Source organism: Chelonia mydas, chromosome 3 (assembly GCF_015237465.2).
Source record: "Chelonia mydas isolate rCheMyd1 chromosome 3, rCheMyd1.pri.v2, whole genome shotgun sequence".
Lineage (NCBI taxonomy): Eukaryota > Metazoa > Chordata > Testudines > Cheloniidae > Chelonia > Chelonia mydas.
Window position 1 is genome coordinate 122,481,183 of NC_057851.1, and position 104,825 is coordinate 122,586,007.

Sequence of the window (104,825 nt, forward strand, 5' to 3'; positions counted from 1 at the left end):
GGGAACTACTTCTGTGAGTAAAGTAAGTCAATGGGTAAAGAAAGTAGGATTCAGCCCTTAATCCTTCCTTGTTTACTCACTTTACACAATGCAGTACATGTCCTTAGTGAACCCCCCGCTGATATAAAATTGATTTAACGTAAGTGCTGTATTTAAATGTTTGCACTGAGTCACACTCAGATACTGGTAAATGCATTTTTAAAGGTTTTTTGGCATCAGGGGGAAGGTTTGCACATATAAAAAAAATAAGACATTTGTCTCCCTCCCTGGCAGATGGCATATTTACAAAACGTGAAAATCTTGTGGGGGAGAAATGTCAGACTAGCCCCCAAAATGACATTTTACCCTGCGTGGATTTGAACACCACTCCAATTCCTTAAAAGTATTCTAATCATAAGTTTTCACACAGCAGACTTTAAAGTGTAGCCAAGATAAAAGTTAAATTTAATAATTTGTAAAAGAGGAATGTTCTTTGCATTCAAATCATTGTGGCGGCTGTTGTAATGTGGACACTTGTCCACTGGAGAGGGAACAGCTCAGATTCACAAAAGGTATGTAGGCTTCTAGTTTCCATTGAAAATCAATCATAAAGGCTGCTCAACAGCTATCAAACTCACCTGGGCTAGAATTAAACAGTCACACTTTAATATAAAGTGTTTTTTCTAAATAGTTTATAAAGGGTTAATAAATTATATAGGTTATAAGGATGTTACAGACATGAGTAGAATGTGTTATAGATGGTTATAAACAAAAATCAGTGGAAGGAATTAGACATAAGCCATGATTATGGAGCAAGACAGAGACCTTTTGGATACTAACAATTTTAACCCTTGTTAAAACTATTCATAAAACAAAACCTTAATATAAAGAACGAACAAGTCTGTAACCCATTACCAAACTTATTTTTTTTAAGCTGGAAATTAAGTTCAACAACAATACTGATCTAGGGTCCTAATTTAAACAAGGAACAAAGTATATAGCCTTCTTATTTTTGGTTCATCACACGCACAAAAACATAGTCCCCATCATCAACCCAGTGGCAGGGACTGACAACTAGTAGTGCATGTATGTAATGGATGTGCATTTTAGCACTTCAGTACTTCACAACAGAGAATACTTCGCTTTGCTGGCAGTTCCGGAGGAGAGCTGGTGGGACACCTAACAGTTTTTTGGTTTGGATTGAACCAGAACGGAAATTGTCAAATTGAAAAGTTGGAATGAGATTGTTGTGTGTATTTTAAGAAAAGGAAAAGAAAAATAAGGGCTAGTTTCACAAGAATGGAGAAGGAGATCTCCTTACGCTCAATAGCCCAGTTGTTAGGATACTCATTTGGGTTGGGCCAGGCCAGGCGGAAGTCTCCACTCTGGATCAAGGACAGGAACCCAGGGGTTCCACCTCCCAGATGAGTGCCCTAATCAGTGGGCTATGGAGTCACTCTCCATCTCCCAGCCCCAAGGACTACTCAAATATTTTATAAAAATGTGGAAAAGCTCCAACAGGAGAGACCGAGACACCGCCCACTCCAGAGTGCCTCATGGTGAGGGCATGCTCCTGGGAGCAGGGAGACCTGGGTTCAAGTTTCTGCTCCAGAGTGGGGGTTTGAACCTATGTCCCCCTCAGCTCAAGAGAGGGCCCTGCCCAACAGGCTGTTCAGTGTAAGGGGGGAAACCATCACAACTACCTGGTTTGTGAATGGTGTCTAAATACCATTGTGAATCTAGTCCAAAAAGCTGAAGTGTTTTGTTTTGATAGTGTCCAATTGTTTGTTAGGACATTTCCAAAAATGTCTCCTGTTTTGACTTAAACAGTTCAGTGAAACGAACACATATTCACCAAATGTTCTGGCTGTCCCAAACCTGCATTTTTATTTATTTTTTTTTCCAGCCAAAAAGAGTCCAAAATTTTGCCCAGCTCTATCCTATGTTTGTAAGTGCCCTAGCACCATGGCACCTCGGTACAAAATACAAGTCTGAGTACATTTTAGAAGAAGTTGCTGTGCTAGAAGAATTGTTAGCGACCATCAGAGCAGGTCTTTGATGGAAAGACAACCACAGATCTGGTTAAAGCTGATGGGTATGCTCAGCATGCTTCTTTGGGTCTGTCTACATAGTAACTAGACAACCACGGCTGGCCCATGCCAGCCGACTCAGGGGCACAGGGCGGTTTCGCTGCAGCGTAGACATCTGGGCTTCGGCTGAAGGACTCTGTGAGGTGGAAGGGTCCCAGAGCTCAAGCTCCTGCCCAAGCCAGAAAGTCTACTCATCAACGAGACAGCCCTGCAGCCTGAAGCAGAGTCAGTTGGCATAGGCCAGCCGTGGGTTTGTCTTTGCCGTGTAGACATACCCTGGGAAGCTAAATGGAAGGAACAATTAAATGCTCTTTAGCGTAGCGATAGCTGAGGCTACCACCGGACGCACAGGGTTGCATGGCAAAGCTAACTCCTTGTGGGCTGAAGGGTTTTGTTGGGGCTGATTGGCTGCAGCTGTGTGAGAAATGTGGAAAGCGAGAGAAACAGTGGCAAGCATGGTCCTTGGAGAAAGCAGAGAGAGAGATTGATTCTTTTGGACCCAATACTCACTGGAAAGGCAGACTTGGATTTCTGAGCAAGGCAACTGCCTGCTGTTATTTGTGTAATTGTGTACCCTGTGTTCAGGGTAGACAGGCCTGTGTGCGCATTGTTTGTAAATAAACAGCATTCCACCAAAGGAACACCCAACCTCTATCACCAATTTCACCTAACTGAAACAGCCCAGCAAGGCCCCAAATGTTGGCCAACTGTGTGGGCCAAAGGGGGCAAGAATGTTATACCCAGAGGTGCCATTTTTGATAGCACACTTAGATTTTCCTAAAACAGCAATTTTTTCAGGGCTATTCTGGATTACACAAGGGATTCTCCCACAAATCAACTGAGAGAAAGTGACCTGCCACAAGAAAGGAGATGAAGTCTATGGCTCAAGACAGCATTTGATCATCTTTCCCCAGCCCCAGGCAAATACATTCCTCATGTAGGGTCTTTTCCAGACCAAGTTATTTATTGTAATTCTATTTTTAATGTTTTTCCCTTATCTTTCACTTACTTCACTTCAAGTCATATCTGAAATCTTTGCAAATTCAACGTCTCAGTTTGAGAAACAGGACTTGGTTTCTTGCAATCTTGTCATTTAAGTTACAGTTAAGAAATCTGTTACTTAACTAAGATTATGGTTAGAAAAAGCCACATGGTTTTAAAATTTAAACATAAGTCTATATTAAAAAAAGAGTTTTGCTCTCATTTAGTAATGTAACTATTGGTACAGTCATTAGTTTTTGTGGCTTGTGTTTTGAGGCTTGTGTTCATTTCCAACACAATCATTTATACTGTGGTAGAACCCCAGAGCCTCGGTCCTGGGCCAGCTCCCCATTGTATTCTGTGCTACAGAAAACCCAGCACAAAGAGGGTTTTAAGCTCTTCAGGGCAGAGACTAAGGCTACGTCTACACTTAAGCCAGTACAGCTGCAGTGGCACCACTGCAATACTTCAGTGTAGTCTCTCACTGCAGCGACAGCAGGGGTTCTTCAGTCGACCTAGTACTGTCTGCACTGGGGATTAGGTCAGCATAACTATTTTTCCCCACACCCTTCAGCAACGTAGCTGGGTTGACTCTCTTTTTACTGTAGACCTGGCCCAAGTATAAGACAAAAATCTAAAACTACACGTATTGCCGACATAAAGGGCTCATGCAGTCAAGATGCTCTAATGATATTATATAGTTCTTAGAGAGTTTTATAATGGGTTACCAATTACCTTCTCTGGTAGGTACTTACAGCATGGTCCTGTGTTTGAAAAATGATTTTTAGAGGTTTAAAATCACTGTTTAAAGACAGTGGGTATATTCTGATCTTACCTACAATGGTGCAAAATCAGGAGTAACTCCACTGAAGTCAATTAAATTGCACTGATGTAAAATCAATGTAAGGTAGCTCAGAATCAAGTGCAGGGAAAAAGAAATACAAAAAACATCTCTGCCCCTTCCTTTAAGCATTTTGTAGTGGAAGAAAATTAGTAGATATTGGAATACAACGGAGACACGTTTATTTAGCAAGACTACATCTAGCAGTAAGAGGAATGGTTTAGCTAGGAAACAAGAGAACACAAATTCAGTCAATCAATGTAGCTAATTACATTTGAGAAGCAACATTATTCTAGTCAAACATTTTAGACTAATTCCACCTATTTACACTTTTTAAAAAGTCAATGAAATTCAATCTATATGTAAACTATATAGTGAAACTGTACAACAGGCAGTCTCCAGTCTTGGGAGTGCCCCAGAATATCTTCAAGAGATCCCCTTCACTAAAAGAGCACCTCTGTAAAGCAATCTGTATTGATCAGTACTTTGTTTTGCTCAAAGTAGGTGCCTAAGCAAGCATCCAACACTGTCACTAGGTAAGGACTTGAAGTTTTTCCCATCACTTCAGAAATCAGCAGCCTTTGAGCTCAGGCATGACAAGTTTCCTGGTCATCTCCCTTTTTAAGAATCATTCCAAAAGAGGGATTAATACAACATTAGACTTATCTCATTCCACTAATACTTAACTCATTGCTAAATTGATTAAGCTACTCCCTCCCCTACCCAGGGAATACATCTTCCATCACCATCAACAAGTGGGTTTGCCTTACAACACAATACAAGTCACTAAAAAGAAAGACATCCTAAAGTTTTGCTAAACAGAGCAGTTGGGTCCCATGCTGAGAGAGAACTCCCCAAAGCACCCACATAAAGAAATAAATACGCATTTTATATAAATGACTTCTTCAAACTGGTCCATTTGCAATGGACTTGCGATGCCTGTGGAAATCATTAAGGGTTGGTTTGAGGCTCACCTCCGTGTCCATGGGTTCCACCTCTATCTTTTTCCATAGCTCCAGTAAGTGGGCAATTGGCATGTTGGAGTTTTTCTTTCAAAGGCTGAGGGAGGAAGAAAACGTGTGAGTGAGTGGAAGAGGATGAGAGACACAGCCAGAACTGTGAGCAAGTGAGCTGTGCCCAACAGACACAGAGGACTTAGCAGAATGCAGCAATCTCTGAGGTTTGCTGGAGCCCGTGGCTCAGGTCTGTAGTATGGTTTCTTGTGTGACCACCACCAGTTCCCACTCCTCAGAGAGACAGACACACAGAGAAGCTGCTTATGCTGCTGCTTCACACTCAGGCTTTGAAAGAGGAGGTGGGGGGGGGGGGGGGAAGAGGAGGATGAAGGGAGGGATATAATTGCAGCTCTAGCTTTTGCAAAGTGACTTTGTCAGAGTAAATGCTTCTCTTGCAGCAGTAAATTGAACTACCTTTCTCCCCCCTCCCACCACCCACTTTTTAAAAAAAACAAAAAAACCAACCACCTTAATTTGCTCTTTAAATGATGGGTGCAAGTTGAGTGCGAGGATGCTGCTGCGGCTGCTGCTATAGTAACTGCAGAGCAAGCAAGGGAGGGGAGGTGCGGCAGAGCCTCTCCTCCCAGTCTAGCTGCTGGCTCCGGCATCGACCACACCCGCAGGAGCTCCCAGTGGGGCACAATTTGTTCAGGCTGGAAGCCTCCCCAGGTGATAGCCAAATGTCGCGCTACATGAGGGATTTGCAGCTGTCCTCAGACAAGGGGAGTCAGCCGCCTCGGTGAAGTAAGGAAATACCAACAAAATATCAAAACACTGACTGATTGCCAAGAGAGCTGCTGTTCTGGGAAGAGAAAAGTGAACTCCCCTTGGCCCTCCTGCATCTCCTACTCTGCAGTGGTGTTTTGTTGTATATGCAGCCTCTTCTTGTTTTGCTTTTTACACCAGTTAAAAAGCAATCTTAGGGCTGACTTCTGCCAGATTCTAAATGCACTTAGCTCCCTCTGACTGCAATACAGTGCCTGGCAGGTAAGAGCAATTTAGGGAGAAAGCTAGGAGTGGTTTGATTCATTCCGAGCCAAAATACAATCCCAGATCTCAATGGGTAAGCCAGTGAGCAAACTCATGCAGATCAAAACCTAGGTAAGGACCACATAAAAACCCAAGTAAAGCCTTCAGGATTTTCCCCATACAGTATGGTAGCAATGGGTAGTATATGTATACATGTAAGAACATAAGAGTTGCCATACTGGATCAGATCAATGGTCCATCTACCCCGGATTCCTGTCTCCAACAATGACCAGTACCAGAGCTTCACAGACAGTATTCAAAACATGGCAATTTTTGAAAGATCCACTCCCATCTTCTGACAATCAGAGGTTTACAGTCCCCCCCTTCCCCCATGTGTGGGGTTACATCCCTATCTTCCAATGATGGACCTATCCTCTATGAATTTATCTAGTTCTTTTTTGAACCCAGTTTTACTCCTGGTCATCACAACATCCCATGGTAATGAGTTCCAGAGGTTAATTTTGTCTTATGTGAAAAAGTATTTCCTTTTGTTTGAATTAAACCTGCTACCTACCAACTTCATTGGGTGACCCCCTGGTTTTTGTAGTGTGGGGAAGGGTAAATGCATATGATCTTGATACCCCTGTCTGACAAAAATGTAGTCACTGATAAAATGTACTGTTGACTCTCTCTCATAGGAGTTACTCCCAACACATCCCATGTAAATAAACTGGCATATATAAGCTACAATAATAATAGATCAGCAATGGTGCACATGTGGGAGAGCTGCCCATGAGAAATTCTCAGCCAAGAAGCAGCATTTCGTTCCTACAAGAATGTTTCTAAAGATCACTCCATCCTTCCATGTCTTTTGATTTTCTCCTGAAGGTTACACCTCCCACTGGACCTGCAGACATTTGCTTGGCATATTGGCAAGTTCCACCTCATAGGGTGCAACATACTGCCTTTGTGTAGGCTATATTTCCAGGATGGTATTTTCTGCTGGGAAGCTACCCTCTCTGGAATCATGAGCAGAACAAATGAAGATTGCACTGCCCAAAGAGGATCTATCTCAGACTTTATGCTGAGCCCTCGCATCCTGTGACTGGAGTTTAAGTTTTAAAATATACATATTCTGTGGGGGAACAATCCTGCATCTTGTAAACCCTGCCCAATTCCCTTAGATAGAGTCTGCAACAAAACTATCAGTCAGTCCTCTAGGAGGACAACATTCATGTTTCTATGGGGCATACAATGTTTATTTTACAATAACTGAAAGAGCCAATATTCATCTGAGCCCCTTGTGGGACAATGATACCCCCATTCTTCCAGCAAGGAGGGCAAGGATGGTAGTATGGATTTTATCTAATGTGGGGGTAGGGGGAGAAGGAGGGAGGGAAGGAGGCAACTTTAATTTAGCTTACTCTGACATCATGAGAGAGGTCCCCCCCAGCCCCTGAACTAGCAGAGCTCAATTTTGACATAATTCCAAAGTTAGGTATGGCAGTACAAGAAATACAAAATAAAAAAAAAGCAGAAAAGTGGGGTTGAGGTAAATTAGTAAAGACATACGATCACAAGACTACTCAGTGCCAGAGTGAAAGTAAAATGTACACATCCACCTGCTATGAGTCCAGCAGTAACACACTATGACAATAGTGATCGTGTAACTATACTGCGGCAGAAGTTTCTGTATGTAAATATACTTCCACCACGGAATGATGTCTCATCGTAGACATGATTGATTGTAATCAATACCTTAGGATAAACAAAAAGCAGACAAGTTGAATCTGATGACCTTTTCTCATCAGTTTATTGAGGGTCTTAAGTCCCCCTCCTCTTGAAATCATAGTTATGAACACAGCTGTGCTATGTGAACCCCCAGTCTATATATTGCCACCCCCTAGTACAAATATTGGGCTGTCAACTTTCATATCAGCTGTTTTCCCCCCCAGATCGCTGTTCAAATAGCTGTTTAAGAACAAGTAGTAGATGTGTGAACACACATTTAAGGTGTGTGTGTAAACAAAGAGCCATATTATATTTCTGTTGCATGGCTGTGCAAATGCATGATGAATTTTAATGAACAATAGTAAGATTTGAAAAAGCAGTTCTGACTCAGTGAATTAGGGTTTTTTTTAAACATTCTTCCTTAATCTTTAAGTTCATCACTACGGTAGCTGTTGTACTACTTTGGGGAGAAAAAGGTCTTAGGAAACCCTAACTGCCTCAAAAGGAAGATTGTTTCTAAAAGAAAAAGGCTCCAACAATAGCCTTAGCAGGCTATTGTCAGTCAACTGTAGAGCCACAAGCAGAGGTGTGTCCACAAATATTTCTAATAGAGGTTGGCCTTTTAATTTTCAAGTGGAGCAAATGGAATCTTTCTGATATCCCTGCTAGAACTGAGAACTCACAATAGTTGATTCTAGTTATGCCACTTCACCTGGGCAGATTGCCCAATCTGATCCCGAGTTCCTTGAATTTGTTCAAAAAGTTATTTGCTGAAGAATTTGCAAGTAGTTCTTGGTCTCCTGCTCCTTGGAGATACTCCAAATTCAAGATACACTGAATGACCGTATAGGCCATGTGGTATATTATTGTTCCCTGACAACATGCAACACTAATACTTTTACAAAAAATGCCCACAAATCTGAAGCTTGTTTCCTGATCATTTGGCTTTTGTGGTGACCCTTTCTGCCAGTGAACTAGACAGCTAGAATATTCACAGAAAGCAAACACAAAGAGATGCAAGTTTTAGCTTACAAACTTAAATAATTGTTCAGAGTTGGGAGTGTTTGGGGCTTTCCTTGGCCTGCAGCACTGTCCCAACTCTATGGTACATGGATGACTCTGATACGAACCGGCTCGATAAGTCTCCTGTTTGGCTCTGGAAGCCTGTCTCTGGGTACCATCTCATGCTGGAGCTGTGCAAGTTGCAGCTTGAGGAGACAGACTCCTGCTGGCTCTGAGCAGCACACTAAAAATAGAAGCTTGAGGCAGCCATGTGTACAGTCCCATCCCAAGCCATTGGTACGTACTCAGGGTGACTAGCCCCTCCCGCTGCAGCTCTATGGTGAGGATCACCCTAGACTAGGGAGTTAGAGTCACTGCAACTCTAAGCAGAAGACTTGGTCTGGAGGAGTGTAATCATAAACATGTAGCCTATAGCATAACCCTTCAACTCACTCATGCCCATAGAATTGGAACTGTGGCTAGTGCAAAACTGAGCTACATTACTGATATTTTCTGGCCAGAGGCCTAGAAGCAGTAGCCAGGGAGCCACAGACATACATCCCCTCATCAAAACCTTCTCAATCAAAGAGCAAAGGCAGGGAGCAACCTAGTGTTAGGCACTCAGCCAGGGGCCTGAAAATTGACCAGAGCAATCTCCCCCAATGGCAGGAAGTAACAAGATGCCCTCCCAGCCCACTACAAGAAGCAGCAGCCTGCAACCCAACCACAGCCCTCCACCCAACACAGAAAAACCAGGGGCAGAGACTAGACGAGCCACTGGAGTTGCCTGGATATCAATCCATGTCCCAGGTGAGACCAGCTGCATGGTTTGGACCAGAAATTACCTGTGGAAGTCCTAAGGAGGCAAGTGAGGAGACGAGTGTTGGGGGTTTTGCATCTGTGGCCATGTCAACACACACACTGACCTCTCCCAGGATGAGAAGTCAGGCATATTTCACCACCATCACAGATATACAAGGTATCCATGAGCTCCTTTATGAAGCCTCTTGTTACATATTTATAATGCATATTAACCAAATATGCAAATTGAAGTCATTATTAAAATATGCAGATTTTTTTTAAGTGTGACAGATGCTATGGACACATTGAATATTCAAAGACTGTTGCATCAACTTTATAAGTGTTTATATGCTAGCTAGTGATTATATTCCTGGATCAATGCAGGAACTGAAATCACTGGGGAGATAATTAATGCAAATCCCTAATGCAGATAATAGGGCTGTGGAAGTTTCACCCCCTGGGGGAGACAGCATATACTGGTTTGACCTGGTTCAAGAGTCCTGGCAATCAGAGAACAGTATAAAGAGACAACCCTGGTCCGAATGGGCTCATTCACATGCAATCCAAAAATGGACATGAAACATGAGACAGGCCCTGCAATACTTTGAAACTGGCCAGGATCCACGTATGAAAGATCAGTAGGTGTCTTGTAAACTAAACCTGCAAATAAGTGGTTTTCTTTGTAATGCTTTAGTTCTGAACCGCTAACGCTTTGCTCTGTGAAAGCTGGCTGTCACTGGTTCACCCTATCATTGCACCTGAGAGAACAGGGCTGCAGGGACTGAACTAGAGTCTCAGGGCTTGTCTATACTTGCAACATTACAGAAGCACAGCTGAAGCACTGCTGCTGCACTGCTGTAGCACTTCGGCATAGATACTCACTACTGCAATGGGAGGGGTCCTCCTGTCTGTGTAGTTAATCCATCTCCCGGAGCAGCAGTAGCTCGGTTGACAGAAGAATTCTTCCATCCACCTAGTGCAGTCTACACCAGGGGTTAGGTTGGATTAACTTCATCGCTATGGTATGTGGATTTTTCATACCCCAGAACCATGTAGCTAGATCAACCTACCTTTTTAGGTATAGAGCTGGCTTCAAACCTGCTGAGATGGTCAGTGAATTGCAGGAGCATGAAGCCTAAGTCCTCAGTCTGGAGGGATCCTGCCTTGACAAAGGTGACAGGCTCAGCTAAAGGCCCTAAACCTGAGTGGAGTGCTCTGAGGGACACCACCAAGGGATCAGAGATGCGGTTACCTCAGGAACTATGACATTAGCCTCCAGCCTTAACATATATGCAGTAGAGACCAAAAAAAGAGGAGGAAAGAGACAAAGAATACTTTGACATTATCCTTCCACCAGCACACGGCTGGCGTTATTGCAGGGATCGCTCTTGTGATTAGCACTATTGAATTCAATGAGATTACTCTAGAGAATAAGGGCTGCACAATCGGTCAAATCTTTACATTTAAGGTGTTTGGATATTTTAATCAAAACCTGCAGACTGTATTTCAAAAATATAAGGATGGCCAGACTGGGGCTGACCAATGGTCCATCTAGTCCAGTAACCTGTCTTTCAACAGTGGCCAGTGCCAGCTGCTTCAAAGGGAATGAACAGAACAGGGCAATCATCCAGTGATCCATCCCCTGTCATGCAGTGCCAGCACGTGGCAGTCAGAGGCTTAGGGACACCCAGACCATGGGGTTGCATCCCTGACGATTTCACACAGATTATTTGAAAGGAACGCTTTACATCCAATTAAAAATTTAAAAACTTTCATTTCAAAGAAAATCCATTTTCCCCCTCCACATATTAAGATCTTGGAGCCTGATTTTGCAACCTTTACTCACAAGAGCAATTCTGGTCAATTCAACAGGACTACTCATGACTAATGGCTTATAGAATTAAGCTCTTACTCATTAGCGAGAATGACTGTTTTTGTATTGCCTTGGTGATTCATGGTTCTACAACAGTCTTTACAAACACAGGAAAATTTGTGGGTGTCTCAAAGTGCTTAAAATCCCTTTTTTACATGAATTGTTTGATCAGTCTTAAGTTTGTACCCTTTGCTCATTTCAGAAAAAAAAAGTATATTTGACATAATTGAAAAGCAAGTTTAAAACCAATATAAGGAAACACTGAAATGCTACAAGAATGAAGCTATGGAATTTGCTGCCATAAGGAGCTACGGTGCTAAATAGCTTAGCAGGATTTTAAAAAGATTAAAAATCCACTAGATCAAGAATTGAAGTGCTTTATTTAACCCCCCTTCTTTCACGATAAGATTATTTCCTTTGCCCCTCTTCATAACACAGCATTATAGTTAGCACAATGGTTTTAATCTTGTTTTCCCATTTGAGCACTAATCAATGGCTACTACCAGCTGTAAAATGCTGGTTTAGCTAGATCAATAGCCTGCTGTGTTATATTAATGCTTATGTTTGCGGAAGATAAAACCTGCATTTATAAAAATTCCTTCCATCAAAGACCCTGATATCAATGAATTATGCCTTCATAGCTTTCTGAGGCAGGGCATCACAGTGTTTACTACTCACTATTAGAGCTCTTCCCTGCAGCTTACCTGGGGATTACCTCTGGATAGTCTGGTGCCCCCACTCCTTTGGTTGCTCGTCCTGTGGATTCTCTCTCTCGCAGCTCAGGTTACTTCCTCTTCGTGGCTTAATCCTCCTGCCAGGTCACTATAATTTTCCCCTTCCAGGTATTAAAGTCCCTCTGGACAAACTCTCTCAGGTAGTCTTCTGATCCACTGCCCTGACTGTGCCAGTTCTCCTGTGGCTGGTTGGTAGGGGAACCCAGGCCTGCCCACTGCTCTGGGTTCCGGCCCATGGACACTATACCTAGCAACCACAGTCTACGCAATTTCAGACCCAGATGCTGTTGCCCTAGGCCAGAGGTTCTCAAACTGGGGTCAGGACCTCTCAGGGGGCCATAAGGTTATGACATGGGGGCGGGGGGGGTCTCAAGCTGTCAGCCTCCAACCCAAACTCCACTTTGCCTCCAGCACTTATAATGGTGTTAAATATATTTTAAAGTGTTTTTCATTTAGAAGGGGGGGGGGGGGGCCGCACTCAGAGACATGCTATGTGAAAGGAGTCACCACTACAAAAGTTTGAGAACCACTGTCTTAGGCTCTTTCCTACCTTTGTCTTCTAACCCACCCCTAGGTTACCACTCGAGCTTCCTCTGCTTCTTGTGGCTAGTTTACACTCTCAGGTTCTTGTCACAGTCTTTATTCCCAGGCAGGGATCCTAGGGTTTACTCCTCCTTGTCTTCTACCAATTCCCTCCTCTCCACCTTAGCCTGTCCAGCTGGGCTTCATCATCAATTAGACCTTAACAGCACTGACTCCTTTCCAGATGCAGCCTGTCACTGGGTTAATTGGCTCCTTTTAACCTACTCAGGCCTTGTGTGCAGGTAGACACCTTAGCACACAGGGAAGTGTTATTTCCATTTTAAAGATGGGGAAAAACAGACAGACATGGAGAAATTAAGGTCACACAGCAAGTCTGTGGCACAACTGAAATCCAAAAATAAGTTACTCAATTCCCAGACTATACTCCCACTCACCCCACTTCTTTAAGGGCATTATCCTCAGCTACACTAAGGCCCCATTGCCCTAATCTGGCAGTGTAAAGAGGCATCACATTGTAGACTGATGTATGTGGCCTTATAACTAAGAATCAGGCCCTTAAATGTTTAAAGAACACTTAAATGGGATGAAATCATAGAACAGGGATTCTCAAACTTCATTGCACCGCAACCCCCTTCTGACAAGAAAAAATACTACAGGACCCCAGGAAAGGGGATGGAAGCCTGAGCCTGTCCAAGCCCCACCACCCAGGGGGGCAAAGCCAAAGCCCAAGGGCTTCAGCCCCAGGCAGGGGGGCTGTAACCTTAGCCCTGCCGCCCAGGGCTGAAGCCCTTAGGTTTGGGCTTTGGCCCTTGGCCCAGGGCCCCAAAAAGTCTAAGCCAGCCCTGGTGACCCCACTAAAATGGGGTCATGACCTGCTTTGGGGTCCTGACCCACAGTGTGAGAACAGCTGTCCTAGAAGCATTTTAAATCATCCATCTACTGAGAGTGAGAGTCACATCTGATAAGTCTGTTCACTTATAGTACCAGAGAAATTTGGGGGGAAAACCAAAGTTAGGGCCAGATTCTGTGAAGTCCCGAGTGCCCTGAACTCCCATTGGGAATATTTACTTCAGTGAGATTTCAGAGCACCTGGCACCTTGAAGGAGACATTCTGGTTCTTTCAGAATCAAATCTTTATTCTTTCAGAATGATTTGTTTTCTTGGGAGTGCCCTTTCCTGGCTTTTTGCACTTCAAGTCTCATGGGGCTTGTTCATCCCATTTACATTGGTGTACACAAGGAATAATTCAATGGAGTTACACTGGTATCAGACTGACATAACTGAGAAGTGACTAAAACCCCATGAAAGGTACATGAGTTAACTTCTACTTACAGACAGTTATTGGCTGTGGGAGAGGTCCATTGGCTTGCTTTGTGAGATGTTTTTTCCTAATATTTTAGCAAATCAAGGATTCAGCTACCTTTAAAATCTTTACTATGGAGCTATTCTGTTGACATTAGCTATTGAAATGCAGAGCTATTGAGTATAGGTATTTTGTTTCTAGAATGCATTAAGAGATTCTTTTTTCAAACCTTCAAAATGAATTATAGCATACAAAAATCCCATTAATGCCATGTCTAAAACTTACTTTGCAGAAGGAAACAAGCGAGCAAATGTACTAGAAGAAAGCAAGAAAGAATTCTATTCAAGAAAAGGCTGCAAATATAAAAACATAATGAAATATCAGGGGACCCCAAGCGGCACTTTTGGAATGCAATCAACAATAATGGTAACATCAACACAGCAAAAGAATACATACCAAATCAGAATTCTGTGGAGCCATTTACCGAGCAAGTGTGACAACAGGAAAGCTGATTTCCAAAAATAAAATAAATAAAATGAAAAGGCAGACAATAGCCATTTTATAAGAATAAGGACACAAGGTCCGATTTTCTACTGGTCAGATATTTGATTTAGTACAGTTGCTCAATAAAAATACCTCTAGGGGGAAAAAAATCAATTCAATGGCAAAAAACTACATTAACACAGAGCTAAGGTTGCTTGGTGCTATGTCATTCCCTTGCAGAGTACTGAGTTGAGCAAGACCCAAGCTTCTGGAAACCAGGAAATGCACAAGCGAGGCTGCCCATGCAACCTTAAATCTACTCTTTCAGCAATGCCCCAGTAACACACAAACCTTTAGTCTGCCAACTCCACAGTTGCTGAAATGTACAAGCTGATCACCTCCCTTTACACCCCATTCACTCTCATCCCGAGGATTCCACCTAACACTATTAAAGAACAAAAAGGGGGGGAGGGGGAATCTCTACATAAAAAAATTTGAGCAAGCCCCCTTCTTTCTGCCTTCTTCAATCAATGCCTCAGTATGCACATAACACGTACTTGCACTAGCCCTTGGCACTATAAGACTCAGGAGGTTCCAGATCCCAGTGTACACTCACACACTTAGCCCACTTCCCAGAAAGAGAAACACATGTAGACAGTTTAAGAACCACTTTACAGCCTTTTACAACTTCCTTCTCCCAGTTAGCATGAACATACCCATGCTAACTTTGCTTGAATTAGCACACACAAAATAGCAATAGTAACATAGTAAAAGCAGTGATAACTACTGCTTCCACTATTTAGTGTAGGTACACTTAACACACTGACTGCACCTGGAGTGTATGCAAATAATTCTTAGGGGTTAATGCTAGCTCCATAGGAGCAGAGGGAAGGTGGCATAGGCAGCTGTTCCTCCCCCTCATTTCCTCCTTTTTGTCCTTTCACAGCATTAGATGGAATCCTGCGGGTGAGAGTGAACTGCTAGTAAAAGAAGAGCTTGTACATTTCAGAAACTGCAGGGTTGGCAGAGAAAAGGTGTGTGTGTGTGTGTGTGTGTGTATAGTGAGGTGTACTGGGGTGTTGCTGAAAGAGAGTAGAGTTCAGGTTGCAGGGGAAACCTTAACTGTGTATTTCCTGTTTTCAGAAGTTTGGGTTTTACTCAGCTAAGCACTCCGCAAGAGGACAACATGCCACTGAGCAACCTTCACTCTGTGTTAACATTGGTTCTTGTCATTGAATTTCCTAGACTGAACAGGAAAAATATGTTTTTGGTAAGAATTAGTAGTCATATAGGTAGTTATGTTCCTGTCACAGGATCCCTGCAGGCTTCCTCCCTCTTGAGCCTGCACCCTGTGTTTAGGCTGGTATAATAAAGAATCTTCCACACCTTCTGTTGCTGGATCGCCCAAGTGTCTTTATTTACAGTGTTCGTGCAGTTCCCAGATCCCCCAACAGCTAGTGCCCCACAGACCCTCCCCAGGATCTCCCAGCTTTTGAGGCTTCCTTCTTTGGAAAGGAGACACCAATCCACCCTCCTGTCTCCTTCCAGACCAGCGTCCTCACTGAGGTTTGCCCAGGGCTTTTATAGCCCTCTCATGCCTCAGTCCAGCTGTCAGCATGTTCCTCTGAGCCAGCCCTCATTAGGGCTTGCAGCTGGGTTCCCTGCTGAATACCTGTGTCTCTAGCCCTGGTCTCCTGGCCAGAGTGCAGGCTGCAGCCAGCATTTTGGCAGGGCCTTAAAGGGGTTTAATCCTGCCCTGCCACAATCCCACAATTAACATACTGAGCTAGCTGCTCCCCTGTCCTCCAGCCACACACACACCACCTATACCCTACCAGCCCTGCTTTGGCCCACCTCTCCAGCTATGTCCTGACCCCTCCCCACTTTTGTGTCCCGGCCTCTCCGCTGCAAGCAGGGAACGCATCTCCCTGAAGCTTTCACTCCCTGATATACAACCATTTCCATTGCTATTACTTCCCTCCTCCTATAACCCAACTCATGTGCAGTGCATGGAGTGAAGGACAACTATGTTACAGTGAAAACAGTGTTCCTGATGGTGTTTCACAATGGTTGGAGCATGGCGTTCTGTACCACAACTGGTGAGAGAAATCACTGACAGGGTTTCTGTTCCAGAATACCGACAGTTTTATGTAGGAAAGAAAGATCCTCTGGTCCCGGTCCAATAGATGTACCCCATCTCCGAGAAACAGTAAGATGTCAGAGCTTGTAGTGTTTCTGTGCCATACAGCACACATTTTCTCAGGAGCCATGAAACCTCCAATTTCCCAATTAATGTTCTTCTGACACTTTATAGTTGTCATGCAATGTTGGGGTGCACTGGCAGAGCTGGTGGGTGCCATGCCTCCTCACCTGAGCCCCCAAGTTCTCACCTCCCCTACCATCTATCTCTATAACCTCCCTACTCCTCACTACAGCCTCAAACTCATCTCCCCCTATTCCCCACTTCTCTGCCCCCTAATGCCTCTCCCCCCAGGAAGCATTCACATGTCTAATTCCCGCCCCCCAAATACTTTGATTACATTTCTCCCAAAAAAGAAAATTTCCACCCATGACTCACACATTGTAGCAAGCTCCAGCCTCTCAATTAAAAACTCCTTTTGTCTTTCTTCGGTGGTGGCTTATGATTAATTTATCCTTAGTTATGTTAATTGAAGGATGAGTTCACAGCCTCATCCAGTCATTATTAGTACCTCTCAGTTTAGCAGCACAAGGCAGCAGAAGGAAACTGGGTTTTTTGGAAGGCGGCTTTAAATCAGGAACCCCTCAGTAATCCAAATTTGGGGTCATGTGACTAATGCTACCCCTTACCCGCATAAGTCACACTAAATTTCAAGCACTCAGAGTAATTGTTCGCATATTAGAATACTTAGAATCACATATAAAATAGTAGGACTGGAAGCCCTCTAGCCATTCTTCCATACTGGTGAATGTGCTGTGTAAAATGTGTTATTTGCAGAGTTTATGGAGCCGTGTTGGTCCCAGGATATTAGAGAGAAGGTGGGTGAGGTAATATCTTTTATTGGGCCAACGTCTGTTGGTGAGAGAGAAGTTGGTCCAATAAAAGATATTACCTCACCCACCTTGTCTCAGTATAAAACGTATACATTTTGTTAAATACTATTCTCAGTTTGGGTTTCCTGTTCTCAATTTGGGATGTAGTGAGTGCCATGCACTACCTTGGGTAAAACTTAACAGATTGAAGCCATTTTTGGGAAGGGGGTGGGGAAGTGTTCCAGGAAACTACAGGTCTCTTAGTTTGACTTCAGTTGCATGCAAGGTCTTGGAACAAATGTTGAAAGAGAAAGTAGTTAAGGACATAGTGGTAAATGGTAATTGGGATAAAATACAACATGGTTTTACAAAACTTAGATCGTGCCAGACCAACCTGATCTCCTTCTTTGATAAGATAACTGATTTTTAGACAAAGGAAATGCAGTAGATCTAATCTACCTGGATTTCACAAAAAGAAAAGGAGGACTTGTGGCACCTTAGAGACTAACCAATTTATCTGAGCATAAGCTTTCGTGAGCTACAGCTCACTTCATCGGATGCATCCGATGAAGTGAGCTGTAGCTCACGAAAGTTTATGCTCAGATAAATTGGTTAGTCTCTAAGGTGCCACAAGTCCTCCTTTTCTTTTTGCGAATACAGACTAACACGGCTGTTACTCTGAAACCTGGATTTCAGTAAGGCATTTGATACAGTTCCATATGGGAAATTATTAGTTAAATTGAAGATGGGGATTAATATGAGAATTGAAAGATGGATAAGAAACTGGTTAAAGGGAGACTAAAACAGGTCATACTGAAAGGTGATCTGTCAAGCTAGAGGGAGGTTACTAGTGGAGTTCCTCGGGAATCAGCGTTGGGGCCAATCTTATTTAACATTTTTATTACTGACCTTGGCACAAAAAGTGGGAGTGTGCTAATAAAATTAGCAGATGACACAAAGTTGGGAGGTATTGTCAATATGAAGAAGGACCAGAATATCCTACAAGATCATTCAGATGACCTTGAAAACTGGAGTAATAGAAATGAGACGAAATTTAACAGTGCAAAATCATGCACTTAGGGACTAACAACAAGAATTTTTGCTATATGCTGAGAATTTATCAGTTGGAAGCAAGAGAGCAGGAGAAAGACCTGGGTGTTTATCACAGGATGGCTACAAGCTGCCAATGTGATGCAGCTGTGAAAAAGGCTAAGGCACCCCTAGGATGCATCAGGCAAGGTATTTCCAATAAAGACTGGGTAGTATTAGTGCCATTATACAAGGCACTGGTGAGACCTCATCTGGAATACCGTGCGCAGTTCTGGTCTCCCATGTTTAAGAAGGATGAACTCAAACTGGAACAGGTACAGAGAAGGGCTACTAGGATGATCTCAGGAATGGAAAACATACCTTCTAAGAGGAGACTCAAAGAGCTTGGCTTGTTTAGCCTATCCAAAAGAAGGCTGAGGGGAGATATGATTGCTCTCTATAAATACATCAGAAGGATAAATACCAGAGAAGGAGAGGCATTATTTAAGTTAAGTGCTAATGTGGACACAAGAACAAATAGATATAAACTGGCCATCAACAAGTTTAGTCTTGAAATTAGATGAAGGTTTCTAACCCTCAGAAGGGCAAAGTTCTGAAACAGCCTTCCAAGTGGAGCAGTGGAGGCAAAAAACCTAACTGGCATCAAGACTGAGCTCAATAGTGTATGGAAGGTATGGTCTGATGGGACTGCCTACAATGGCATGTAGCCATCCATGACTGCTAGCAGCAAACATCTCCAACAGCTGAAGATAGGACACTAGATGGAGAGGGCTTTGAGCTACATCGGATTCTTTCCCAGGTGTGTGGCTGGTAGACCTTGCCCACATGCTCAGGGTCTAGCTGATCACCATATTTGGGTTGGGAAGGAATTTTCGCCCAAGTCAGATTTGCAGGGACACTGGCGGTTTTTCACCTTCCTCTGCAGAATGGGGCACAGGTCACTTGCAGATTTAAACTAGTATAAATGGTGATACATGATTTGAGGACTTCAGTAACTCAGCTAGAGGTTAGGGGTCTATTACAGGAGTAGGTGGGTGAGGTTCTGTGGCCTGCAATGTGCAGAAGGTCAGACTAGATTGTCATGATGGTCCCTTCTGGCCTTAAAGTCTAAGAGTCTATCAATGGTTTGACCTCTAACTATGGGGGTGGTGGGGTGGCACAAAGGAAAACTCTAGAAGCTTTTTTTAAAATGACTATTTTCCCACAGGGCTTATATCACTGGGTCCCCTAGCTCAAAATGACTCCAAATTTCTGCTTGTGGCATCTGACTCCAATGATGAAAATGAACATGCGTTGGTCTGCACTGCTTTGGAGCCTTATCGAGCAGAGCCCACCATCAGCATGGACACATGTCCTCTGGAATGGTGATTGAAGCATTAAGGGACATGTGAAACTTTATCGCATCTGGCACATAAATATCTTGCAACGCTAGCTAAAACAGTGCCAGGCAAATGCTTGTTCTCACTTTCAGATGACGTAAACAAAAAGCAGCCAACATTATCTTCTGCAAACGTAAACAAACTTGTTTGTTTGAGCAATTTGGCTGACATAGGACTGAGTGGACTTCTATGCAGGCTCTAAAGTTTTACATTGTTTTGTTTTTGAATGCAGTTATTTTTGTACATAATTCTACATTCGTAAGTCCAACTTTCATGATAAAGAGATTGCACGACAGTACTTGTATGAGGTGAACTGAAAAATACTATTTTTACAGTGCATTTATAATAAAAAATAAATATAAAGTGAGTACCGTATATTTTGTATTCTGTGTTGCAATTGAAATCAATATTTGAAAATGTGGAAAACATCCAAAATATTTATATAAATGGTATTCTATTATTGTTCAACAGCTCAATTCATTGCTATTAATTTTTGTAATCATTCAAGAGCCCTAGTAGTTAGTCACTCAATCACATACCTCATAGGGAACAAACTCTGCTCATAAGAGAGATTTCTTCAACCTTAACTCTACACAACTGCTATTAAACTGCATCTCAGACAACAAGGGACTGCTGTTTCTGAACTACCATCAGCCTTTTATATTTGCTGATCAGGGTAATGCCAACTGATGAGATCAATTAAATCACAGCTGCTTTTTTATTTTCTTTTTTTGAGTCCAGACAGGCTAAGGGAAAAAGCAGATGTACTTCCTATACCTCTGCTGGTGGCCTGTGCCTACTCTTGCAACGTTTTTTTAAAAACAGAACTAGCCTTCCATCTCTCTCACTGGAATAGAAGGGATATGACATTTCTGGCATGAATATTTGCCTGATGCTTTCAAAAGGGCTGTACACCATGTTATGAGCTCATGAGCGAGCTTCTGTAGGTTCAGTAGAAACTATTGAAACAGTCTGAGACTAGGGCTACCCTGACAGATGTAGAGTGCCGGGAGTTAAACCAGCCCTCGGAGACAGCAGCAGGGAAAGCGCTGCCGTGTGTTCACGCTGTCAGCTGCAAGCGCAGTAGCATGGTCACATTTGTGGCACTTGCAGCGGTGCGTTATGGGCAGCTATCCCACAGAGCACCTCTTCCCATTCTGGCACTGAGGCTTGTGGGAAGGGGAGCACAGGGTATCTTGGGTCCTGTCCCAATGCCCCATGATGCATAGCTTTGCATCCTAGCAATCCCTGTGCTTCCGTCCACATTTAGCCCCATCTTTCAATGGTTTTTGCACTGTGTGCTCTGTCTTCCCTTTTGGTCTGCGGGAATGGACCCCGAACTGCCGAGGAATGTGCTGATGGGTCTTGCTAGCATGTCACAAATTGCAGTCGAGTTACTCCTTAAGCTACAAAGTGACAGTGAGGAGTCCAACAATGATGTTGATATGCATAATGCAAAGGACACGAGATTGCTTACGGCATTCGTGGACATGCTCACCACCGTGGAACGCTGCTTTTGGGCTTGGGAAACAAGCACTGAGTAGTGGGATCACATCATCATGAAAGTCTGGGATGACGAGCAGCGGCTGCAGAACTTTCAGATGAGGAAAGTCATGTTTATGGGACGGTGTGCTGAGTTCACCCCCACCCGGCGGTGCAAGGACATGAGACTGAGAGCTGCCCTGTCCCTGGAGAAGCAGGTGGCTATTGCAATCTGGAAGCTCGCTACTCCAGACAGCTACAGATTGGTCGCTAAGCAATTCGGAGTGGGAAAGTCAACCGTTGGAATCATGCTGAGGCCATTAATCGTGTCCTGTGCAGAAGAACCGTGACTCTGGGCAATGTGCATGACATTGTGGCTGGCTTTGCACAAATAAGTTTCCCTAACTGCAGAGGAGTGATAGATGGCATGCATATTCCAATTCTGGCACCAGACCACCTAGCCACTGAGTACATTAATCACAAGAGGTATTTCTCAATGGTTCTCCAGGCACTTGTGGATCACTGTGGGCGTTTCACGGACACTAACGCAGGCTGGTCCGGAAAGGTGCATGATGCACACATCTTTCAGAACACAGGTCTGTTCAGGAAGCTGCAAGTTGGGACTTTCTGCCAGGACCAGATCATCACCATAGGGGAAGTCGAAATGCCCACTGTGATCCTTAGAGACCTCACCTACCCTTTAATGCCATGGCTCATGAAACCATACACAGGGAGCCTTGAGAGCAGCAAGGAGTGCTTCAACAGTCTGAGTCGGTGCAGAATGACTGTTGAGTGTGCTTTTGGCCATTTAAAGGGCTCCTGGCGCTGTCTGTATGGGAAGCTGGACCTGGCTGCTGACAACATCCCTACGGTTATAACCGTATGCTGTACTCTCCATAACATTTGTGAAGGGAAGGGTGAAAGCTTCACTCAGGCATGGACCACTGAGGTTGAATGCCTGGAAGCTGAATTTGAAGAGCCAGAGACCAGTGCTATTAGAGGGGCCCAGCATGGGGCTGTAAGGATTACGGATGCCTTGAGGGAGCAATTTGATGCCGAAAGCCACCAGTAAGGTTTAGTGCCCTGCATGGAAGTGAAGTGCAGTGGTTCCAATGCTCGTAGGCATTTGTGTTTGCTACGTATGATGCACTGACTTGCAGGGCCTGTTGCTTTCCTGGGCTATGCTATCTTTTACGTAATGCAATAATAAATGTTTCCAAAACCAAAAAATTCATTTATTGAAAAGAAAACAACTGCTGGAGAAACACACATGGCACGACACATCTGTGCTATGTGGGAGGAGGGAAAGGGGCAGGGTGGGGAAAGGAACAATCACAGATTTGCCTATGTTCTATTATCATTTTCAGTCTTCTTGTCTGGAGTGCCGTGCAATGAGTGCTGCACTTCAAGCTGGCTAAAATGTATGGTGATGGGGGTTGAGTGCAGTAGGTAAGGGTCGTAGTTTGCAGGGCTGGGCAGTGAAGCTAAAGGTGTTGGAGGCAGCTGGTGCCGATAAGAAACCAGATGTCTGGGAAAGTGGGTTGGGGTAACATGGGAGCACAGGAGAAAGAGTTTGGGGACAAGGGCTGCGGAGAGAGGGGGCACGGATCTGCTCCCTATGCAGTGCTATGAGCGCCTACATCGAGTCTGCTTGGCGCTCCATAATGCTTAGGAGCTGCTCCATGGTTTGTTGCCAGCAATCCGCATTCTCCAAGCAGACCCTCCTTTTGGTCTCCTGCCACTCCTGTACTTTATTGTCAGTAAGGGACTGCTGCATAACTCCATGCAGAAGGTCCTCCTTGCTTCTTCACAGTTGCTTCCTGAGTCTTTGCAGCTTTTCGGCCGTTGGTAACAAGGACGGCTGGGATCTCAAGGTTGCATCTGTAAAGCCAAAATGCAACGTTTAACAGAGGCAGCATTGTTAACACTAGACAGAGCAATGATTTGGCCAAACTTATAGATAAGCACAGTGCACACAACAGCAGAAACTGCCTGTCCCAAGGCGAGTGCACATAACCCACAAGAGCCCTGAAATGGTAAGTAACCACAGGGGGTGGGAGAGGGGGGGAAGACTGATGGTTCCAGGGGCATACTGTCCTCTGGGGTCCTGTGCCTTGGGGAAAGCCAACAACTGCAAGGGGCCCCTATACTCCACACTGTCCCCACATTTTCCACAGGATGAGTTCGTCCTGAAAGATATCTGACTGCTGAGGGTGACCTGGGAAGCAAGGGAGGGTCTTCTGCAACAATACAGCTTCCACCCTGGCCCATATGCAGCTTGCCTGTGTGCAGCAACGGTCCCCCCTACCCCTTACAGCACAGTGGCATAGACATTTTAGCCTGACTGGGACAAGGAGCACAGTAGCTCTGCCAAGGAACCTGCGCAAGCAGATTGCCCAGCTTCTGCATGAGACCTTTGATGAGATCACTGAGGCCAATTAACGTGATGTGAGAGAGCACATCAATGCCCTATTCCGCATCTAGGCATGCATGCAGCCCTGACCCTTCTTTCTGCAACTGTCCTTGCCCCAACTCCCTTCTCAAAATAAAAGCTGCTTATCGCACCTCATCTGCGATTTGTTCTTCCCCAAGCACCATCCGCTGTGACTGGCTACCTTTCTCCTGGCTTGAAAACAGCTCCTAGCTGCATGCATCTAGGGATGCCAGAACGTCCTCTGGCTCTGGGCCCCCATCCTCCTCAGCACCCTTGCTCCCACTTTCCTCCTCCTGCTTTGTTGCACTCTGGGCTGCCATGGCCTCTGAAGTGTCCATGGTGCTCTTCGGCGTGGAGGTGGGTCACCCCCAGTATCTCGTCCAGCTTTGTAGAACTGGCAGGTCATGGGGGCAGCACCAGAGTGGCTGTTTCCCTCCAGCGCTTCGTGGTAGGTATTCCGCAGCTTCTTCAATTTAACCCTGCACTGCGTCCCGGTCATGGCCCCTTTCTATCAGGGCCCTTGATATCTGCCCGTAGGTATCGTAATTCCTACGGCTGGAGCACAGCTGGGACTGGACAGCTTCCTCCCCACAAACACTGATGAGGTCCAGCACCTCGCCATTGCTCCACACTGGGGATCACCTGGCACATCGAGGCATGGTCACCTGGAAAGATTCGCTGAGAGCACTCCATGCCTGGCTGAGCAAACAGGAAGGGGATTTTCAAAATTCCCAGAGAATTTAAAGGGTGGGTCCGACAGTTGGTTACCTGAGGGCAGGGTAGTCGACTTCAAAGTGACGACCAGAGTGGCTAGAACAGGCACTGTGCGACACTTCCTGGAGGCCAGTCAGAGTGTATTAATAGATCAGGGCATCCACACTGGCACCATGGCACTCCAGCCAGGGCGCAACAAGCTCTATGTTTCTCGTGGAGGTGAATTACCGGGGTGCTCCAGCTGTGGAGTCTGGACGCTCTATGTGCCTTACCAGTGTGGACACCTCAGGAGTTATGGTGCCCGGGGCTGATTTAATGCGCTCCAACTTGCAAGTGTAGGATAAGAAAACATGTGAAGGTAAGATCTGTACAGCTGAGGTACCCAAACAACCTTAACTCTTTCTTGTAGTACGTCATGCACTAAACAGATGTTTATGACTACGGTATTTTAGCATCTGTGGTCCCAGATGAAATTAAACTAATTTTTAAAAACATTTTATTCACTCTCTCTCTCTCCCTCCTCATGGTGTCACTATAGGGTAGAAATACTGTTGTTTGTGTGCCTTAATTGTGCATTTCTTTTAATTAGAAACTTACCACTGTATTTCTTTGGTTTGGGGATAATTATTTTTGCCCTTAAGTCAGTGATATGTATTCTTAAGTGTAATTCTATTTTGTTGCTTTTTGTCTAAAGAGCAACAGTTGGGCCAAATAATCTACTAGTGAGAATTCTGACACGTTTCTTGTTTCTATCATACCACTTTCGTTACAACCAGTAGAATGGTTGCATGTATTTTAGCTGTAGAGAAAGGGTGGTACGTTGATTGAACTACATATGATGTCTCAGTGACTCCACTAAAGCGACGTGAGCTGTTGACCTGACCCTCTCTAGAGTCTGTATCAATGGTTTTCAGCTTTCTTGTTTGCAACCCCCCTAAAAAATTTACTAGTAGAGGTGCAGACCCTTTGGAAGCTTTGAATGGAAATGCAAATGCCTTTGGAAATCTATTGTCCATCTATTCTACAGAGAATTCTTTCCTGGGTATCTGGCTGGTGAATCTTGCCCATATGCTCAGGGTTCAGCTGATCGCCATATTTGGGGTCAGGAAGGAATTTTCCTCCAGGGCAGATTGGACGAGGCCCTGGAGGTTTTTCACCTTCCTCTGTAACATGGGGCACGGGTCACTTGCTGGAGGATTCTCTGCTCCTTGAAGTCTTTAAACCATGATTTGAGGACTTCAATAGCTCAGACATAGGTGAGAGGTTTATCACAGGAGTGGGTGAGTGAGATTCTGTGGCCTGCATTGTGCAGGAGGTCAGACTAGATGATCATAATGGTCCCTTCTGACCTTAATATCTATGAATCTACAGTTGAAGCCTGAAACCTGGCTGAACAGAATAAGTCTTTTGCAGACCCCCTTAGACATAGTCCACAGGCCCCCAGGGGTCCATGGACCACAAGTTGAAAGCCACTAATCTATATAATTGTTAATAACTTAAATGCAAAATTTAGAATGTAAATTATCACCTATGCTCAGGATTTAATGTAATTTGAATGATATGTCAAGTTTGAAGAGAGTCTGCATTATTCCATTGGCTTTGTCCCAATTGATCCCACCAACAGAATAATGCAGTAAGAAATCCAAATTAACCAGTGCCTTCAAAAAAAAGTTGGCAAAGAGCTCTTCACCTGCCTGAAGGGCCACACAGGAGAAAGACTGCATACTGAACTTTGATTTCCAGAAAAGATTATGGAAGGGGCAGAAGTCAGCCTAGCCACTTAATAGCTAGCTTGCATTTTGAATTGAAGGTTTACTGAGCATGTACACTAATTTACTTTCAATTTAATATAGACTATGGAATGTGTATGTGTGAACATTGTTTAATGGTAATTGACAGTGATGCTAATTTAGTTATCAGTGTTATTCAATTGCCTCCGGTTCCCTATTCCTTTTGACAAATCCTGTTCAGTGAAATAATAGGACAACTGAAATTCTTCATTTACTTTTATCTATTTATAAAGTTTAAATAGTCCTGGTGCAACCATAAATTAATCCACCTGTTCAATCATTTCTGTTTCCTTGTGTCTTAAATATTCTATTTCCCTATCATAGGCAGAATAGCGAATCAAGCCAATTATTCCTTTAGGCAAATGGCTAAGAATTTTTCCTTTTTTAAAAAAAAAAAAATATATTGGGGCTGCCAAGCAATTGAAAAAATTAATCTCAATTAATCACACTGTTAAACAATAATAGAACACCATTTATTTAAATATTTTTGGATGTTTACTACATTTTCAAATATATTGATTTCAATTACAACACAGAATACAAAGTGTATAGTGATCAATTTATTACAAATATTTGCACTGTAAAAATGATAAACAGTATTTTTCAATTCACCTCATAAGTACTGCAGTACAACCTCTTTATCATGAACGTGTAACTTACAAGTGTAGAATTATGTACAAAAAATAACTGCATTCAAAAACAAAACAATGTAAAACTTTAGAGCCTACAACTCCACTCAGTCCTAGGTCAGCCAAATCGCTCAGACAAACAAGATGCACTGAAGATTCATACATCCCTTCATCTTCATAGGACATGCTGATGTTGGGTTCTGCTCGATAATGATCCAAAGCAGTGCAGACCGACGCATGTTCATTTTCATCATCTGAGTCAGATGCCACCAGCAAAAGGTTTATTCTCTTTTTTTGGTGGTTCGGGTTCTGTAGTTTCCGCATCGGAGTGTTGCTTTTTTAAGACGTCTGAAAGCATGCTCCACGCCTCGTCCCTCTCAGATTTTGGACAGCACTTATACCTTTGGTCGAGTGCTGTAGCTCGTAGATTTGCGCAAAACGTAGATTTGCGTTTTGTCAAATCTTCTGTGAAAATGTGTTCTTAAAACAAACATGTGCTGGGTCATCATTTGAGACTGCTCTAACATGAATATATGGCAGAATGCGGGTAAAACAGAACAGGAGACATACAATTTTCCCCCAAGCAGTTCAGTCACAAATCTAATTAACGCATTATTTTTTTAACAAGCATCATCAGCATGGAAGCATGTCCTCTGGAATGGTGGCTGAAGCATAAAGGGGCATACAGATGTTTATCGTATCTGGCATGTAAATATCTTGCAACACCAGCTACAACAGTGCCATGTGAACACTTATTCTCACTTTCAGGTGACATTGTAAACAAGAAGTGGACAGCGTTATTTTCTGCAAATTGCAACCCAACTTGTTTGTCTGAGCAATTTAGCTGATGTAGGACTGAGTGGAGTTGTAGGCTCTAAAGTTTTACGTTATTTTTTGTACATAAAATTCTACATTTGTAAGTTACGCTTTCATGATAAAGAGATTGTACTGCAGTACTTGTATGAGGTGAATTGAAAAATACTATTTCTTTTATCATTTTTACAGTGCAAATTTGTAATAAAATATAAGATGAGCACTGTACACTTTGTATTCTGTGTTGAAATAGAATATATTTGAAAAATGTCAAACATGAAATTCAATAAATATTTTTAAATTGGTATTCTATTGTTTAACAGTGCGATTAATCTTTGAGTTAATCGCATGAGTTAACTGTGATTAATCGACAGCCCTAATATATCTATATCTATATCTAGAATGTGAATAAATACTCTCTCACCTTCTGTCTAGAATAATTTTAATGTTTCATAAGCTGAAACAAATCTTCTGCTTTTTTTTTTTTTAAAAGCAGGATTTGTACTGTTAAGACAAAAGCAATCGCATAACTAAAGTGTTGTACAAGTACTTGTCAACACGAGGTTGTTTATATTAGGAAAGAAAATAAAATTAGGCCTCCTGTGAAGTGAAGAGCAGAGTTTACTATCAATGCAATGTAGGATTTTAAAAATATATTCTGAGAGACACTCAAGACCACGATGTCAGTTAGGGACTATCAAAGGCTTAAGGAAACAAACCTCTTACTAGCCTACTTTTTAAAGTCAGTTTTAATACAGTTTTATAAATTTTTATAGGACCTCAGGCAAGATTCTCAAAATGATTGACAAGCAGAAGCAAAATCAAAGCTCATAGCTTGGACTACACCTATGAATGATGCAGGATTTGGTTCACATATAACTGCAACAAGTGTCACACTGGAAGATACCAGCACAGAGCTCCATTGATTTAAGTGGAGCTCTACAAGTGGCTGGAGTCCACCCACACTGCACTCATTGCTGGATCAATGCCATTGTTACTGGGATTCAAATCACAGGGTTTAGCAGATTTGTTTGGAGTGGCGCAATAACAGGCCACAGCAGAACAACAAAGAGGAAAAGGGCAATGGAGTTTCAGTTCTGAACACAAATCATCCTCTCTGGGTTGGGTTTGACTGCAGGAGTTCTAATTTAACTCAGATTGATATCAATGTTTAAGAAGCTTCTAGCTGCATTTCACTTCATGTTGTTTTATAAGCTGTAAACACAATGTACATGTTATATAGGGAAACTCCTATATTTCCCGCCCCCAGCTCGTTTCCCTAGGCTCTAGTTAGTTCAACCCGGTTATCTCCCCCTCCTGTAGGACTAAACTAGGTGCCTAAAAATCTGCTGCTGGACACGTGCACAATCACCTCAGTCTAGGCACCTGTCTCATGCCTAAGATCCAGCAAGCAGTTCCCCCACCTATTTCACCCCAGTCTGGTGGGTGTTCTGACATGTGGTCTACTGGATGAGGCTCCACACAAAACAAAGAGAAAGTGCCCTCCCCCCACTCCCGCATAATGTTTATCCCAGTGGTTAGAGCACTTTCCCAGGCTATGGGAGACCTGGACTCAATTTACCACCCACCCCCCACCCGCACCTGACATGAAGCAGGGATTTTAACTTCAGTGCTGATGTAATATTTGGACCTTCTTATTTTCCTTAGTTCTGAGCACAACTGTGAAAAGTCAGTGAAAGTTCATAAAATTTCACACTAACCTACAACAACAAATGGGAAAGGGAGACAAAAAAAAACCCACTAGGCGAGTCCAAACAAAAAGCCGCCGATATAACTCAAGAACTGTATTAAGATCAGACAAGTAAAAAAAGAAAAGTGCGGGACTGGAAGTCTGTGACCAAAAGTGGCATGTTGAAAATTAGGCCAAATTGGCGAACAAAGTGAGGAGACAGACTATTCTGCCTAGTGCTCCCTTTTTGGGTCCCTAAAAAACCCACAACTTTAGGGGGAAAATACAGACAGGTGTGAATGCTGGCTGACTGCAAAATGAAGGACGGGGAAGGAGAAAGCTTCACCATCATGGCAACTACCTCCGCCATTTTCTGGGACCCTAGACCTTCATTCTAATCTGAGAGATGTCCTGACGAGAGAGAGAGAGAGAGAAATACAGACACACTCACTCCCACACCCACCCAGATGATACCAGCACCTCCACTGGCTCCAACTAAATCCCAAAGACCCACCTTAGATGTGAGGCTCCATCTTCCTTCTCCACATCCCCAATGTGTCTTTTCCTTCCTACCCTATTTTTTCTCTGTTCTTTCTAATAAGAGCCTGGCTTAGCTGGCCAAGAATTGACCTCTTTTGCAATATGGCTATGAGCCTGTGGCCAGAAAGGTAGCTAAAAGCCAATGCTGGTAACAAGTTTGCCAGGACTCAGATGGCTGATAAGACTGCGTGCTGTGCTTGCGTTTTCCAGCAGTGAAAGTCAATGCCAGAGACAGAATCTGCATTTTGTGTGTGTGTTGGTCTCCTTTTGCCTTTAAGGCAACGAGATCAAACTTTAACAAGAACGGCTCCAGCCCATTTCAACTAACTTCTCCTCTTTTCCCAAAAAAAGAGCAGTTATTACCATCTGAAAGACAGTCAGAAGGGAGAGGGCTGTCGTTCTAAAGGCTCTCTACAGCTAAAGGGACAGGGAAACAAGGGATGTTACAATGAAAGCCTTATTAAATGTTACATTTCAGATGCTTTACTTTTTTCCTTCTTTTCTGTATCTTTAAAAATTTTGTTAACCTTTTATTAATAAGGTGTTTGCCATGGTACTGAGCAGGTGGAGATTTCTGTGTACCAAACCCAGAATCTCATTAAAAACTATTTCAAGTTGGACAGAGTCAGGGTCATGTTAACACCTTTGACTCTTTAGATGCAATATTTGGGCCCAAATTAATAAATCAGGCCCCCCACCCTAGAGAGCGCCATAACCACTGGGCTATAGTGTAAGCTGTTCTCAGTCTCTCCAATTGAACCAGTTCCACTGTGCATAAATAAACAAACATCAGGTGGAGCAGGGGGACTGGAGGCTGTCTCCCACATACCTCTGGGTGCTCTAATCCCCAGGCTAGAGAGTCAGTCTTATCCTTTCCCTGACCCAATGCATGTTTATTTGTACACAGTGGAACAGCTTCAAAAAGGAGTGATTGAGAGCAGCACAACCCAGAATAACCAACAGCCCAGTGGTCAGAGCATCCTCTTCGGGGTGGGGAGAAGATTCCTACTCCACATCAGGCAAAGGGAAGACTTGAACCTGGGTCTGCCCACATCCTAAGTGACTGTACCAACCACTGAGCTATAGGTTAGGAAGGGGGCATCACCACCTCCTTATTTTCTGTGAGAAAGAGCTTAGGTGCCTAACTCCAGGAGAGGGTTCACAGCTGTGAATCCCAAGTGGCGGGAGATGCCTTCCTGTGGCCCAGACTTAGGAACTTAACTCCCTTTGGGGGCAGGGCTTAGGACCTGGATTTCCTATTGAGTAGCATAGGCAGCTCCCTACTCAGCAGGTTGGCTTTTGTGGATCCCATTCTTAAGCACCTGACTCTCCCCAGGCAGCGTAAAGGGGGCCTAGGCACCTAACTCCAGGCTGTACATCCACTAGACAGCAAGGCACTTCAAGTTAGGTACCGGAAAACTGAGTCCAAGTCCACTTAGTGGATCTAGCTCTGGTTCTTTTCCGTCAATAAGTAGCAGCATAATTAAAAGGTGATCACATAACTGGGCTAGCTACTCTCTAATGTTACAAAGGAAGACAAAAGCAAGTGGCATGAGGCTGGGGGGAAAAAACAAACAATAAAAACATCAAAAGACCATTTAGTCAATAATATGAGAATTGCAAAATATAGCTCAGTTTGAGCTATAAGTACTTCCAGATTTAGGTTACTAATTCCTGGCCATCTCACCTCAATGCATGGTTCAGCGATATGAAGAGGTCTTCTAGGTAGCTCACAAAGACAAACATTTCAAGTGAAGAGACACCCCATAATCATTAAGCAGCAGTTGCTAAGGAACCCACTTTAGTTGCCCAGCAACCGTGCTAGAAATTATGTGGCATCTCAGCCATTTACCCTTTTCATAGAGTACCTGCGTGCTCTAGCAGTGGCTGTGTCTCCTCATTGTACCCTTTCCTCCACAAGACCCCATAGAGATTACGGGGCAGTTGCCCACACTGGGCAACTCTGCAGAACCGACAGGAGCAGTCGCACACTACCACATGATGACCAGGATGGAGTGAGGCCACCATATCTCATGAAGACTCTTATGTTAAGAAGGGAGGGTACCAGGGTTTATAGGAGGGATGCCAGCTTTAGGGAGAAGTACTATATAATCACTTTGGGGAACCTCAGTCCATGTTTATAAGCCTTCTGTTGCTGCTCTTGTCAGCACAGAAATTCAAACATGGGCTACAGGCCAAACCCTAAAGTCCTTATTCAATTATTATTCACTCCTTACTGCAGAGTTTGAGCTGATATAAAAAATTTTGCAAAGGTCTGCCTACACCCACTCTGGTGAGGTAAAAGACAACAAAAGCATGTAACACAACAGCATCCTCATTAATAATATTTTTCACTTCCATAGCATCGTCCATGCAAGCTTCTCAAAGCACTTAATAAAATGAGTATTGAGGCTTATTTCATTAAGGTTTATAGGGAGAGGGGTCTCAGACAAATTGTTTAAGTGATTTCTCAAACCCACACAGCAAGCCTGTAGCAGAGCAGAGATCCCAGATTTCCTCACTACTAGTCCTGTGCTTTAATTACCAAACCATGGGTGAAATCCTGGCTCCATTGAAGTCCATGGGAGTTTTGTCATGGACTTCAGTGGGGCCATGATTTTACCCCATGTGTCATCTCTAACATAAATCCACTTCTCTTCCACCCCAAATAATTTGTTCAATTAACGTAACCCCTTTGTTTGTAAATGTCCATGAGCAGATCACTGTATTTATAATTTGTTCATAATTCAACATTTCTGAAGAATAGTTTAATATATTTGAATTCTGGATTTTTTTTGCAAATTTCTCATAAAAAAAAATCTACTGAATACTTGCTAATACTCAGAATTTGCTATTTGAGCACTGTAGTTGGTTAATTAAGTCACAGGACTGGTTTCTATTTCCTAATTGGAGTATATGACTGAGAATACCTTTGGGAGAAGAACTCAAGGGCTAATACAGAAAGCATTCTAACTTTATTCAAAACACTGCATTGAAATTAATTTCAGGCCCCAAGGTAAAGCTAGAAGAGAAAAAAACTGACAGGGTGCTGTAGGTACTGAAGAGCTAGATTCCCTCTTAATTCTACCCTTTGTAAAAGTAGAGACATGGGCCCAGTTATCTCAGGGCAGATTTTTTTTTATTTGGGGGTAGGGAGAAGAGAAGAGACTACTCTGGATTTTCCCTGTACCTCGGAGAAGCTAACAATACTTAGTGAAATGAAATGGCAGCCAGCAAAGGAGACATTGGAAAGGGGGGAGGACAGGCCTGAGAGAACTAAATGTGAAGGATACAAGAATTTCTTCTCTCAGTATTTATTTATCCAGAGCCTCATATAGGGGTTTGGGCTTTCTTGGAGTCAACTTCAATTTTTCATGTCTCCCTCCCCCATTTCTAGCTTCATGTGTGCGCCTAGCTTTTTACACATTGCTAGACTCCTTGTTTTCTCTCAGCATTCAGGTAATGTTTTCCCCACCTTTCGTCTGTCACACTCTTTGCTCTGCCCAAAGATTCTCAGGCTTAACACAGGGTCCTGCACGGTCCATGTTTTGTTTTATTGCAGTCAGTAAACAGGTAGCAAATCAAAATATCACCCTATATACATTTATAATCAAAGCAGAATTAGGTGCCGTCCATACTGGCCTTATAATTGACTTTCAAAACCATGCTGAATCGTGGTGTCAAAGCATGTTAGAACAAACAGGCTGTATAACTAGATTAATGGCACACCATGTAGCCAACACTGTCAGGAACCTCCCCTACCTGATTTAACCACAAGTAAGTTAAAACTCTGCTTAAGGGAACTGCGCAGAAACTGGCATCCAGAATAGCAAAGAAAGGTTTTCCTACAATACTAAGACATGTATATAAAGGCAGCCTCGCAGTAGTACCAAGAAGGTAAAGTTGAGGAAGAAAGTGTTAGCAGAAACTCACAAGATATGGAGGTCAGCTTCAGACAGCCTCAAATAAGTACCCAAAGGTTTGGATGCCTTTTTCAAATGTATATAACTCCTTGACTTGTTGGAAAGCCAGTGGGAAGAGTTCCTTTCTCACACAATTTGACACTTCCAATGTCAGCCAGAAATACGGCAAGGAGACCCTAGCCAGTAAATGATTATGGGCCTGCTCCAAAGCCCACTAGTCACTGGAGTCTTACTTCCCCAATATTACCTTTAAAATTACTACTTGTATAAATAATACTAACGTATTCCACAGCAATTGCCCAAAACACCACAGAATATACTTTTAAGGAATTTAGAGCATTCCTATAGAGCCTATTGTAACAGTTTTGCTGTGCCCCCTAAAAGTCTTAAAATATGGGAAGAACAGACTCATACATGTGCTATAGGGACTATTAATATACAAGTCCTGGAGTCCATTGAAGCCAATGGGAGTCTTTCCACCAATTTCAGTGAACTGTGCATCATGCTCATATAACCCATCTGTACCAACCACTACCTACTGCTCTCAGATCCATAGATCTCAGAACGCATACACCCTGCAGCCCAGCAAAGTCAATCAGGGCAGAAACCCTGATTAAGGATTTCAAGCTAGCCAAAAAATACTGAGTGATTTCCAGCAGCTCACATCCATAATGGACTGAAATAATGGCACATCATTAAGGTAAGAGGTGCTGTATGATGTCTGAAGTCACAGATTATTAAAAAGAGCCTTTAAGTTTGTCTAAAAGGAAAAGTATAGCTTAGTCTCAGCTCAGGTGTTTACCCTACCTTTAAGGGCATTTGGAAAAACCTCCAATTTATCATAATCATCGTGGAACATAAAAAGCTAAGTAAAATTATCACAATTTTCCACCAATTATGGAGATTAGTGAGGGAATCTGAGCCTGAAGAGAGCATAAGCAGCAATTTTTATATTCTTTCCTCTTTGTTGTGTCTAATAGTCTGTGCCAGGTGCTCTAGAGGTAAAAGACACCCAGAGCTCCTGCTTAGATACCATGGGCTGGTACTTTTGCTGAGACTAGCTCCAAGCCTTCTGGCTAATCTGCTAATGAATGTGATTTTAACTACACAAGTCACTTACATGGTCTGGACCCATTTAAGATAGTTCATACTCAATTCACCCACATTCTGTAAGAGTAGGGGAGGAAAATCCAAACCACTCCAGCTGGCCAGGTGCATTCTTAGCATGAAATAATTAATGACATTTTATTCACTGGACAGAGTTGGTTAAACAAAGAAACCGACAAATGTTAGTCATACACTTTAAGGTCAGAAGGGACCATTATGATCGTCTAGTCTGACCTCCTGCACAACGCAGGCCACAGAATCTCATCCATCTACTCCTGTAATAAACCCCTAACCTATGTCTGAGCTACTAAAGTCCTCAAATCATGGCTTATTAACCATTTATACATCACTATGCCAAAGTTCAGGACAGGAGTGATATCAGTAGCTTGCTCTTCCTGTTTTTAAGCCCCAGGACAAGTATTGTAGCAAAGTATGGTATTGGTCATTGTTTATTACTCAGCAGTTTCAGCATAGGGATTTGTGTGAATCCCATCTTCAGTTTTACAGGGTGTGAATTCTCAGCCCTCGAATTTTGCTTTGAGGTTGAGGTCTTGTGGGCATTCAAATGTGAGGACGAAAGCAAAACTCAGACAAAACCTCCAAGTTTCACATTCATTTGGACACAAACCCAAAAAGCATCCTAGATTTGCTTGAAGAATTCACAGTTGATAACAGAACTGGGAACACCACTAAGTCTTTCAGCTACAGATTCTCAGTTAACCACTGTTGCCACCCACCATCTTGTGTGGGAAAGTCCTGGTGCTACAGACCTCCTAAGGTCTGCAAAAATAGCATCCCACTTCTGAATTTTTTACAGAAATTCACAGGCTCTGGACTTCTCTTGCAGAACCTTGGAAGAAGATGGGCGTGTCCCTCATGACTATTTTCCTGTCCAATTCCCGATGTCCAAAGGACTGGCCTTTTCCACTAAGGTCTGCAGTAAGGGGAAGAAGTGTCTGGCAGAAGATTTGGGGTTCAGCTGAACTGAAGGGGAAAGCATCTCCCTGGCTTTCCTGCTGCTCTGAACTCCCATGAAGGGGGTCACAGCACAGGGAGTGATCAACCTCTGCCATTCCCTGTTTAGCCCCCCTATAGACTCCCAATTTCCACTCCTTGAGCAGCTTCAGGAATTCATTCCTGCCATCCATCAGCACCTCCTCTACCCTACACAAAGTTTTTTTTTGGTCAGATTCCTGGCCCCCCAGCTCCCTCAACGAGCCCTAGGATGCTCATCAGGCCCCACAACTCCCCTACCCCAGCCTTATGAGACCCCTGAGGATGTTGGCAGACACAGAAGTAGGTGCCTCAGCCACAGAAGATCCAAAAGAAGCTTCTGAGTGAGCCCACACAATTGGTGGAATTCATAGCATCACTGGGGTTCCAAAGAAGCAACTGAACCCTGAGATCCTCTAGGCAGAGGTGGGAAAAGCACAAAGCAGAGCTTTAGGGGCTGATAAGGGAGCAGGGGCCTGTACAGATGGCGAGAGACTGGGGGAAGCTTGGAAGGTCCAGGGAGGCTGGAAAGGGTATGAAAATTACATTGACTCCCTCAATTTTATTTGCTGGGTCCTAGCAATTAGCTGCTGTTTATATAGACGCGAGCAGAGCTTTTTCTACCCTGATGAAATTCCAGGTCAGTTCTCTTTTCCTGCAGTCACTTCTTGTTTTTGAAAAGTGATGTCCCCTGACAGTTCTCTAGTGGAGGCTGACTTGAGAGAGCTCTAGCTATTTAAAAATGGGAGAGCGCATTTAATGACACAAATTGTTCTGCAAATAAAGAGTGCGCTGAAGGAATTTACATTTCCCCAGATAACCAAAACAAACAAACAAACATACATCTTACATTTTTTACTTCAGCAACTAGCTTTTTCTGCATACAGAGGTTTCAATCCATAACCAGGATAGCAAGGGGGAGACTACTATGCAGGGAACAGAAACATTCTACAAATGGCATTGATCCAATTTTAAGTTTGCAGGATAAATTCTGCTCTGCTACCCCCTGCACAGACATGACAGAGTAGAATTTGACCCTTTTATTTTTCTGAGCTGTGATGGGTGCGCCACTTACCATTAGGATGGCATTCCCTCCTGGTCTTTCTGGGGGGTAGCTTCAGAGGTGAACACTCATTCCTACAGTTGCACGCCACCTCTCCGCTTCTCTCTCTGGATCTGCAGCCCCTCTCTAGCTGCATGAGCCATAGCCTCCTCTTTGTGAGTTTACCCTCCATCCAAGTCAGCCTATTTGTTTTCCCCTTCTGAGGTAAGGAAGGCTTCCTTCAGTAGTCCTAAGCAGCCTTCCCATTTACTGTGTCTGTACCACTGCCTCAGTGGCTGGCAGGGGAACATGGGTCCATCCTCTGCTCGAGGTTGTGGCTCAGGGATTCTCTAGCCAGCAGTCAAGGTCTGTTCCCTTTTTGGGCTTACTGCCTTTCCCTGAGCCCTCTCCTCCCATCTAGCACTCGCCTTTCTCTGGGATTTGCAAGCCTCCTAATTCTCCCTTCCCAGAGAGTAACTACAGGCTACCTATCCCTATAGCCTCTAAACCCCCTCTCCCAAGGGGTGACTGCAGACTTTCCCAGCCATCCTTTCTGCTTCCAATCTCCTGTCTTTGTTTTCCCAGCCCAGCTGGTTTCTCCAGCGGGGGCACCCTAACTCAGTCAGGGGATTACCAGGCCACCTGATTCCCCTCAGCTATGACTTGTTGGGTTAATTGGCCCCCTTCTCACTCTGCATTAATCCTTTCCAGCCAAGTGCAGAGGTCACCACATAAGCATATATGTTCCAGAGAGACATGAGTCCCTCCCATAGTGAAGGGCACAACCCGTTTTTCAGAGACTGATTTTGCCCACCCCTTCTGTATACATCAGAAAATATTCCTGTCAGGTTTTTTAATTAGAAATGAGAAAACTAGTTTTTAACATTTGGGGACAGAAGTTTGGCAAAGGAATGGAACCAACAGAAGTTCAAAGTTCTGTTTAGTCATGAGAAATTTGGAACACATTTTGTGCAGTGTACCCTTATCAGTGTGCTTCCTTTCTTCCCATCCCCTTCCTTTGACAACTAACCAAGAGTTAACTATTATGCAAAGGTTATTTTGCAAATGCTGCCTCGTAAATTGTGCTACAGTGAATATTGAAATTCATGCTTTTAGCCATCTTCTAGGCAAAATTAAAACACACTTGGCCATAAACTATCTAAATTTGCCACCTTAACAGTGATTGACCTGAATATGGTCTAAGAAGGGCAGAGTTAAGGTTGTTTAGGTTACCTTAATTGTGATTTTGCATACTTTTAGGATTGGTTTGTTTTTAAAGTTTAGCCTTACCTTGGAATTTTCTGGCTTTCAGATGTTTGGGTTTTTTTGCTTGCAAAGTTATCTTTTGGTTTTTCCCTTTAAACTTTTTCAAATTCAATGACAGTTTAACAAAGATTTCCAGGAAACGATTGTACTTACATATTGCTTTCTATAAAAGAGTAGCCACTGAAATCAATTGATATTAAATCTCAGATTAATCTTTGAAGCCTGAGCCAGGTCAAGAGACCGGGTCCAGGAAAAGGGTCAGTATCTGCTCACTCCAGTGATTAATTACACTTTACATCAGAAGATCTCTAAGCTCATTACAAACGTTAATAAATGAGCCCTTACAATGCTCCTGTGCAATAACGAAGTGTTATTATACACAGTGTGAAGTAAGTGAAAGGGAGGTACAGAAATTCCATTACCTCTCTACTGGCATACAAGAAGTCTGTGGCAGACCTGGGAAAAGAGCCCTGGTCTCCAAGCTTACAGCACAATGCCTTAAACCACAAGGCTATCCTGGTGGCAAAGATAAAGAAATTGAAGAATAATCAGTGAGTATAAATGTCACAAGGACTATCAAAATATGGTTTCTCATCCCACGGGTTTGTCTTATGTTTGCAGAACGTTTTATAAATTTGGCTGCAGTTCTGCTTGTGGGATTTCTGTGACTTGATTGAGACAGATTTTATTTGAAGCAATTTAAACCACCCCGTGACTGTATTATCCTGCAATAATGTTACTACATAGCTAAAAGCCATCTAGGAAGAAGCGAGTTGAACTGAGTTAAAGTACATATACAATTACTAATCCTACCAGAGATGCTTTTGATAGAGATAAACTTTTCCCCTTAATCCCTGCTCTAGTTAACAACAACCAAAGTGGACACACTTTCTGATCAAGAGCACAAACTCCAACATTGATAGATTTCCCAGGGGTATAAAATACCCAGCCTAGCCATCACTGAGCCTATTTGTAATGCTCTTATTACTTCATTAGCTTTCATGAATTAAGCCTATATCTGCTGTGCTCTTTTAGAACTCATTTAGTTCCTGATTTCCTCTAATTGGTCAGCTTTGCATTAACAGACAAGCTCTTGAAACCGGGTACCAAAGGCTTAGAATTAGAAGTAAAATTACCACTGAGGTGATAGAAGAATTCCCAGCACCAGCCACTTGCTCTCAGATTAATAGCAAAAATCTCCAATAAAGCTGGCCAGAGGATCACAATTCTGCTTTTCAGCAACTGCAAATTTGTTCTCATTCCATATTGGAATGAAAACAAACCCTCTCATAAATATAAAGGGAAGGGTAAACACCTTTAAATCCCTCCTGGCCAGAGGCAAAACTCTTTCACCTGTAAAGGGTTAAGAAGTTAAGATAACCTAGCTGGCACCTGACCAAAATAACCAATGAGGAGACGAATTACTTTCAAAGCTGGGTGGGGGAGAACAAAGGGTCTGTCTGTCTGATGGTTTTGCCAGGAACAGAATAGGAATGGAGTATTAGAACTTGTTAGTAAGTAATCTAGCTAGAAATGCGTTAGATTTCCTTTTCTTTAAATGGCTGGTAAAAAAGCTGTGCTGAATGGAATGTATATTCCTGTTTTTGTAACTTAAGGTTTTGCCTAGAGGGATTCTCTATGTTTTGAATCTGATTACCCTCTAAGGTATTTACCATCCTGATTTTACAGAAGTGATTCTTTTACTTTTTCTTTAATTAAAATTCTTCTTTTAAGATCCTGATTGCTTTTTCATTGTTAAGATCCAAGGATTTGGGTCTGTGTTCACCTATGCAAATTGGTGAGGATTTTTATCAAGCCTTTCCCAGGAAAGGGGGGTGTAGGGCTTGGGGGGATATTTTGGGAGGAAGACGTCTCCAAGTGGGCTCTTTCCCTGTTCTTTGTTTAACACGCTTGGTGGTGGCAGCATAGGATTCAAGGACAAGGCAAAGTTCGTACCTTGCGGAAGTTTTTAACCTAAGCTGGTAAGAATAAGCTTACGGGGTCTTTCATGCAGGTCTCCACCTCTGTACCCTAGAGTTCAGAGTGGGGAAGGAACCTTGACAAACCCTTTCAAACATTTTCATGAAAATGAAGTTGTGTTGTGTTGAAGTGTCTAGTTTTGTTTTTAAATCAAAACATGAGGGGCAGGCCAGACATACTTGTATGTCATACTGTATGGTCTGTGGGTGGGGGCACTGGTTTGTCGTAGACCAATATTCAACTCCCTGCTTCAGAATATGGGCTTGTTTAAACCCCAGACCACTCAATCAAGGAGAGCAGTGATTTGAACACAGCTCTCTATGGTGTGGCCTAGCATGTTTCCCTTGTACCACAGCATAGGCCTGGTGCCACCTTGGATTCTTTGGCTTGTGGCCTTGCAATGATTTACTATCGGACCAGAGTACTTAAATCAAAATTTGATCCTTTTGAGAGACACAGGGTACAAACTCTTCAGTCCTCAAATCCACCCTTCTTCTGGGAGCCTGGGTGTTAATCAAAACAGGCTTCCAACCTCTCCTAAATCCAGGAGCCCAACAACCTCCATCTGGGCCTGTGTGATAATTCAGGCATACTACAGCCCTCCTCCTGGGGCTGGGTTGTAAACAATCACTCTCTTCCTTGGACTAGGAGTTCCCAGCAGCCCTCCTCCCAGAGCTAAGTGGCAAATAGTCACTGTCTCTTTGAATCAGGAATCCCCAGCCCTCCTCCCAGAGCAGGGAGGTAACTCAGGCCAGCTGTAGGCCTCATCCAGCTTCTACCCAGCTAGCCTCTTTTTCCCTACTTACTCCTTTCCCCATAGGCTTGGAGAATCAGAGAGACATCCTCTAGGAGCACCTCACTGAGCTCTGATAGCCTTTTAACAAGCCCACGTACTCATTTGTCAATTAGTTGCCAAATGGTCACCTACGCAGTTAATTACTACAGGTGGGCTGAGATGGGCTTGTTCTTAAAGAAGCCTATCAGGAGTAGACTTTGCCTTGTCCCTGACTCCCCTTAAAGGGTCCAACCACTCTGTGACCATCTCCCACTACCCAACCAGGCTATCGAGCATGAGAGATCTTTCTGAACCAAAACACCTTGATGAAAACGTCATTGAAACAGACATATTTCCAGGAAACACTTTGAGACCACATATTTCTATGAAAATACTCCCCCAGCTCTAATATGTAAAATTTAAAGGACAACACAAATGAACACTGATATATGCGGTGTATAATGCCTGAGGTAAAACACTATAGGTGAACTGAAAGGCTTTTTAAAAAATACTTTAAAAATGTACATCTTGAAATCATTAATAGAATATGTGACTAGCCTTAAAATTACAAATAAATGCACTTCAACAGTAAACTGCCAACTGTTTGAGGTCAGAGTTCTGCATTTCTTCTGCAATAATAATTGTATTTATCAAGCAACTCCCATACACCCAAAACAACTTTATTCATAAAACCCTCTCTCACACAGACTCTTCCTGCCAAGTCCTCCCAAATGCCATGCAACGAAATAGACTAACTAAAATACACTGAACAGGAGCCAGCAAACAGATCTGCAAACAGGAGAGTCAGAGTAAGAGGAGTTTTGGGATGTGTGGTGTTTGGTTGTTTTGCTTTTTGGTGGTTGGTTTTTTGTTTGTTTGTTTTTTGGTCTTTTTCTTTTCCTTGACAGGAAGTTAGGCAAAAAGGCTATGATAGATACAGAGGCGGAGGTGGTAGTGACCCCAGGAATGGAAAAGACAATGAAGATGACCGGATGTGGAAACTGCAGGATGTGTATTACCCTGGGGTAGGTACCCAAAAAATCTTTATTTGTATGAAGTGCCACCTGTTAGAGCTGATGGAAGAGAAAATCTGAGGTTTGGAGATGCAGGTGGAAACGATGGCTGAGTTTTGAAGGGGGTTCAAGCAGGTGAGGGGGGAAGGCAAGAGGAGGCTGAAGGAAAAAGTCAAGACTCACAGATGCAAGCTTTACTGGAGAACTGTGAGGGGAGATTGTTGGGTGAAGAAAGTGGCCAGTGGAAGCATGTGATTATGAGAACCAGGCAGAGGAAAAGACCGGCCAGTGAAGGAGAAATATTGCTTAGGAACAGGTTTGCTGTGTTGGAAAGTGAAGAAGGGGCACCGCAGGCAGTAACAGAAGGTGGGAGGGCAAGGAAGAAGAGAAAAGCAGCTATAAGAAGAGAGCCAGAGTTTGGAGCCCCAGGAGGATACAGGCTGACTCTCAGAAAATTGCCAGGGAGAACAGAAGAGAGGACTTGCCGCCAGAAAAAAAACAGGAGGAAGGCCAGAGAATCGCACCAACACCAGAAAAAGGCAGGTCTTCATAACTGGGGACTCCCTACTGTGATGAACAGACAGGCCCGTCACCAAAGCTGATCTGGAGAACAGAAGGGTGTGCTGTCTGCCAGGAGCTAAGGTATGGGATGTGGACCTGAGGCTGAAGAGGATCCTAATGGGAGCAGGTAAGAATCCACTGATTGTCAAATGATACTGCTTGATTCTTGCTGGGACACATCAATGACTACTATGCAAGGCTGGGGAAGACGCTTAAAGAAATGGAGGCTCAGGTGATCTTCAGTGGGATTCTACCTGTCCCTAGAGAAGGAGAACAAAGGCAAGACAAGATTATGATGACGAACAGATAGTTCAGGCCGTGGTGCTACAAGGAGGGCTTTGGGATGTTCAACCACTGAGAAGCATTCATGGACAGAGCACTGTTTTCATGGGATAGACTCCCCCTGAGCAGGGAGAGAAACAGACTCCTAGGATGGAGGTTGGCACAACTGATTAAAAGATTTAAACTAGGAACTCAGGGAAGATGGCTGGGAGAGGCTCATATAATCTCCATGCCTGATTCTAACATTGAACAGGAGGAAAATCAAGGAAGAAGGATACAGCAATGGTGAAAGGAACAGCAGTGGGTAGAGGAATGGACATTAAGAGGAAAGATTGTTAGCTACACTGGTATCGGCACTGTCAGGTAGGCAATGCTGGCAGTAGAATGACTGTACCCAGTTGGGTGAGGAATCTGCAAAGCCAAGTAGAAACAACTAAGATGTTTGTACACCAATGCAAGGAGCCTGAGTAACAAAATGGAGGAACTAGAACTACTGGTGCAGAAAGTGAAACCAGATATTAGAGATAACAGCAACAAGGAATCAAGAAATTGAATACTTCTCTAAGACAATAATACCTCATAACTATGCTTCACCCTACAAAGCTTTCTGCTATATTACTCAAGTAAGGTTTCCAGCTATCTTGGAATAATAACTTCTCTTAATGACACTCAAATTGAGTGGCTTGTGGGAAGATTTCGGGAAATGGTAATAGGAATAATGTCTCTGTAAAGAACAAATGAGAAAAACGACGCTGACGATCAGCATAAATATGAACGGTGCCAAATCACTTGGAAGAGGGAGTCGTTACTGAACACAGGGAATCTGAGCTCGAGCTTTACTGTAAACCATTCCTGCTGCAGAGATTATTGATTAGTAGAGTCTGACTGGAGACACTCAAATAATAACAAAACTGTGATTTAAAGCAGTCCAGCCCTCTAATCCTGGAACTAGAACCAATAGCAGTGGGTTTCTGTCACCATAAAAGGTTAGACAAAAATGCTAAACAAGTTAGGAAAAGCATCCCCAATCTATTCCTGTCTTTCTAGATTGGTTGTTTTCTCATTATATAATATTTAATTGTGAAAGCCTTGCCTAATCTGAGCCCAGTTCCTTGGCTACAATTTATTATTCCTACCCAGATGCTGATAGTCGGTTGATAGCAGTTTTTTAGCGGTTTAGCTAAACATTTAAAAAGATGATAAATACAGTATAAATGTTACAAAAATTGAAAGTAAAACTGAAGTCACAGAAAAATTGAATGTCAGTTTGTATTTAAATGTACTTAGAATTCCTCATTTCACTGGGGACACAGAGCCCTTTAATACTGGAAGATTTTCAAAATTTTCCACATTAATCAAACACAAGCTAAATACAAAAGATTTTCTTTCTTTCCTGTAGTCACAAGGGTGGTCAAGTCTATAAGGGGACCATGTAAACAACCTTAAATATGTCTCCACAACAAAACAACACACACATCTGTAACCTTGGGCCAACAGCTCCAAACCCACAGGCCTTTACTGCATGTGCTAAAGGAAGATTGTGGTTGCCTATAGAAAATGCCTTTGTTCTTTCTAACCTGTAATCATTCACTATAAGGCAACATGCTCACCTAATCCCACTAAAGGCAATGGCAAAAGTTTCCACTGGCCCCAGCTGGGAGGGGCTTGGGCTCATAACGCCCATTCAGTTCAATGGGAATAAGGATTGGGTCCAAAACTAACTACAAAAAAATCGTAGTTTTGCTTATAACTAATTTTCTTCACATGGAGTTAACAAGCCAAATTTGAGCTACAGGGATCCAAAAATACTTTAGACGAAAGTCCAGGTTTCATATCAGGGTAATTATACACATAACCTGCAACTCTCACACGATTTGAATTTTCTTCAAACTTTCTGGAAACGTTTTCCTTTGCCTTTAGAGGAAATAAGACAACTTTCAGGCAAATCAAGTTTCCCCAGCCATAGTTAGAGTTTTACAATGGAAAAGGGCTACAATCTTTGGCTCTAATCCCACAGTTGGTAGTGCATTGGGAAACCGCCACAGCCAACACAAAGATCTATTACTTCCATATGGGCACAGCAGTCCTTTTGCATGCTATCAACTGAAGGATCAGAACCTTAAAAGGATCCCCAAGTGCTAAGCTAGTTCCTTAACCAGAGTGGTCTCAATTCAGTTCTAGTATGCACAGGTGTCCTTGTGCATGACATTATCATTAGCAGCAGTTTTAGGAGTTACAAGGATTGACTGACCCATGGTGGCTGACCACATCTTGTAACTCAAAAGGACTACATGCATGCATTGAGAACACGTGTGAGGGCCACAGACCTGATCCAACACCCATTAGTGGAGATCTTTACTTCAGTGGGTGCTGGATCAGGCCTCTATGGCAGAGTCAGAATAAAATCTAGCTCCCTCTCACAATCCTGAATTAGTCCTTAGTGTCCACAGGAGTAAAAAGTAGTAAAAATGTGTTTTAGTCAAAAAGTCAACAGAAAGGAGAACTCTGGAGGAACAGATCTGGTTTGGTAAGAAATTGCTTTTTTTCTATCATCACATTTCTGACCAGACATACACTTTGAAGAATTTTAATTCAATTCATCACAAAAGCTAATAACTGGTTTGTGTTGTTTTTCGAATTTTTTTTTAAAGCTGGTATTTCAGCAGGAAACTGTATTCACTATTATCTGATGAAGGTATTATCTCATTTTACAATGACACATTCTGGCATCCTACGTCCGATTTCAATCAATGATTTTTACTATAATGAGAAATTATTAGAGCAACCAACCATTGTAAGCTAGGCATTAGTTTTGCAGAATAATAAGGAAGCTATAGTTTTTTTTTTTCAAGTATCTAATAACATAATCTTTGTATGATGCTAAATATCTAATTTAAGCCCAGGTACATTCTCACTCTGAGTGACTGTAATGAGTGACTGTAATGAGTCTCTATTATCTTGTATACTGAATGCTTAATCACCATCTCACGTTCAAAATGACAATGGGTTATTAGAATGTGCACTATGTATCAGACTAAAAACTAAACTGTCTTACTGATTGGCAAACCTGGAGGGATTGTGTAATCTGAATTAAAAGTATGTTGTTTATATTGTCAAATATATGTATATTTGGCTGCATCTGTCACATGAGGGATTATATCAAACTGCCAATACATGAAAACTTCCTACCTCTGTCCCTAGATCCACTGGCAGTTTCCAGTGGAAGTCAACTGGAAAGTAGGAGCTCAGGAATTCTGATCATCAGCCTCAAAGGACTAGATCCCAAAAAGGGGACTTAGACTCAGCAGCTAACTTTCAGGTGCCCTGCCCCCGATGGAATCCACAGCTCTGAGTTAGGTGCTCAGGCACCCTATAAAATAGATGGGGAGAGTCAGGTCCCTAAGGAAAGGATTCACAAAAGCCAGCATGCTGAGCAGGGAGCCAACTAAGCTAGCCAATAGGAAATGCCAAGAAGAAGGGTGGGTCCTAAGCCCTGACCCTCAAAAGGAGCTAGGTGCCTAACAGGAGGTGCCTGCCTCCATTTAGGATCCTCAGCTGTGAGACATCTCCTAGAGTTCAGCATCTAAGCCATATCAGTCCTTTCCTGAGGAAAAAGGGAGGTGGCAGTGTCTCCCTTATGCTCACTAGCCAGAGCACCCACCCAAGATGTGGAAGACTCAGGTTCAAATCCACCTGAGTTGAAGCAGGTACTGACAACCCAGGTATCCTATCTCCCAGATGATTGCTCTAACCACTAGGATATAAGATAGCTGGGGAAAATTTCTCTTGTTGAAGCTATTCCACTTTGTATGAAATATTTATTGGAGCAGGGCCTGGAAGCTGGGTCTCCCAGCTGAGTGCCCCGATCACTGGCCTATAGAGTCACACTCACTCACTAGTCAGGGATTTTATAAAAAGTGGAACTTCAACAGGGGAGATTGAGAGAGCCACACCCATGAACTCTTCCGGTGATTAGGGTTCTTACATAGGAGGTAGGCATAGGAGACCTAAGTTCAAGTCCCTGCTTCAACTCAAACAGAGTGAGGTTTTTAACCTGGGTTTCCTGGAGCCTGGGTGAATGCCCTAACCACTGGGCTATTGGATGTGAGGTGCGGTTGCACCACCACCATTGTTTTGTGCTGGCCCTGTTCTTGTAGGAGTGCTCCAAGAACCCTGACCAGATCAGGCCCCACAGACAAGATAAGCAGGAATATATCTAGTTTGAGGATCCTGCCAGGGCTTAGATGTAAGGTGCATGTCAGGACAGAGCTGGTTTTTTGCATGCCCACCGGCAGACATTTTGGAACCCAGAGGATTTTACCAGTGGAAACTTAAGTACCTACATGGTTAGGCAGCACCTGAGTAGGAGTTTTGAGGATCTAAATTTTGTATGTAAACATCTACAGTGGCAGATAGGTGGTGTAATTGCTTAGTTTGGATGCCCTCAGTGGGAATACCATTTGAACGTGCCCGCTCCGCCTCCCATCTGCTTTTCCCATTTTTTCCCCCCTATTAGTTTTTGGAGATGCTGATGATGATACTTGTGATCTCGTCAGGGGGCTTGTGAGTCAGTAAGATGCCCTACAACAAACCAATGCCAGTAGTCATCATTCTTTAGCTACAGTCTTTAGAACAGGAGTGAAACACAAAAAAAGGATTGAGCCATTAATGGGCGCACATACTGTACCTTCCTCAGAATTTCAAGGGAATCAGTTGTCAAGCTCTCTCAGAACTCCACTGCTAAGGAACATTCACTAGTTTGAAAGATTGTATGAAATTTTTTGGCACTTGATTGAAGAATTTGGTTCTCTGAAGTCATTGTAGATAATGAAGTGGGTTTAATTGAAAACAAAACTACATACAGCAGAACCTCAGAGTTACGAACTGACCAGTCAACCACACACCTCATTTGGAACCGGAAGTATGCAATCAGGCAGCAGCAGAGACCCCCTCACCCCAAAGAAAGCAAGAACAGTACTGTGTTAAACGTAGACTACTGAAAAAATAGAGGGAAAGCAGCATTTTTCTTCTGCATAGTAAAGTTTCAAAGCTGCATTAAGTCAATGTTCAGTTGTAAACTTTTGAAAGAACAACCATAATATTTTCTTCAGTGTTACAAACATTTCACAGTTACGAACAACCTCCGTTCCCAAGGTGTTGGTAACTCTGAGGTTCTACTGTATTTGAAAATTACAGGGTAGTTTGTATCCAGGGTCAATGGGTCCCCAAGATCCTGAATTTTGTTCCATAATGGCTGAGCCAGGTGTTGACTTTTCTAGAACTTAGAGAATGAAACCTATGAGAATTTCTCAGAAGGCTAAGGACAAACACAAAGCAGCAAGAACCATTATTTACATAAAAGTGAAGCCATTGTCCAGCAACTGTGGTATTTTTTTAATTGTTATTATTGTCCTAACAATTTCAAAGTATCTGAGCACCCTAAGGGCCACAATGCTGTTTCCCACATTAGGTAACAGAACAAATAGTCACACTATTAATCAACCTACCTGGTAGCCAACAAATCTTGCAAAACCGTATGCCTCCATCATCTGGTAAGTACCTAAAAATAAAAGGATTTGCAACACAACTTGGCTGTTGTCAAACTCTAGCTTTGATTATCCCACAGAAAGTGATTTCAGGGTCCATCTACTGAGACTGCTCTAACACTAGCCTCCAAGAATCTAGTCCTGGGGGACTGACAGCAAAAGCTTTCTGGACAAACAACTTCTGTGATGGTTATAACCTCTCCCAACTTGGGAAAGAACCCTTAACACTTTAACCTGTGGAAGAGTTAAAGTGAGACTTTACCGAGATAATACTGCCACATAGGTCAACAAGAGGAAGTTTTATGCCTGTGATGGAAATATGTAACAGTTTCTCTCGGTACAGAAGCTGATGATGGCAACTTTAATAATTATTTGGCAGAGTAGCTGATCTGATAGAAGCTGCCTATTGGAATATCAGACATTACAGTATAACTGATGAGCTTTTAGCTCTTGCTGATTCTGTTCTGGCCTATCTTGTCTGATTTACGTAAGCCCTACCTGCAAAGGACAATTGTGGGAACTATAGAAACTAGCCACCTGTTTTCTACAAAATGTGGTTCTACTCTGAAAAGTGACTTTATACAAACACCATAGAATTATTTTACATTTCTCAGCAATTTTCATATCAAATTTGCTCAGTTTACAGGTAAAAGGGGAGTTAACTGTCAGCCCTGCAAATGGAATCTTGTTTCCGACAAGTTTTCAAAGCTGTGGGGTTTTTATCTGCTTAATGTATTGTTAAAGCTGATGTCACCAGTTACATAGGAATTATCACACCCCATCAGTCCAGTGGTCTGTCTCTGACAGTGACCAGTACCAGATGTTTCAGAGGAAGATACAAGAGCTATGCAGCAGGCAAGATGTAGGGAAATCTGCGCATGCCACACATTAGGTCTCATCCTAGTCTCTACTAGTTAGAGCCTGGTTTAAGCCTTGAAGCACAAGGTTTAATATCCCTTCCAAAATATTTGATATTAATTATAACATATTCTGGATATTCTTGTTACCAGGGTAAGTGTCTTGTTAAATTCTTGGCCTGAACAACTTTCTGTGGCAATGATATTGTGGTGCTATTACACAATCCTCCAGGTTCTTTTTCTTAGCTTGAGAGGAAGTCTTAACTTTTGACAAAACATGCTGTGGTGTTAGCTTTGGATTACACAAGGCTTTGGGATAGAGAAAGCTGTGCAAACAGCAGGAGAGTTTGCTTTCTAACTCAGTGTCCAAAGCCATTCTTGAGGCAGAGTTGCACCATGGGATCTGGGCATTGGTACTGGGCTGAGATACTTGGATGAAGGGTTTGCCCTGCATGCTGTTTGACCATCTCATTTCTGGACTGGTGCTTCTGTGGAAGTAACGCAAGTTACACAAGGTAAAACCAGACTCAGCATCGCTCATCTTTTTTCCCCCACTGGGAAACTAACCTGCAAGACCCTGAACATCTACTGCTCAGCAGAGGGGCACCACTGATGTCCAAACAGGCCACTGGTGTCAGAATGGGCAACAGCATCATTATTCATAAAAACAATTCTCCACACCAGCTTCAATGAGGTGGCACAGATGGAACTCAGCATATAATTTTAAATCAGTGAAGTAGCACAGGTGGTCTTGCTATTGGAATTTAGTTGATTTTCTTGATGATGCATGAGCCAAAAAAGAATCCAGCTCACTCTCCTGCAGCTGTGTTAGCTCTGCAAGGCTGACGGTAGATTTTCTTTTTTCTTTTAAAGAATGCAGATATGACTGAGGACGGCGGCGGTGCGTTCTCTTTAGAAAGGTAATTGCCAGAGAAAATATAAAGGAGCATAAACACTGGTAAGTCAAGTATAATTAGGCAGGCCACAAAAGTATTTGAAGGGCAGCTAGCAAAAGACAATTGCAAAAAAAAAATTTTACATACATCAGAAACAGGAAGCTTGCTAAACAGTCAGTGGGGCCACTAGACAATCAAGGTGCTAAAAGAGCACTCAAGGTAGAGAAGGCTGTTGTGGTGAAGCTACATGAATTCTTTGTATTAGTCTTCACTGCAGAGGATGAGGGGGAGATTCCCTCCCCTGAGCCATTCTTTTTAGGTGATAGATCTGATGAACTGTCCCAGATTGAGGTGTTATGATATATTGATATGTTATACAGTAATAAGTCACCAGGACCAGGTGGTATTCACTCAAGAGGTCTGAAGGAACTCAAATACCAAATTGCAGAATTAGTAACTGTGGTATATAACCTATCACTTAAATTGGTCTCTGTACTAGATGAGTGGCAGAGAGCTCTTGTGATGCTGATTTTTTTTTTTTTTTTTTTTTTAAATAAAGGCTCCACTGGCAATCTTGACAATTGGAGGCTGGTAGAGCCTAATTTCTGTACCAGGCAAACTGACTGAAACTACAGTAAAGAATAGAACTATCAGACACATAGATGAATACGATGTGTTGGGGAAAAGTCAGCACGGTTTTTGTAAAGGGAAACCATGCCTGACCAATATCAATTCTTTGAGGTGGTCAACAAGCATGTGGACAAGGGTGATCCAGTCAATATAATGTACTTAGACTTTCAGAAAGCCTTTGACAAGGTCACTCACTAAAGGCTCTTAAGCAAAGTAAGCAGTCATGGGATAAGAGGGAAGGACTTCTCATGGATCAGTAACTGGTTAAACGATTGGAAATAAAGGATAGGACTAAATAGTCAGTTTTCACAATGGAGAGAGGTAAATAGCAGGGTCCCCCAGGGATCTGTACTGGGACCAGTGCTCTTCAACATATTCATAAATTATCTGGAAAAATGGGTAAATAGAGAGGTAGCTGTCAGGAAGCAGGGCCTGCAGCAGAGCTAGTCTCCAGGCAGCCTCATCAGTGCAGTTGGTCTGCAACAGGCTGCCTGATTAGCCATGCATCCTGACTGGCTGCAGAGGCTAGCAGGCCGGCTCTTAAGCCAGCAGCAGCTTGCTGGTTTCTCAACTCATGCCCACCACTGTGCCTGCTCCTGTGTTACCTTATTCCTGCTGCTCCTGCCTTGCACCCAGCTTTGCTTCTGTCCTGCCCCTACCTTGAACCCTTTCTTGCCCACTACCATGCTCGCTCCAGTTCCTGCCCTCTGGTTTGACCCTTGGCTCTGGCTCCTGACTATGGACTCCAACTCGACCCTTGGCTTTGGCACCCCATTTTTGCCTCCCAGTTTTACTTGTGGCTTTGTCTCCCAACAACTGACTCTGACTCCAGCCACTAGGTCTACTGTCTGCTCCAGCCCTTAGGCTTGCCTGCCCTCATCCCTATTGGCTGACAGAAGCAAAGTTTGCAGACAATACAAAATTACTCAAACTAGTTAAGTCCAAAGTTGACTGCAGTGGGTTACAAAGGGATCTCACAAAACTGGGATACTGGGCAAGAAAATGGCAGATGAAATTCAATATGAAGTGCAAAGTAATGCACACTGGCAAACATAATTCAAATTTTATATACATCATGATAGGATCTAAATTAGCTGTTACCACTAAAGGAAGAGACCCTGGAGTCACTCTTGCTAGTTTTCTGAAAACATCTACTTAAAGTGCAGCTGAAGTAAAAAAAGCTAATCAAATGTTAGGAATCATGAGGAAAGGAATAGATAAGACAGAAAATATCACAATGTCACAAAATAAATCCATGGTACACGCACACCTTGAATACTGCATGCCATTTTGGTCGACCCATCTCAAAAAAGATATATTAGAATTGGGAAAAGTACAGAGAAGGGCAACAAAAATATGATTGAGGGTATGGAACAGCTCCCATATTAGGAGAGATTAAAATGACTGGGACTATTCAGCTTGGAAAAGAGATCACTGAGGAGGGATATGATGGAGGTCTATAAAATTGTGAATGGTGTGGAGGAAAGTGTTCTTTACCTCTTCATATAACACAAGAACCAGGGGTTCACCCAATGAAATTAATAGGCAGCATGTTTAAAACAAACATAAGGAAATACTACTTCACGCAACACACACTCAACCAGTGGAGCTCATGCCAGGAGATGTTGTGAAGGCCAAAAGTATAACAGGGTTCAAAAAAGAATTAGATGGATGTATCTATCCTTCATAAACCTATCAATGACTATTAGCCAAGATGGTCAGGGATGCAACTCCATGCTCTGGGTGTCCCTAAACCTCTGATTGGTAGAAGCTGGCTCTACATGATCGGGGATGGATCACTCAGTAAATTACCCTGATTTATTCTCTCCATCTGAAGCATGTAGCATCTGCCTCTGTCAAAAAACAGGATACTGGGATAGATGGACCATTGGTCTGACCCAGTATGGCCGTTCTTGTGTTCTTAGCGTTAAGATATCTGTGGATAAATCTGAGAGAGCTTGTCAGATGTTAGCCCAGACTTAAGTATATCTTCTACTCACCTGCATTTCTGTAATGTTTTGGATTATAGGGTGAGCAGCAAAGACCTCAATATTAAGGTTGCCTAATGCTTTCCAATACAAAAATTCTGATTTTTTATGAAGAATCCTCGTACCCAGGGCCGGCTCTACTGTTTTTGCCGCCCTAAGCAGCGCACCGAGTTGCCGCTGCCGCGAGCGGCTGAAGATAGAAGCTGCTGCCGAATTGCCGCCGTGGATGGCTGAAGATGGAAACTGTCGCTGATTTGCCACCACAGGCGGCTGAAGAGAGAGGCTGTCGCAGAATTGCCGCTGCCACGGAAACGCCCATACGGCACATGGACTGCCGCCCCTTGCAGATTGCCGCCCCAAGCACCTGCTTGGAACGCTGGTGCCTGGAGCCAGCCCTGCTCGTACCTCCATGGCTTGCAGCAGGACTTTGACATTAAGCAGGTAGTGTCGTCCAACACCAAGGTACTATGCTTAACAGCTGTAGTGTTTTGTTAAACTGTTAGTGGCAAAGCAAATTCAAAATATGTTTTTTTTTTTAATATGAGATACATAAGCGTGGCCAAAGTGTAACCGAACCCAAGATCTTGGAGGGGATCTCTAAGGTAAATGCATGTGCCCAGAACAGGACTTCAGCATGTGTTAGGTGTTTAATTTCCTGTGTTGACTCATTTTTAAATTTTTCTATATTCCATAGCAGGCTGCTACTTAGCACAATGCTGTCTCTGTCATCTTTCTCCTTCAGTTATATAGTTTTTTAAATGAAAAGTCTCATATCTGTGATAAAGTATAGAATATATTTTTCACAATACTGGGAAGCTTGTACACTAGCTTAGCAAGTGCTTGTCAATCACAATCTCTTCTCTGTTACATTAGTTGCAATTATTCCTCTCTGGGTTGGCAATGTGCTTTATACTTCCCAGATGATACTTGTTTATCTTCACTGGTTCTGTATTTGGGAAGAGTTGGCTTTATCTTTGCATATTTCACTGTGGCAAGGTTGTCTGTTAGCTTGTCACATCTAGACAATTGGTTTCTTGTTTCCCTGCATTTAAAGTACATAATTGCACTCTCGGTTGTTTTGCCTAGATTTCATTAAAACTGGTTTGTATTAGAGATTTCTAGTCTTTGCAGAGAGTTGCTATAGGTATTAACATTACACCCCCCCCACCTTTTGTTTGGCATTATTCATAAAGATATTTTTAGCAGCATCCTGTAATACAGGAAGAAAAGAAGAAAGCTAAATGCTGTTATTGATTTAAATGTCCACTAAACAACTGTACAACATGAACCAACAACTCTATTGCCACTTCTCAATTTTAAGAAACCTTCCTGGCTGTTGATAGCCAGGTACAAGTATGACTGAGAAAAAGTTGCAGAAGTTCAGCAAAACAACAATTGATAACTGTACAGTACAGCATCCGGCATTTGCTGGTGTGATTCCCTCCACCCCCATGCTGTATCCACTTTTGTTAGCACTAAACAAAGGCCTGCAGAAAATGTAGGTTCCAAGGAAGCCATATTTACTGTCAAGTCTCGAGCATTCTATTTTCTTTTAGTTGGGTTAACGACAGTTGAGTTAATAATAAAACTCAGAAGTGATAGAAAATGTTAAGCCAGAGCTCCATGAGAGATTCTTGGGAGATTGCAGTTATTGAAGCATGTCATTGTTTTCGCTCCATAAAAACAATGATGCTAAGATGTAGTATCTTGAAAGTTCTTGGGGCAATGAAGAACACAGATCAGATACCCTTTTAGCCAATCCCCAGTTAATAAGCGTTTTCTACAGCTAGCAAAAGTGACTCTTAGGGCTCGTCTAGACTGGGAAATAGTTTGGAATAGCTATTCCGTAATAGTTCCCTGTGTAGGCACACTTATTCTACACTAAGCATACCTTTGTGCACTTTGATTAACCGAAAGTGGATTAAGCTAAACCACAAAAAGGCACCCTGAGTGCAGAATAAGTATGTCCAAATGGGAATTTAGCGCGGAATAGTTATTGCACTTTAAATTCACACCCTAGTGTACTTTGCAATAGCTTCCAAATGTAATCAAGCCCTTATTCTACCACTTAGGTGTTTTTCAAAAAGACTTGTCTACACTTACATTTTATAGCGCTCTAACTTGCTGGCTCAGGGGTGTGAAAAACCACTCCCGAGTGCAGCAAGTCCGAGCGCGTTAAAGTGCTGGTGTAGCCAGGCTCCCAGCGGTCGGAGCTAATCCCCTCGTGGAGGTGGATTACCAGGAGCGCTGGGAGAACTCTCTCCCAGAGCTCCTGCGGCAGCGCTTTGAAGTTTCCAGTGTAGACATACCCTTTCAAAAGGCTAGTTAAACTCTATCATTATATCCTGAATTATGAAAGAAAGCTGCTGACTGTAGCTTTGATAATGGACAATATCACAAAATGTCAAAATTGGGCTAATAAGTTTCCAATAGCAGAATAAAATGAAGGCAGTTTAAAAAAGTACCCTAGAGTACTTATTGCTGAAGCCTTTTAGGTGTACGTTAACTTATAAATGGTAGCTTTAGACTTTCAAGTGCTCAAGTTATAACTGAAGTGGGAGGGCTTATCATGGTTGCCAACTCCTATGATTTTACCATGAGTCTCACTATATGTGGTATTTAAACCCTGGCTCCTAAATTCATGTTATGTGAGAATCACAGCTTTCACTGAAGAAGACATGTTTCCAGCCCTCGCGGTTGTGTAGCAAAGCTTGAAAACAGAGCCTGATGGATCCAGCCCCAGAAAACAAATAAAAAGAACCCCGCTGACTGATTCATAGTTTGTTTTTTTTAAATTCCTGGGGTTGGCAGTACAACTTGTTGTTCATACTGGAATTAAATCAACCTCTGTGTAAAGGACCAGAACAAAGCTTATGCACCACTGAAGCCCTATGATGAGAACTGAAATGGTACTAAAGAAGCACATAGGCTTTGTGCTGGTTTTCTGCACAGAACAGAATTTCACCCAACAGGGATTAATTTTCTGCCAGTGTCCCTACTGTCAAAGATAGCTCCCCATAATTAGAAGAAAAAAGCCATATTAATGATTTCAGAAAGACTCTGTTGAAAGCAAGTATGTTCTCATTATTTCATGCATTTTAGGTAAGTCTCAACAGTTACCATTGCTTGGAAAATTCTGGCATGAACTGAGGAAAGCTTAAGGACCTAAAATGGAATGTTAATGAGCACTCTGCATGTAGTACAAGCTTCTAGGATGAAGGTTTGTTTCACTCTGAGTTTCATGCACTTCACACAGTACTGTAGTTTGGATTCACAACTTCACAGGAAATTAGTCAGCAAAAATATTTAGTTTCATGCAAACATTTTCATCAGGTTTTTGAAAATGTATTTTCCAAAAGCCTGACGTAAATGTAACTTTGGGCCCTACAAGTAGCAGGTTATGTCCCTGTAACTCTTTACTGTGCATTGAGAAGTTATTCAACAATACCAACACGGTGCTACTGACAATCATTGCATTAAGGGATCCTGCACTAGCACTCGCCATTACAAAGAGATGTGTTACTGGACAAATATACATACTGAAATTTTAAAAGATCCCAAGACAAAGATTTCCTCTTACTACTGATAATGTCATACCGTGTTCATTACTAAAATCAGTCCCGATGAAAGAACTACGGATGCTCACAGCATTACCAGAAGACAAAGTACCATCCCTGAAAATTTCACTGACTTTCTCTGGATTCAGTCCAAAGTAATACTGATAAGCAGTGAATTATTTCTGATCTTTGAGCCAATCTGTGCTCTTTCATGTACAAGCAAAATTCCCACAGAACTCAGCTGGAGCCCCCACCTTGAAAACAAAGAACAGAATTTGTCTCTATTTATTAGAAAAATTCAATAGTGTATTCAGCCATCCCACACAGGAATCACTGAAATGTACCAGATAATACCAGCATCCTTTGAAGTCGGTCTCCTTTACAATATTAAAGTGTTACAAAATAATGTGATTTATTCTTTAGTGATGCAACAATTCAAAAAGTCCTGGCCCTTTAAGATTCCTCATATGGGATATATGGATCACTTGATGATTACCTGTTCAGTTCATTCCCTCTGAAGCACCTGGCATTCGGAAGACAGGATACTGGGCTAGATGGACCAGTATGATGGTTCTTATGTTCCTGACCTACCAAGTCATTTCTAGTGGTAGGTTTTCAAACATTTGGGTTTGGTGATATCAGATATGTCAGAAGAATATGGAGTCATTCAGGCTAGCAGTTTCAGAACTAGCTACTGCTTATGGGTGCCTCAATTTTTGGCTGCCCAGTCAGACATCTTGGGTGTAATTTTCAGACTAGCTGAGCACTCACAAGTCAGATCAATGGGAACTACAGGGGTTCAGCATCTGGAGGAGAGGGAAATCTTGGCATTTTGAAAAGGGCAGCCAAAAACTGGGGCACCAAAATCATCAGTGGCCACTGGCCACATTTGGGAGTTTGCATCTTAGCTTTTCATTCGCCAAACAAGACAACACAAAGATAACAAGCCCAGTCCTGTGAGGTAACAGTTACACACAATGCTCAATGACTTCAATCGGTGTAAAAGGGGCTTAACACCACATAGGACAGGGCCTCTATTCAGCACTCCCTGGCAAAATTCTTATTGAAGCTAATCAGTGTTTTGCCTGCATAAGGAGCTCTGAACAAGACCCTTAGTTATCATGTCTGAATAAGTTTTTCTCCCAAGAAACTCATCTCACTCTGAGAAATAAGAATCTTTTTATAGTGGGCTGAGGGTCGAATTCATGCTCTGTTTGCAATTCCAAAAACACACACAAATAATAATTTAAAAAAAGAGTTCCCAGATAAAGAATCGGACTTTAATGCAATTCTGAACTTTGAGAAGTCATTTCTCTTTTAAACAGTGTTTCCTATAGTAAAAAAAACCAGTCAGATTCTGACCTTAGTTAAACTAGTGCAATTACCACAGATTTCCAGCTCTGGAACTGACATTAGAATCTGGCCCATTGCCTCTTTAATACAAAAGAATCACTTTATACCTATAGCACTTCAAACATTAATCCCCACATCACTCCCGTGAGGTAGGCGAGCATAGTATCACTTACTCAAAACAGCTTTTCCCATTGCTTTGCAAAGTATCTCATTTTAAAAAGGTATCTGTTACCAAGTATTTCAAGTTCTGGAGGCTTCAGTTGTAAAACTGAACCTGTGCAGGGTAATATGTCAGGGTATCATTACAGACAGACAACTCCTCAGGTCCAAAATGCCAGTTGTTTGGCATTACGTAGGATTCAGCCTCTGAGTGTGTACAGTTTCTCAGCTCCAAGTCTTTGGTAAAACAGAATTCAATTTGACCAATTGTTTGCACTTCTTCGCCCTAGAAACAGTAAAAATGAGATACTCAGCTTTTGAAGGCACTCACAGAGGCTTCTTGTTGTAGAGGAGAAAATAAGCTAATCCTCAAGATCAGGGGTCTCAAACAGGCAGCCTGCGGAGTTATTTCCTACAGCCCACCATAGCTCCCCTCACCCCCCTGATCCCTCCCTGCCTCCACCTCTCCCTCCCCGAGCGTGCTGCTCCCCTCTCTACCTCGCAGCGCTTCCCGCCGCCAAACAGCTTGGCAGTGCTTAGGACTTTCCAGGAGGGAAGGTGGAGGAGCGGGGACACAGCACGCTCAGGAGAGGAGGCAGAGAAGAGGCGGGGCCGGGATTTGGGGAAGGGGTTGGACTCGGGGCTGGAATGGGGGTGGGGAATGGGTGGCAAGAGGCGGGGCAGGAGCGGGGGGCTTTTGTATCTTTGTATGAAAAGGTGTCAGTAATGCAGCCCTCAGGCCAATGTAGTAGTCCTCATGTGGCCCTTGTGGTGATTTGAGTTTGAGATCCCTGCTCTAGATATAGATTGCTTGTTCTTATGGTATATTGAAGATATGTGACTGTAAAGGTATGGGTGGATGATGTTTCTAGAAGTATCTACTGCATACAGTTCATAGTATAGACACCTTGTTCCCTTTATGCAATTCACAAAGTGTGCAGGTCAGTGAATCCATTTGGATACTGTGACAAAGTTCCTCCTCTGCCTTGGTGGGTCTTGTGCTTATTGGCGGATTTGCTCACCTTGGAGGTTCACAGCAGCCCTCAATTCGGCCATTTTCGTGAACCCACAGTCCGGGTCAACTCCTCCTGTGTCTGATCAGGAGTTGGGAGGTTTGGGGGGAACCCGGGCCCGCCCTCTACTCCGGGTTCCAGCCCAGGGCCCTGTGGAATGCAGCTGTCTAGAGTGCCTCCTGGAACAGCTGTGCAACAGCTACAACTCCCTGGGCTACTTCCTCACGGCCTCCTCCCAACACCTTCTTTATCCTCACCATAGGACCTCCCTTCCTGGTGTCTGATACTGCTTGTACTCTTCAGTTCTCCAGCAGTATGCCTTCTCACTCTCAACTCCTCACATGCGCACCACAAACTGAAGTGAGCTACTTTTTAAACCCAAGTGCCCTGATTAGCCTGCCTTAATTGATTCTAGCAGCTTCTTGATTGGCTGCAGGTGTTCTAATCAGCCTGTCTGCCTTAATTGTTTCCAGAAAGTTCCTGATTGTTCTGGAACCTTTCCTGTTACCTTACCCAGGGAAAAGGGACCTACTTAACCTGGGGCTAATATATCTGCCTTCTATCACTCTCCTGTAGCCGTCTGGCCCGACCCTGTCACAATACCTAAGATATTGGCTATCATTTTTTAAGATTCTTACTAGAGGGAATCTCTAATTTATACTGATAAAGAGATTTCTCATCACTGTAGTATTTGGGCACCCTTCAAAAAGAAGAAATGTATTGGATTTTTTTGTAACAAAGTAAATGCATACACACCTGAGCAGTCTCCATGACAGCAATCACTGTTTGCACCACTATCATTGCCTCCCCTATTCCTCCTTTCCAGAATAGAAATAACCAGGCTTTAACCTGTTCCACACATACAGCCTCTCTTGATTAAAAGCACTGGAGCAAATTCCTGTTCCCACTGAAGTTGATGGCAAAACTCCAATTTTCATTTGTTGTTTAAAAAGCCCTTAAAAGGGTGGCAACTGGTTTTGATAGTTGGTGGGTCTTGCCCATATGCTCAGGGTCTAACTGATTGCCATATTTGGTATCAGGAAGGAATGTTCCTCTGGGTCAGAGTGGCAGAGACCCTGGGCGGGGGGTGGGTTTGCCTTCCTCTGCAGCATGAGGCATGGGTCACTTGCAGGTTTAAATTAGTGCAAGTGGTGGATTCTTTGTAACTTGAAGTCTTTAAATCATGATTTGAGGACTTCAGTAACTCAGCCATAGGTTATGGGTCTATTACAGGAGTGGGTGGGTGAGGTTCTGTGGCCTGCAATGTGCAGGAGGTCTGACTAGACTATCATGATGGTCCCTTCTGACCTTAGAGTCTATGATTTAGTGGGTTTAAATGTGAAAAAGGAAAGGCAGAGCACAAAAAGACTCAGAATATTGCTAAAGCAAATTAACTTGACAGCACAAAAAAAAGATATTCAACTCTAAAAGCAATTTTAACTTGGAATGGTTTTCATGAAATAGCTTTCTGCACATGTGGGATAACTCCACCAAATGTTTTCCAGCAAAACAGCTTTAATAAACTGTGATAGGGAAATTAGTGATTGTTAGAGCTGATCTGAGACCTTTCTAGGAAAGGTCACATCACAAAGTGATAGTTAAAAGGGAGGGGGAAATCACAACCTATATAGCTAACTAAACTCAATGCCATGTGCATTGTTTTGTAGCTTAAATATATAGTTTATTTTACTTTGGTAGAATTTTATTTGTGCCATAATGTATTGATTGTGCACACTAAATTCTCTACTGCAGGCAAACTTATAGATCAGTTGCTGGCATGGAAAGGGAAAATGGAACCAGATTTTTAGGCAGCCTTGGCTGGAGAAGACAGATCATTTAGCTCTGTCCTTCCGAATCATAGGAAAAGCCATAAAACTTCTCCAAACAGGAATTCTTTCGGGACATTGGGTAAGGCTCTGAATTTGCCTGACCCCATGTGCTATCAGGCAAAGTCTTTTTATTTTTAGTAGGACAGAGCTAAAATTTGGCCTAAGTTGAGACAGTTGAGTACTGTATGCCTTGAGGTAAATATATTTCAGGGGATACTTGGAATGTCCCAACATAGAAGCCAAAGAGGAAAAATCAGCAGAAGTTAATACATTTAGTTTCATCAAGATAAACTTTTGTCTACTACTTCAATCAATAAAGGAAATAATAAAAGAAAGTTTTACCTCTTCTGGAGGAAGGCACTGAACCTTTGGTGTTACTCCATAAACACTTGTAAGGGCTTCTTTTATGGCTGTCATCTGAAGATTTAAAAGCCAGAGAGCGCTGAAAGGCATATAGCATCACTTCAACAAATTCCATATTTGTACCGTCACAAAAAGCCTTTTGCATGAAAAACTACTGTAAACAGCTATACAGTTAGAAGAGATTGCTTATCTGCAGCAGGTTTGAAGCTACCCGCTCCTTCTAGCAGCAATACATTAAAATGACTTTATGACAGCTTCTTACCTGGTAATAGGTACTGCCTGGCTTTATCCCAACTTTCAGGAGACAACTGAAATGAATACAAAATGCCTTTTGTGGAGTAATACATCTTACATTTTATGGGAGTCACTGCATGTAGATATGCTACAGCTAACCAATGGATAAATGGAAAATCCCAGTGAGGGAGCTAGACAGACAGATTAAAGCAAGGGGAATGGGAGAAGCTCAACTCCCCCTCCTTTCCCGAGCTTGAGTAACTAGCATTCCCCTTACTCCTTGGCTGGTGCAATGAGAACTCTCCTGCTGGAATCAACTTTAACCATTAGAGCCAGATCCTCAGTTGTAGCTGGGAGAGGGGCCCACGGCATTCTCTGCGCTCCCCAAATCCATGGGCTATGGTGTGTCAGTCACGTGATACAGGTTAGAGCAGCAGGTCACATCTCTTTTTCCTCAGCTGACCAGAGGGAGGGAGAGGAGTAGGAGTTGTTATGGTCACTGTGTGCTACTGGAAATCCCTGTACACAGGGAGATTTGCCAAATTTAAGGTCACTTTATACCAGTGGAAGAGCACAAAGCAACTGGAGTGTGGCTTAGGATTCAGAACCATTGTCAGCTGAGAATAATCAAACAAGTTTTCCAGTTAATTTAATATTAAAAGTATATTTTTAAAATAAGTCATTCAATAAAGCTAAGCAGGATAGGTGGGACGAGCCAAAGTACTTTAGTGGATCCCTGTTTTAGACATCTGAGTCCATGTTTTAGGAACCCAAGTCCCTCTTTTGCCTCCACTGCGATCCTCAATACTCCCACTGAACCCATGCTCACTCAGTACCTACATTTTTCCATAGTAAAAGTTCTGTAGGCACCTATGTTCCTGCCTCTGTGCATGTTCACTGCTGTCTTCCTCTAGTGTTCTGACATCTATCTCCTGCCTAAGTCCCAGAGTGATCCATGAACCAAGGGAAGATAGTCCTTAGCCCACCTAAGTAGAGGCAGTGCCCAATCCAGTAGGTGTGCTCAAAAGGTCCCATTCAAAATTCTGCCAAAGGAGGACGAGGTGGTGGTGCTGCCGCCCACCTTATAACTTTTAGCCCAGTGACTAAAGCACTCGCCTGAGAGGTGGGAGACCCCATGTTCAACTCCCCCCTTTCCGTCAAAGGGGGAGGAAGGATTCAAAACAGGGGTCTCCCACCTCTCAGAGTGCTCAAACCCCTGAGCTAGGGGTATTCAGATGTCGGGTTCTCTCAAGCTCTCCTGACAAAGCTGTTCCACTGTGGATAAATAATGAAAGAATAGTTGGAACAGGTGGACTGGACCCGGGGTCTCCCAGGCTGATAATTTCATGTAGGTTTCACATGAGACATCTGTATGCTGTAAATTTGCACATTCAAGCAGGGAACGGAGAAGCTGAACAGCCTGCTAGTCACTACATGGGGGGGCATTTTTAAAAGTGCTCCTAATTAATGTATACCTAAGGAGCTGGGACAAATTGTTATATCCCATCTAAAAGTTTTTTTTTGTGTAGCCACCAGTGTGTTGGAGCAGTGAGATGGGATCATCCAATAGGAATAGGAAGACATAACACACTGTTAATTGCTTATGAGTGCATGGTGGGGGCTTTGGCATTGGTTCACTTTCGTCTTTCAGGCCGTCCTCGGTTTCTAGTGGATCCTTCCTCTATAGTTCCTAAATCCTAGTCTATTATTCTCTCTCTCAGAAGCTGAACAAGAGTTTTGCCCTTGACTTGTCCTTTTCCACTAAGAGAAACGATGGATGCACTTTATTTTCTAAACGTTCTGAATTTTTTTTTTATTGGCCCTACTATTGTAAAATTTAGTTTCTCAAGCACAGTGTTGTATATAGGTTTTTAAAAATCTACAAGAATGTTTCTGGTTACATTACAGTACTTCTAAAAGGTATAGTAGCCAAAACTTGACTTCCAGTTTGACTGTCTATAACAACACCATGCAACCATCTCTGGCCCTGATCCTGCAAATGCCTTTGCATATATTTAACTCTACTGCTGTGAGTAATCCCATAAAAATTAGAAGGGCTACTCACAGAGGTAAAGTTAAGCACATGTGTAAGTGTGTGCAGGATCAGGGCTTCAGTAAACAAATGGCAGCCTATGGTATCTAAAAATGAATCTACCTCAAGGGCCAATCCTGCCATTCTCATTGCAGTCAGTGGGAGTTTTACCTGAAAAGGATGGCAAAATTGGACTCAGAGACAATGAAGACACTTACTGACTGAAATGGAAGTTGGATTGGTGCCTAGTATCGTGTGATGAGAAAAGGAGACTGTACTACAACTTAAAATGGTAGGAGAATAAACCTTGCTCTGGCTTTAGAGTACATTATTAAAGACAACTGGCATCAACAGTCATTTTTCCACTGCAGAATGACATTTTTAGGGTTTTTTTCTTTGATGTACACTTAACAACAAAGCCTTTTGCACCACTAAAATAATAAACCAACAGAAGGGGTAGATTTTCATACCTGTTGAGGTCAAGTTTTTGGTAGAGATCCAATGTTCTACCAAAATATTTCTTTTGAGAATTAAGAGGCTCCACTGTGGCTGCACAGGTCCCATGTTTCTCCCACTCATGCTTCCTATGGGAACAAAGCTAAATTCAGTTTTTAGGAGACATGGAATCTGCCCAGGTATACTCAGAGAGCTAAAAGAAAGTCCCTTTAAGATAAAGCATTCTTATCCAAATAGTAGTATAAGAACAAACATATGACAGATGAAGTTAATAACTGAAACAGAAGAAAACCACCACATCTCTTACAAACAACTGCACATACAATCAGCTAGCATAGGCAAAAATCCCACTCCAAAGCCCCCAAATCCTCTCCCTGTATCGCCCTGCACCTCAATACAAGTCAGCAGAGATACTGATTTCTACAAATACATCTTGTTCACTTTGCCATAGGTGCCAGGTGCGAAAAATGAGAAGCCTCCCATTCCCGGTGCCAGCAACTCAGACTGAGACTGGATTAGATGTGATAAGGCAGAGAACCCTAGCATGTAGTAGAGCACACAACACAAACAGAAAACACTGCTGTAGGAAGGCAGATTTTCACAGTTCTATTAGTGCAAATTGCTAAGGAAATACGAGGATGAGGTAATCGTTTGATCAAAAGAAGAGAGACGCTAACTTGCCCACTGACTGAGACCATAAATGTTACAGTCAGTGGCAGAGCTAGGAACAGCTACATTTTACACATTGGGCTTCAGGGTTTTGTGAATTCTGAATTGTAACAAGACTTACGAAGCCATCCAGTAACAGGATGTATTTTTCAAGTCTGATAACAATTTAGTGCCACATACAGTAGAACGTACAATACAAAAGCCCTGCCTTCATGAAATTTTATTATTTAGTACAGAAACAGAGTTCTATCTGGCTGGTGAACTGGGAACATTTTTTTTCAGTAATACTGCATGAGAGAGTTTCAGACTGTCCTATAAACTATACAAGAGAGAAAAAGAGGATGGTCCATTGGTTAAGGTACTAGTCTGGAACTGGGATATCTGTGTTCAATTCCCTATCCTGCAACAGACGTTCTGTATGACCCTGGCAAATAGATTAGTATCTCTGTGACTCAGTTTTCCACCTGTAAATTAGGAATAAGTAATACTTCCCTACCTCGCAGGAGTGTTGTAAGGATAAACATATTGAAGATTGCGATGTGCCCGGGAACTATGGTGATGGTGGGCCATATAAATAGCATACACAGATACAGAAAACCATCTGAAAAATATGCATTGTGGGCTAACTTAGGTAAGCAGAACATACCCAAGTTAGTCACGGCTTGACAAAATTTAGTCATATTAGTGTGATAAAAAATGTATTATGAGAAATGAGTCATGTTCAGAAAGTTAAACTGTGAGAATTTGTTTAAAGTGTTAACATTTCTAAATTTCTTTTAGTATAAACTTTAGCAAGGTCTTGTACACTACAGTAGCAGGCCATGCGTCAAATCGAATTTTAAAAACAATGAAGATGTCTGAAAACCTGGTTTCTTACTATAATGCCAAGGCTATCAGTATCCCAGAATGTAATGCAAAAAAAAAAAAAAAAAGGCCACACTCTATTTTGTCAGTGGACTAACACATACAAAGCAGGAGATTCAGCTATATCTCAAGGCATATTTACTGTGAAAGAGGCAGGTGTGGAATCTTTAACATGGACATCCTTTTCCCAAAATGTTCATTAGTGACTGGGGTTAAATAGATGTCAGCACAAAACACAAAAAGCTTGGCATGAATGATTAAAAAAATCCCTTCACTTTTGGGATGCCTTGCTTTCAATCCCTTGACTCTTGTGATGCCCCCTTTATACATCACAAAGAAGGGGCACAAGTCCAATTTTTTTTCTTTTTCAGGATGCCTTTGAGTTATATGTTTACAATAAAAGTTAAAGAACTTAAAGTATGAAAACTCTTATTAAATACTTGGCATTGGAAAAAACGACATTTACTTTTGAGCTGGGAGTGAGTATGAAGACTGAGTTCAAGATTTGGGGTTTGGGGGTGGTTATGTGTAACTGGAAGACTGTAGAAGTAGTGAAATTAGGGGTTTAGAATGAAAATATTTCTCTCATTGCTATAGATTTGTTACTTTAGAGTCAATACAAATGTGACAGATCAGAATCTATCTGTATGTATCCATACCAAACTACAAACCAGAGGGTCTGCAGCTTTGGTGGAACTTTAGAAGCATGCAGCAGCTGCTTGGAAGAACTGCTGATAGTTTCAGGGCCTGGGCAACCGGACTGTAGTGTCTCCACTGCCAAGAGCTCTGCCCAGCACAGCAAGAACTCATGGGACCCAAAGTTTGGGTTCACTACAGCATGGTGAGTGTCCAGGATGGGGTGCTTGCCCCAGCTTGTAACAAAAAAATTAAGATAACCCTTCTTAAAGAGAAGCTACCTATTTTGCACAGCACAGCTACATGAAAGAAGAGAAAAGATGTAGAAATAATTCATTCTTTTTAAGTGTTGGGTATGGGAATGTGGCATTTTACCTTCACCTCTTCCACTTAACACAAAACACAACTAAGGAAACTATGGAAACTGCAGAGATTCCTAGTGAAAAATATGAGACCAATTTCTTTCTTCTCTAATGCTCAGAAAGGCCTTGATTTCTCAAAGCACTTGTGTGGCAAACAGCAAGAGAGGCAAGGTCACCACACTTGAGCATCAGCTCATGCTTGTGCCGAATATGGATGCAAGACAGTCCTCTGCACCGGCAGAAAAGAGTAAATAAACAAACTACCCAACAACAAACCTCTTGTGGATCTCCCTGACCCTCAGCAGCATGGGGGGGAAAAAAAAAGAGGCAAGGCATTACTGCACAACAGGTGTGTCTGAGGACATGAGTTCAAAGGCTCAGCATTCAAATGGAGTACTCAGTGAGACAGTCCCCTCTTTTGATTTCCTTCTGCTAATGGGCATGCAAGGGGACTCACTTATGCAACCTGCCCTGCTCCATCACTTTTTACCGTGTGCTGACATCAGTAATTCTGCCTCTGCACTACGCAGAGCTGCAGAATGCCCACAATGCAGCAAAAATTGTTATGCTCACCATTGTAGACGGAAGATGGGGTGTCCAAACAGCACTGCAGAGTTCTGCTCCACTTTACAGGAGCACTGAAGCCTGAGCGTGTATGGTAGACAAAGCTAGAGTCATATCAGGTGGGTCTGAGAACTAAACAAATGCAGTGGCTCACAGGCATGTAGATACTGAGGGAGGAATAATGAGGAGCTGCAACACACAGCTGTCCATAACTTGCAGTACTCAAAGGGGATTAGATGCAGATAGTTGCCAGGTCTGTTGATTCTTTCTTCTGCGCTGTACACATTTGGGTTGAGCCTACAGCCTTATATGTTTGGGCTGAACAATCTTTTCAAGAATTTCCCCCTAAACAATTACTCCACAAGGGACACTTTCAATTTAAAAATGATAAATTGTAGAATACATACATTTCTCTTTCCTATGTTACTAAGATCTTAGATTCTTAAGTGGAAGGATTTTTTAAAATCCATTTACTTGTCACTTTCTATGCTCTTTAATATAATTCTTTCACTTAGCTTTCAAAAAATCTATTTAATCCATTTCACTTTTAGGTCTTCATGCTGAATTTTCAGGGTTTTATATTCTAAAAAGGAATATTTACAAGGAATGCTTATTTGTTTCATTAGAACTATTTTAACTAAAGTAAAAAATGTGGAAGCATTTCAGCGGTGTTAGGTTTGCTAAAAGCTTGTAGATTCATAAAATCTATAATTAGAGCCATATTTAAGGCAACACTGTCCCTTATTAAACAGCTCCCAGTATTAAAGGGAAGGATTTCTCACACAGTCAACAAATACTGGTCACAGAAAAAGAATTAAAACATACCTAAACCACTGCCATATTGCTTTTATACTGCTGGTATCCCAAGGTTATTTCCACTTCTGGCAAGACTGTTGTTGGCTAGCTTTTGAGTTAGAAATGCTAAATAGCATCAGTAGCCATGATGAAATATGGGACTAGAGCGGATTCAGAGTTTTCAAGGATTTTTTTTTTTCATTTTGATCAAATAGCCGTTTTTCACCAACAAACTTGTATGAAAATATTTCACTTATGTTTATCAAGATCTGCTGTCCACTACCATGACATCATATCTTGACTTTCCCTCTCAGAAAAAAGAAACAAGCTCCTACATTCACTCTTCAGGCCAAAAGCTCCCAACTATTTCAATGAGCAAAGTGAAGTAAAGAGCAGTTGATCAGGGTGCAGGAAGTGCCAGTTCTGTGACATGTTTCTCTCGCCCTGGAACTAGGCGGGGATTGGGCTTTCTGTGTAGGGAGAGGGCAGGGTCAAAAGGACAGCCACTCTCCCTGCCTGCTTTATGATACTCCCCCGGAGAATTTTCAGTCCGATAGGTGGAGATAAACTACCCAAATCCTAATGGAAAGCACCTCAGAAACTACGTCAGAGAAGGATTTTAACTCAGCAGCTGGGAGAATCTAATAAAATACTGAATGAGTCCATTAACTTTTTGGGTTGAGGTTTTGGGCAGGAAAGGCTCTTCATTCACAGGCATGCTCTATTGCCTTTTCACATCTATACAAGGAACCCGTGGTGTGAAACAGACTTACGTCTCTAGTGAGCCAGCAACTTCAAGCATTTATCAAGGAGATATGAAAAATTAATACGTTTTGTGACAGAGCTCTGTCCTTGTCTCCGTGGGTCCTGCATTTCCCGGCGGATTTTGCTAGCCTCAGAGGCTCACTGTGACCTTCCACGTAGCCCTTCTCTCTCTAGAGGCAAGGGTCACAGCCTACTGAGCCATTTTCATCATAAGCCAGCGAGGGAGGTGAGGAGAAGTTATCCTCCCTTGCACAGTCTCTGTTGTCTCCCAGTCTCAGTGATTCATCAGGAGGGCAAAAGGGGGGAGCCCGGGCCCGCCCTCTACTCCGGGCTCCAGCCCAGGGACCCTAATAGTATCAGCTATGGTAGCTGACTTTTTAGAAACAGGATGCGTACAATTCCCTGGGCTACTTCTCCACAGCAACCCACACTTCCTCAAGATCCACTTCACCCTTACCTCAGGGCCTCTTTCCTTGTGCCTGATATGGTGTATACTGCTCAGTCTCTCCAACAGCGCAACTTCCTCCTACAGCTCCTGACATGCATGCCCACCTGACTAACTGGGAGGCTTTTAACTAGTTTCAGCCAGCCCCTGACTGGCTTCAGGTGTCCCAATCAACCTAGTTGTCCTCCCTGCCTTCTGGAAAGATCTTAATTGGTCCCAGGTGTCTTAACTGACCTGGAGCAGATGCCATTTGCTTATTCTGGTAACAGGGATTTCTTTAGCCTGTGACTAATATATCTGACTCCCATTACTTTACTATAGCCATCTGGCCTTGCCCCGTCACAATTTGCAATGGGAGAAAGAAAGAAAACAGTTTTTATCTTCCCTTCTTTGACTGAACACAGAGAAGATATGGAAACCATAGTAACGAGCTTAGCCTACTGCAAACACCAAAGACCTTGCAGAATACCATACACAGTAAGAATCATGTTTATCCTGTTACGAACATTACTAATGTTACTAACTGCAGTCCTGCTTTCCAAACACAGTCCTCCGTCCTATAAATGTCTTGATTCCCAGAACTATGCCCTTGTGTTTAGCTGTACTAAAATGCATGTTGTTAAGTGAGGACAGTTTACAGTAAGTTCTACAGAGGAATATGGATCAAACCTATCTTTATCATTATTTATTGCTTCACCAACTTGTGGGCCATCTGTAAATATTAGCAACACTAATTTTATATTTATTTCCAGATTATTGATAAAGATAATGAATAGAGCTGGGGAAAGAACAAGTCCCTGTGGGAAACCATTAGAAACACCAACATTGGATTATGACTCCCATTTAGGGTTTTGGGGGTTTTTTTTAGATCTATCAGTTAACCAGTTTTTAAATAAATCCAATATGGGCTGCACTGATTTTTGTATAGTGCTTTTACAAAAAAAAAAAAAAAAAAAAAAACCAAGAAACCTCCGGATATTGTGTGGAGCTACATCAAAATGCCTTACAGAAGTATGTGTGTAGGATGTCAACACGGTTACCTTTGTCAACCAATCTTGTAATCTCAAAGAACACTATCAAGTTTGTTTGACAAGAACTCACAGGTTCTTGATTGGTTGCTCTCTGCACCTTCATATACTTCTCGTAGGAGGAATGTCTCTCTCTCCTTCCTTCTCTAAATGTGTGCCACTTTACCAGTCCTATAGGAATGTGTGATATACCTACAGGAGGTCTGTATATGACACTTATCAGGTCTAGATGACCGCACTGAGTGTCATGGTAGTCACTGGGACACAATAAAGGCGTAAGGGCCGACACAGGTAATCCTTTGGAAGACTGAGGCCAGAGATCCTGCTTTCATGTAAATATTAATATTGACAAAGAATAAGAGACACAGAAGGAAAGTGGAGAATCATTTCTAAAGTTGTTTTTCCAAGGTTTTCCATGCAACTCCAGCAAGCATCTGAAGCCTGGTACCAAAGGCTCCTTCAGATAGTCATTCAGAAAGACTATGAGATACATCCAAAAATTATTTTCCATTGTAGCTTGAACTCACCAGAACTGGGTGCGATTAGGAGATGAATGGAGTATATCAGGCCAGTAGTGTCTCATGTCTGGCAAGAGATCCTAGAAATTAAAAATATGTATCTACCCTGAAAAGTGACTTCACACTCAACATACATAAATGGATACAATTTCAAAAGATTGCCCAACTACTTGAAGATTCTTGGCTGAAACCCATTATATAAGTGAAAAAAATTATTGCTAGGTGAGTAAGAGGTTTTATGCTCTGATATGGTGAAAATGTATCCTTATAGCTGTTTCAGATGCAAATGTATAATTAGATTTTGAAACACTGTACAAAAATATTTCCTTTCTTGAAATAAGATGTTTCTGTAACTGTTTTATTAACTGATTCATTTCTGCAACCCTACAGAAATCCTGTTAAATTGTATAGTTCCTGTCTTACTCATCTCCAGACTTTAATCCCCCATCCTGTATTATAAAGCAATGTTTGACTGAAAAATGGACTTTTCCGTTCTTTATGGTTTGAAAGAAGTCAAATTGATTATAGAGCTTGCTGTTCAGCTCTCCTTGATTTGCATTCTCTGCACCCCAGCTTGCAGATGTACCTCACCTCTGGGAAAGGACAGGCTGCAGCCACCACTGCTTTCACTTCCCTTATTGGTTCCATCAGGGGAACAGCTTTAAGCAACAGATGACGCTCAACAGGAGTCCTACTACTGGACGCTATGTGGAAAATGCACTCCCAGGTGCTGGGCCGCCCAGCAGTACAGAAGTTGCAAGGGGTGCACTAGTTGTACCCTCCCCCCAGAAAGATTTTTTGCCCCGGGTGGCCCAGAGCCAGTGTTCTGCCAATTTCTACTTGAAAAGACAAGCGAATGACTCAAGCCATATGTATATACAAAACCAATGGTGATTTGAGGGAGTTGTTGAACTTCATCAAGACTTAGAATAAGGGAATAAAGCACCTAATGAATGTTGGAATGGGAATTTTTAAAAGCGTAACCATCTCAGATCACAAATTAAATCAGAAGTGATATGCTATGAAGTTATATATATTTGGGATTTGAAAACGTAATTGTGTTCAATCCTGCTCAGAATTAACATTTTAATTTAAATAAATTAAATTACCTTAATTTCAGTCACATTGAAGTGCCATGTTCTATTACATTCGTCTACTTTATCAGGCCTAGGGAAGAAATATACAAATGAAAACAGAATGCCCACTATTAGGTACTGGGTGGAAAAAGTCATGTCACGGAGCTACATTTCAAAGTTACAAGATTACAGCTTTGAAATTTGAGTTTAAAAATCCAAGGCACCCAAGTCAATCTCTACAGCATTTTAACCAACACAAAACACATTAAAATTCATTATGTGCTAATTGTGTCTGAACTCTTCTAAGTGCAGAGGACCCTGTTGTGCCCTTCACACCACTTTAGCTATGCATAAAGTTCCTGAGTGGTGTGGAGGACTTTGCCTGGGTCCTCTCCAATGAAGTCAATTCCACCCTAACTGAGTCACTCAACTTATGATTCCCCAGACCCACACAAATTCCAGCTGCCTTGGACCCTAGTTGTGATGCTGTTGACAGTTTTATAGAGGATAGGCTACCAATCTGTTGCATGTTTTCTTGCAATCACTTATATTTTTAATGAAAAGTCTCTACATATTCACAGAGATTCCAGCCAGTTGTTTCCTTTGAGACAGACATGTTTTTCTCAAATTTCTATGAGTTTTTTGTAACAGGTTTAGACTCCTGAGGCCACACTCAGTCATGAGACACTAACAAGTGCTCTGAACTCGGAAAAAGAGGAAGCTATACTCCTTTACATTAGCAACTTTGGAAATAGACTTTTAAAAAAGAGCTTATTCTGCAATTTGATTTGTGTGCCTGCACATGATCACCAAGCATGTGAGATCATGTCAGCAGTGTACTGAACAATATAACTTTGGTCTCTGGCTAGAGCAGGGTTCTTATATTTCAATACGCTACACACTCCTAAGACAGAGCGGATCAGTGGAGCATCCACCAGCACAAAAAACTAAACATCCTGGTAAGTTAGAGATCTGACTTGAACCTGCAAAGGCACAGATTCAGTGATAAATGGGATTTTACTCTGAAAACTGCCTGTGGAAAACATGATAACTTCTCCCTCCTCAGATCTGCTCCTTGTGCGTATTCAAAGTCAGATCAGCAGACAAAGTATATTTTTTATTATTATTATTTTTAATTCTGCAGAGCCAACAGAACAAAGAAGAGAGAATGCACCGAAGTCTGTTTTTGGATGCATCATCACCAGCATTGTACACTAAGATCTGACCAGTTGCATCTGCGAAGATTCCTTTGATAGTAACTGGTTGCTGAGGCACCAACGAGAGCATAATTTGAAAGACAATGGAATGGGAATACAGAGGGCTTAACTGGACCTGTGAGATTTTTACTATTGGAGAAGGAAAAAACCGATCTTGACTCTCAGTGCCTGATTCTCAACTTGCACCGGTTTTACACTCATGTAAATCCATTGACTTTAGCTGATTTACACGAGTAGACAATTGGGCCTTCAGAACCCAAGTGAATTTGTAGGGCTGACAGAAAACAGCATTTGTACTTGTAAATGAGCACATTTAATAAGGGAATTGTTTGGACACAACAAACATGTAACCCTCAATCCCATGTTTACAAAGTCATTTTTCAGATTAGAAACACACTTCAAAAGTTTCTCATAATTTCCCTTCCATAGGTGGAATGGAAAAGGGGAAAACATATCTTAAATTGATGTGACTTTATTATCAAAATTAGAAGTCATATGTCACGCTCTTAAACCTCTGTGAGCTATGCTACTGAAAATGCCTACTGAAAATGCCTACATAAAACTATAAGATCAAGCAACTCAAGGAGAAACACACTATAAATTAGGCATTTTAATATGCATACTACTGGGTAAATTTGCAGTGAAAGCAGAAATAAAACTGATAAGACAAATTTTAGAGAAGTTACATTCTGTATCAAGGCTGGTGATGTTTTTAGTTGGATTACAGACCACAGTTTGGAGCTGTTTACGGTTGCTGAAAGTCTGTGTATTAATCCTTATGAAACATAATATGAATATTTTCTTCTTCAAACTCCTGTCTAGAATCAAATAACTAAAACCTGTAATGCCTAAATACTATCATCCCCATTCTACAGGTTAAAAAACAAAATCATTGAGTTATTTACCCAAAGCTACTGCAGGAGTCAATGCCAGAGATGGGATTAGAGCCCACACTGGCTTCCAGTCCTGTGATCAAATCACACACCATGGGTGAAACTCTGCTCCTCTGAAGTCAATAGGAGTTTTGCCATAGGATTCTATGGAGTCAGAATTTTGTCCCATGGCTCTTTCAGATTTACAATTCCGTAGCAGAGAAGCACAACTGTGTCCTTTTTAATAAGGATATAGACCAGATTCAGTGCTGCTTTAAGTAGTTACAGATCCATTGACCCCAACTCTAAGAGTCTGATTCTTCTCTCCCTCACACTCATTTTACAGCATTGTCTCTAATGAAGTTATTTCTGATTTACACTGGTGTAAATAGGAGGAGAATCAGGCCCTTACACTTGAAATCAATGAGGCTGTACCTGCTTACGCCAGCACTGAATTTAGACCAACATGGCATTCTTTTCCAATTTGAAATTAAAAGGATTTGTTTTAAGTTCTTACCATAGTCCATGAATTGTCCAGTACTGGGGGGGATCTTTGCAGTCATTCTCACTCATCTAAAGAAAACAAAAGTCCATAACATTTATTAAGTACATTGCTTAGTCAGAGATCACCTAATCTATTTTGGGTTTAAAAGCATTAGATCATGCTAAGGGACTTACCACAAACATGCTGAATGAGCAGCACAAATATATGAAAGATCAAGGGCAGATTCTCAGTTAGTGTAAATCAGTATAGCTGCATTCACTTAGATGGACTAAGTCTTATTTAGATCTAATGAGGATCTGGCCTGCAGTTCCCAGCAGTTTCCTATTTAAGAGATCAGCAAACCTTTTCATTGAGTTCAGAGTTCCCAAAACAAAGAGATTTTAAACACTGTGAGAAGCCATCAATTGTGTGTTAGTGAAATCAACCAGGGCCAGTTTTAGGGGCAGGCCAGCAGGGCAGTTGCCCTGGGCACCAACTTCCCAGGGAGCACCACTCCGCTGTGCCATTTTTTTCTCCACTCCACTGGTTAGCCAGCTAAGCCACTCTTGGGGGAACGAAAATGTTCTCCAGCCCTGACGCCAGCAACAGTTTGTACATGTCCATGAGCAATTCTACTGCTGGTATAAAGAAAATGAGACAATCCAGATTGCTGCAGTATGCAGCACTCTGTTGGCTGCAAAATCCAAGTAGACATACAATGATTAAGGGAGAGAACCACACCAGCATTCACAGCCCTAATAATTACCTATGCAAATCATTAACTGCTAAAGAAAGGGCAGAACAGTAGATACAGGAACTTCCAAGGAGCTCAGTAAATATAATATGGGGGCCCAGTCTTGCAAACACTAATCCCACTGATTTCAGTTTAACTACTTGCTTGAGCATGGATTATTACTATTCTATAAGGGTTGGGGTTCCCCGCCTGAAAGGAAGCAAAGCCCTTGATTACACAGGGAGAGCAGAGCACTCTGTGCATAAAATGTTGTTTTTAGTGTAGGTTATATGCTCCTGATCAGTCACTAAACTTGATGCTCAGATTGTCAGACTCTGTGTTGGTTTTTTTTTTTTTTTTGTACTTTCCCCAGTATTCTGCCTGGTGACCACCAAATAGTTTAATGTAAATATTTATTAAAAAACAAAAACTCCCTACTAGCTTCTCTTTTAATCTCTGCATGTTCCTTTCTGCCCTAATTAGCATGATTCACTTTGTCAGAGCTACTGCTCTGACACTGCAAAAGGACAGAATAAGACCTGTAACCTCACTAATTGTCTAGGCTTCTACAGTCCTATGCCATGCATAAAACAGCATGCTTAATTTTTCACATTTGCTTTGCATGTGTGTCAGCTTCCTTCCTCTCTGATCTTGCCACCTACATAGTCTAGTCACTAGACAGCAATTAAACCCAGTGTCTGTTTTGTTCCAGAAGGGAAATTAGACAAACAACATCGCTCCTCAAAGGAGGCAGGCTTTGTGAAATCAAAACACTTCAGATAGCTAAACCAGAAACACAGTCAATTAACAACTATCCAATAAATTACATCTTCCCTGGAACACTGTCTTACACCTAAATAGCTCGGACCACTAAGTTTGCTAATCACTTGGGGCCTGCTCCAGCTCCCATCAAAGTAAATGGCAAAACTTCCATTAACTTCAGTGCAAGCTGGATCAAGACCTTGCTTTGAAATTCCTAGAAAGTCAAACATCAAAGGCTGACAGTCCTTCAAATTGAAGTCCTTCTTAGACTGGTATGAACATAGATTAAACTCACCAAGCTTGAAATTCAATTGGCTTGCACTTTATGTAATCATTTGAAACCTACGCAAACTGAGTGCAAGCGAGTGATGAATTCTGATCTGGTAGCATTTTACACCAACCTTTGCATGGGCATAAATGGACAAGGTGCAAGGTACCAGAGAATCAGGCCCACCACACTGAACCGGCTGGCACAGTACCTTTTACAGATTTCACTTTCTCTATATTACCCTCCAGATTTCAGAGTAGCAGCCGTGTTAGTCTGTATTCGCAAAAAGAACAGGAGTACTTGTGGCACCTTAGAGACTAACAAATTTGTTAGTCTCTAAGGTGCCACAAGTACTCCTGTTCTTCTTCAGATTTGTGGTTCTTTGAGATATTGTAGCTGGTGTGGAAGAAGAGGAGTAATATGGTTTTGAACATTTTGACAACCATTTGGCAATCAGACTGTACAGCACAGTCCAATTTGGTATGATAAGCCATCTTTCAAACTGTATTAGAAAAACCAGAATGCAGATGCAAGCCACCAGAGGGCCCATTTATCACTTCTTATAATGAAAGGAAGAATGGTGTGTTGGTTAGAGCCCTATCCTTGGGAGACCTGGGTTCATTCCCAGTTCTGCCACATACTTCCTATGTGATCCCAAGCAAGTTATCTCTGTGGATCAGCTCTCTGTCTGTAAAATGAGGATAATAGCACTGCCCTACTTAATAAGGTGTTGTGAGGATACATATATTAAAGACTGTGAGGTGCTCAGAGACCATGGTACTGGAGGCCATATAACTACCTACAATAAATAGATCTAGTTTAAATGAAAACCTACTTCATTTATATAGATCCTACAAAAATAAGTTCATCCAGGATAAACACCAAAGCAACTGTGAAAATGGAAAACAGAGGCTGGTTTCTGTAGTTACAATACAAACTGATTGTTTATGGGGACCGTATGGGAAAAGAGCTGTCTTGCTTCAGAATACGTACCAGACTCTCACGAATATGTAGCACAGACCACTTGCAAGCAAACATTTGCTGGAAATACTCACAAATGTGTAGAACTATAACACAATTGCTCTGAGGTAACCTGGTTTTAGAACAAGCTCCTTCAGAAGAATACAATATGTTAGTGCTCGGGGTAAAATGTATCTATAGTGGGACACGTCTCTTGGGTAATACCAGTACAAACATGAGACTATCCAGTTCAGAGAAGGAACATATTGTAAAGGCAACTGTACAGTTAAATAATTTTGGAAATGTGAAAGGCATAACGGACACAAAATTGCAGGCCATCAAGCCAACTCATTTTTAGAAACAGCAACGTTTGCACATGACTAACAGAGGAACAAAGGAACAACTTTATTTGGTGTCCATAAGCAAGGACTTTTTGGTCTAATGACAGATCAAAACAGCAGTGGTTCACCATAATCTCTTTGATTGCTGAACTCTATTTTATCTGATGTGTCTCTTTTCCCTTGTAACCTTTAATATGCAGTCACAACTAAAACCCTGTAGCTAGGAACGTCTTTGGTCACATCAGTATTATTGAAAACTGGTTTCATTCTTAAATGAAATGTGTGATGCTGGCAGGCCAGGCGTCAGCTCATGCTAAAGTCCCCATGTCTCAAGTGGACACTGATAAATACATAGCTGGAATCTGTCTGGCTTACTTGTGGGTTAAAATTGATAGAATAATTGGGACACAAATATGGAGGTTTCAGAGTAACAGCCGTGTTAGTCTGTATTCGTAAAAAGAAAAGGAGTACTTGTGGCACCTTAGAGACTAACCAGTTTATTTGAGCATGAGCTTTCGTGAGCTACAGCTCACTTCATCAGATGCATAGCATATCGTGGAAACTGCAGAAGACATTATATACACACAGAGACCATGAAACAAAACTTCCTCCCACCCCACTCCCCCGCTGGCAACAGCTTATCTAAAGTGATCATCAAGTAGAGCCATTTCCAGCACAAATCCAGGTTTTCTCACCCTTCCCCCCCCCCCCCCACACACACACACAAACTCACTCTCCTGCTGGCAACAGCCCATCCCCCTTTGAAACCCCTCTTTATAATGCGCATGATAATCAAGGTGGGGCACCTCCAGCACTAATCCAGGTTTTCTCACCCCCCCCCACACCCCCCCTTCCAAAAACCACACACACAAACTCATTCTCCTGCTGGCAACAGCTCATCTTACAATGTGCACAGCAATAATCCAAGTTTAACCAGAACGTCTTGGGGGGGGGGGGGGGGGTTTGCAGGAAAAAAACAAGGGGAGACAGGCTACCTTGCATAATGACTTAGCCACTCCCAGTCTCTATTCAAGCCCAAATTAATAGTATCCAATTTGCAAATGAATTCCAATTCAGCAGTTTCTCGCTGGAGTCTGGATTTGAAGTTTTTTTGCTTTAAGATAGCGACCCTCATGTCTGTGATTGCGTGACCAGAGAGATTGAAGTGTTCTCCGACTGGTTTATGAATGTTATAATTCTTGACATCTGATTTGTGTCCATTTATTCTTTTACGTAGAGACTGTCCAGTTTGACCAATGTACATGGCAGAGGGGCATTGCTGGCACATGATGGCATATATCACATTGGTGGATGTGCAGGTGAACGAGCCTCTGACAGTGTGGCTGATGTTGTTAGGCCCTGTGATGGTGTCCCCTGAATAGATATGTGGGCACAGTTGGCAACGGGCTTTGTTGCAAGGATAGGTTCCTGGGCTAGTGGTTCTGTTGTGTGGTATGTGGTTGTTGGTGAGTATTCGCTTCAGGTTGGGGGGCTGTCTGTAGGCAAGGACTGGCCTTTCTCCCAAGATTTGTGAGAGTGTTGGGTCATCCTTCAGGATAGGTTGTAGATCCTTAATAATGCGTTGGAGGGTAATACATAGAAGAAAGTGAAATTGTTCGAATTACAAGCAAAAGTGTTTAGATTATTGAATGCTTGGGAGTTGCTGCATGCATTAATCTTATTTGTAATATCTGTGTTCCAAACTGTAATGTAATACTATGAGCAGTTGTATTGTGAGCCTCTGTGACTGCATACAGGAGAGGGACATTAATTAATGTGAAGAGATGCTCTTCTACAGAAATTGTTACATCCCTCCTGAAAGAGGAGACCTATTGATACTAGGTGAGCTAGGGTTGGATCTTACAACTGGAAACTCCCTACATCTGCAGTGAGAAAGAGTCAACAACAGTCTACAGGACTAAAGATACTTCTTGTTGTTCTGCTCTCCTCCTCATGAAGATCAGTCATGCAAGTGGACTCCTCCCATCAGCTGAGTTTGCAGCTGAGAGCACATGACAGGAGGGGGATAAAACCCCCAAACTAAAGGAATTAAGGATCTCTATGCTGCTTGGACTCTGCGGGGCAAGGTGTTTCTAGGTCTAAGCAAGAGATTCCCCAGATGCTTAGCCTGGGTTAGCCCTGAAGGACAAACAGAGCTTGCTGATTATAGACGTCTATATTACCTTTTGAAACCTAGGACTAACTCATTTGTGTGTCTGGATAGGTCTACACTGCAATTAAAAACCTACCACAATTAAATTAATTTACACCACAATTAAACAACCACTTAGCCTGAGTCAGCGCTGATTAACTGTAGTGTTAATTAATTAATTAAATTGTGGTGGGAGGGTCCCAAAGCCCGGGCTCCAGCCCAAGCCCAAACATCTGCACCACAATTAAACAGCCCCACGAGCCTGAGTCAGCTGGCATGAACCAGCCATGAGTGTATAATTGCAATGTAGACAGAGCCTATATTTGCTTGCTTTATCCTCGTAAATAACTCTCTAGTTTCCTTTCCCTATTTAATAGGACTTCATATAGTTTACAAGTGTCTCTGGTGTGAGATCTAAAGCACAACTGACCTGGGGTAAGTGACTGGTCCACTGGGATTAGGAGTAACCTGATTATGCCTCTGATTCTCAGTGTAAGGGACCATCTATCACAGAGATAGACTCACCTGGGTGGCAAGACACATGGAGTACCCAAGGGGACTGTCTGTGACTCCATGTTAAGGCTGTAAAAGTATCTGAGGAGTTTGCACTTGGTGCAGTTAGTTGGTAAAATCTATGTTTAAAACTCACAGCCAATTAGGGGTTTGTGCCTGGTTTTTAGTGGTCTGCCCTGGAGCTGGTACTCGTGGTCTTGCAGCACCACTGTGTCACCAATGCATTCTGTTTAACAGTCCTCCCTCTTTCCTTTCTCCTAGGTGGCTCTCTCATTTGTTCAGTTGCTATGTGTGCCTAAATCTGTTTTGCACCAGAGCTGAGAATCTGGCCTTTATCTTCCTTCCTATTCTCCCATTGCTCACCGAGACAGAGACTGAATGACCAATCTTTTACAACAGATTCCCCCCCTCCACAGGCCTCCATATTCCCAATGAATGGCAAGGCAGCTACTGCTACTGTGTGCGAAAATAAGTATCTCCAGAACAGGCAGCACTTAAAACAGACCCTAATCAACTCCAAGAAAGACAGGCACAGTCATTAAAGCTTCCCTCCGCCAGTTCCTTAGCCCAAGTCCCCCCCGGCCCCGGCTGGAGAAAACGACAACTTTTCCTATTCAACTGTTCCCGTTCCCATCTAACAGGGTTCACAATCCCCTAGGATTGAACAGTCCAAGTCTTACCCTCCCCAAAGGTCTCTAACTCCTACAGAATCACAAAGTAGCTCACCACCACTGAAGCCATGATGACGAGTCAAGTGTAACAGCACACCCCTCCTTTAAAGAGTTCTGTAGCATGGCTTTGCATGGCTTTTAAGTAGTTTATAACATTACCTCTGTATTAGAAATAGCAGTCAAGTGTCACAAGTGACTCAAAGGCTAAGTAATAGGAAGTTAACATTAGAAAAAAATTCACTGCACAAAGTACTACTTTTATGGGAGGTTGATAAATCATTGGAACAATTTATTAAGGGAAGCGGTAAATTCATCATCACTCAGAGTCATTAAATTGAGATTGGATGCCTTTCTAAAAGAGATGGTCTCAGTTCACCCACAAGTTACTGGGCTCAATAATGTTCACTTATGGAGCAGGAAGAACGATTTTCTCCACTGTAGGAATCACTAGGTGAAATTCTAAAGCCTGTGTTATGCAGGAGATAAGACTAGATGACACTAATGGTTCCTTCTGGCCTTACTCTATTAACAGAAAACCTAAACATACAATGTCCAATCTAACCAAGTCAGAGAAAAGACTTACTCAAAAGTTACCATACACAATAAAGTAATAGCTTAAAATGTATAAACATCTAAGGTATGTATGCTCTCTATTTCTAAGCACGAACACTCTACTCAAGGGATTTCAAAGTGATCATGAAGCAGATTTCATTTTAATTTACTAAAGAAAGAGTTACAGTTTTCTGAATATCTTTTCTGTACACACAAACCACCATAGCCGGTAGGAATAAAGACGAACATCATCTGCACACCAAGCAAGAGTTTAACCTCCTGGAGACAGCTTTGCATATAAGCAAAGCGGCTGACTGACTGACAGACACACCCACCCACTCCACCCCGTCACGAAATATAACCTAATAATAATAAGCATTTGCATAGAGTATTTTATCATCAAAGCACTTTACAAACATGAATGATGGAATCTGTGTTGTAATCTCCTGCATCCATTTTTTTTTAAAGTCATTAGAGTAGTTTATTAATCATTTTGAAAAAAGAAGGCACAATGCTAGTGATATTTTCCTCCTGAAATTAATATGTAAATCATTTGAAAGACACTTAAGAAACAGATGGTTTTGCAGCTTAAAAGACTATATTTTTTTAAACCAACTACAGTTGCATTCTGGAACCCTACTTCCATATGATATTAACAGGAATCTGTAAGTTTTGAAAGCATAGGAGGTGGAAATGAAGTTAAGATTTCTGTAAGCACAAGGCTGTGAAACGGTGCAAAATGTCACCTAACGACTATATTCTTTCAGAGTTACTCTAGTCCATTAGATACATTTGTATCCATTTTGATTCCTCTCCCCACATGAGACACTGTAAGGATTACTGTTAAGAGAGCCTGCCTTTTTGGTAGCTTGCCAAGTCTTCAGTTATCCTGCTTGCAGCTTCTCCATTTTAGCTCACAAAATTATATAACATTTCAGCCAACATTAGAGTTCTAGAATTAAAAGCAGCAGCCAGGGTGGATGCATAGTAGTACAATATTTTACTTTGATAGTCTGCATGTCTCATTCATTTAACCACAGATTTGCAAGGCCCTTGATTTTGGGTTGCCTGTTTGCATGCTTGACTTGTCACCAGATTTTCAGAAGTGCACACCACCAGAAGTCCAACTGAAGTAACTGTGAACTGTGGGCACCCAATAGCACTGAAAATCAGACCTAATACACCTCAAATTGGACACCCGAAATCAGCTATCATGTTTGAAAAATTGGCTGTTAAGTTCTCCACTATCATTGCCTCCCAATTTAGAATACTGTAGAGCACAAATCCTGCTCCCTTCAGAAGAGTTTAACACTGTATATGCTTTACTGTTGCTGCTTTTCTCCCTAATTTGATTCCTGAAACAGGATTGACAAGCCTAAAAAGCTGCCCTTAAACAAGAGAGCGTGCCCCTGAATGCTACAGTTAGAGGTTTAAACGTGTCTCTCTCAGAATTGCAGTTCCAGATGTGTAGCAGCAACACTTGCCCTAGCTGAGGCTTCTCTTTAGTAATCACAGGATGGCTGAGGCAGGGCCATATCAATCTGATTAAGAACCCCCAAAAATGTACACTTAAATTTGAAGTCAACAGCAAAAAAGCAGATCTCTGTTGTGTGGTCTACCTCGCTAAAAAAAACCACACCACTTATCAGAATTTAATGTCATTGGAACTGAAGGGAAGTACATTTATTTGCTAAGTACTTTACAAACATAACTGGAAACTCTGCTCTAGAATTCCTGCTAGGACATATCAGTGATAGATATTGAATTTTTCAGTTTAATCCATATTTAATGACAGCACTAAAACAATAGAGCCAATGTTGTGAAGCTTAATCAAATTGGTAGACAGGTATTCTTATGAACAGTTCATTGACTTCAGTGAAACCACTCATGTGAGTAACTGCCCACTAAACTGAGCTAGGGTCACATAGCCGTATGAGCCTAAGACTGTAAGGAGACATTGCTCATTGTATGTTTTACTATTCAGGTTTATTTGCTACCTCTTAGGGTTATAGACTGTTATAGATATGGCACCAGCCACTTGTTCTTTATTGTTGCTCTCGAGCCACTGAAAGATGTGACAAACAGACATTAACCAATACTCAGAGAAGGGAGTACCAAAATGTAAAAAGAAAAAGGAGTACTTGTGGCACCTTAGAGACTAACACATTTATTTGAACATAAGCTTTCGTGAGCTACAGCTCACTTCATCGGATGCATGCAGTTTTTTCCACTGAATGCATCCGATGAAGTGAGCTGTAGCTCACGAAAGCTTATGCTCAAATAAATGTGTTAGTCTCTAAGGTGCCACATGTCCTCCTGTTCTTTTTGCGGATACAGACTAACATGGCTGCTACTCTGAAACCTACCAAAATGTAAGTAGGTTTAAATATTTCAGGGATTTTGCTACAATACTAGGTTCATCTTATTTTCAGCTATATACAGCATGATCTACACAGTTACATTTACAATGATATATTTTAAAAAACCAAAAACAAAACAAAGCTCACCTTGCATACGGTCACGGGCCAGTGATGAACAAGGAACAGCTTTTTCCAAGTGTGAGGATGGTGCTCACTGGAGAAGAAGAGACGAGACATTTATTTTCCTCATGCATTTCAAAAAGCAAAACTCCTCCAACTAATGACACATTGCTAAGTAGTGTAACACACATTGATTTTAATCAATTATTATTTATTCTTTCTATTGCAGCTGTACCTAAGGACCCCAAACAAGAAGGAGGGACTTGCTGTATAAGGCAGTGCACAAAGAAATAGTGGGTTTTGATTGTTATTAATATTACTTATTGCTAAACAAATTCCACTGATGGCAGCTCATCTCCCTATAGATTTTCTATTTAATACACAGAGAATGAGAATAATTTTATTAGATTTAGAAGAGCACTTACTTGGACTTTTTCTTATGGCAATAAAAACAAATTTAGAGGGTGCCAGGAATCTCTTACTTTTTCTTCATGGCTGTGTTATTTGAAAAGGATGTGGACAGCATTCTTGAAACTGTAACTGTTCTTCTAAAACAATCACTATGATCACACAGGAGTTGTGAAAATGACATGACTGTAAGAGCAATGCACTTACACAACAGATTCACATTGAGGAGTAATGCCAGGGCTTGAGGCAGTGAAAGCAAAACTCCTAGGTTAACAATTTGGGGTGGGAGTGGGATAGGAAAAGAGTGGAGTAAGGAGACTGGATAGCTGCAGATGCTTTGAGAAACAGGGGGTGAAAATAATGTGGAAAAAAAGGGTTGTCATGTATAACAGTAGTTGTTAAATAAAGTATATATTAAAACCTTACAAAACCTCCATTTGCTCAAGCCAACAGAATGACCTGCAGAACGGACAGAGTAAATGGCTGTTAACCTCTTGTGAACAGCCAATTTGTCATATGCCCTTTGTTAGAACAAATGTGAAAGAGAAAAAGGAAATAGAGCAATTATTTGAGAAAGTTAGTTTTCCCCAAGCAAGGAGAAGCAGGAAAATGTATTTATGGTTTTAAGTTGTCATGAAGTTATCCCCAATTCTGAATCTGTCCATCTGTGGTTTTCACTATTAAGAGACAAAATGTAGCCAACTAAACAGACAGTCAGATTTATGTGTGGTTTTTAATTCATTATACTCAACTGCTGTGGAACAAATCAGGCGTAGCCACAATAATAACCATCAACATTTTTCCTACTGAGATCACTAACTGGCCCTATATTACACAGTTATTGTTGGATCTTCTAATATGATCTTCTAATATCTTGTGCTATGTGAGTCCTAAAACTGTTAACCTTGGAGTTTTGCTTTCACTGCCTCAAGCCCTGGCGTTACTCCTCAATGTGAATCTGTTGTGTAAGTGCATTGCCCTTACAGTCATGTCATTTTCACAACTCCTGTGTGATCATAATGATTGTTTTAGAAGAACACACTTACCAAAACTCTCTTTTTCTGGACTTAAAATTGCAGAAGTTCCACTACTATACTAATTATTCCAAAACTAAACATTACCCCCACCCCCACACACACACACTCAAAAACTTTATTAACTTAGGGCTAGATCCACAAAGGGGCTTAGGTGCTTAAACAACCCTCCCCCCCCCCAGCCCCCGGCCACCAAACCCTGTAGGTAACTGAACTCACTTGGCACCTACACGATTCCCATTCTGGAGAACTATCAACCTACTTCTCAGAGAAAATGTCATGAATTTGAATCTCTCCCCCAGAATATCAGAAACCATACAATGGATTTAGGCTTGATAACACAATACTTTCCCTCTCTGAATGTGACCTATTCATATAACAGTTAATTCTAGAAAAATTGCAGAAAAACTGAGCCATCACCTGCCACTTTGAACTATGCATTTCTTAGGCCTGGCCTGCACTAGGAACGGATATTGGTAAGCTAAGTATCTCAAGGGTGTGAAAAATTTACAATTGAGAAATGTAGCTTTACTGACCTATTTCCCGCTGTAGCCAGGATTAGGTCAATGGAAGAATTCTTCCGTGGACCCAGCTACCATCTCTCGGGGAGGTGGATTACCTAGGCTGATGGGAGAATCTCTCCTGTCAGTGTAGGTAGTGTCTTCACTGAAGTGCTACAATGGTATACCTGCATTGCTGTAGCATTTTAAATGTAAACATACACTTAGCTAGTGAGTCAAAAGCACCTTGGACCTTTACTAACTGAAATGACAACATCTACCACCACCTCTAACACAGCAAAAAAATGGGTCTCTCTCAGGCCCAATAAACATTTTCATTACACGCTTCACTTTGTCACAGTGGCCATGCTTAAAAACTTGTCAGTTTCATTAGCTAAATTAACACAAAATTGAGCAGGTTTTCCATTTATTATTTGTAGGCACTACCTAAAACAAATACTAGATTGAAATTAATTATGGAGCAAAACTAATGTTTTTAAGTGCAACAAGTTTCCTCCCTTCTTCTTTCTGCCATATTAATAAATGTAAACCTCAATTTTTCTTAGGCATAAAAAAGCAGCTTCACTCATACAGTATCATTATGCAGACGGAGACAAAAATATAGTGCATCAAAAACAGCACAAGATGAAACAAAAATTTCACATTGATAAAAGCCCAATCATATTCCAGAAGTTTAAGTTCTGCTTTAAAAAACAAAAAAGCAAACTTGGTAAGATATTAGCAACTTTTCCAACTGACAACTTACCTTTCCAGGAATTTATAGGAAGTACACCCAGAATAGAAAGCCAGACAAACACAACCCAGAATCAAATAATGTGCTGTAGCCGGCTTCATTTTATTTACCATATATCTATAAAGAGAAAAAGAAACGTGTAAAAATTACCAGTCAGATGTTTAGTCAGAAATAAAAACTTAACCAACCTGCAGACACTACAGAAACAACAGAAGTTATTATCAATGCTATGTGAAATTTAAAACAACAGAACCTATTTTAACACATGAATATACAGTATCTTTTGAAAGTTGTACATGGTTTTTTTGTTTAAAGTATGAAATTTCATATTTCACTCGAATCCGGGCTGAAACCACTGGCTTATCTCTTACTTGCACAGCACATTATACCATTGGAAAGCTGGCCCCTGAGATATATTGAGAGCTGAACCATAGTATTTATATGTAAATAGCTTTATGTTGCATAAACTTACATTACTGTTGAGTTCAAATGCACAAAGTGATTAAATTTAGGAAACCTCAAATTTAACACTAATATTCTATTTGGCCCATCCAAGCTGAACCTTCATGAAAACTCATTGGGACTAAAGTTTCAGTTATTTTCTATGGGTGAAATTCCCACCTATGCAGAAGGCCTATGTTCTACTTAATAATAGTTAAACCTTATTATGAGGGCTGAAGTGTAAGTGGCATTGAAGTGGTTTATAATGTTTGTGCTGGCCCTTTGCACAGGGTGGAGTTTCACCTTGAGTGCTTATTAAGGGGATACCATCAAGTTAGAACTCACATCTATCTGAAAGTGAGATTGTAAAAAGTAACACCCAAGATAACTAGAACTTAAAGAGTTCCCACACAGTTCAAGTAAGATCAAAGGCATAGGGAGGGCCTGATTTTTAAAGCAGACTCTCTTTTGCATCCACAATGCATTGCCAGGAAAAGATTTGAATGAATTACCGGTACAAAGTTGTGGGAACAATTAATTGCAAGTGGAAAATTGCGCTTGCCAAAATGGAAAACTAGTTTAAAAATCTGGTCCTGAAAGTTTGGAGCTAGAGAACAGAAAGATATTTCACGATTTCTTGGAAAAGTGTGATCCTACTGCTAATCAATTTTTTTTTTCCAGATTTCAACTTTTCTACAAGTTTTCAATCAAAATTTTGAATTGAAAAAATAAGATAATTTTGATGTAGTTTTCCCACCATTTCCCCATCAGCACTGTAACACGTTGTGCTGGTGAGAAACTCAAATTTCATTTCCTAGTTACAGTCATCTGACTCAGATCAGTGAAACAAAGCTTAATATCATGTCACCTGACAGAGGCCAATCTGCAACTCCAGTGGTTCCAGCTTCTTCCCATGCAACCAAGTTCCTGACCAGCAAAATCTGTTCTGTTTTGGGGAAACTGCTTGTGTCAGCTGCAGATCAACCCAGTGAGAGCAAAAAAAGGTGATTCAAGAGAAATGAGCCTCGCTGGAGATGAGAAGTGTCAGAACTATTACAAAAAGAAATTGGGGGCAAAACATAATGACCTAATTACTTCCATGAACCTCCCTATTATCAAATTCCTATTACACAAATCGGTATAGTGCAAGGTGGTTTAAACAACAAAACTGTAGTTTTCTAGACAAAGTTGCAAGAAGCCATAAAGGTGACGCCTCTTTCTCTCCCTGGATGAGCAGAAAGGACATAACTCATATCCTGGGTGGAAATTTCAAGTCGTTGCCAAGAAGAGAACCAGGCACCATTGCCCAGCAGAAAGGGGGGAGAGGGGGAAGAAGAGTGGAGATGCCGTTGTGTTCAATCTGCTGGTCTGCTTCCCAAAGCCAAAACACCTGACTGAGAGAGACTGTAAGCTGGACTGTCATTGGCTAGCTAGAGTGCCCCCTTGCTTTGTATCAGCTAAAATCCTGTCTATCCTGAGCATTCTATTAACTCTCTCTTTTAAAGTCCTATCCTAGGAAGACCACTGTGAAAGCTGGAAAAAGAATAAGACCATAGCTGTCATAATCCCTACAGTGAATCACCTGAATGAACTTTATCAGTCCAGAGAAAGACAACTGAGAAGCTGAGCTAGAGAACCGAGCTTCACCGCAGTTCTAACTGAAAACCAGCAAAATTACTTTTATAAAAACACAATGTATTGTTTACCCAACGATGACTTGGTTATGGCTAGACTATGTGCTTCTCAGAAAGCATAAACCTGAGTTAAAACCCTCTGAATGACTAAAATGTATAACGGGCACTTGTATTTCACGAACACGTTTAGTTTAGTTATACTGAATCACTAACTCAATAGAAAGCATTGATGCTGGAGAAATTCATTACACTAACTAAGCTTCATACTATTTAGAACAGGAAACTATGCTTCCCTAAAGCAAAAATTAGCTGTGCAAAACCCAGAGTGTTTCTGAGAGCTCAGTCTAAAAATTATACAGGTTTTGTGATCAAGAGAATTGACAGCTTCCTAAAAGAGGAAAAAGCTTTGAATTGGCTTGCAAGCTGAAGATTTTACCACTATTTCAGCTGTTGCTTAAACTAAGGCAAGAGCTTTCAGTATTGGTGAAATTCCAGAGAAATTACAAAAGCTTCCAGATAATTACCTGCAAATTATATTTGATATTTAATAATTTGATAATCTTGTGTGTGTGTTTGTGGTAAAGCTTGTCTATGAGTGTCACCTGGATAAAACAATTCTAAACTGAAATTACATTATTTGGTAATTAAGAAGCTTCTCTAAATTTTTTTTAAGTTCCACTTAGAATTGTTTAGTTGAAATGACATCAATAGTCCCTTAAGGATCTATATTTATCTGCCAATGGAGTTATCTCAAATCAAGCTTAAAGAACCATAGTTTCACGTTGATACCAAAAATCACCTGCCCAGACTAGTGTAAAACTAGGGAAGTCTGCCTTTGAAACAAGATTATGTTAAAACTGTGAATTAATTGATCTGCTTTATTATCTCATGAAAAGCGTAACGTTCCATTTTGAGTTCAATTTTGATGTTGTAAACACTATCATTTAACCACGTTTAGTTTGCTGTGATTTCTTATTTGCTTTAAAAGAGAGGTTGGCTTATAAAGCTCAAATTTATAATAATTCTCCAGTTTGTACTTCAGTTAAGGAACACAGATCCAAAGAATGCTGAGAAACCGAGTAGCGATAACTGCTTAAGTAATTTAATTAACTAATGTGTGTTTTATAACTTTTCTCACAACATACTATACATGGAAATGAACTCCTGCAATGATGGCCAAAGGGGAAAACTATGGCAGTCACCCTTACATATGAATGTGCAAAAATGGACACTAAGCTTCAGGTGAAAAGAAAAGGAGTACCTGTGGCACCTTAGAGACTAACAAATTTATTTGAGCATAAGCTTTCGTGAGCTACAGCTCACTTCATCGGATGCATGCAGTGGAAAATACAGTGGGGAGATTTATATACACAGAGAACATGAAACAATGGGTGTTATCATACACACTGTAAGGAGAGTGATCACTTAAGATGAGCTAATACCACCAGCAGGAGGGGGGGGGGCTGGGGAGGGGGAGGGGGGGAAGAAAACCTTTTGTAGTGATAATCAAGGTGGGCCTTGAAGTTGACAAGAACGTCTGAGGAACGGGGGGGGGGGCGGGATAAACATGGGGAAATGGTTTTACTTTGTGTAATGACCCATCCACTCCCAGTCTCTATTCAAGCCTAAGTTAATTGTATCCAGTTTGCAAATTAATTCCAATTCAGCAGTCTCTCGTTGGAGTCTGTTTTTGAAAGAATAAATGGACACAAATCAGATGTCAAGAATTATAACATTCATAAACCAGTCGGAGAACACTTCAATCTCTCTGGTCACTCGATTACAGACCTAAAAGTCGCATTACAACAACAAAAAGACTTCAAAAACAGACTCCAATGAGAGACTGCTGAATTGGAATTAATTTGCAAACTGGATACAATTAACTTAGGCCTGAATAGAGACTGGGAGTGGATGTGTCATTACACAAAGTAAAACCATTTCCCCATGTTTATCCCGCCCCCCCCCCGTTCCTCAGACGTTCTTGTCAACTGCTGGAAATGGCCCACCTTGATTATCACTACAAAAGGTTCCCCCCCCCCCCCCGGCTCACCTGCTGGTAGTATTAGCTCATCTTAAGTGATCACTCTCCTTACAGCGTGTATGGTAACACCCATTGTTTCATGTTCTCTGTGTATATAAATCTCCCCACTGTATTTTCCACTGCATGCATCCGATGAAGTGAGCTGTAGCTCACGAAAGCTTATGCTCAAATAAATTTGTTAGTCTCTAAGGTGCCACAAGTCCTCCTTTTCTTTTTGCGGATACAGACTAACACGGCTGCTACTCTGAAACCTAAGCTTCAGGTGCCATCTCAAGCAAGACAGCACATACTTCCTCCAATGCAAAGCAGTAGGGGGCCTCATCCAAAAACCTGATCAACACACATTAAATTCTGATAACTATGCTTTTTAGCTTCAGCAACATTAAGTCTCCACAACAGCGGAGCAAACAACCCTTTCCAAGTCTGAATAATACTTAAACTAGAAAAAAAATTATACAACAGATCATTACAATGGGCTAGACTGCTTCCAGGGGCCTAAATAAAACCTGCTCACTAGCAGCCAACTGTACCACAGTAAAACACAGAAAAGGCAGACAGACTATCACCCCATACAGACTGCGCGAAATGGAGGAAGGGTGGTTTTATAGTTAGGGCATAAGCCAGTCAATGAGGCAATCTACATTCTGTTCCCATCTGTACCATTCACTTCCAGTGGGACCTTGGGCTGGTCTGTGCCTCCATTTCCTCAGCTAGGGATTAATACTACACACCTCCAGGAGCGTAGCATAGTTTAATTCACTGTTATTTGTGAGGTGTTCATACCATGGGGACAATGTATAAATATCTTATTAAATAACACTGAAATTGCAAAGTATACAGCACCATGGAGACACAAACAGGTATGACTGTGTATGTAATGTGACAGAAGGGAGATATAAAATATCTTTCGATTTCTACTCCCCTGTCTAATTTACCAAGGAGTTGTTGAAAGATATTCCTTCAAACTACCAGACATAACACTTTTCATCAAAAAGAGAGGAAGAAAAGAATTATGCAGCACTTCTGGTAGACAGCATTACACTGGGGCTCTCTAACCTTGCCCTGCCCTCTGATTTGTTCTCGGGGGAGTATAAGGTGTAGGTTTTGACCTACAGAAGTACTTTATGAAGTCCTAGTTACCTGCCACCCCAGTCCTGCAAAACTACACATGGTAAACCTAACTTTATGCATGTGAATTATTCTACTGAAGCCAGTGGGGCAACTCACATGTGTAAAGTTAAGCCCATGTATGACTGCAGGATCCAGTTCAGAGAGATTAGTTTTTCTGCAATGATTTCAATCATCACAATACAATTGCATATGAGTTCCTGTTTCAAACAGGTAGAAACTTGGGGTGAGATAGTCTCAATGTAAGGGTCCTTAGTAGGGCAGTCAAGTGATTTTAAAAAATTGTGATTAATCGTGATTAAAAAAATTGAATGATTATTACACTGTTAAACAATAACAGAATACCAATTATTTAAATACTTTTGGATGTTTTCTACATTTTCAAATATATTGATTTCAATTACAAACACAGAATACAAAATATACAGTACTCACTTTATATTTTTTATTACAAGTATTTGCACTGTAAAAAAGACCAAAAGAAATTGTATTTTTCAGTTCACCTAATACAAGTACTGTAGTGCAATCTCTTTATCATGAAAGTTGAATGCACAAATTTAGAATTATGTAAAAAAACTGCATTAAAAATAAAAATAAAACTTTAGAGCCTGCAAGTCCACTCAGTCCTACTTCTTGTTCAGCCAATCACTCAGACAAACAAGTTTGTTAACATTTGCAGGAGATAATGCTGCCCGCTTCTTGTTTACAATGTTACCTGAAAGTGAGAACAGACATTCTAATTGCACTGTTGGAGCCAGCATCGCAAGGTATTTACATGCCAGATGTGCTAAAGATTCATATATCCCTTCATGCTTCAACTACCATTCCCAGGGACATGTATCCATGCAGATGACGGGTTCTGCTAAATAACAATCCAAAGCAGAGCAGACATTTTCATTTTCATTATCTGAGTCAGATGCCACCAGGAGAAGGTTGATTTTCTTTTTTGGTGGTTCGGGTTCTGTAGTTTCCGCATCAGAGTGTTGTTCTTTTAAGACTTCTGAAAGCATTGCTCCACACCTCGTCCCTCTCAAATTTTGGAAGGCACTTCAGATTCTTAAACCTTGGCTCAAGTTCTGAAGCTATCTTAGAAATCTCACATTGGTACCTTTGCATTTTGTAAAATCTGCAGTGAAAGTGTTCTTAAAATGAACAACATGCTGGGTCATCATCCGAGACTGCTATAATAGGAAATATATAGCAGAATGGGGGTAAAACAGAGCAGGGGACATACAATTCTACCCCAAGAAGTTCAGTCACAAATTTAATTAACGCATAATTCTTTTAACTAGCATCATCAGCATGGAAGCATGTCCTCTGGAATGGTGGCCGAAGCATGAAGGGGCATAAGAATGGTTAGCATATCTGGCACGTAAATCCCTTGCAATGACAACTACAAAAGTGCCATGCAAATGACTGTTCTCACTTTCTGGTGACATTGTAAATAAGAAAAGAGCAGCATTATCTCCTGTAAATGTAAACAAACTTGTTTGTCTTAGTGATTGGCTGAACAAGAAGTAGGACTGAATGGACTTGTAGGCTCTGAAGTTTTACGTTGTTTTGTTTTTGAGTGAAGTTATGTAACAAAAAAAAAATCTATATTTGTAAATTACACTTTCACAACAAAGAGATTGCACTACAGTACTTGTCTGAGGTGAACTGAAAAATACAATTTGTTTTGTTTATCATATTTACAGTGCAAATATTTGTAATAAAAAATATACATTTTGATTTCAATTACAACACGGAATACAACATATATGAAAATATAGAAAAACATCCAAAATATTTAAAACATTTCAATTGGTATTCCACTGTTTAACAGTGTGATTAAAACTGCAATTAATTTTTTTATCTCAATTAATATTATGAGTTAACTGCAATTAATCGAGAGCCCTAGTCCTTAGCTCTGGAATTGACTCCCCCACTTCACACACACACCAAGTCTGGATCTGTTGACCTTCAGGGCCACTTAATGAATTTGCAAGAGTATCCAGAGAGTGTTGTCTTGCTCTGTACTAGTTGCTATGATAACACTCAGGAGAACACAATCCCCGACCCCCCCTTTGCAGGTTTTATTAACTAACTAAATTTATAACCAGAGATCACATCTGTTCTTCAAGGGTTCCTCTGAGGGGAAGGATTGAATGGGGGGACTCTCTGGCTGGATTAAGAATTAGGAGATTTTTTGGGGGGGGGGGTCGTTGGCCCATTACCCATATTTTTGTGTGTGTTAAATTTGGCGGGGCACGTTGAAAGCTGCAAAATCCCAGGAGAAAGGAAAGGGATGGGACACTTTGCATCGTGCTGCAACTTGCTACCAAATCAGAGAGGGGCAACACTGGCAAATTGATTAGAGCCCAGACAACAAACCAGGCAGCTGCTCAGCACACGGCAGCCAGCTGTGACGGGCACCCGGGCGAGCAGCTGTGCGTGGCTAGCCACACCAACAAAGCTCCGATTTTGGGAGCGCCGGGGTGACACTGGCGGGTGCCGCTCTAGCTGCGCGGCTCCCAGGAACAGCAGGCACCAGGCATCCAGCCTCAGCTTCCGCCCCCCCCCCCCGCCGCCGCCGCCGCCGCCGCCGCCGCCGCCCACAGCGGAGAGGCGCGAACCCAGCCACGCGCACCCCTTACCTGGCCCTTTGCTAACGCAGAGCCAGGGTCTCGCTCAGGCAGCAGCCGCCTCGCTTCAGCGCAGCAGGCCACTTCCGTCAACAACTCCGCGCAGAGCCGGCATTAAACCCCGCCCCCCGCCCCGACAGGGCGGAGACCCGGCCCCTGCGCTGCCTTTCCGCCCTTTCAGCCAGGGCGGCTGAGCCGCGGACACGCGAGGCACCATTGGGTGCAGTGGGGTCCCGTGGGCGGGGGCTACCTCTTGGGAGCGTTAAGCAACGTGTTAGAAAGAAGCTGGGGTCCTCAAAGGGAGTTAGGCACCCAGCAGCTCCCATTGACATTCAGTGGGGTTTGGAGTCGGAGAACACTTCAATCTCTCTGGTCACTCGATTACAGACCTAAAAGAGGCAATTCTTCAACAAAAAAACTTCAAAAACAGACTCCAGTGAGAGACTGCTGAATTGGAATTCATTTGCAAACTGGATACAATTAACTTAGGCTTGAATAGAGACTGGGAGTGGATGGGTCATTACACAAAGTAAAACTGTTTCCCCATGTTTATTCCCCCCCGCTGCTCCTCGGACGTTCTTGTCAACTGCTGGAAATGGCTCACCTTGATTATCACTACAAAAGGTCGTCCCCCCTCCCCTGCTCTCCTGCTAGTAATAGCTCACCTTACCTGATCACTCTTTTGTTACAGTGTGTATGGTAACACCCATTGTTTCATGTTCTCTGTGGATATAAATTTCCCCACTGTATTTTTCACTGAATGCATCCGATGAAGTGAGCTACAGCTCACAAAAGCTTATGCTCAAATAAACGTGTTAGTCTCTAAGGTGCCACAAGCACTCCTTTTCTTTTTAGTGGGGTTTGGGTGTCCAGCTTCTTCCTTGGCAAATCTCAGCCTGCACCTTCCTGTATCTCGCAGAATTAGGTACAGTCTGCCCAGGCTAAGGCTTCACAATGTGTTTGTATTACCCTAATGCACCATTCCCCGAGTTCACACACCCCACCTTTCCACTAGCACCCACCAGCTGAGGCTCACTTATGTTGTTGGAGACACTTTCTTTGTGCACTAAGATGGCATTCTTTTCAAAAGCTCTCCTGAGAAGGATTTTGCGGTGTGGGTTAGATGGGAGATTTGAAGATTGCATTCATATATCTAAGTTACCTCCCTCATTCAAGATGACACAGCTTGACAGCCCTGTGCATATATATGCATATATCTGCTTGTATCCATGCCCCAAACAACAGAGGGATCCAATGTGTCTGTTATAAACTAAAGCATGAAAATAAAGTGTAAAGAGGTGCAGGGAGTTGAGCACCGAAACACAGAACAAAATCCACTCCTCTTGAAACTACCTTCACAAAAGTTACTGATGACCTCTTCCTATCCAAATCTTAAGAATCTCTTCTCCAGACTCAGGCCATGATGCAAAATGACCTATTTGCCCATGTTTCCCTCTGGAGCCCCACGGCTATCTCCATTACTCACCTCCCAACTTTTCGGGGTTCCACCATTTAGGTCAGCTGCCCTTATTGTAGCTGTGATCTCGAGGGCAGTGATTCTCAACCAGGGATCCGGGGGTCCCTGGGGGGCCATGAGCAGGTTCCTGGGGGACCATCAAAATAAACTAGAGAGTAGGGCTGGCATTACACTCACTGAGGCCCGGGGCTGAAGCCAAAGCCTGGGCAACTTAGCTTCACGGGGTCCCCTGAGGCATGGAGCCCCAGGGCTTGCTACCCCCTAATGCCAGCACTGGCTTTTAATCTACTGGATATGGAGAAAAAAGAGTTGTTGTGGCAGAGGCGGGCCGTGGGGTTTTTATAGCAAGTTGGAAGGGGGTTCAGAAAGAAAGAGGTTGAGAACCCCTGCTCTAGGGTATATGTAACTTGCTCCTGTTTTCAGGTCTACTGCTCCCCCTTTTTAATATCCATGCATAAGACACCCCCACATACTCCATTTTTGTAATACAGCTTTGTCGTTCTTTTAGTATTTCGGGTGTTCTATATTTTAATTATTGTTTATTATTTTGACTACATATTAATAATTTGTGAAATACAATGAGCTTTTTGGTGAGGCAGTGGGGGTGCTTTAAAATTATTTTATTAACTACACACAGTACTTAAATAGCAAATAATGTGCTATGGAGTACAGTAAGCATAGTAGAGGAACAAATGAGCGCTGAGACCTGAGTTTATGTATGGTTTGAGCTGTACTTCTTTCTTCTACAGTGTCATAAGGGAAGTTGCAAAAGATCACATTCATGTTCTGAGAAACCAGCAGGAAAGAACCCAATGGAATGAACCACAAAATTTGTCACACATGACTTTGGTTAGGAGCTTTCTATCTGTTGTAATAAATCAGAAAAATATCCAACAATCAGTTATGTGTTTCCCTTTTGATACATGCAGCCTGAGTACTAAGCATGATTAATTTTTATTATATGGTTATGAATACACTGGGCCAAGTTTCAAATATCCTCTGTTAATACAAGTGCAAAATTGTGGGTAGACTTATTTTCAATAAACTTGCTATTTAGTCTCTTGTTCAATGTTACATTCTCATTGTCTGGGTGAGATTTTCTGGTGATATTACGTTCCTGTTTATGCATCTGCACCATGGGAGAGGGGAGAAGGCAAAAGTAGTTTTCTCCTCACCCTTGTATAGGAACACAGGAATTGTCATACTAGATACAAACAGAGGTCTATCTAGTTTAGTATTCTGCCCCTGCCAATGGTCAGTACAGGAAATTTCAGAGTTTAACAGTGGTAAAAACAGAAGTCGCTGGGAGCTCTGTAAATCCCATTAGTGACATCACCAAGTATCCACATAAAAAAATCACGCCACCTCCAAAGAACTGAAATCCTTGATAATGTCTCCAGGTCAACATTAAGGTACATTGATGAGATTCATAGATATTAAGGTCAGAAGGGACCATTATGATCATCTAGTCTGACCTCCTGCACAATGCAGGCCACAGAATCTCACCCACCCACTCCTGCGATAAACCTCTCACCTATGTCTGAGCTATTGAAGTCTTCAAATCATGGTTTAAAGACTTCAAGGAGCAGAGAATCCTCGAGCAAGTGACCCGTCCCATGCTACAGAGGAAGGCGAAAAACCTCCAGGGCCTCTTCCAATCTGCCCTGGAGGAAAATTCCTTTCCGACCCCAAATATGGCTATCAGCTGAACCCTGAGCATATGGGCAAGATTCACCAGCCAGATACCCAGGAAAGAATTCTCTGTAGTAACTCAGATCCCACCCCATCTGACATCCCATCACAGGCCATTGGGCCTATTTACCATGAATATTTAAAGATCAATTAATGCCAGAATCATGTTATCCCATCATACCATCTCCTCCATAAACTTATCGAGTTTAATCCTAAAGCCAGATAGGTCTTTTGCTCCCACTCCTTCCCTTGGAAGGCTATTCCAAAATGAAGTGGGTTGTACTGCATTAATGGTGGAGGTTGCAAGATTTTTCTGCTGCTGTTCATGCCAAATCTGCCATGTACATTGGCCAAACCGGACAGTCTCTACGCAAAAGAATAAATGGACACAAATCAGACGCCAAGAATTATAACATTCAAAAACCAGTCGGAGAACACTTCAATCTCTCTGGTCACTCGATCACAGACCTAAAAGTGGCAATTCTTCAACAAAAAAACTTCAAAAACAAACTCCAAAGAGAGACTGCTGAATTGGAATTAATTTGCAAACTGGTCACCATTACATTAGGCTTGAATAAAGACTGGGAGTGGATGTGTCATTACATAAAGTAAAACTATTTCCCCATGTTTATTTCCCACCACCACTGTTCCTCACAAGTTCTTGTCAACTGCTGGAAATGGCCCACCCTGATTATCACTACCAAAGGTTTTTTTTTTTCTCTCCTGCTGGTAACAGCTCACCTTACCTGATCACTCTCATTACAGTGTATATGGTAACACACATTGTTTCATGTTCTCTGTGTATATAAAATCTCCCCACTGTATTTTCCACTGCATGCATCCGATGAAGTGAGCTGTAGCTCCTGAAAGCTTATGCTCAGATAAATTTGTTAGTCTCTAAGGTGCCACAAGTACTCCTTTTCTTTTTGCGGACACAGAGTAACACGGCTGCTACTCTGAAACCTGTCAGTAGATAATGGGTTTTTCTCCCCAGGGAAGCTTCAAAATGCCTGCCAAAGTACCTCTTAGGAAACCAACTTCGTACATATTGTCTCAAATCAATAACAGCAGTTAAATCAATCACCACATCTGATGCAAATGCTGAGCTCTATAATGAGGAATAAAGACAAGTTGCACTTTATTTCTATGTGTTGCAATACATGATGTACTAAGGCAGGAAACTATATAGCTGTTAAAGTCCATTAATTCAATAATGTCAGCTTCTGTGGTAGAAGCCAACTTAAAAAATAAAAAGCTAAATACAAGATTGAGTTTGCTCGAGTAATCATTTCTGAAATGAAAAGTTTGTCCTTTTATTAATGGTGAGTGAGCTTACAGACAAGCATATCTGAAAACCCAGGAAACCAATCTCTGATGTAAATTGGTATAACTTCAGTTTAGCATGGAAACCTTTTCATTTGCTGCCTGAAATGTAAGGTTCTTCCTAATTCAAAATTATTTATTACTACTCTAGTTTTTAAATACACTATGCTTTTCAGAGGCTCTGGAATTTGGCATGCTTTTTCTTTTCTTTAGCATGAAATGCTGTTGTACTTTGATTACTGGTTTGTTTTTCCCCTTGGACTCCCACAGCTGTATTAACAATGTGAAGGATTTTTACTCCTTTGTTTCTCTGGCTCCTGAATAAAAATTTCTTTGCACTTACATAATGTTTGTTGGGACAAATTGATCCTCGGTGTAAGACAACTGAAAGCCATGTATTTGTACAATGCAGGAATTTCACTTATAATTTTTAAGTGATTTACACATATTAGCTAATTAACACTAACAAAATGTTATGAAAAAAGAAAAGGAGTACTTGTGGCACCTTAGAGACTAACCAATTTATTTGAGCATAAGCTTTCGTGAGCTACAGCTCACTGTGAGCTGTAGCTCACGAAAGCTTATGCTCAAATAAATTGGTTAGTCTCTAAGGTGCCACAAGTCCTCCTTTTCTTTTTGCGAATACAGACTAACACGGCTGCTGCTCTGAAACCTGTCAAAATTTTATGACTTGGTGTGATATGACCCTTGTACTTTGTGATCATTATTCCAATGCAAATAGTCTACGTTGGCACATTTCCAGTTGGACACCCATGGAAAGGGACTTTCTGTACCAGTTAACCAAAATCAATAAAAAGGTTTCCACTTCTGCTTGATTTTGCTTACCTCGTAGATGCCAGGCAGAATGGTAGCTAGTTATTAATTCTCAGTTATAACAGTGTATGACACTTAGGTTCACTAGGGGTCAGATTCTGCCACCCTTATTCAGCTTGAGTAGGACCTTACTCCATGAATAGCCCCATTGACTTCAACACAAGTAAGAGTGGGATAATCTGGTCCTATAAGTATAAAATGAGGTTTGTAATTACAGGGAAAGTCATCCTGGGATGACAAGAAATTAAAGCGTTTTAAACAGTAACTACATGACAAAAATATCTATGGGGAGATTATGCAAACTCTTAGGAATCTTATAGAAATATTAGTTATGAATTCATAATAAGGTGTTTTCCTTTAGAATCCATTGTCGCCTCTAACCTTTTTCATGGCATGGTAAAATGAATTTCAAAATGAATTTTCCCCCTAGTCTGAGACCTGGCTTTATTTTTATTTTTTTTTAATTATCAGGCCAAATTGAAATTCAGTGCCTGCAAATCCCCACAATCCCCACATTACAGACTTTTCAAGAAACTCAAATTATTAATTATATAGGCTAGCCTTAGACTGCAAGCTCTTTGGGGTAGGGACTGTCTTTTTGTTCTGTGTTTCTACAGTGCTTAGCACAATTGGGTCCTAGTCCATAAGTGGGATTCCTAGGTGCTACCTAATACAAATAATAATAGTCACTTTCCCCCACTCCCTTCCATCTTTTGGCCAGAGTATCGGTCATCAGTATGACAGCAAAGTATTGAAATCCCAGCCCAAGTTAATGTTTATTTATGGTATGGACTAAGGTTTGAGATGCCCACTGTCTTTTGGGCTATTCCTAGACATTAATTATGTCAAGTTCTCCTAATTCTTTTTCTTTTCTTTCTTTAATGGCAAAGCCGGCTTGACTGAATTGTCTATAGCCGCCAGCTATAATTCCTAGATACTTAGGAATACTTATACTCTCTCACTCTGCCCTGTGTCCTTCAGGGAATATAACACCACATAGTACTACCCCATTTCCCTGATATTTTTACTAAACAACATAATGTAATTTTTGTTATCTTAAGACATTTCCCTTTCTTTATCAAAGCCCTTACATACCCACAAAAGGTGATCAAGTGTTTCTTTCATTTTGCAGAACACACATAGTCCATCTCTGTGTCTATTTATTTGAAAACAGTTTTTGTTTAAGCCACAATGGCCAATTCATGCTCAAAACAAAATCACTTCATTTTTTCCAGCCAGGCCCTGACATATGTCACTATCCTCAACTCAAGGGCACAATTCAAAAAACCTTCTTCCTCTTTTTTCATTAATCCAGATTCTTTACCATTCCTCTTTTACATTTTTCTGTCTAGGCTTGGAAATTTGTGTTTATTCAAGGGTATTCTTTGTCAATCTTTCCATTCCTTACAGTGTTTTTAGCTGCTCTGTCCACCATTTCATTTCCTGTTATCCCAATCTGCACTGGGATCCAAGCTAATGCTACATGTATCCCAATCTATACTAACTCTGCTATTAGAAATATAATTGCGCTGATTAAATCACTTCTGTATATTGAGATGCTTTTTTAATCACCGTGAGACCTGAGACTGAATCCAAAAAAATGACTGCTGCTGCTGGGAATACATCCCAAATCCAATGTGGTGCTAGCATTATTGCTACCAGTTAGGCAGTCATAACAGCTACAAAATCAGTCACTCTTTTAGATATATTCATTTGAAATTTTGGTATCCGATATGCTGCTCCTATTCTTTCTGCTTTTTCTTTTTCAGGCCCATCTGTATGTATCTGACAAAAACTGACTCCACTTTTCATCTATATATTGATATACTTCATTTTAAATACCTACTGTCTCTTTTTTATCCTTAAGGTTATAAAATAAATCTAAATCCATGTTTGGTTATCTGACTTTCCCATGACTAAAACTTTTGATGTCATTTAGCTTTTCCTTATCTTCCAACTTCTGCATTCACACTTTAACTTGAATGGCATGTGGAGTTCTAACATTATGTACTATAGTTTGCCCATCAAATTCCCAACAATCTTCATATATTTGTTAGGTACTTTCCTCAACACAATACCCATTAACTTTGGACCAGGAAGTTCGATCCAATTGTTTCATTCATAATATAACTGGCATTTCACTAGACGCTATCTGTAGCATCCATGTAATGTTGTAACAAATGCCCTGCACACACAATTTTTAGTGCCGGGGCCTGTATTAAATATAATTTTTCAAGTTCTGGTTTTGATGCTGACCCAAAAGCTGGGAAGCCATAGTCAATAACCAGTCTGATTCAGGCTCTCTATACCATCAGTAGTGTTTTCTTATCTGCCCCACAATTATTCCCAGCAAGACTTTTAAGAAGGTTATTCCTTCCTGTATGTTTATCTTTAACATAGTCTATACGATCTTTCCAAAGTAATTTAGTATCAAATATTACCTCTGAGAATGTAAACCTTTTAACTATATATATTTGTCCTCCATACAGATACAGTTTACATTCCTTTGTAATTTTCCTTTTTGTACAGATCAGTCCTTTGATTTTGACAATGGAAAACTTGAAACTCCATGCATTTCCCCAGTCAGATGTCTCACCTAACGTTTTAATGATTCCCTTTTCTGCCACCCCAGTATTCCTGCTCCCAACCCACAGAGCACAATCATCTGTGTACAGAGTGACACCTACCTCAACATTTACTTGTTTTGGGAGATCATTTATCATAATATTAAATAAGGTCAGGCTGATAACAATTCCCTGCAATGTACCATTTTTAATACTATATATAGTTGACATAACTTTCCCAACTCTGACCTACATGGTCCTTTTACTCAGAAAGTCTCTAATCCATTCATATATTCTTCCCCTTATCCCTAGTGCACCTACTTTGTACAACAATCCTTCCCTCCATAGCATGCTATATGCCTTTGCAATATTTAGAAAGTCAGCTATCATGAAACCTTTGTTAAAGTAGGAAAAAATAAAAAATATGAGTCACAATGTGACCAATGGTGCATCTTCCCCTCCTAAAATCATTCTGCACCTTGTTTTCCAAATAGGCAACCAAACTTTACATTAACCATTCTCTTCATAATTTTACCCAAACAGGACATAAGGGCAATAGGTCTATAAGCATCTACTTTTGTGGATAGTCTGGTTTTTGTACTGGAATTACTACTGTATGTTTCCACCCTCCTGGTATCGCTCCTTTTCCTCATATAATATTATATAATTCCAAGAGAATTCTCAAATTGGTTTGAGAGAGATATTTAAATATTATGTTGCATATATTATGTTTACCTGGAAATGTATTCTTGCTGATATCAATATCTTTCTCAAGTTCCTGCACACAAAACCATTCATTCAGTACAGTATCTTCATATTTACCCCACCTACATAATAGCTTATGATTCTGTTCAATGAATTGTCTTTTAATTTGGTGAAAAACTGCACTTTGATTTTCATCATTATTAACCCCTTGGAAAATCTGTGCTAAAACTTCTGCTTTCTCATTATCAGAACTTATTTTATCAGTCCAGATAAGACCTGTGATGTGACTATGCTTAGTTTACATTTTACTCATTCTTCTATTTTGCCTGTACATTTCTGATGTCTTGGTACCTTTATTTATCCACCCACAGTATTTCCTCTAACTCTCTTTGTTTTTGTTTTTTTAATAATTCTTTGTGCGACTGCCTTACTTCTTTTATACTTTGTTAGATCTTTACTATTCATTGTATTTTTTGCTTTTTATAGGCTTCATTCCTTTCTATAATTGCCAGTTTGCAGTCCTCTTTCCACCATGGAAGTGAGTTTTTAGTTTTGGGGTACTTCAATATCTTAGGTATGGCTACTGTAGCTGTTTCTATTAATCTCTTTTTTATGTTGCCATTGAAATTCTCTATGTCATCATACACAATGAACATTCACAAATGCAGTACACTTACTTGTGAATAGAAAAGGAGTACCTGTGGCACATTTGTTAGTCTCTAAAGTGCCACAAGTCCTCCTTTTCTTTTTTTGGATACAGACTAACACGGCTGCTACTCTGTTACTTGTAAATAGTGTCTAATTAGCTTTCTTAAAATTCCAGGTGGGTAATTTTCTATTACCTTCAACCTTACCTTGGCCTTGAAAAGTAGTAAGGATAGGGATTTATTTTTCCTTATATATTTTTTTCCTTATATATTTCTCAACTGCATCCACTTGCAATGTCTGCTGTTATAATTCCAAGGTCTAAGCAAGGAAAACTATCATCTGCTGCATTAAATCTAGTTGGGGTGCCACAGTTTAAAACCACTAAACAGTTTTCATCAATTAACTTTTCTAAGAATGTGCCATTGTTATCAGTTGTCTTACTGCCCCACAATTTATTATGATTATTTAGGTCACTGTATGGTCTTTTAGCACTATTTCCTGTAACTCCAGGGTTTCTCATTTCCTATATGGGCTATATATATTATAATTCCTTAAAGAAAGATTTCTCCTCTGCACTGTTTTGAAGACTTAAATTTGACTCAAATTGGTGCACAGAACTTGTGCCCACACTTTCCACATGGGTGAATTTTACCTAGTGAGCAGATCTATTGAGTAATCAGGTGCCATTTTTGCAGTCACTTTTCAGAGCAGAGCCACACTTAAGTTTCTGGGGGCAAGGACTGTTTCTTCTTATTACTGTAAAGTGTTGTTCATGTTTATGGCACTGCATAAATAATAAAACAATACTATAAAAATAATTTTGGCCCATGTAATATTTATTGCATCGCCTTTGATGATGTAACATGATTTCAGTAAAGATAGATGTATCTTAGCATATTTCAAATTAAAATGCCCTTAAATTTTGCACATCATAGACAACCTGAACCACTATGTTGACTGCCAGACTTAGTGCCAGACTATTAGAATGCTCTAGATGCGGGGTGTCTAGCTACATAAATTTATGGCATTTTGTAGGAGACAGAAGTGCGCACTGGATGTACAAATATCATAGATGCATTTGGGAGCAGGGTGCCATCATACAGAAATGAGTCTCACATTTTTAGTTGACTCAATTATATTCTAAATCTGCTGAAGTTACTGTAATTACTTTTGTCTCAGAATGAAAGGAACACTGGTTTGCTCTCCTTAATCTTGTAAAACGTCCATTGAAAGTCGGAGTAACAAGTACAGATTCAGGACCCAAGTCAGCTCCACATTATTGGATATCTGTGTGTTCAGTATCACTTATTTATAGAGAGTTTTATGATTGAAAGATGTGTACAAGATGATACAGAATTCATGGCTGACTGTGCAGTATGGTACACTGGCTAAACACATACTTTCATTTCTCCAATTTTCCTTATTTGTAACTAATGTTTCACTTCTTTTTTCTCTTCTCATTTCGTCTAATTTTGAGCCATACATATTTGTAGAAATAGCTTATAAGAATGCAGACTTCAAGATTTTTCCAATTAAATATCTTAAACTTAATTTATT

General features: G+C 41.6%; 2 protein-coding genes across 6 annotated transcripts in view; both read right to left on the reverse strand.

Moving 5' to 3' along the window:
• Window positions 1-12,301, reverse strand: part of RPS6KA2 (ribosomal protein S6 kinase A2) — a 468,026-nt gene extending 455,725 nt beyond the window's left edge. The window contains exons 1-2 of one of the 2 annotated variants that reach the window (XM_043543199.1): window positions 11,988-12,301; window positions 4,866-4,950 (exon numbers count right to left, since the gene is read on the reverse strand). In XM_043543199.1, the coding sequence (XP_043399134.1) occupies window positions 4,866-4,928 (63 nt within the window). In that variant the 5' untranslated portion in view covers window positions 4,929-4,950; window positions 11,988-12,301. Of the gene's footprint in view, window positions 1-4,865; window positions 5,145-11,987 lie in introns of those variants that run through there. The other variant, XR_006289668.1, reaches the window with a different exon arrangement.
• A 10,181-nt stretch (window positions 12,302-22,482) lies between these two features.
• On the reverse strand, window positions 22,483-94,196 carry RNASET2 (ribonuclease T2). Of its 4 annotated transcripts, none has more exons than XM_043543201.1 (11): window positions 94,038-94,162; window positions 87,467-87,648; window positions 86,170-86,274; window positions 83,489-83,555; window positions 74,063-74,118; window positions 71,490-71,547; window positions 70,390-70,460; window positions 63,749-63,862; window positions 61,275-61,320; window positions 60,992-61,091; window positions 22,483-23,150 (listed from the first exon to the last, which is right to left on the reverse strand). In XM_043543201.1, the coding sequence occupies exons 2-11, from the start codon at window positions 87,511-87,513 to the stop codon at window positions 23,077-23,079; spliced, it is 738 nt and encodes a 245-aa protein (XP_043399136.1). In that variant the 5' UTR covers window positions 87,514-87,648; window positions 94,038-94,162; the 3' UTR covers window positions 22,483-23,076. The 4 variants fall into 4 exon arrangements, with proteins under 4 accessions (XP_043399136.1, XP_037751069.1, XP_027689075.1 ...); XM_037895141.2 differs by lacking the exon at window positions 22,483-23,150 and adding an exon at window positions 57,562-58,093 and having other exon boundaries at window positions 60,992-61,066; window positions 94,038-94,153; XM_037895142.2 differs by lacking the exon at window positions 22,483-23,150 and adding an exon at window positions 57,912-58,093 and having other exon boundaries at window positions 94,038-94,159.
• Between the last annotated feature and the right edge of the window lie 10,629 nt (window positions 94,197-104,825).

What these genes read in the sequence shown, in the direction of transcription:
- RNASET2 (XM_037895141.2), bottom strand. Translation starts at nt 87,513, where the DNA reads ATGGGAAGAAGCTGGAACCACTGGAGTTGCAGATTGGCCTCTGTCAG. An exon ending in TGGACAATTCATGGACTATG is followed by an intron (nt 71,548 to 74,062) that starts GTAAGAACTTAA and finishes TTTCTTCCCTAG; the next exon opens with GCCTGATAAAGTAGACGAAT. An exon ending in CCTAATCGCACCCAGTTCTG is followed by an intron (nt 63,863 to 70,389) that starts GTGAGTTCAAGC and finishes TTGTTCCCATAG; the next exon opens with GAAGCATGAGTGGGAGAAAC.